The sequence below is a fragment of the Marmota monax genome, unplaced genomic scaffold, assembly GCF_021218885.2.
Source record: "Marmota monax isolate L192 unplaced genomic scaffold, Marmota_monax_Labrador192_F-V1.1 WCK01_AAM20220418_F8-fsc00228, whole genome shotgun sequence".
NCBI classification, from domain to species: Eukaryota; Metazoa; Chordata; class Mammalia; order Rodentia; family Sciuridae; genus Marmota; species Marmota monax.
The window spans coordinates 1,145,786-1,280,495 of record NW_026695240.1 but is presented as its reverse complement, the minus strand read 5'-3'; the positions used below and the strand labels follow the sequence as shown (position 1 = coordinate 1,280,495).

General features: G+C 58.2%; 10 protein-coding genes and 1 long non-coding RNA gene across 13 annotated transcripts; 5 read left to right on the top strand and 6 right to left on the bottom strand.

Annotated features, from left to right (window-relative positions):
- The first annotated feature begins 2,599 nt into the window (after positions 1-2,599).
- Positions 2,600-18,427, top strand: Acp7 (acid phosphatase 7, tartrate resistant (putative)). The gene is made up of 13 exons (XM_046440098.2): positions 2,600-2,707; positions 3,327-3,584; positions 10,516-10,716; positions 10,934-11,116; positions 11,995-12,118; positions 12,351-12,413; positions 12,512-12,626; positions 12,701-12,808; positions 12,898-12,955; positions 13,035-13,102; positions 13,197-13,268; positions 15,734-15,871; positions 16,881-18,427. Exons 2-13 carry the CDS (start codon positions 3,467-3,469, stop codon positions 16,944-16,946), a joined length of 1,314 nt encoding a protein of 437 aa, XP_046296054.1. The 5' UTR covers positions 2,600-2,707; positions 3,327-3,466; the 3' UTR covers positions 16,947-18,427.
- A 6,616-nt stretch (positions 18,428-25,043) lies between these two features.
- Pak4 (p21 (RAC1) activated kinase 4) lies at positions 25,044-65,052 on the top strand. 3 transcript variants are annotated; one of them, XM_046440113.2, is made up of 11 exons: positions 25,049-25,197; positions 27,875-28,056; positions 54,361-54,434; positions 55,487-55,724; positions 58,321-58,779; positions 58,947-59,384; positions 60,726-60,859; positions 61,361-61,487; positions 62,401-62,526; positions 63,628-63,762; positions 64,158-65,052. In XM_046440113.2, exons 4-11 carry the CDS (start codon positions 55,521-55,523, stop codon positions 64,311-64,313), a joined length of 1,779 nt encoding a protein of 592 aa, XP_046296069.1. In that variant the 5' UTR covers positions 25,049-25,197; positions 27,875-28,056; positions 54,361-54,434; positions 55,487-55,520; the 3' UTR covers positions 64,314-65,052. The 3 variants fall into 3 exon arrangements, with proteins under 3 accessions (XP_046296068.1, XP_046296069.1, XP_046296070.1); XM_046440112.2 differs by lacking the exon at positions 27,875-28,056 and having other exon boundaries at positions 25,044-25,197; XM_046440114.2 differs by lacking the exons at positions 25,049-25,197; positions 27,875-28,056; positions 54,361-54,434 and adding an exon at positions 56,541-56,628 and having other exon boundaries at positions 55,587-55,724.
- Positions 65,053-74,633: 9,581 nt separating this feature from the next.
- Nccrp1 (NCCRP1, F-box associated domain containing) lies at positions 74,634-77,724 on the top strand. Its single transcript, XM_046440135.1, has 6 exons — positions 74,634-74,943; positions 75,360-75,422; positions 75,500-75,551; positions 76,110-76,205; positions 77,148-77,286; positions 77,397-77,724. Exons 1-6 carry the CDS (start codon positions 74,634-74,636, stop codon positions 77,535-77,537), a joined length of 801 nt encoding a protein of 266 aa, XP_046296091.1. The 3' UTR covers positions 77,538-77,724.
- An 811-nt stretch (positions 77,725-78,535) lies between these two features.
- On the bottom strand, positions 78,536-79,769 carry Sycn (syncollin). The gene is made up of 2 exons (XM_046440134.1): positions 79,327-79,769; positions 78,536-78,657 (listed from the first exon to the last, which is right to left on the bottom strand). The coding sequence occupies exons 1-2, from the start codon at positions 79,719-79,721 to the stop codon at positions 78,648-78,650; spliced, it is 405 nt and encodes a 134-aa protein (XP_046296090.1). The 5' UTR covers positions 79,722-79,769; the 3' UTR covers positions 78,536-78,647.
- Positions 79,770-84,515: 4,746 nt separating this feature from the next.
- On the top strand, positions 84,516-89,642 carry LOC124089838 (uncharacterized). The gene is made up of 3 exons (XR_006850874.2): positions 84,516-84,609; positions 87,512-87,612; positions 88,933-89,642. It is a non-coding gene; the product is annotated as an uncharacterized LOC124089838 (long non-coding RNA).
- Positions 89,643-96,258: 6,616 nt separating this feature from the next.
- Positions 96,259-103,351, bottom strand: LOC124089865 (interferon lambda-3-like). The gene is made up of 6 exons (XM_046440097.1): positions 103,189-103,351; positions 98,132-98,250; positions 97,041-97,118; positions 96,659-96,814; positions 96,480-96,563; positions 96,259-96,403 (listed from the first exon to the last, which is right to left on the bottom strand). Exons 1-6 carry the CDS (start codon positions 103,349-103,351, stop codon positions 96,305-96,307), a joined length of 699 nt encoding a protein of 232 aa, XP_046296053.1. The 3' UTR covers positions 96,259-96,304.
- A 3,763-nt stretch (positions 103,352-107,114) lies between these two features.
- LOC124089864 (interferon lambda-3) lies at positions 107,115-108,482 on the bottom strand. Its single transcript, XM_046440096.1, has 6 exons — positions 108,473-108,482; positions 108,200-108,381; positions 107,854-107,931; positions 107,481-107,624; positions 107,290-107,385; positions 107,115-107,213 (listed from the first exon to the last, which is right to left on the bottom strand). The coding sequence occupies exons 1-6, from the start codon at positions 108,480-108,482 to the stop codon at positions 107,115-107,117; spliced, it is 609 nt and encodes a 202-aa protein (XP_046296052.1).
- Positions 108,483-110,951: 2,469 nt separating this feature from the next.
- LOC124089863 (interferon lambda-4) lies at positions 110,952-112,508 on the bottom strand. Its single transcript, XM_046440095.1, has 6 exons — positions 112,394-112,508; positions 112,064-112,242; positions 111,590-111,661; positions 111,374-111,517; positions 111,187-111,261; positions 110,952-111,050 (listed from the first exon to the last, which is right to left on the bottom strand). Exons 1-6 carry the CDS (start codon positions 112,506-112,508, stop codon positions 110,952-110,954), a joined length of 684 nt encoding a protein of 227 aa, XP_046296051.1.
- Positions 112,509-121,198: 8,690 nt separating this feature from the next.
- On the bottom strand, positions 121,199-122,578 carry LOC124089862 (interferon lambda-3-like). The gene is made up of 6 exons (XM_046440094.1): positions 122,569-122,578; positions 122,296-122,477; positions 121,934-122,011; positions 121,565-121,708; positions 121,374-121,469; positions 121,199-121,297 (listed from the first exon to the last, which is right to left on the bottom strand). The coding sequence occupies exons 1-6, from the start codon at positions 122,576-122,578 to the stop codon at positions 121,199-121,201; spliced, it is 609 nt and encodes a 202-aa protein (XP_046296050.1).
- A 2,467-nt stretch (positions 122,579-125,045) lies between these two features.
- LOC124089861 (interferon lambda-4-like) lies at positions 125,046-126,602 on the bottom strand. Its single transcript, XM_046440093.1, has 6 exons — positions 126,488-126,602; positions 126,158-126,336; positions 125,684-125,755; positions 125,468-125,611; positions 125,281-125,355; positions 125,046-125,144 (listed from the first exon to the last, which is right to left on the bottom strand). Exons 1-6 carry the CDS (start codon positions 126,600-126,602, stop codon positions 125,046-125,048), a joined length of 684 nt encoding a protein of 227 aa, XP_046296049.1.
- Positions 126,603-130,582: 3,980 nt separating this feature from the next.
- Positions 130,583-132,253, top strand: LOC124089860 (interferon lambda-4-like). Its single transcript, XM_046440092.1, has 6 exons — positions 130,583-130,691; positions 130,867-131,045; positions 131,448-131,519; positions 131,592-131,735; positions 131,944-132,018; positions 132,155-132,253. Exons 1-6 carry the CDS (start codon positions 130,583-130,585, stop codon positions 132,251-132,253), a joined length of 678 nt encoding a protein of 225 aa, XP_046296048.1.
- The last annotated feature ends 2,457 nt before the right edge of the window (positions 132,254-134,710 follow it).

Genomic DNA, 134,710 nt, shown 5'->3' with positions numbered 1-134,710 from the left:
AGGTAGGAAAAGCAAAGTCAGGTCGACGTCAGCAAAGTAGGTTTCTCCACATGGAGGGAGAAAGTAGTACCTGGGAAGGGTCAGGAGGGGGCTGGGGAGCTGTGAGGTGGAATTTCTCTGCCTGGATGATCCTCTCAGGAGGCTGAGGCTGGAGTTCAAGGCCAGCCTCAGCAACTTATCAAAGCCCTAAGCAACTTAGTGAGACCCTTTCTCAAAATAAAAAAATAAAAAGGGTGTGTCTCAGTGGCAAAGTCCCTCTGGGTTCAATCTCCAGTATCCCCCCCCCAAAAAAAAAGAAAAGAAAGAAAGTTTAAAAAATGAGTTAGAAAAGTAGGCTCATTATCTTACAAGTGGTGGTGATGAGTTGTCTGGGGTTTAACTATGATTGGAAGGGATGTAGGATACTTGCTCTGTGCTAGGCACTGTTCCAAGTGTTTCATATCTATTCCTTTATTTAATCCTCACAACAATCCTTTGAGGTAGTTACTGTTATTATCCCCACTTAACAGATGGGGAAACTGAGGCATCATGAGGCTAAATTACTTGCCTAAGGCAGTCCGTTCTCTAGCTATCTGGCCCCAGAGTAGATGCTCTGGTCACCACCCCAAGATTATAGCAAGACCTGAGGGCCAAGTCCCACTCCACCACACAAGGCCCAGCACATGTGACTCTAATGGGGCCCTTGAACTTGGGTTGGCGGATGGACTTCCAGGGCCACAAGTACTTGGATAGGAGAAATAAAAGAACCAAAACCCTTCATCGCGTTTGCTTTTATTATCCTTCAAATGGATAGCCTTAAAATGCGGTCTGGAATCTCTATGGGTTCCCCAAGATCTTTTTTAGGGGTTCATATGTTCATAATGATATAAAATGTCTTTGTCTCTTTCATTCTTCAAAGGCTCCCAGACCTGTGACGAGACCGTCCCTCCGATGGCTTTTGGAATGAATGCATGCCTGTGCTTATTTTATTTCTTTCACTATTTTAGTTTTCTACAGAGTCAATAGTAACAGACGTGACCCACAATATTAAAAAGTTCATAAGTTTTCAAAGTGACACTTCTGAGAGCCTTTGCTGTCCTTGAACTTCAGCTCATCCTCCTGGGGTGAGGAACTCAGGGGACCACGGGATTATTTGTGAACACGGGGCTTTGTCCTGCGAGGAATTTACAGGGGGTTTTGAAACTATTACAGCCATTAGGGCGTCTCAAACGTCTTCCATGCACATCAAAACTTCTAAGTCACCTTATTCCTTTGGGCCTGCCACCCGAGTGACATTAAATGCATTAATAAATAAACACATGACATATTTGTTTTAAAAATATTTGTCTGTCTGTAATCAGCATGGAGTCTCTGTAACTCTGTGTTTGGTTTACACGTGTACAAACATGATCTTGAGAAGGGCTGGCCAGCTTGCCACAGGCGCTTTTAGCACAATGACAGTTAAGAATCTGTCCTCGTGGAGACCATCAGAAAAAATAAATAAATAAAACAAGGGGTGATGTCATGACGGAGGCCACAGTAGTGGTGGTTAGAGGTTCTTGAGTCCGAGATGCTTTTCTTTATATTTTAAGGTGCTATGGGGAACGGTGCAAGGTGGGGTGCAGAGGGTGGGGGCTCAAACCTGCAGAAGATTCCTCTGCAGTTCAAGTCTCAAGTTGCCCGTCTGGGATTCTGGGTGCTGGTCAGCCACAGAAACCCACACTTTGAACTTACAAAGACAGGAGTGAGGTCATTTAGTTGCAGACAAGAAGGGGGTAAAGAGGGGCTGGGGAGATGGCTCAGTTGGTAGAGTGCTTGCCTCACCCAAGGCCCTGAGTTCAATCCCCAGCACCCCAAGAAAAGGGGGGGGGTGGATCTTTTTTCTGCATATTTTGGTGACAAACAGCCCCAACATTCAAATAGCTCACAAAGGTTTGCCAGTTTCTGGAATTCACGCATTCATACTAGTAAAAATACCAGGCTTAGGATGATGCACTTGAACCCTCTGCTATCCCTGGCACGGCAAAAACCGAACCTATATCTGGTTTGTATCCAGTCCTTACTGAGCCAGGCCGGATTTCCAGCATCAACTTGTTTAATTCGCACAGCAGCCCAGGGGTTATGAACTATTATCACCTCCTTTTTACAGGTGAGAAAACAGAAGTTCAGAGAAGTTGAGTAACTCGCCTAGTGCGCACAGCTCAGAGGCGGCACTGACATTCCAAGGGGGTCTGAGGAGTTCAGAAAGGGAAGAAGCCTCCAGGAGAAAGATGTCGCCGGCTGGGCTGGAGCGGCCGGGGATTCCGCGGTGCCCGCACACCTGGGTACCTGGGGACGGGGCATCGCCTGGCGGGGGCGGGTGTATGTACCTGGGGCTCCGCAGCTGGGCAGTGGGGTGCGTGGGGGGACGAGCGCAGCCTTACCTGTCCCGGAGCTAACCCGGTGTCCGGCTGGGAGGCAGTGGCGACTGCGTGCTGTGCCTTTCTGGGTCCTCTTTCCTGTGCCCCACCCTGGGGGGCGGGCGGGCGTGGGGCGCCTGGGACCGGCCCGACCTGTGGGACCCGGGGCCCCAGCTGTCTGGGGAGCCGGTCACCCCGAGGCAACCAGTTCTTCCGGGGCTGGGACAACTGTGGGCGGCGGGAACCCAGCTGGGCGCCTGCAAGCTCATAAATAGTGCGGGCGACACTGGTGGCCGAGACCAGCGTGCGTGCAGCCGGCGCCCGCGAGGGTGAGCCGGGGTCCCGGAGGGCGTCCCGGGTCCCAGCCGCCCGCCTTCGGGGGGACGGTTTCAGTCCCGATCAGCCCCAGATTGTCCCCGGGGAACCGGAGAGAGCCCTGGGGACAGAGAGGGAGGACGGAGAGGGCCGGGCGACAGCTGGGGGGAGGACGCAGGCGGGGAGGACAGCGGCACTAAGGCAGGATGGGGTGCCGGGGGCCAGGGGAGAGGCTGGCTTCAGGCTGAGGACGGGGTCGAGAGGCGGGGTCCCTGGGGACAGGTGGGACGCTAGGAATCTGGGCAATAAGGCCGAGGAGGCTGGGTTGCTCGAAGCCGAGTGGAACGGCGCCACCGAGTCCCCAGCCCCCTCCAGCTGTGAATTAGGGCCGCGCGCGGCCCCGGCGCCGGGCGGTCCAGGGTTCAAATCCTCCCGGCTCCACCACGTCCTGGCCCTGCCACTGAGTCACCCGGTTGCTCAGTGTCCTCTCGGTGATAGGACGATGCTCGCCGCGGCCACCTCCTCCTAGGAATGCGGGAGGCGTCCCGGGTGCACCTGTGCTCAGTGCCCAGCGCGTCGCCAGGCTCAGAGCCTCGCGCTCGGCTCCCGCTGACGGGTCTCCTCTCTCTCCAGCATCTGGATCCCCAGCGCCTAGGAGGACCCCTGCCACCCTCCCTCCGTCCAGAGGAGGGACAGGCCGACGCCACTGCCCTGCGGGAGCCCCTTCTCTCCACCCCTGCTTCCTCCCTGCCCGCCCCCAGCGTCCCCCTACCATGAGCCCCCGCCGTGGCTGCTGCGCCTGCTGCTGGCTCCTCCTCCTCTCCTTGGGAGTCCCGCGGGCCCCAGGATACCCCAGCGCTGCCCCAGAGCAAGTCCATCTGTCCTACCCAGGTAAGTGTCCAGGGGTCCTGGCGATGAGTCTCCAGTGAGGCCCTGCCGTGCTTCCTTGGTTGGGGGGCAGGAAATCTGTGCCGAGTGCTGTGGACCCCAAGGCTGCTGGCCATTTCCTCCCGGGCCTCAGTTGTCCATCTCTGTGAAATGGGTCTACCAGCGTCCCGCCTCTGGCTGTGTGGGAAATGACGACGGTGTCCACCCCATCCTGGGTGCTCTCCTGCTCTCCAAAGGGGGCTGCTGCTGCCCCTGCTCACCGTGTCGCTGTTGTATCTTCAGGAACAGGCGTGTTAGTGCACAGTAGGCCCTAAGATCCATTGTGGAGGAAACTTCTAATCTTCCCCTCCCCCCAAAAGTACTGGGATTGAACCTAAGGCCTCTACCACTGAGCCACATCTCCAGCCTTTTTTTTTTTCTTGAGACAGGGTCTCTCCTGCCTCCTGAGTGGCTGGGACTACAGGCATGTGCTTCCTCACCAACTCCTCCTTATCCTGAGTGGAGCAGTCACAGGGGCACATGTCTGTAATCCCAGTGACTCAGGAGGCTGAGACAGGAGGATCTCAAGTCGAGGCCAGCCTGGGGCTCAGTCCCTGGGTACCAAATCCTGGTACCCAAAATAACTAATTAATTTAAAAAAGGAAAAGGTGTGAAATCTTGTAATCTGGACCTTCTGCATCCAGACCCCCTGGTTTTGAATCTCAGTTTTGCTATTTACCTGCTGTGTAGTCTTGGGCAAGTGACTTAACCTCTTGGACTCCTCATCTGGACAATGGAATAATAGGAGAATGACTTTGTGGTGAGTCCCTGTGGAGTGGCAGAAGTGAGCCTGGCATGCAGCAGTGATTGGCGTGCGTTTTTGTCTCAGGACAATGCTGAAGATGGTTGAGAACCTCAGAGAGAGCTTTAGTTTACATGTCCATGTCTATCAACATTCACCTACTTACTAGAAATGGGAACTGCAGCAGGGGCTTGGCTCCATGGTAGAGCACTTCCCTAACACATGCGCCCCTTTGGTTCCCCCCAAAAAGCTGAGACATTGAAAAATACTTATTAAGTCATTTAAAATGAGTAAGAACAAACACCTTCTATATTAGTATAAATGACTTTTTTTTTTTTTGTACTGGGGATTGAACTCAGGGGCACTTAGCCACTGAGCCACATCCAGCCCTAGTTCATATTTTATTGAGAGACAGTGTTTTTCTGAGTTGCTCAGAGCCTCGTTAAACTGCTGAGGCTGGCTTTGAATTGCAACCTTCCTGCCTCAACCTCCTGAGCTGCTGGGATTACAGGCACGAGCCACGGAGGATACAGGCATGTACCACCGCACCTTGGCTAAGTGACATTCTTAATGAAAAAAAAATCCAGAAAATTCTATTTTGCCAAAAAAGAAATATAATAAGGACGAGGACAGTGGAATCGACTTAAATCTTTTATTCTGTCTTTTTCTTTTCTTTTTGTGGTATTAGGAATTGAACCCAGAGGTGCTCTACCACTGAGTGACAACCCAACCCAGTCTATTATTATTATTATTATTATTATTATTATTATTTTGAGAAAGGGCCTTACTAACTTGCCTAGGCTGGCTTCAAATTTGCAGTCCTCCTGCTTCAGGTGTGCCACTGATCCCAACTAGATTTATACCTTTTAAAAGTCTGGCTGAACAGGTGACAACCAGACTGTCCCTCACTGCTCCTCTCCCAGTTTTTGTGGCACCTTGGTGCAGATGATGTAGGTGAAGGAGATCTGATCTCACCAGGCTTGTGGCTGAAACAGGGAGGAAGAGTTCAATAGGAGTTTCAGATAATTGTGGCTAGTTTTTCTTTGATACTGCACCAAAACACAACGTAAGTTTTTAAAAATTTATTTAGTCGTCAGTGAACACACAGTATCTTTATTTATTTTTTTGTGGCACTGAGGAGCGAACCCAGTGCCCCACACATGTGAGGCAAGCGCTTTACCACTGAGCTACAGCCCCAGCCCCAAGTTTTTCCTTATTTTGAATAAAAATTTATAAAGGTTTTAATTTTGAAGTAATTGTAGACTTCCAGAAGAGTTTCAAGGGGTGTCTGGACTTCTTCTGTGCCCTGCATCCATCTTCCCCTCGGGGGACTCTCTTCCATCACCCCAGCCCTGTCAAGGCTCAGGCACGCCCATGGATGCCATGTTGTTAGTGAACTCTTGGGCTCCACCTCTGCCTTTACTCTAATCCACAACCCCAGCCCCTCTCGGCATTTATTTCTACCCATGTTGGTTCCTCAGTCTTTTCTTATTTTTAAGTCCTTGACTCCCCCAACCCCTGCTTTTTCCTCATTGAGACAGACTCTCACTATGTTGCCCAGGCTGGCCTTGAACTTCTGGGCTCAATCGATCCTCCTGCCTCAGTTTCCCCAGTAGCTGGGACTAAATATGCACACCACTGCACCTGGCTCCTTGACACATTTTTTTTGGTGCCAGGGATTGAACTCAGGGAGCCATACCCCCAGTCCTATTTTGTATTTTTTTTTAAATTTAGAGACAATGTCTCCCTGAATTGCTAAACACCTTGCCATCGCTGAGGCTGCCTTTGAACTTGCAATCCTCCTGTCTCAGCCTCCCGAGCCGCTGGGATTCCCAGCATGCGCCACTGTGCCTGGCTCAGGTTTAATGTTTTAAATAATTTATTTTGAATATCATATATAAATGTTGTATTCAGCATGTTTGAATCTGAACCTCAGAATGGTCTGTAGATTTTTTTTTAATTGAGACATAAGATCTGGATATCTTTAAGGGGCACATTATGAGAATTTGATACATGTATATACTGTATAATCATCAAATCAGGATAATAAGCACCTTCATTTCTTTAATAATAACTATCATGATTTTAGATTTAACAGTGGTTTCCAAAAATATTACAGAGAATTCCCATTCCCCACCCCCACTCATTCCCTGTCTGTGAGCACCTTGTGTAATCATGGTACAATGACAAAAACCATTTTTTTTTTTTGACAAAAACCAATGCAGGCTCTCCCTGCATTCCAATTCCAGATTATATGATCTGGAGTCAGACTCTTCAGTTTCATGAGCCTCAATTTACTTCTTCATAAAATAGAGTGACAATAGGGACTACATAACACCCACAGCTTTACAACGGGACCTATTCTCGACCTATACTTGCTCCAGAAAAATGGAGCCAGGCACAGCTGTGTGCATATTTAGTCCCAGCTACCTGGGAGGCTGAGGCAGGAGGATTGCTCAAGCCCAGGAGTTGGAGGCCAGCCTGGGCAACATAGCAAGCTCAAAATAAATAAATTAATAAATAAATAAATAAAATAAAAATTAAAAAATTTAAAAAGCCAAACAAAACAACAAAACAGGAAACCAAGGTGTACAGGGCCTTGGACCCGCTGCAGGCCTGGTTCTGAGTCCACCAACTCCCCAAAGTCTGTGCCGTTGCAGGATCCAGTCCCGGATCTCATGCTACATTTTGTGGCTCCGCCTCCTGAGCCCGGTCCAATCTGTCAGTTTCTCGCTCCTTTGTCTGTGTGATCTGGGTATTTTTGAGTAGGATCAGCTATTTTGCAAGACGCCCCTCATTCTGAGTTTGTCTGGTGTCTCCTGATGGTGAATGAGGTTGTGAATTTAAGGCGACACTCCCATAGACGAGCTCTAGCGGCCCTTTCTCTGATTGATAGCAGAGGGTCCCTGATGTGGGTGTGGCTTTTGGCTGCTGCCGCTGCTATTGACCTTGACGGCTTGGTTAAGGAGACAGATGCCTGCTGGCTTTCTCCACCTAAAGTCATTATTCTCCTCTTCACAGTTAATAAATGGCTTGAGGGAGCAGCTCAAGACTCAGAAATCCTATTCTCCCCCAGTGTTCACCCACTAATTTTAGTATCAATCAGTGGATTTTGTCTGCAATAATTATTAGTGTGGTGCTTGCCTAACTGTGATAATTTTCTCATTCTCTCTTTCCACCTAATTGAACTGTTAGTATAAGGAGGAGTGGTCCCTCCCTCCTCCGCTTATTCAATTATTTACTCCTATCATGGACTCATGGGTATATCTTATTTTTCTTTTCCTTTTTCTTTTTGTGTTTTTGTTTTGTTTTGTTTCGTTCTGAGGATTAAACTCAGGGGCACTTAGCCACTGAGTCACATCCACAGCCCTATTTTATATTTTATTTAGAGACAGGGCTTTTCTGAGTTGCCCAGGGCCTCGCTAAGTTGCTGAGGCTGGCTTTGAATTTGAGATCCTCCTGCCTCAGCCTCCCAAGCTGCTGGGATTTTAGACGTGCACCACTGCGCCTGGCTCATGGATATTTCTTTTATTCCATAAGTGAATTCCAATGCTATTGTTAATTATTCCGCGGCTCACAGTGTCCCGGATTTGGTCCTTTGGGATTGCTCCTGATTGGCTTCTGTGTTCTTTCTTTCTAACACCCCCCCCCCCCTGTTTTGAGCGCTTCCTCACTTTCTGACACCATAAATGATTTCCTTCCCCTTCCTGGGAATCACCTATTCTCCAGGGAGTCCGAACTCCTTTTACTGGAGAATGGTATTTAGACACCAGTCTCATCACCAGGTGTGCTCACTGGGCCTGGGGTGTCACTGGTTCATCTCTCTCAATAAGCAGAGCAAGGTGGTCCCTGCACACAAACACGCACACCGCACATCTAGATGTCTGTATTTGTCTGTGTCAATATCGACATCACGAGCTCCCGCTGATACCTCCGATTTCCACCTAACTTTCGTGTGCTGGAGGAAGAGCCCAAGTCCGCAACATTATGCTAGACCATCTGGTATTTTGACGCCTTGACTTGGTTGCTGACATTTAACTGAACCAACCCCTTTCCTTACTTGTGATCTCTTTCTCCAACACCGAGGAGTCTGACTCTCCCTCCCACCTACCTACGTGCCTGTTCCACCTTAGTGTATATGAAGCAGCCTCAGCAAGGACACTGGTCCCCCTCCCCCCCAGTTATTCTCCTCCCCTACTCCCTTGAGTGTGCTGTGCTAGTCATTTTTTTTATATCACGGGGGCCATGTGGTAGTGCTTATATTTCATATTGGGTTCCTTCCACACGCTGGGTGGTCTTATTTATTTATTTATTTACTTATAATATTTATTTTTTTAGTTGTGGTTGTCACAATACCTTTATTCCCTTCATTTATTTTTATGTGGTGCTGAGGATGGAACCCAGGGCCTTGCATGTGCTAGGCGAGCGCTCTACCGCTGAGCTACAATCCCAGCCCAGATCACACTCGTGTGCCTTTTTTTTAAAAAATTTAATTATATTCCTGGAAATCATGCCATGACAGTGCATAGAGCTTCTTCTTTGTGTGTTGTACTAAAGATTGAATCCAGGATCTAGCACATGCTGAGCAAGCACTCTACCACTGAGCCACATCCCCAGCCCCATTTATCTTTTGAGACAGGGTCTCACCAAGTTGCTGAGGCTAGCCTTGAACTTATGATCCTCCTGCCTCAGCCTCTGGGATTTCAGACATGCATCAAAGCGCCAGCTCCTCATTCACGTTTGCCTCACTGTGTGGGTGGTGTTGAGGCTCCCTCCCATCCACAGGCATTTAGGTTGTTTCTGGAAGTTTACAATGACAACGAGTGCTGCCACCGCTGACCCTGTGCAGGCACACTTTCGTGTGCTGGAGGAAGAGCCCATGTCCGCAACATTATGCTAGACCATCTGGTATTTTGACGCCTTGACTTGGTTGCTGACATTTAAGAATTGGAAGCTACCACTTAAAAACCCGAATTTGCATATCTATCTATATTGTATGCTCCCGGAGATAAAAGAAATCTCTGTGTAAAGATTTACTCTAGAAGTCGATAGGTTTGGTGGCGCCCCGCCAGTTCCTGCCTGGCAGCTCTCCAGAGCTGAGCCACCGCTGTCCCTCTTGGAGAGGGCGTGTTCCACAGTTTGCGCATGCTCTGTTGCCTGCTGCCTTACAGCTGGCCCTTGTCCCGGTTTATATCACCTCCCTGGCCTCCAGACATCTGCATTGGCATCTCTCGAATGACATCACGTGTGTGCAATGTTTAGTTAGCACAGAGCCGTGCACAGTGAAGAATATTGATAACGATATTCATTTAACCCTGACTGTATCAGGCATTGTTTCAAGTGCTTGGCTTCCAGTCTCAGTAGCCACCAGTGATTGGTTCTAGAACTTTCCATGAACACCAAAGCCTGCTGATGCTCATGCCCAAGTCATCCAGTGGCACAGCCTTTGCACATAACCTCTGTGCCTCTACCCGTGCACTTTAACGCCTCCCTAGATCACGTACAATACCTAACACAACACAAATGATTGCTCACTGAGTTGTTTGGGGAACCAGGCCAAGGGAAGACTCTCCGTGTGTTTACTACTGACTCATTATTCCCCCCCCCCGGAACATTTTGAACCCCCAGTTAGTTGAGGGTCAAAAAGGATGTGGAAATCGCGGACACGGAGGGCTAATTTACTTTAAAACATATATTTTTAGGTGTCAATGGGCCTTTATCATATTTATTTATATGCGGTGCCGAGCATGGAACCCAGGGGCTCACACATGCTAGACAAGGGCTCTATTAGATATATTAAATATATAAGTGCTCTATTATATATATTAAGCTTATTTTTAGTATTTATTTTTTAGTTATAGGTGGATGCAATATCTTTCTTTATTTCTGTGTGGTGCAGAGGATGGAACCAGTGCACCACCACTGAGCCACGACGCCAGCCCCCTGTATATCTATTTTTTCATCTAAGCTTGGTAATGACCTTGCAGGGGACCTGGTATCGTCACTCCGTTTACACCCAGGGGAACCGGGGCTGGGGCGGCGCGGCGACCGGGTGTTGTAGTTGGGCAGCTCCCGGGCCCTTAGCCCACGGCTCTGCCAGCGCCCCTCCTGCCAGCCCCAGCGCCCAGGCCCCTGACCCGTGCCCTCCCGCAGGTGAGCCGGGCTCCATGACGGTGACCTGGACCACGTGGGTCCCCGCGCCGTCCGAAGTGCAGTTCGGGCTGCAGCCGTCGGGGCCCCTCCCGCTGCGGGCGCGGGGCAGCGCGCGGCCCTTCGTGGACGGCGGCATCCTGCGGAGGACGCTCTACATGCACCGGGTGACGCTGCGCCGGCTGCTGCCGGGGGCGCAGTACGGTGAGCGCCCCGCGGGCCGGGGTCCCCGAGGGCTGGAGGCCCCCGTCGGGGACAGGAGCGCACCGATGATGCCCACGGGCGGTGGCCGGGCGGATTGGTGACCCTGCCCACCTCGCCCCCGACCCCGGGCAGCGGGACGGAGCCAAGGAGGGCAGGGGCCTCCCCTGTCACCCGGCCTGGGGCGATGCGCTGACCGTGGCCTTTCTCGTCCCCCCAGTTTACCGCTGTGGCAGCGCCCAGGGCTGGAGCCGGCGGTTCCGCTTCCGGGCCCTGAAGAACGGGGTCCACTGGAGCCCCCGCCTGGCTGTGTTTGGGGACCTGGGGGCCGACAACCCCAAGGCCTTCCCCCGGCTGCGCAGAGACACCCAGCAGGGCCTGTACGACGCCGTTCTCCATGTGGGTGAGGCATCGGCCCGGGCGCTGGGGACGGAGGGGCGCCCCGGAGAGGGAGAGGGACAGGGACCAGGCTGGCCAGGAGGTGGTGTCCGAGGGTCACCAGCCTGCCCAGGTCACAGTCCCAGCTCGGCCCCGTAGGGTGAGAGATTTTCCCTGTATAATAATGAAAATAGGTCGGGCCTGGTGGCCCGCAGGTCACCCACCGACTCAGGAGGCCGAGGCAGGAGGATCGCAAGTTCAAAGCCAGCCTCAGCAAGTTAGCCAGGCCCTAAGCAGCTCAGCGAGACCCTGTCTCTAAATAAAATATTTAAAAAGGGCCTAGGAATCAACAACATGCCAAGGTGCTGCCTCTGAGTCCCTGTTGTTATCGCTGTCACCGTCCTCGGGGTCAGGGCTGGAAGATGGGGTGGGCCCTGCGTGGTTCACAGCACCAGCTCTGCAGTCAGGTCCCCTGATGGGACTCCTGGGTCTCACTTCCCAGCCGTGTGGCCCAGAGCCTCAGTTTCTCCCTTTGCCAAGGGGACAGTCGACACCCCCTTCTGGGGATGTTGCGGAGGTCGGAGTGACCGGGTGTGCGAGGCATTTGGAGTTGAGCTCGGGACACAATCATCCCCAAACTCTATGTGTACTGATGTCATTGTTGATCTGGGAGGGGACAAGTGACAGAGATGGGGGCTGGCGTGATCAGAGCGCAGCGGACAGCATCCTCTGAGGGGGCTTGGGGACCAGACAGAGCATGTGCGGGTGGGTTGGGGTAGGGATCTGGGACCCAGGGCTGTCACAGCTCCCCCCAGCCACACCTGAACCACCAGGTCGGCTCTCGGTTCTGGCCAAAGCAGAGCCCCGTTGGTCCTGACTCTTTCCCTGCCACTTGGCCCCCAGGAGACTTTGCCTACAACATGGATCAGGACAACGCACGCGTCGGGGACAGATTCATGCGGCTCATTGAACCCGTGGCCGCCAGCTTGCCGTACATGACATGCCCGGGGAATCACGAAGAACGCTAGTGAGGATCGAGGGCTGTAGGGGTGGCAAAGGCTGGGTCAGTTGAAAATGGCTTTGTCCTTCTTAGTGTCTCACCTTAGTCCCTCATGCTGCTGTGTCCCATTTGTAGTAGCCAAAAAAGAGGAGATGAGGGGTGGGCTGGGAGCTGGACGCTGGGTCTGATAGTGCAGAGGTGGGCTTGGGGCTGCAGCTCCCAGACCCTCACCCTCACCCTCTGACTTGCTTTTTTCTAGCAACTTCTCTAACTACAAGGCCCGATTTAGTATGCCAGGGGACAATGAAGGCCTGTGGTACAGGTAATCTGGGGAGAGCTGGCGGGTTGGCCTCGTTCCCCTGAAGGACCAGAGGTGCAGAGGAGACCCCCAGCTCTGACCCCTGCCCTTGGACCCCCCAGCTGGGACCTGGGCCCCGCCCACATCATCTCCTTCTCCACCGAGGTGTATTTCTTTCTGCATTACGGCCGCCACCTGGTCCAGAGACAGTTCCGCTGGCTGGAGAGCGACCTCCAGGTAGGTGGGTGGAGGCCCCTTGTGCCCGGGCCGGTCTCCTCTCTTCCTTGGCCTCACCGGGCCCTTCTCTCTAGAAAGCCAATCAGAACCGGGCGGCGAGGCCATGGATTGTCACCATGGGCCACCGGCCCATGTACTGCTCCAACGCCGACCTGGATGACTGCAGGTGGCATGAAAGCAAGGTGAGGACCCTCCGGGGCCGGGCGGGGTGGGGCGGGCAGCCAGGTGGCACCGCAGCCTGGGCCCCCCTCACCGCCTGCGCATCCACCAGGTCCGCAAAGGCCTCCACGGCAGGCTGTACGGGCTGGAGGATCTCTTCTACAAATACGGTGAGTGAGCCTTGCCACCCCCTGGCCCCGCCTGCCCGCCCGCCCCACTCAGGGCCCTGACCCCGTCTTCCTGCGTCAGGAGTGGACCTGCAGATCTGGGCTCACGAGCACTCCTATGAGCGACTGTGGCCAATTTACAACTACCAGGTGAGGCTCCCGGACAGACGGCCCAGGACCCTCGGGGCTGAGGTCAGTGTGGACACGGCCCCTGGACACGCCCGCCCTCCTGTCCCTTCTCCAGGTGTTCAATGGCAGCCTCAAGTTTCCCTACACCAACCCTCGAGGCCCGGTCCACATCATCACAGGATCCGCGGTGAGCCCCCGGGGACAGGGGCCTTGCTCTCTCCCCTTTGGATAGATATATGTGCATATATACATAGTTTTCTTTTCTTTTTTTTCCTGCTACTGGGGATTGGACCCAGGAAGGCTCTTCTTCTGAGCCACATCCCCAGCCCTTTTTTTTTTTTAATTTTAAAACAGAATCTCACTAAATTGCTGAGGCTGGCCTTGAACTTGCCATCCTCCCGCCTCAGCCTCCTAAGTCGCTGGGATTACTGGCGTGCACCGCCGTGCCCAGCAAGAGGGTTTATTTTTAAAGTCGATTCTTACAAGCGATTAAGACCAAAGTCAGACTCGCCGGGGATCAAGATTCAAACGGTGCAGAGGGCAGGAGGTGAGCCTTGGCCGCCACGCCCCCCCTGCTGTTCTCCATCCTCCTGTCTCTTGGGTGGCATTTGAAGCTGTTCCCTGCATATAGAAGTGAGTGATTGTCGAGACTGAGACATGTTCTCGGATCCCCACTTTGCAAAGAGGACCTGGATCACGCTCAGACCCGGGGTTCTCAGTCTTGGGGCACATCAGCATTACCCAGGGGGCTTTTACAACTCAAAGCCTGGGCCTGCGCCAGACAAAACACGGGTCTTTGAGGGCGGGACCCTGACCTCAGACACACCTTGGAGCTACCACCTGGAAGAGGAAACAGCCGGTTACCAGGGTCTGCTGGCTTCTCCTCCTCCTCCCAGCCTCGGCCCACAGTGGTCACTATTCTGACCTTCCTCAGCAGGGACTGCTTTTTTGTCTCATTTGATTGATGGATGGACAGAGTGCTGGGGACTGAACCCAGCAGCCGGTACCTCTGAGCTCCATCCCCAGCCCCTTTTATTATGGTCCGACACACAGTCTTGCCAAGTTGCCGAGGCTGGCCTTGAACTTGCCATCCTCCTGCCTCAGCCTCCCAGGTCGCTGGGATCACAGGACCGTGTCGCTGAACTGGGCTCCTCTCATTTCCAATTGTGAAGTGATCTCAGACGTAGGGGCTGAGAGGTTGCAAACATGACATAAGGAGGTTCCATGTGCCCTTCGCCGAGATTCCCCAAACTTGAACCTTTAGCCTCATTTGTGTTAATCTTACCCTCTCTCCTCTTAAGTCCTATTTTTAGATCCATTCAAGAGTACATTGCAGGGCTGGGCTGGGGCTCAGCGGTAGAGTGCGTGCCTGGCACGGGTGAGGCCCTGGGTTCCATCCCCAGCACCCCATAAAAATAAATAAGTAAAGGTTTTATGTTCATCGACAACTAAAAACAGAAAGAAAGTCGCAGACATGAATCCCTTTTAGCCACCTGTAAAGGACATTCTCTCTCATCACTCAGTGCGATGACCAAAGTCAAGTCGCCAACATGGGTAATACACTGTCACCCAACCTACCGGCCTGATTCAGATGAGCCAATCAAGGCCAAAATAATCCTTCCCCAGCCCAGACCTGGGCCGTGGCCACGTGATGTGTTTAGGTGCCTTCTCTTTAGCTTCCTCTAATCAGGGACATTTCTCCACTCTCTCTCCATCTTTTGACATTGACAATTCTGAAGATTCTGTGACACTGCTTTGTAGCGTATCCTTCAACTCGGGTTTGTCCAACGTTTGCCCATGATTAGATCAAAGCTCTACATTGGGGGGGACAGGGAGTAAGTAGCAGGGATTGAACTTGGGGGCCCTCAGCCACTGAGCCCCATCTCAGCCCTAGTTTGTATTTTCTTTAGAGACAGGGTCTCACTGAGTTGCTTAGCGCCTCACTTTTGCTGAGGCTGGCTGTGAACTCGAGATCCTCCTGCCTCAGCCTCCCGAGCCACTGGGATGACAGGCGTGGGTCTCGGTGCCTGCGAGGTCATGCATTTTTTGGTCACAACAGCAACCCTGGGTTGTCAGCGGGTCCTTCCAGGAAGCAGCGAGGCCTCTTGGACTTCTCGAGCCTCCTGTTTCCCAGCTGGGCATGTGGCCTGGTCTGAGTGGCTCCTGGCTCTTGCTTCAATCACTTGTCACCAAACGGGGTACAAAATGGTGGTTTTTGAGTCTCCCTCCTCTCCGCCTGTGGAGGCTGCTTCTCTCCTGGCATGGACTCTTCCCGCCTCGGGCCTGGCGTCTTAGAAAGCTCTCTCAGAGGGTCCCCTGTGGCCGGGGGAGACCCACCGATCTCTTCTATTCTTCAAATGGCTTCTGCCTTTCCATGTGCGTCTCCCCAGCTTCGCGGTGATCACCCCGGGAGGTATCTAGCTCAAGGGCCCGGGGCCTTGGGGGGCCGCCATTGGGACACAGCCGGGTGCTTCCCCAGAAATCCGAAGCCCAGCGGGAGGAAGGCTGGCCAGGCCCATGCGCCCCCGGAACACGGCTCTCAACTGGCTTTGTCCCTCTGGGGGGCAGCAGGGCCTGGCCTGACGGGTCCTTTCTGTTCCTTTGGGTCCTGAACCTGCCCCAGCTCCGCCTCTGACCCACTCTTCCCCGCAGGGCTGTGAGGAGCGACTGACCCCCTTTAGCATCTCCCCAGGGCCCTGGAGCGCCCTGCGCGTGAAGGAGTATGGGTACACCCGGCTGCACATCCTCAACGGGACCCACGTCCACATCCAGCAGGTGTCTGATGACCAGGTCAGTGAGGGACGAGTCGTTAGAACCTGGAACTCAGGAATGAATAAGTCTCAGAGCTCGGGAGGCTGAGGCAGGAGGATCTCGAGTTCAAAGCCGGCCTCGGCAAAAGTGAGGCCCTAAGCAGCTCAGTGAGCCCCTGTCTCTAAATAAAATGCAAACTAGGGCTGGGACGGGGCTCAGTGGTCGAGGGCCCCTGAGGTCAATCCCAGGGACCAAAAATAAACAAGTAAATAAGATAAAGCACTAGAGCTGGAAATCCTGGGTTCAAATCCTGCCTCTGCCTCTGGCTGCCCTGTCCTGATGCTCCCCTCACCAAGTACAGCCGGGAGCTGCGCTCAGACTCACACGCCTCGGGTCACACAGACGGGGTGTGCTGGGATATACCGGGGTGCCTGGACTCCAGGATTTGTGTTCTTTTAAAAAATTATTTTTGGTCCTGGAGATGGAACCCAGGGTGCCTTACCACTGAGCTACGTCTTCGGCCCTTTTTATTCTTATTTTGAGACTGGATCTTGGTAAGTTGTTTGGGGCCTCACTAAATTGCTGAGGCTGGCCTCCAACTTGTGATCCTCCTGCGTTAGCCTTCACAGTCATTGGGATTACAGGCGTGCACCATGGTGCCTGGAGTTGAGACTGTGTTCTTAATAACAGCCGCCTCCACTTCCCCAGTACTTGTCGCATCTGGGCTCCCCTTTTGCCCCTGTACACATATCTCATTTAATCCCCACAGTGTCTACGACAGAGGTTCCACCACTACCGTCTTTTTCTTTTCCTGGACTGGGGATGAGCCCAGGGCTTCGCACAAGCTCGCAAGCTCTCTCCCACTGAGCCACTTCCCCCGCCCTCAACTCTACTTTTCAAATGAAGAAAATATCAACTCAGAGAGGTGTAGCAATTTTTCCAGGGCCACCCAGCCCATCAGGGGCAGGGACAGGTGCTGAGCACAGGCCGCTGGCCCCCGGGCCAGGCTTTCAGCCCTCAGAGCCTTCCCTGATTCTGTCCTTTGCAGGATGGGAAGATCGTGGATGACGTCTGGGTGGTGAGACCCCTGGTTGGCCGGAGGATGTACCACTAGGGATGGGGGCCACTGTCATCGGGCACTTGCCGCCGTGGACAGTACGACTGGACATTGCTGTGACTGGGTGGGGAGTCAGGCGGGTCCCGACTCCCCTACTCCCTAGAGGCCCTGTGTGTCCTGACGGGGCTGGACAGTGGGAGCCTGGCTGCAGGGGGGACCGGCGTGACAGTGGAGCCGGCCCGGGTCTCGCCTGGCACAGACCCCCTCCTGGGTAGCATCGGGCACCGGCCTTGGGAATAAAAGGCTCCCAGGGGTGGCTCTGGGACAGGGGTCTGTGAGGGTGACCAGGGACAGGAACTCGAGTCCACCCCTCCACCGAACCCTGCCCGGCTCTCTGGAGACGGTCTCTCCCGCTGGACTGTCAACCTGGGCCCGGGCAGAGCCAGCTGCTCCTAGGCAGCTGCACACAGACTCATTACATGAATGAAGGTCGCCACGTGTCCGGCTCTGGCCAGGGGACACTGGGGACAGCAATGAACCAGCCCCAGTCCTGCCCGCTGGCAGCCCACAGGCAGCAGGGGAATCGTCATCCAACCCAGGTGACCAACGAGGAACGGGGGAACACCACGGAGGGACCAGGGCTGCGAGGTCACGGCTCAAGGCTGAGCTGGTGTCCCCTGTGGGCCTGGCATGTCCCGTCCCGGGCTGGGTGAGGCTGTGGACGTGCCTGGGCCATGGCGTCCACAGAGGGCAAAGGCCTGGCACTGAAGCCAGATGGCAACTGGATTCAAGTCTCAGCTGTGGTGAAGTGTCACCCCCTTTCTCCACTGAGAAGTCCTACCTGGGCTGCTCCAGACATCCCCACCACGGCTGACTTTAGGGCTGTCAGCAGAAGAGTCTCTGCAGCAGAGTCCATTGTAGATAAACTTCCCATTTTCCTGTCGCCCTGTTTACTTGGCCACTGGCCGGGAAGATACCATCCCTCCAGGTGCTGGACACCCTGTCACTAGTTCTTCACAAACATGTATCCAGTAGAGTAGTTTGTAGAAATGTGCAGACAAGGCCTCTGGCCTCGGGCTGGGCTTCACAGAGATGTCTACGTTCCTAAGAGGAGAGAAGTTACCGCCTGGGCTCCATGGTAACAGCTGGCAGGGGAGGAAGGAGAGGGGAGGAGAAGCTCCCCCCTTCTCAGGTGCTGTCCTTGAAGGGTTAACTTGCCCAGAACAGTGAGAGAAAAAGCTGCTTTATGTGAACTTCTGCAGACTGGGAACTTCGGAGCCCCTCCCCTTACACGCTGGGTATAAAACTCTGAAACTCCCTGAATTCGGGGTTCAGGGGATTGATTGATGACAGCAAAAGCTGTGCCCTCTGAGCCTGGCTGCAGCCAAATAAAACTGGGTCCTGCTGTCTCCGGTGCCCTGCCTCGTCTGTCCCTACAACAGGAGCACTTCCTGTGTGACTGGGGGCAAGTGACCCACCCTCTCTGAACCTCTGTTTCTTCATTTGTAAATAAGAATGATATTAAATGCGTGTGACAGTCCTGGTATTCCCAAGTCCTCTTTTTCTCGTGCCCCGCATCCAATTAGCTGTAAATTCTGTGGACTTTGCTTTTAAAATGTACCCAGAATCTCTCCTGCCAGCCCTGACCCTGGCCCTGTCTCTATTCACCTCCCGCCCACACTCGGGCTCCTGCCCTCTCCTGTCCCTGCAGTTCACCACCCACAGCCAAAGGGACCTGGTGCGCCTGGGTCGGCCATGTTCCCTCCCGCTCAGAGCTGGTCCTGAGATTTGCTGTACTAAATAATAAGCCACAGTCCTCTGGTGGCCCATGCGCCCGGCCCCCTCCCTGTGCTCACCCCTCCTCACCCAGGGGCCAGGATGCTGTCCCCAGGTATCCACAGGGTCCCCTCCCTTCAGGGCTCTGCTCAGCGGTACCTTCCCCATAAGTTCTCCCTGATCACTGGGTCACACGTCCCCAGCTGGGGTGAGGCTCAGTGTGGAGCACTTGACGAACAGCCCTGGGTCCTGTCCCCAGCACCCCGAAATATGAAGACAAAGCGGCCCCGACATCTCCACCCCGCTCTACCTTGTGGAGCACGCTTAGATCTTGTGACCACCGTCTGGACGCATTTCACTTATTTTTGGTCCCCTCCATCACCCCTAGGCCACGGGACAGTCTGCGGCTGTCCTGGTGCATAGTAGGTGCTCAGTAAACTGCCCGACCGCCTGGAGGAGGACTGAGAACCACGGGTACAGGCCAGCACCTGGCACAGGAAGCGCATGACAAAGAGCAGGAATGACAGTGACTTAGGCGACTCACCCAGACCCTGGGTGCGCAGGGGGCGGGGGGGGGGGCAGGGAGGCCCGCGGGTGGGGCTCCTGGCTCCACGCATCTCCGCACATGCGCAGGAGGCTCCGGGTGGCAAGGGGGAGACCTGGGCTTCCTCAGGGCGGAGCGAGCGGGGTTTGGAAGGCTGCACAGATGGCATGCGACGCCGCAGAGGACGCGGGAGGCTTTGTGACCTGCTTTTCCTGCCTCATGAAATTCACATGGTCACATTGTGCATCCAGGCAATCACTGAGCTGCACCCTCCCCCCCCTCCTCCTCCCCCCCCCTCCTCCTCCTCCTCCTCCTCCTTCTTCTTCTTCTCTCTCTCTCTCTCTCTCTCCTCTCTGTCTCTTTAATTTTGAGCCAAGCTCATTAAGTTTCTTAGGGCCTCCCAGCCTCGAACTTCTGATCCTCCTACCTCAGCCTCCTGAGTTGGTGGGATTACAGCTGTGGGCCACCACCGCCCCCAACTTCAGCTCCTTCATTTTATTTATTTATTTTAAAATATTTATTTTTTTAGTTGTAGTTGGACACAATACCTTTATTTTATTTACTTATTTTTAGGTGGGGCTGAGGATGGAACCCAGGGCCTCCCACGTGCTAGGAGAGCACCCTTCTGCTGAGCCACAACCCCAGCCCCAGCCCCTTCATTTTAAAAAATAAACCTTAGTCTTTCGAAACAGTCTACAGAAAAGTTGCAAAGACAGTAGAACGCCCACAAACCCCACACCCAGCTCTCCCTTTTATTGAAATCTTAGTGTCTCATCTTGTTGTAATGAACCAATGGACAGGACCCGGGTGAATGGCCAGCCCAGGAGGCTGGGCCAAGGGAGGCCGTCTTAGAAGGCCCCTGACTGCAGGATCCCATTCAAGGCTTTCGGAAGGGCAGTCTCACCTGTGCAGCCAGAGTGGACTCATTGTTGCCTAAAGTTGGGGGGGGGCAGAGGGAGGATTAGGTGCCAAGGCACAGGAGGAAGCTCTGGGTGATAGAGATGTTCTCTGTCTGGTGCTGGGGATGGAACCCAGGACCCCACAAGGGGGAGGCAAGCACCGTACTACCGAGCCACACCTCGGGGACTATGTGATCTTTTTACGACGCCTAGATGTGTTTTTGACTTGGAATTTTTCTTTTTAATTCTGCCCATTGCTTAATTTATATTATGTTATTTATTGATTCCTATATTTACTATGTATGGATCAAAAAAAAAAAAAAAAGAGAGAGAGAGAGAGAGAGAGGTGGTTAGAAGCCCAGACCCTCCAAGCCAGGCTGCCTGTGTGGCTTTGGAGAAGTGACTTACCCTCTCTGTGCCTTGTTTGCACATTTGTAGAATGGAGATGACATGCTTAGACATGTTGTGGGGGCAAAGGAGGCTGTGTGCATTAAATGCTCAGCACAGGCAGGGCCTGTGACGTGGAAGGCTCAGGGAGCGTTCACAGTTGTCACTACCCAACATGCTGGGCTCCCCGATGGCATCAAGGGGTGTGTTCATGAGTGTGAGCCTCTTTCAGGGCCTCGGTGTTGAAGTCGGTCTCCCTTCCTGTTCCAGGTGGGGGCTTCGTTCTCCCTCTCCCCTGCCCCAGCCTCAGTTTCCTCATCTGTGAAGTGGCTCTAAAGGTCCCACCCTATAGACAAATGATGAGCAGTAAGTACAGTAAGTACAGTAATGTGGGCAGAACGGTCAGAGAGGGCCTGGCGTAGAGGACAGGAGAAAGTCTGGGAGTAGCAGATATCAGATAACAGGGGATTTAGATATTCCACGATCATCAAAAGCCAATGAGAATAAAAATTCTTACAGTAGTACTTGCAGGCTGGGCTGGGGCTCAGTGGAGAGCGCTTGCCCAGCACGAGGGAGGCCCTGGGTTCGATTCTCAGCACCACATACAAATAAATGGATAAAATAAAGGCCCATCAACATCTAAAAAAATATTTTGAAAATAGTACTTACCCCTGATGAATATTTTCCACATATAGGTTTATGCCTGTCTGTCTTTCTCTCTCTCTCTCTCCATATTTGGAATTGAACCCAGAGGCACTTTACCACTAAACTACATTCTTGGCCTTTCAATTTATTTTATTTCAGGACAGGGTCTTGCTAAGTGCTGAGGCTGGTCTTGAACTGTGGTCCTCCCGCCTCAGCCTCCCAGGTCGCTGGGATCACGGCTGCACCACCACACTCAGCTGCCTTTCTTTCCCTTTAAGATCAATTCCAGAGTTGGGGTTGCTGTGTCAAGTGAAGAGTAGGTGACATCGTTGAGTCTCTTGATGGCTATCACCAAAAGGCTGCCTGAGAGGCTTTTTACATTTTTTTTTAATTTTTAAGAGTGCTTCTTATTTTGTATTCTTACCAGCACTGATTATGATATTTAAAAGATATTTTTTCTCAGCTAAGTACAATAGCTCATGCTTGTAATCTTAGCAACTCAGGAGGCTGAGGCAGGAGGATCGAGAGTTCAAAGCCAGCCTCAGCAACGATGAGGTGCTAAGCAACTCAGTGAGAGCCTGTCTCTAAATAAGATATTAAAAAAAATTAGAGGCCAGCCTCCGTAACTGAGTAAGAAGTCTTGTCTCAAAATACAAAATAAAAGGGGCTGAGATGTAGCCCAGTGGAAAAGTGCCCCAGGGTTCAGTCCCTAGTGTGTGTGTGTCTATTTTTTTCTCCCAAGATACCTAAAAAATCAGTTTAGTAAGCATTTCATTCATTGCTTATTCACCAATTCCATTTTCTCATTTATTGTTTGAATTGTTTTTTTTTTGTATTTTTGTTCATATCTTTTGCCTATTTTTCTGTTGTATAGACAGCTGTTTTATTGACTTGCAAGTGCTTTCTATATATGAAGGACCTAAAGCCTTGCTTGCTGTCCATACACAGTGATTCACCGTTTTCCTTGATACCTAGAAATCTACAGTCTTTATTGTTACAAGTTCAAATGCTCCTCCCCTCTTCTCCGGTCGCCATCCTCTAAGAGTCACCTCCACAGCACTCCTCCAGGGAGGCTCTGTCGGAGGCTCTGATTTTCTTCTTCCAAGGCCTTGAAGTAGGAAGGGGGGGTCCTGGCCCACCCTGAGTAAGCTCTTGGGGCAGGTCTGTCACCGGGATTGTCCCAGGGGTCTGATGTCTACCTGGGTCCTCAGCTAAGGTACAAGGGGCGCTTCCCCTAACACAGTTCTGCAGCCCATTGCCCTGAAACTCGGGCTGGGGCATCAGAGAGACAGACTGCGCCCGTTTCTCCTCCCATCACTGTGGCCTGGGTAGGATTCCATCCTCAGCCCCTGGTCTTGCTCCTTCTAGAGTAGAGATTCTGTGAGGAGTCAAAGGAGCACAACCCAGAGCCTTTCCTGCCGGCGAGGAGCCGCGGAATGCGGAGCGGGATCACACCATCTTGTCATACGTGCTCAGGCCACCAGGGGGAAGCAGAGGGCAGCCGGTGAGCAGCGCTCAGGTCCAGGGTTTGCCCCACGAGGTTGAGGCTGAGCGAGGGAAGAGGTTTCTTTCAGCCTCCGTGGCCTCCTGGACGAGCAGAGGTGGGTGTCAGAGCTCGTTGTTCAAATCAAATGGCTGAGCAGGGCGCGGTGGCGCACGCCTGTAATCCCAGCGACCTGGGAGGCTGAGACAGAAGGACCACAAGTTCAAGACCAGCCTCAGCAACTTAGGAAGGTCCCAGGCAATTTAGGGAAACCCTTTCTCAAAACAAAAAATAAAAAGGAGGGGCGCTGGGTTACACCTGTAATCCCAGCGGCCCGGGAGGCTGAGGAAGAAGGATCTTGAGTTCCAAGCCAGCTTCAGCAAAAGCGAGGCGCTAAGCAACTCAGGCCCAGTCTCTAAATAACATACCAAAAAGGGCTGGGGGTGTGGCTCAGTGGTCAGCGCCCCTGGGTTCAATCCCTTGTGCCAAAAACAAACAAACAAACAAAAAAATCAAATGGCTAGAATTATGACTCTATCAAGAGTCATAATCATAGAAATGCTTGAAACACAGGAAATGTATTAAATCTTCAAAATGGACATGCTAGGATTTGGGAATGTAGCTTGGTGGTAGCGCCCTTGCCTAGCATGCCAAGTCCCTGGGTTCGATTCCCAGCACCGCAAATAAATACATAAGTGTACATTCCCTCTAACCGTTCTATTCATGGTAGTCTATTCAGAGGAAATAATTAGAGCTGTGCACAAATGTTTAGCTCTTTGGATTTTTTAGGAAACAGATTTATAGTAGCAAAATATGTATTAACAGTATAGATGCTGCAACAGAATAGAGTGTTTAAACAAATTAGAGTTCATTGATAGGATGCTTCTTATGCAGCCCTTAAAAATAATCTTCTGAAAAATGTTTAATAACATGGAAAGATACTAGTGATATCTTGTTTTTAAAAGACACAACGTTCTTTAGAAATGTTTGTCTCTGATCCTATTTATTTATTTATTTTAGTTGTTGATGGATTTTGTTCATTTATTTCTATGTGGTGCTGAGAATCGAACCCAGTGCCTCACGCGTGCTAGGCAAGTGCCCTACCACTGAGCCACAACCCCGGCCCTCCTATTTCTTTTTAAAGATAGGAAAATGTAAAGAGAAAATACCTCAGCATCCATCATTCAGTCATGGTTTTCAGACATTAATGAACTGCCTACTGTGTGCTAGACGGTCTGTTGGGGCACAGGAGCTGCATCAAACATTTAAGTGCATCTCTGAAGGGTGGAATCACCAGTCGTTCAAAAACTACATCCCCAGCCCTTTTCATTTTATTTTGAGGCAGGGTGGCCTCAAACTTGGGAACCTCCTGCCTCAGCCTCCCAAATAGCTGGAATCATAGGCTGCACCACCATGCCCAGGCCATTTAACAAATGTTTATTGAGCACTCCCACGTCATGGATGCCAGCGCCCTGGGTACGCGACGGTGAACAAGGACAAAAATCCACTATTTTCTTGGAGCTGACATTCCAGCAGAGGAGACAATTGACAATAGACGCAATCAGCAAGCACTAGTAAAGGTTTTGGTAGCATCTGAGAGACATGTTTGCTGCTTTAGGAGGGGTGGGCAGGAAGGAGCCCAGTGGGAAGGTGACATTTGAGGAAAACCCTGAAGGAGGAGCAGAGGAGCTAACACCGGAGAAGAGCATGCTCCAGACAGAAGGGAAAGCCAGCGCAAAGGAAGACCTGCAGCTGACAGTGCTCCTGATTTTTTTTTTTTTTCCCCAGGAATTGTGAGAAGACTGGAGGCTGGTGAGTGAGGTCATAGATGTCCGAGTTTATTCGTTTTTGAAGTTTAAAAGGGTTTTTAAAATTTTCTATTGTTTTATTCATTACTTTAAAAACTTATTTTAAAAAGGAAGACCAAACAGTGTCAGATGACTGTCCTTCAAAACCTATTCCCTACTTTTCTGGGATCCTGAGCCAGCTAGTCCCCCTTTGAACCTGTTTCTTATCTGTAAAATGAGTAACAGAAATAAAACGGGCTGCGCTGAGTGTCCGGCTAATCCCAGTAAAGCGTTTACCGCATGGCCGTCGCCTCGTGCTTAAGAACTGTTCCTGGCGATTATTAACCCATTGCTGTCTTCCGTCCCCTAATTCCTCCTGGGAGAAGGTGGGAGCGCGTGCGACAGGAAGACAGTCATTTCCCCTTTAAAACAAACTGGGGTGGGCCGGGAGTGGGCTTTTCCGCACCTTTTCCAAATTCTCCAATCCCCGCCTGGCATTTTCTGCCCGAAAGTCTCCGATTGAACCGTCTGCACCAATTAGAAGCTGGAGCGGGCGCAGCCCCGCGCTCAGCTCCGCCCCTACGCAGGCCCGGCCCTCTGCCCGGTCAGCCCCGTTGCTATGGGGACTGGTGGGCGGCGAGGGGGAAAGCCCCGGATGTTCGTTGGGGATTCAACATGGCGGCGGTAGTAGCCGCGGTGGCGGCGGCGCCAGAGAGCTGAAGGCGGCGTAAGGGCGCGGAGTTCCGGGCCGAGCAGCCAGGCCGCCAGCGACGGTGGCGCCGAGCCGGTAGGCTAGGCGGTCTGGGCAGGGATGGGGGGGTAGGCCGGGCGCTGGCGGTGGAAGAGCTTTTAAGTAGGAGGGGGCGGGGCCGCCGGTGTCAAAGTTCACAAGTGGAGGGAAGGGTCGCGTGGAGAGGGTCGGGGGTCAGCGCTGAGGGGAGGGAGGCGTAGAGGAGATCCGAGGTCCCGCTCGGGGGGGCGTGGCGAAGGGCAGGGCAAAGTTTGAAATTTGAAGTGGGGGCGCGGGACGAGTCCCCCAAAAGTGTGTGGGGGGGTCAGAGTTACTAATTTGAGGGGAGGGTGCGCCTACATGGGTCAGAGGTCACAACTCCGGGGACGTTGGGTTGCAGATCTAAAGGCCACAACTAACAGGACAGGTGAATGAGTTTTAGGTTTGGGGGTCAAAGGGGGCGTGGTTAGAGGGTACAAAGGTCAAAATCTGACCGGGAGACTGAGGGTTCGGAGGATCTAAAACTGAAACCCAGGGGACAAACTGCTGGAGCGAAGGGGCAGGGACATCCAGAAGAGAGGTCAAAAGTGCTTCCTGGTGGTGGGAGTCGGGGAACCCCTCCCACAAATTTTGACGATAATAGCAAACACTGGGAAGGCGCTGGTCTCCTGCTAGCTCTCTTCCCCTGCTTCACTGTGTCCCCATCTAGCCCCCCACAGCCCCGTGGGGTCTCAGCCTGTTGTTAAGAACCTAAGTGACTTGCCCAAGGTCAGCTAGTAAGTTGTGCTGCCCAGAGTCCCCCTCTGGATTCTGTCTCAGAGCCCCGTGTTTCTGCCTCTCCAAGAATCAGTGTTGGTTAACGTTTAATGAGGGCTCACCTCGGCCGAGTGCCCGTGCCTGGTTTTGTTCCATGGCTGTCACAATCGGAGCAGTGAGTTCTGGAGATAAACCCACTTTACAGACAGAAAAAGAGAGGCCCAGAAAGCCGCCGAGGCCAGGGGCAGATTCAGAGTCGGGCCAGAATGCTCCCAGAGCTCCTGCCTCTAGCTTCCACACTGACCATTCCCCAGTGGGTCTGGGTCTGGAAGCAGCAGGTTGGGCAAGGCTGGGCCACTCCCTGGGCAGGAACAGAGTGTCTGTTTGGTCTCCTTGGAAGGGTGTGATCTGGGCGGGTTCCCGTGGGCCTGTTGGAATGGGATGTTGGTGGGTGGCCCAAAGTTCAGGGAGACGGATGGGCTCATGGCTGGGAGGGTGTCCCTTGGGGGACCCTGTGAAAGCGGGATGTTGTGTGTTCTTGGCCCCCAGGCCCTCCCTGGGTCCTCAGTGGCTCCCACCTCCTTTCCTGCCGCTGTTCCCCAGCTCCCAAACTCTCCAGCTTCAGGCCAGGCCTCCTCGCAGGCTCTGACCTCCCTGTTCCCTTTGGCTGGAATTTCCCCGCCGCCCTCCGCTCTCAGCCTGCCCCGGGCCACCTCGCCGCCGCCCCCTGCAGCCTCTGCCGGCCGCACCTGTTTACTAGGGTGCGCCTGCAGTTTGCCTCTGTTAGAAGTGGGTGTTCCAAGCGCTGCTGGGCTTTGGGGAATGACCTGGTGGTGGCGGGTGATTGCTGGGCCCTGGGACTGCAGCAGAGGACAGGAGCCACAGAGCCCCCAACCTCAGGGTCTCCTGTGGGAGCAGACTAGAACCCAACGCCCACCTGTGACACATGGTGACGTCTCTGCCAACCGTGATGAGGGCTGGAGCGTGTCCATACCCTGGGCCTGGCCTGAGACCTTTGTCCCTGGGAAAGTCCCTTGAGGAAGCTCCGAAGGTTAGGTAGCTGGGAAGGAGCGCCGGGCGCCGGCTGCAGCAGAGGCCATGTGTGGGGTTGGGGAGACCCCGAGGCTCAGCCGGGGAGCAGGGGGGCGCAGGAGAGGGGCCAGGAGTTTCCTCCCGTGTGACACAGGCACAGTGCTGGGCTGTCGCGTGGAAGTGCTGCGGGGATGCAGAGCGCCTGTCCCTGCCTGGATCTGGGGGCCTGGCATCAGGGGGCACGTCAGCACTAGGCTTGCTGCTGCCACTGCCACCAAGAAGGGCCTCGGAACTGGTGCGAGGTCTCGCTCCACCTGCCCCTGGCTCGCTCTGCGGCCGCCCCTCCCCCATGGGGCCTGGCATGGTTGGGAGCAGGCAGGCCGCCAGCAGCCCTCTGAGGCTCCCAGCTCAAGCCTTGTGGTGCCAGCTTGGCACAGCGAGGGGAAGGCTCGGCCGTCAGAGACCCACACTTTCAGGTTCCTGCCTCGTCACCCAGCAGCCTGGGACCTTGGGCAAGTGGTTTCTTATTAGCTGATTTTTACCTCGTGGTAGATTTTAGGCTGAAAATGTGGGGACGGGTTGTAGGGGTGCTCAGGAAGGTCAGAAGGGAACTCTCCCAGGTCCCAGGGGAGCCAGCCGTGCTAGATGGCGTGGAAGCCACCTCTCACTGCAGCCTGCCTTCCCAGGCCCTGGGGGCAGTGGGAGCTTCCCTGCCCAGCTCAGGCACACGTCCCACTAAGCCTAGAAATGGTGTCCCGTCAACATGTCCCCATGCCCCGTGCTTTTCATGTTCCATCTTAGACTTTGGATCTTGCTCTGGGCAGCATTCATTTTTCCTGCCGTTGGGGTTTTGTGATTGGGTCTCAGGAGTTATCCATTTGCACTCTTGGTGGCCCTCCTGCTGGCTTCCGTGGGAGCTGTAACAGTGTTGCGGTGAACATTCTAGACTGTTTGCTGTATACCTGGCCGAGTCTGGCGGAGTCGCCTTGCAGTGGCAGTGCTGCCTGTGGCTTCACAGCCCAGGCCCAGCGCCTCCTGAGGGGTTTCCGTGCACCTCCCGACAGCTCCCAGCTGACCTCGCGCCACATTCTGCAGCCATGTGACAGCAGGCTGTGGGGCACCCACCCGGTAAGCTCGTTGGGAACGTTGGAAAGCTGGTTCATGGCACTGCCTTAGCTGGGGCCGGACACCAACGAGTCCCACATCAGAGGCGGAGGCAGGCTGGGAGGGCTTTGACCTCTACCCCCAGGGCAGGCAGGACGCTGACCAGCTTTGATTCAGTTCTCCTTGGAGAGCAGCTGCCAGGGCTGGCGTTTGGGTGAGGGGCTGGGCTGACCTGAACCTGCTCCAGGGGCGAGGAGCGGGGAGTAAAGGTGGGAGGGGGTGGCACTGCCTCACTGCACTCTCGCATGTGACCAGCACAGACAGCCTCTGACAGACTTGCTGACTCCAGACAGTGACAGCCCAGAGTCAGGACTGTGAGGGAGGAGCCTCAGGCAGCCCAGGGCCGTACCTGACCCAGCCTGGGACCAGCCTGGGAATTCCGCAATGGCTTTCTAGAGAAAGGGACCAGAAAGGTTGATGAGAAACAGTGATCCGGGCTGGAAAGGAGGCAGAAAGAAAGAAAACAGGCAGTGGGTACGGAAGGTGCAAAGGCCCTGAGGCCAGAGTGCGAAAGCCCATTACATCAGCTGAGCGGGGGATGCGGTGGAGGAGAAAGGGGTGTGGCGGGGTTCGCCTGTGTGAGGGGAAGTCATTTAAGGGCTTTAACATCTGGTTTCCCTTTATAAAGACTGTGCAGGCCGCTCTGGGAGGGAGGGACCCAGGGTGCCAGGGAGATGAGGGGGTGCTGCTGTCCTAGTCCGCGCAGGAGAAGAGGGTGGGTCGGTGAAGGTGACTGTGATGTGGGCTTGTCCCCTGTGCTGGCCGGTCTGAGTTCTGACCTGCATTAATCCGTGATCGTCCTGGCACTCTGTGAGACAGTACGTTACTGTCCCACTTTAGGGATGAGAACACAGAGATCCAGCCAGGGGTGTGACTTGCCTCCGGATATGGCAGGCAAGGCAGAGGCGGGACTGCACCCCAGGCTTAGGGCTCCAGAGTCGCTGCTCACTGTGGCCCCCCCCCCCCCCCCCCCGCCCCTTCCTGTCCCCTTGCTTCTTACCCAGGCTCCTTTTTAGACAGAAGCCCCGGGGACCCTCTGGACGCGGAGTCCCTCCTTCCTCAGGCCCCGTCCCGCTCCCCTCCGTGTGTGCCGCACCCTCCTGCGGCTCGTGGCAGCTGGACTTCCTGGCCAGACGCCGTCGGGGTGTCCCCGCAGCTGTTTCTTCCATCTCCAGAGCAGGAGGTTAAGGTGCTGCCAGCAGGAAGCCGTCCCCTTCCAAGTCGCAGCCAGGGAAACGGGACCCTTCCCGTCCCAGCCACTCATCCGGGGCCAGGACTTATTGTCTGCCAGACACATTGACCACAGGAAGGTCAGAGGGAACTCTCCAGGTCCCAGGGGAGCCAGCTGTGCCAGATGGCACGGAAGCCACCTCTCACTGCAGCCGTCTTCTGGGCCCTGTCCCCATCCCCGGTGGTGGCCTGCCTTCCCGGGCCTTGGGGGCAGCGGGAGCTTCCCTGCTGGGGCGCACAGCTGCCCCCAGGGCGGGTGCTCCCCTCAGGGCTGAGGAGGGGCTGAGGCCACTCGCCTGTGAGGTGCTGGGCCCGGGCTTGGCGCAGACCTGGGCGAGCCCTTGGTGAGCCTTGAGCTTGATGGCTTTCCCGGCCGCTGTTTCCTGCCCACTGTCCTGTGGGCTCCCGGTCCTTAGCAGCTGTGGTCACCTGGCTCCCGTTCTTGGCTCTGCACGGGCACGTGCTTCATGAGCGTCACCGCCAGGGCTCTGCTCAGGGACCCTGAGGACCAGGTGCTCCTGGCCCCCTTTCTTCCTGCTGTGTTTCGTTTGCAGGAGGCAGGTTTTGCCGGTGTGCCTGGGTCACCTAGCCCCTGAAACGCGCTGAAAGTCCTGCACAGCCAGCAGGGTGGCCGCCCCGGGGCCAACGGCCTCCCTCTGGCTTCGGTCCCTTCCCAGAGATAGGGTGCCTGCTGTTTCCCTCCTCTTGCCATGTCTGTTCCTGGGAGCAGCCCCACCACCGCCACCGATTTTACCCAGAGGTCACAGGAGGCCGGGTCTGTCCTGCCCCTGGCATTTTCACTCCGAGGTTCTGGGTCAGAACAGCTGGTGCCGCCAGTGCCCGGCGTCTCGTGTGTGCCCCGCTGACCCCTTTCTGGGCAGGCCAGGCCGGTTTCCCTGCTGTTAACAGGGCCACACCTGCGTGTGATCGTGGCTGTGGACATCTTCTAGAAGTGGGCTTGAGATACGTCCCTTCAGCTCTGCCAGTATGTCCCACCCTGCAGACAGGTGGTGCCAGGTCACACTCCCACCCTGGTGTGTGGCAGCTCCACAGCTTCGCTGCCTTGGACGGTAACACCTTTGACCTTTGCCACTTTGATGGGTGACATCATCTTTCCCATTTTAATAGAGTGGAGTGGAGTGGGGTGTGTAGAAAGCTGTCGGAGTGTCCTTTTCTGAGTTGTCTGAACCTGATCATTTTCCTTTTCCGGAGAAGGGGAAGCGGGCCTAGGCCCCACCCCAGGCAGGTGACAGATCTGACCTCCCCCCAGCCTTCCTGGCCCCACCCTGGAGCTCTCACCTGCCTGGTGCGGAGCGGGAGGGCTGGGCTCGCCACTTCCTGGCTGAGTGTGCGGGCAGTCACTGCCCGTCTCTGCCCTGTGTCCTTGTCTGTAAAATGGGGATATCACGGCGCGTCCCAGTAGGTTGTTTTGAGGATATAAATGCACATTCAGCAGGTGAGATACTAAGTGCCAAGGACCGTGGCTGCTGAGTTCAGTAGTTGCGATAGTACCTGGCCCACGCCATTAACAGGCGTGGTCTAAGTGCCTTCTGCAAACTAACTTAATGGGCCTGTTCCTCCCATCAGCGCCAAGACTCGGTGTCATTATCATCTCCCTTTAATAGGGAAGGGATGCTAAGCATGGTGGGACACGCGTGCAGTCCCAGGTACTTGCGAGGCTGAGGCAGAGGGTCACGAGTTTAAGGCCAGCCCAGGCAGTGGGCGAGACCCCAACTCAAAATAAGCTTTAAAGAGGAAGCCAGGCTGAGTGGCGCACGCCTGCAGGCCCAGCGACTCAGGAGGCGGAGGCAGAGGCACCACAAGTTCGAAGCCAGCCTCAGCAACTTAATGAAGCCTTAAGCAGCTCGGGGAGACCCTGCCTCAAAATAAAAGATAAAAAAGAGCTGGGGGTGTGGGTCAGTGGTTAAGCACCCCTGAGTTCAACCCCTGGTACCAAAAAAAAAGAAAAGGCAGGGCTGGGGTTGTAGTTCAGGGGTAGAGAGCTTGCTAGCATGCTGGGTTTAGGCCCCAGTGCTGGGAAAAATGGGGGAGGAAATGAGGACCTGGGTCACCCGCCCAGGGTCAGCCCTGGGTCACGGAGCAAGCAGGACTGGGACTGGCTCCACAGGCCTGGCTCCTACCCTGGGACCCCTCCTGCTGCTGCTCGTCCCTCCTTCCCACAGCCCCTTCTAGGATGTCCTCATTCCAGGCGGGCTGCGGGGGAGCTTTGAGGGGGCACTGTGGTGGTGGGGACATGGCAAAGTCCTCTCACTGCGAGCCTCGCTCCCTCCCACCCCAGGTGCTGGCCGGAAACTCCTGATAAAGCAGCCTTGTGTGAAGCTTCGAGCTTGTTCCCCAGTCTGGTTTCCCCACTCCCACGGGACAGAAAGTGGCTTGTCATTCTGGACTGAGATGCTAGGGACTCCCCACTAGCCCTCTGACCCCACCAGTGGCCATGGTCGGGCATCGGAGAAAGAAGGACACTGCAGCCACCGGCTCCTCGGGATACTCTCCCTGCAAGTGAGGAGCCCCTGCAGGGCCTTGAGCGAGGGGCCAGTCCCTTTCTGGTGCCCACAGGGGCCTCCCCAGGCCTGGCCTGCCTCCCCAAGTCTCCCACAGTGGCCACCCCCCGTTACTTGACTCTGACAGGCGTCTGCCAGCCCCTGCTCTCCAAGGACCTTTACCAACGTCAAGTGTGTGTGCTGCAGAGGGGCATGATGTGCGTGCCAGTTAGCAGAGTGTCACAGGTGGACAGACCTTCATCCCCTCCTGGTCCCAACCTCCATGGTGACTGCCATTTGTTCCTGATGGCCAGCGGGGCCTTGCTTTTCCAGAGAGCGTGTACACGGGTGTGCGTTCCCCGCCGCGGAGCGCCGCCCCCGCTGGCCGTGTGCCTGTCCCTTCCTTCACCCCTCCTTGCTGCCAGTGAGTGTCTGTTTCTCTCTCTTGGTGGCTTCCCTGTTCCTTGCTGCACATGCATTTCAGGAGCATGACGGGGAGTGCGCTGTTGGCACAGGGAGCCTGGTGTCACCACGATGTGTGTCCCCTGCAAGGTGGGGGTGACAGCGTGGTCACTGCACAGCCCCACACTGGAGACTGTCAGTTTTCAGTTGCCACTAGGACAGGTTTATTCTTCTCTCCTGCCAAAGTAGCACTTGGTTCTCATTGGGTGGGTCCCCCTGCTCCTGCCCGCCTGTGCGGAGGAGTCAAGCGTGGATCCCTGATAAGCCTGCGCTGCGGCCGGGGACCCCGGGGTGAACCCCAACGTCAGCAGCCTGCACAGAGCCCTCCAGCCGGGGTACAGGCCTGGATCGAAGAGTGACACCAGGACAGGGCAGGACTCTGACATCCAAGCCCCCATCTTGTCCCCTTCACCCCCTGCTGGGCCCAAGCCTGGTCTTGTCCCCAGCCCTTCCTCTCCTCATCCTGAATGGCAGCACCTGTCCCTCCCTCAGGCCACCTCACCGCCCGACCCTCCCCAGGGCCTCCTGGCTCTTCCCTGCTACCCTTACAGCCTGTCCTCATAACACCTGGCCACATCACGCCCGGCCCTGACGGGGACCCTCTGTGACTCTCTCTGCCAGGGGAAGAGCCTTCAAGGCCCAGGGCCCTGACCCGGCCTTCCCGCCTGCCACACCCTCCGCGCCCTCCGCCCTGTGCCGTTCCTGGACATTCCAGGTCGGGTCTCGCCCCAGGGTCTCTGTTTCTTCTGTTCCCTCTGCTGACAGCGCTGTCCCTCTGTCCATTCAGTCACCCTCAGAGACCCCTGCTCACAGGGTCTGCGGTGGCACATCCCACACCTGCGTTTTTCTTTGGCTGCCCCCGGCTTGACCTTCGCCTTGGTGCTCATCACTGTGATGCTCGCCACTGTTACTTACGCTAGGTGGTGATGGGGGATCTGTTGGGTTGGGGTGCATCCCTGCCCCTTCGAGAACTTGGCGCACATTATTGGGGGTGGGCGTGTCACTGTGTCCCATATTTTGTTCCCATGGTTGGTGGGCAGTGGTCTCAATAAATGCTGGTAGGCTGGCACAGGCACATGCCTGTAATCCCGATTACTCGGAGGCTGAGGTGGGAGGATCACAATCACGAGGCCAGCCTCAGCAATTTAACGAGACCCTGTCTCAAAAACCAAAAAGGACAGGGGATGCGGCTGTGAGTAGGGTGCCGGGTTCAGTCTCCAGCACCAGAAAATAAATCCATAAACAAATGCTGGGGGGCTCGCCCTGGCTGAGCTGTGATGATTGAGGGTTGTCACAGTGTCTAATGGGATCTGCTGTGGGTGGGAGCGCAGCAGCTTTCCTGAGTAGGAAGTGTCACTCTAAGAATGACCTGGCCTGTCTAGGGGAGGAGGGGTTGTGGGCGCAGGAGGCTGAGGCACAGCCCGTGGGGTCCCGCCCCACAAGATCACAGGGCCCTTTGAAGAGTGGGGAGAAGAATGGGGCTGCCCGGGTTCCCATTCTGAAGCCCTCGGGCTGCGCGCCTCAGGCCTTCCTGCCCAGCGCAGGCCTTTCTCAACTCGTGCCCTTCACATCCTCGCCTGGCGCCTGGCGTGTCCACCTAGATGTGATTGTCTAGTTTTAAACACGTGCTGGCCTGCTGTGACCTCCAAGAGGACACAGTGGTAGATAAACAGACCCGGCTGCCACCCCTGGAGCCCATCTCCTTGCCTCACAGCCGCCCGGGGCAGCCCTGCTCGGAGGCAAAGAAGGCCTGACATGACCTTGAGCTGGGGAGTCCTTTTTCTGGACACAGGATCCTCGTTAGACTGATTAGAGGGCAGGACGAGCCAGCGAGGTTTGCGCAGCCCGTCCTTCCTGGAACCCCGAGGTGGCCACACCCACCTGACCCATTTCACAGACCGAGGCCGGTGGCTGCCGTGGTGGCCAGTCCTTGGCGCGTTGCGGGCTGGCACTGAGCCGAGCGGATCCGCAGCGGCTCCTGGCCTGGGGACCGCGGGTGGAGCCACTCCCAAGCTCTGGCCTTGGCCGAAGCCTGACCAGGCCACTGCCCGCGTCCCACCGGCTGGCCGTCCTTTCTTGATTTCTTATTTCTTCAAGTTGAACCCCGGGTCCGGGAGCGCCTCGCTTGGGTGTTTTGCGGCTTCCCCAGTTGGGGGCTTGTCTCCCTCTGAGGTCGAGTCCTGCCATGAATAACCGGGCTCCCTGTGGGGTCACTCTGTCGCCATCTCCCTGCGGCTCTACATTCCTGCTCCTCACACGTGGCCGTGGCGCTGCTGTGTGTAGGTGTGAGGGCGGCTGGGACCCACGTCCCAGCACCAGGCATTCAAAACAGGCCGCCCACCCCGCCCTGGTGGCGGCTCTCGCTCCTGTGCCCAGCCGTTGGGGGCTCTCCCCTGGTGCAGGCCATCGCGCACCGCGCTGTCCTCCTGTCCCCAAATCTTGGCTGCCGTGAGAGGACCCACCCTTCCACTCGCTCTCCTCCGGAGCGTCCTGGCCGGTCTTGGCTTCATGTTTTCATGTAACTATTAGCGCAGCAGCTTGTCAGTGCACGCCGCCCACCCCCCATGCGTACTGGTCCATGAACTTGGTGTGCCTTGGTCATCTCCCAGCGTCTCTCGCAGAGTGTCACCCTTGCCCACAGGGGCCTTGCCCACTTCCTGGTCTGTCACCGTGGCAGGAGGTCTCTGCCCTCCCCGGCACCAGGCAGGTCTGGCCGCAGGCTTGGCCTTGCGGGGGAGGATCTCTGGCGTGGCGTGGCGGGGCCACCCCTCATTCCCGCCCTCTTCCCGACACCACCTCTGAGCCCTGGCAGAGGGTGGCAGGGCCCCCAGAGGGGAGGCTGTAATTTTCCTGAATGATTTCAAGGCTAATGAAAGGCTTTCCTTGACTAATCAGCTTACAGTTTAATTATCAGGGAGCAGGATGCGGGGAGCAGCTGTGCTGGGGTCTCCCCGCCACATGGCGGGAAGGAGGTGGGGCCCAGCCTTACCCATGGGGGGGCAACAGCTGGGCCCACCCAGCGCCCTCCAGGAGGTAAGCAGGGTGGCTGTCCCTGAGGGTCCGGGGTGCAGGACAGCAGGTGCTGGGGGGAGCCGCCCCTCCCCCTCTGCTGGAGGAGCCGCGGCCCCTGGCCAGGCCCCTCATGGCATCACTTCACTTACTTTCGGCACCTCTGGAGGCCCTGCCCAGCTGGGGGCCAGCTCTGATTACAGTTGTTCTGTCCCTCCTCATCCTGCCCACACTGCTGAGTGCACTGGAGGGGCGGCCAGGCGGGGCGCTGTGGCTGGGAGCCCAGAGGAGCCAGGGCCCTGGGGTGGAGCTGAGGCGAGGGCTGGGAGTGAGGAGCAGGCCCGGACAGTGGTGCCGGGGCTCCCTGGGAAGGCAGTGGCTGGGCCCGGGATGGGGTGGGACCTGGGGATGGCCGTGCCAGGCTGGCTTCATTCCTTGCATTCCTCAGCAGGCCCCAGACTCTGGTGGCCCTGGTGGGGGAGGGTGGGCCAACCCCTGGACACTGCCCTGCGCTGCGCTGCCCCCTCCCCTGGCCGCCCCAGGCCTCACTTTACACCCTCGCCCCCTGGGGAGCAGTGAGTGCTGCGTCCCAGGCTCTGGCTATGGGCGCCTGAGTTACAGGAGTGACAGCAGACCCAGTGACTAAGTGATGACACAGTGGGAAGTAGGGCTGGTGTCCCCATGCTCTGGCAGGGGTGGCCTGCCAAGGCCCAGGTGGGCTTCTAGGCTGCCTCGTCTGCCTTGGCCGCCCTGGGTTCCCGTCCGGGGCTGTCCAGCCATCCGGGCAGCTGTGCCCAGTCCCTGCTTCTCAGCCTCTTGTCCCTCCCCAGCCCCTGCGGCTCTGCTTCCTCCCCCCTGGCAGAAGGGCCCGGCTCTGTGTTTTGCAGTGGGATCCTGCTGAGGCCAGAGGCCCGCCGAGCGTCTGGTGGCAAGGGTGCTGAGGCGCTGGGCGGCCCCCCTGCACTTGGGGTCTGACCCACAGTGGGGCTGGTGCTGGGGCTGAGTTGCAGCCCTCTGGAGGACTGCCTGCCGGCCCCTGGCTGGCCACCCGCACAGGCGGGTGCTGCAGAGCCCACGTGGCATCGCAGAGAACCTTAGTTATTTCATGGAGACCGGGAGTGATGGCCAGTGCTCCTGTGTGTCCCTGCCTGTTGGGGGCCGCCGGCCGCCTCTCCCCCGGTGCAGCTCCAACATAGCCTCCTCTGTGCCTCAGGGAGCCCCTGAGCCTCAGATGTCCCACCTGACTCTTTCCTACTCCCCAGAGTTCCTGCTAGAGGATTGCTCGAGTTGGCTGTGCACAGGCGCCACGCAGAGCTGCTGCCCCGTGTCACAGTGGTCCCTGTGACCGTTACTCCCGTTGCAGTTGTTAGAGAGGCAAGGGTGCAAGATCTCAGGGTGAGCGATCCAGGACTCGCCACTCTGCGATTAGGTCACATCTCCTTTTAAAAAATGTGTGACTGTGCCGTGGAAATGCTCACACAGTCAGGAGAATGGCCTCCTGCCCTCTCCAGGTCCCTGGTACCAGCTTTAGCAGGTACCAGTCGTGACCAGACTTTCCCGGCTGTACCCACAACCCCTACCTCCCGATATTTCAAGACAGTTTCCAAAGATCGTGCACTTTACCCAGGAACGTTTCAGACTTAGTTATAATTTAAAAAAATTTTTTTAGTTGGACACACACCTTCATTTTATTTATTTTGTGTGCTGCTGAGGATCGAGCCCAGGGCCTCGCACGTGCTAGGCGAGCGCTCTGCCGCGGAGCCCCAGCCCCCCAGACTTATTCATAAGCACGAATTCCTTCACGTCCTCACGTTTCCCAGTTGTTTTCAAGTCCTTTTCCTTCTGTTGTGTGTCGGTCCAGAGTCTGCCCTTGGCCTTGGTTGAAAGGCTCTGAAGCCGCCTTCCACCCTGCGTGTCCTGTGGTTTTCCCCAGTCTGCATCCAGCCAGGCCTCGTCCCCAGGGGCATCTCCTGGGCTACCTATAGCTGGGAGCAGGTCCAGAGGCTCGACCTGAGGGGAGCACCTTCCAGGGGTGGCAGAGTGTGAACCTGGGGGGCACTTAATGTCCGCGTGGCTTCCCAGTTAACTTTGAAAATTAAGATTGCCAAGTGGAAAAAAACGAGTGGATTAAAGCGGACCTTTTAAAGCTCTCCTCATGAGGCGGTGCCGGACACAGCAGGTGCAAGGTGGGGGACCCAAAGGACGGAGGCCGGCACCTCCCCAGGGCCGGTGTGTGACGGCTCCAGCTTCAGGTTGACCCCTGGGTCCCCGTAATTGACTCGTGGTGCGCGGCTTTGGGGTCCTATTCTGCTAAAGGCGCAGGCCCTGCTCTGCCCCTGCCTGCCGGGCCACCCCGGGCAGCTTTCCCAGCCTCTCCGCCTCTTCTTCCTCGTCAACAGGGTGGTGACCATGTCCTTTGGAGGACCAGTGCTCCAGAGCTGCTGTTCCTCTTGGGCAGGACCTTGGGCCTCAGCTGCCCACCGCCCTCAGGCTCTGGCTCCTGGCCCGCCCAGCCCCCCCAGTGTCCTCTCCCGACCCCCCAGGGCTCCCTCATTCTTTCTGATCTTTGCTGATGTGCCACCACGTCAGGAGCCTTCCCAGATTTGTCCTCTTGTACAGCACTTTGTCACTCTATCCCTTTTCCCACTTATTTACTAGAACATCAGCCCGGGAGGGCGGGGACTCTATCTTATTCACTGCTGTGGGTGACCCCAGTGCCTAGAGGAGTGGCTGTCCCCACGAGCGCATGATGCAGAGCCCTGACTGCAGGTGAATGGGGTGGTCAGGTCAGACCTGCTCTGCTCTGTCCTGTGCGACCTGGGTCGGCGCCTTCCGTCTGAACCTCACTGTTCTCTCTGCCCGTGTTGCTTGGCGCTGCCGCTGCCCTGGTTCTGTGCGTAATGCTTTGTGGGGGCCTCATTGCTGTCCCCTGTCGCCAGCACAGGGCACAGAGGAGCCGGTCAGGGGCTGTCCCTGCCATGGGATGCTTCACCTGATCTTAAGTAATAATAACTGCTTCCAGCTTCCGTGACCGGCTGTGGTGCCCAGGGCTGACTGGGACTGGGACGCCTTGGGCTGTTTGGTGGCTAGAAAGGCATCCTGGGCTGGGACTGTGATTCCAGAAGGATGGGAGAGTGGCAGGTGTGGAAAGGCCTGGGTGTTCAGGATCGAGGGCTGTCGGCTTCCAGACCCGCCTTCCTTGCTGGAAGCGGACCAAGAACTGCAAGGGTCAAGGGCACTGCTGTGCCTGTGGTAGCACTTGCAGGCTGGGCCGGGGTGGGGGGACCGAGACTGTCCGTAGGCCACAAAGACACAGCGGGCACGCCCCGGGTCCGGCCATGCTGCCTCGTGCCCCTGCGTGGTGGGAGTCTGGCCTGCGCGTGGGAGCTCCACGTGCGGTTTCGTGACTAGTGATGCCCTGTGGCTGCCCCAGATGGAGGGCGTGGGCACCGTGGCCCCGGGACCCGCCTGTCGCTCCACTAGGTCCTTTTCCTTCTTTCTTCTTGTTGTCTGTTGTGAAGGACTTTGGATGTCCCCGGGAGAGCAGAGAGTCACCTTGCTGACGTCCCTCTGGCCCGCCACCCAGTTTAGACGAGCCTGTTGGCATGGCTGAGCCCGCAGCGGCTGCCCGTGTGCCCAGCGCCCTGCGCCCTGCCTGCCTGAGCCACAGGCCTGGCGCTGTAGGTCTGCGGGGAGGTGCGTGCGGCAGGCGTCCGCGGCGTTTTGCTCTCAGGGTTCTGCTGGGCACACGAGGGAAGCCCTGTGCTGTCCGAGCCTCTCCTTGGCGGGTCGGAGGTCCCTTCTCTGAGGCAGCCTTGGTGCCCTCTGTGATCCTGCCACCCCGGCTGCCTCCGCTCACCTGGCACCAGCCGCTTCCCCAGCCTTTGGAAGCAGCCGTGGAAGCTGGGCTTCCTGTTCCCAGTGAGCACGCTGGTGCCCAGGTCACCAAAAGGGACTCGGGTGCAGGCCCTGAGCACCTGTGCATTGTTAAGGGTGCTCTGGTCCCCCTGGCAGGTCTGTGTCATGCACAGGGACCTTCCTGCAGGAGGGCCTTTGCCCCTCCCTCCTCCCCATCCCCCGTTAGCCAGGTGCCTATGGCCCCTCGTGGGGACCCGCTGGGGCAGAGATTAATCACGCTCCGCACCTGGCTGCCTGGGTTTGCCGCACAGCCCTGCCACCTTCAGTTAGTGACTTTGAACATGTGGCACCCCCCACCCTGCCTCTGCTGGCCTCTTTCCCATGTGGAGACTGCTGTGTAAGGGACATCTCATTCACGGAAAGCACTCAAGAGCGGGCGCAGAGATGGCTTTGTGTCGTGGAGGAGGGTTGTCACCGTCACTTGTTCACTCATTTAGCGGATTCACTGTGTGCCTCCTGGGAGTCCAGCCCGTCAGCCACCCCTGTGACAGGCTGGTGGTGACCTGTCAGGCTGAGGACCTGCCCCCATGGGACTTGTAGATACATACCAGGTCCGGTGACAGCAGGGGCAGGGGGAGGGACCCCGTGGCTGTGGGAGGCCAGGCTTCAGGCTGGGAAACTTGGGAAGGGTTCCTGGAGGAGGGGACATCTGGGCTGAGGAGCAGGAGGTAGTGTCTGGAGGTCTGCTTTGAGGAGAGTTCAAGGCAAAAGGGTGGGAAGGGCCTGGCATTTTAAATAAATTATTAGTATTTTTAAGTAAACTTTTTATTTTGAGACCACCGTAGATTCACATGTGGTTTTAAGCAGTGTGAAGGGGGATCTGGTGCCCTCTCCCCTCTTCCCCTCAGTGAGGCCATCTTGCAAAACTGGGGACAAGCCCACACTCAGCGTGGACGTGGACAACGGTCAGGTGCGGAGCCGCCATCGCAGTAGCCCTCCTGACGTCCTCTAAGCCCACCCCGGCCACTCGACCACCTGTTCCCGGGTGTGATCCTGTCGTGTGAGTGGAATCCCACCCCGGGCAGCCTTTGGAATGGGCTTCTGCACGCTCCTGCCCCCAGAGTGTCATGCGGACAGCGCGCACTGGGAGTCCATTGCGTGTGGTCGCCGCCAGGTGCAGCGCCGACGCGTGGCCATGCGTTGAGCCCTCAGTCAGGGAGGTGCGGGTGCTTGTCCCTGCCTTCGCCATCGCACTGAGAGCGGCTGTGGCATCCCCCTGCAGGTTTTCGTGGGGCACGGGTTTCATTCCTCTGGGGTGAACACCCAGCGGGGGATTGCAGGACGGGGTGGTGGTCGCAGGTTTTGAGGCAGTTTCCCGAGGGCGGCACCGCGGGGGCTCCCACCGGGAGTGTGTGAGCGGTTCCGGTTCCTGTGGCCTCGCCAGCACTTGGTGTTGTCACGGCTTTTTTATTCTGACTCTTCTAATAAGTGAAGTGACAGCTCGCCGTGGCTTCAGCGTGCACCTCTGACGGCTGACGACATTGGACATCCTGTCCTGGCGTCTCTGCCATCTGGCTGTCCTCCTTGGTGGGATCGCTCAGGCCTCTTACTTTTCTTTCTTTTTTTTTGTTGTTGTTGTTGTGGTGTGGGGCTGTGAGCCCTGGCCTTGTCCACGCGAGGCCTTGCACACTCAGGCCCCTGAGCTCTCTCCCCTGCGCCTGGATTGTGCGGTTTTGGCTCTTGAGGCCTGAGGACGCTCTGCTGCCCGGGACAGCAGGCCTTGGTCAGTGTGACCTGCAGCCCTTCCTCCCGTCTCGGCCTGTCCTTTATCCTCTTCACGTGGACTTTTGTAGAGCAAGGTTTTTAATTTTGATGAGGTCACTTCATTAATTTTTCCTTTTAAGGATCGTGCTTTTGGTGTCAGCCTAAGAGACCTGCGCCTTGTGCTAGATCCTGAAGATAGTGCCCTAGTTTTTTTTTTTTTTCCAAAATTTTTGTAGGTGTGCATTTTGCTTTTAAGTTAACTACAGTGAGATAACCCTCCACACCTGCCAGGGTGGCTGCCATCACTAAAACAAAAATAACCAGCGCTGAGAGGATGTGGAGAGAGCAGAGCCCCACGCTTTGCTGTGGGCATGTGAAATGATACAGCCTCTTTGGGGATCAGCTGGGCAGTTTCTCAGGATAAACATGGAAGTACCACGTCACCCAGCAGTTCCACTCCCAGGTATACATCCAAAAGAAGTGAAAGCAGGCACACTCGGGTTCATGGCAGCATTACTTACTGCAGCCAAAAGGTATGAGCAACCCAGTGTCCATCAGTACACAAATGGAGAAATGAAATGTGGTGCACACAGTGGAATATTATTCAGCAATGAAAAGGAACAGTGCTATTATGTGGATAGGCCTTGAAAACATGCTTAATGATATAAGCCAGTTACGGAGAGAAAGAGTCTTTGGTTCCACATGTGTGGGGGACTGAGAACGGGCAGGCAGAAAGGAGAAGAGAGCTTCACCAGGGCCAAATGGGCAGGAAGGTGGGGCAAGTTATTTTTGGTGGGATGGAGTTTTTTGTTAGGAGTGATTCAAAGGTGCGGGTGTGGATGTGGTGGTGGCACAACACTGTGAATGTATTTAAAGCCACCCAAAGTGAAGTACGAGTGGGTTAGTAGCTAACCCTCCATAATAACTATGTTCACCACAATTAAAATAGCTTAATTTTTAAGAACCCGGTTCAGCCTCTTGCTGCAGGTGTGTTTCCGGGCTCTCTGTGCTGTTCCCTGCTCTGTGTGTGTCCCTTGCTGTGGCTCTGGGGCGGCCTTAAAGCTGGGTGGAGTGATAACTTCTCCTCCTGTCCTCAGCCCCGCCCTGGGTCGCGCTCCCCTTGGGTCTGGCCTGGAGGCCCTTGGTGCAGGGTGGCACTGTGGCTTGCCCACTCTCAGTCATCCTTGCCTCCTCTTTGTCCTCAGCCCCGGTGTCCCACCCGTCACCAGTGTTGCTGTTTCTCCGTGGGCGGAACTCGGGGCGTCCCCCTGCACCTGCTGCTGTCCTGGCTCCCATCCTCGGTTGCTGGGCCAGCGCTGTCGCCTCACCCCTCGTCCACTCCACTCAGGCCCCTTGGTCTCATTCTGTTTGTGTGAAGCTTGACCCTCACTCCATAGGCCTGGACCGTGCTGGGTCCACCAGCCTGGGCGACATGTGGCGGACGTGCGAGGTGGGTCTCTGCTGAGGACCTGGGGAGGAGGTGCAGCGGCTGGAGCAGGTGACTGAGGGGAGAGGAAATGAGAGTGGAGGTGGGCACGACCCGGGACCCCGCGAGGAGATGGCTTTAGCTCCGAGGCCTGAGTGCCTTTGCAGCAGAGAAGGACAGTCGGACCAGGCTACAGAGGTCTCCCTGACCAGCAGAGAAACAGCGGGGGCTTTGCCGAGGGAGGCCTTGGGGGAGAGGCCTTCAGATGGCTCCGTGAGAGTGAAGGCTGCTGCCCTCAGTAGGAGGCCGGCTGCAGAGATCGGAGGGGCTGGCAGCACCCCATGCCCTGGGGCTCGAGCTGTGAGGGGACAGCCCCCTGGCACAGGGGACCAGCCATTCCCCTCTAGGCGGTGGCCACAGGTAGGGCGCGCCGGCACAGCCTGCCGCGGTCGAGGAGCAGACGGTAGAGCCACCAAGTGGCACCAGGGGCTGGCCCAGCCCTTCCACGAGGGGACACTTGGCCAGGACAGGCACAGGAGACATGCCGTGCGGACAGACTGGGACGCACAGACAGACCGGGACGCACAGACAGACCGGGACGCGCATGCTGCTTTTTCTTTAAAATCGTGATTTCGCAATGTGCACTGCTCCAGGGGCAGCTCCCCGCGCCCTGTGAGGGGCACCCCCCCCCCGCGGCCAGCCCCCTTCCTCCCTGGTCTTGGCTGCGTCTGGGCCTCCTAAGCAGCGCCTCCCCTCGCCTGGTCGTGAACTCTCAGCAGAACCTGGAGGCGCTGTGTTTGCGTCTTGTGTTCAGCCTCCTCTGGCTGCTTACCCACACGTGCTGAGGCCACTCGTCACCCACTGGGTCGCATCCCAGGGAGCCAGCGGTCACCAGCTGGCCTTCCTCTGGGCGGCCCCTGCTGTTTCCAGCCCTGGCTGACTCACTCTGTGCTTCTCTGGGCTGCGTCCTGGGGGCGTGTGCCAGCGGGCGCCTGCCGGGTTCCGTGCGCCTCACAGCCCCGGGAAGCCGCCAGCCCTGCAGGGAGGAAAGTGAGGTGCAGAGTGGGCCCTCGCGTGCTGCGGGCTCTTCAGAGGCGGGAGGCGTGTGTGCAGTGCCGCCCCCAGCGCAGGATCCCTGGCAGGGCTGCCTCCAAGACAGAGCGCACAGGGCCGAGGACACTGGGCACTGCTTAGCCTCGGAGCCTTGGGCTTTGGCACCAGGCGCCGTAGAGACGGAAAGGAAAGGGCAGGTGACTGACGCCGAGGACCCCACATAGGGACCTTGTTTCCTGCTGCAGCCAGGGCTGCCCAGCCCACCCCCTCCGGCCAGAGCCCGAACCAGCTGGTCTGGTTTGGGGAGGTGGCCGCTGAGCTGCTCTCTGGTGACTGCTGCTAGGTGCCCCACCCCCACAGGAGGTGGGGCCTGCGGTTTGGGTCTTCTGGGACCCCCCATACCTGGCCTGCTCTGGCCCAGGCCTGGTCCAGCCCCTGCTTAGAGCCCTTGGCTGGGAGGACAGCGGGTGGACAGGGCTGGGCTGCGGCTGTGGGCCCCTGGCAGGGTGCCGTCCGTCCTCGCAGCACCTGCCCTGTGCATGGAGGGGACGTTGTCCTCAGAGACCTGGCTGCTGTTGGGAGGGGGGCAGAACGGGTGGACAGGACACAGGTGTCTGTCCACACACTCACCTTGTCACCTGCTTGCTTCACCAGGGTCTGGACCCTGTTCTGGCCCGGGCACCCAACAGGAAGGGGACGGATCTGCTGCCTATGAAGCGGACCCCCAGCAGAGGCCTGTCACTCAGCCCCCAAGGGGCTGCTCTCTGCTGACCCCACAGGGCCTCCAGGCCGCGTGTCCAGGGGCGGGTGTGAGTGCAGGAGGGAGAGAGGCCGGCAGGCTACCGGGCTGGGGCCCAGCCTGGAGCCTCAGGGTCGGCTTCCAGAGCAGGTGCCGGAAGCCAGGCCCTGCCCTCAGGAGGCTTTCAGCCCTGGGAGGGACTGATAGGTCACCGCACCAGGGGCCCGTGCCCTGGGCCAGCAGGGAAGGTGGGGCCTGAGGGAGAGAGGCTGGATCCCCTCAGGGTGCTGGAGAGGCGGCTCTGGGCAGGCTGGCCTCCCCCTCAAGCCTGGTTAAGGTGCTCGCCATCTGTACCTGGGCGACACTCGGCTTCCTCCCTTTCCAAAATGGGCCTGCTGCAGCATCTGTCCCGTCCAGAGCAGCGGCTGGGTGACCACGCTCAGCTTAGGACCTGACCCGACCCGGACTGCTGCTCCCGAGGGGGCCTCTTGCACTCCCCAGGGCTCGCTTCCCCTGAGACTGAGACGGAGATGGGCCAGCAGCCACCGACGCCCACTGCACACACTTGTGCTCTTACCGTGGAACCCGATGCCCAGTTACCAACACCGGCAAGTGGACGTCCTGCTACAGACACACACACGCGTGTGCAGCCTCGGTGCTGGGGCACTACACACAACGGAGCCCCCAGACCACCTCGCAGACACGCAGAATGGACGGCAGACACACAGAACCACGGACGCTGGTCACAGGGAGACCTGGCAACGCACCCTGAGCCCCTGGCAGCAGCCAGCACAGGAGCAGGGGCCCTGGAGCTGGTGGCTAGGGCTCAGTGCCTTGCTCACTGTGAAGCACGGGGCAGGGACATGTGCCCTGAGCCTGAAGTCCTGCCTGGAACATGGGGCACCAACAGAGTTCAGAGGCATCAGCAGGAAAACGGAGGGAGGAGCTCCGACACCGTGGACCCCATCAACTCTCAACCAACAGGGGGGCGGGCGAGGTGGCCCGGAGCGGGGCCTGCGCCCTCCACAGACACGCAGGGAGCCACGCACCCCAGAGAAGCAGGAACTCCCACACAAGCAGGGACACGCTGCAGGGACCCGGGGAGCCCAGGGACACACACTATGGAGGGCAGCCACCCCCAGAACACGGGATGCGCCCACAGGCACGCAGTCCACGGACCTCCCACGATGGCCGAGGGTTCCCGAGACAAGAGGCAGCAGGTACTGTGTCCCTCCAAGGGACACGGGTGCGTTCCCAAAGTGCCTCGGTCACGGCAGGAACCCTCCCGCCCAGGAGACCAGACCCAGTAACGTGCAGAGCACCGAGGCCAGGAGCCTGCTGAGACTCGGGTCAAGTCCCCGCTGACGGCACCAGCACCACACAGAAAGGACCATGACCCGCCCTGGCCCAAGAAAGGTGTGGGCAGTGAGATGGCCCGCCAAGCTCCCTCCCCTCCTACTCCCTGAGCCTGGGCCACACCCTCAAAGGGGCGGCCAGTGGAGGTTCCAGCAAGGGGGACGAGGCGAGCGCACGCGCAGAACCAGCGGAGCAAAGTGGCTGGCCCTGCACCTGGCTGCCCTGGTGGTGCTGGTGGCAGTGCTGGTGATGGCCCTGGTGACAGCCCTGTACTGGCAGCCGCTGAGCCTGGATGCGGCTCCCACCCACGGGAGGGAGGCGGAGGGGGAGGGAGGGCGAGCTGGGAGACCAGAGCCGGAAGCCCACGGCAGCGGGCAGTGGGGCGGCTGGTGGGTACCTGCTCCCGCCAAAATGGACGGTAGCTCCACGAGGACAGGACCTACTATCTGGCCACTGCCCAGCACAGGGCTGGCCCAGGGGATTGCGAGTGGCTAAGAGCAAACCACCCAAACTCAGGTACCAACTCACTTCGGCAGGCTCAGCCTCCACTGACCTCTTCCACTGACCTCCTCTTTGACCCTGACGCCAGGCTGGCCCCCAGGGCTGGGAAGCCACAGCCGGGCAAGGCGGAGTGCCTGGGGCCCCTGGGAGGCCAGTAGGTTGGAGGCAGGCTCAGGTCAGGGTGCATCAGGGTGGTAGTTAGGTGCAGGGTGAAGGGCCCTTGGGCAAGGGCTGGGTGGCCTCTCTGATGTGCAAGGGTGTCTGGAAGGAGCCCCACCCTGGATTCCAGCCAGTGTTGTAGGAGCCAGCCAGGGGAGGTGAGGGGACACAGCCAGGGGAGGTGAGGGGACACAGCCAGGGGAGGTGAAGGGGCACAGCCAGGGGAGGTGAAGGGGACACAGCCAGGGGAGGTGAGGGGACACAGCCAGGGGAGGTGAAGGGGCACAGCCAGGGGAGGTGAGGGGGCACAGCCAGGGGAGGTGAGGGGACACAGCCAGGGGAGGTGAAGGGGACACAGCCAGGGGAGGTGAAGGGGCACAGCCAGGGGAGGTGAGGGGACACAGCCAGGGGAGGTGAGGGGACACAGCCAGGGGAGGTGAAGGGGCACAGCCAGGGGAGGTGAGGGGACACAGCCAGGGGAGGTGAGGGGACACAGCCAGGGGAGGTGAAGGGGCACAGCCAGGGGAGGGGAAGGGGACACAGCCAGGGGAGGTGAGGGGACACAGCCAGGGGAGGTGAAGGGGCACAGCCAGGGGAGGTGAGGGGGCACAGCCAGGGGAGGTGAGGGGACACAGCCAGGGGAGGTGAAGGGGACACAGCCAGGGGAGGTGAAGGGGCACAGCCAGGGGAGGTGAGGGGACACAGCCAGGGGAGGTGAGGGGGCACAGCCAGGGGAGGTGAAGGGGCACAGCCAGGGGAGGTGAGGGGGCACAGCCAGGGGAGGTGAGGGGACACAGCCAGGGGAGGTGAAGGGGACACAGCCAGGGGAGGTGAAGGGGCACAGCCAGGGGAGGTGAGGGGACACAGCCAGGGGAGGTGAAGGGGACACAGCCAGGGGAGGTGAAGGGGCACAGCCAGGGGAGGTGAGGGGACACAGCCAGGGGAGGTGAAGGGGACACAGCCAGGGGAGGTGAAGGGGCACAGCCAGGGGAGGTGAGGGGACACAGCCAGGGGAGGTGAAGGGGCACAGCCAGGGGAGGTGAGGGGACACAGCCAGGGGAGGTGAAGGGGACACAGCCAGGGGAGGTGAAGGGGCACAGCCAGGGGAGGTGAGGGGACACAGCCAGGGGAGGTGAGGGGACACAGCCAGGGGAGGTGAGGGGACACAGCCAGGGGAGGTGAAGGGGCACAGCCAGGGGAGGTGAGGGGGCACAGCCAGGGGAGGTGAAGGGGCACAGCCAGGGGAGGTGAGGGGGCACAGCCAGGGGAGGTGAGGGGGCACAGCCAGGGGAGGTGAGGGGACACAGCCAGGGGAGGTGAGGGGACACAGCCAGGGGAGGTGAGGGGGCAGCCGGGAGGGGGCTGTGAACGAGAGAGAGGACGGGGCTGGGACCTGGACGCCTGCTGCTGGCCCATCTCCGTCTCAGTCTCAGGGGAAGCGAGCCCTGGGGAGTGCAAGAGGCCGCCTCGGGAGCAGCAGTCCGGGTCGGGTCAGGTCCTAAGCTGAGCGTGGTCACCCAGCCGCTGCTCTGGACGGGACAGATGCTGCAGCAGGCCCATTTTGGAAAGGGAGGAAGCCGAGTGTTGCCCAGGTACAGATGGCGAGCACCTTAACCAGGCTTGAGGGGGAGGCCAGCCTGCCCAGAGCCGCCTCTCCAGCACCCTGAGGGGATCCAGCCCCTCTCCCTCAGGCCCCACCTTCCCTGCTGGCCCAGGGCACGGGCCCCTGGTGCGGTGACCTATCAGTCCCTCCCAGGGCTGAAAGCCTCCTGAGGGCAGGGCCTGGCTTCCGGCACCTGCTCTGGAAGCCGACCCTGAGGCTCCAGGCTGGGTCCCAGCCCGGTGGCCTGCCTGCCTCTCTCCCTCCTGCACTCACACCCGCCCCTGGACACGCGGCCTGGAGGCCCTGTGGGGTCAGCAGAGAGCAGCCCCTTAGGGGCTGAGTGACAGGCCTCTGCTGGGGGTCCGCTTCATAGGCAGCAGATCCGTCCCCTTCCTGTTGGGTGCCCGGGCCAGAACAGGGTCCAGACCCTGGTGAAGCAAGCAGGTGACAAGGTGAGTGTGTGGACAGATACCTGTGTCCTGTGGGGTAGGGGACGGTGAGTGCTTGGGTTCCCGGGCCAGGGAGGGCCCTATCGGGCCTCGTCTCCCTCCTTCCTGCCCGGCCTCAGGGGAGGGACGAGTGAGTCCTAGTCTGACTCCCCGTCCCCTGGCTCACCACACTCTCAGGTTTGCTGTGGCATCCATCCCCGCCCTGGGCGCCTCTGGGGATGAGGGGCACAGTGTCCGTTCTGTCTGTGCCCCATTGTCGTGGCCTCTTTAGGAGCGGGGGCTGGCAGGTAAAGGAAGCACCGTTTCTATTCAGCCACGCTGTGCCCTGTGCCCTCCTGTGCTGGGCAGGGATGGGGACACCAAGTGACTAAGGTGGCTGAAGCCCTGCCTTTGGAAGAGAATAACCTGCTCTTGGAGGGCGGCCTGTCGTCGTCCTTCTTCACCCTGGAGAACTGAGGCGACCATGTGCCTGCGGGCAGCCGGGCCTGGCCGGGCCTGTGCTCTTTGATGTGTCCACTCATTCATTCGTTCGTGCGGGAGCAGCAGTGGTGGCAGAGCTAGCCTGGAGTGGGGACCCACGTGGCCCAAGCGTTGTTCTACGTGCTGTACTTGTGTCATCTCCATTTCTGTCCAAACATCCCCATGAGGTAGGGACTGTCATTACTCCGAATCTGCAGATGAGAGCACTGAGGCCGAGAGAGGTTGAATGATTTGTCCCAGGGACACACAGCTTGGGATGGTAGAGTTGGTACCTGAGTTTGGGTGGTTTGCTCTTAGCCACTCGCAATCCCCTGGGCCATCCCTGTGCTGGGCAGTGGCCAGATAGTAGGTCCTGTCCTCATGGAGCTACCGTCCATTGGCGGAAGCAGGTATCCATCAAAAGACCACTTGACACACGGACAGTGCTGGCTGGGACGGAAGGCCACTCGGAGATGGCAAGGTATGGGGCAGTTGGAGGGTCAAGGAGGGGGCAACTGGGGGCCCAGGCCAAGTGTACAGTGTATGAAGGCACTGAGGAGAGGGTAGTGCCTTCTGGGCTCTCCCGATGACCAGCTTCCCAAGGTGAGGGCACCCCTGGGCTGTGTCTCTGTGACCTGTCCCCGTGTGGCCGCTGATGGGTTCTTGAGGCCTCTCTGTGGTCCGCCTCCTGCCCTCTTACCTAGAGCCCTGGCCACGAGGCTTGGGTGAGGTTAGTGAGGCTCCCTGCAGGGGGACAGCCTGGAGTTGGTCACAGTGGGCACGGATGGCAGTGTTGGGCACACACACCGGGCTCTTTGCTGAATTCCGAGGCATCAACGTCCGACTCTGAGATGGAGTGGAAGAGCGGCCTTGGGGACTCCTGTCTGCCCTGTCCCTCCTCTGCCTGCTCCTCCTCGGGTTCAGGACTCCTGTTGGCAGTAGCGTCAGTCTTTATCCCCAGATCTTTACTGAGAGCTGCTGGTGCCAGGTGTTGCTCAGGTTGCCAGGAGCCATGCTCTCCTGGGGGGTCTGGGGAAGGGCCCACATGTGACACCCTGTGGCAAGTGCCCTGGGGAAATAGAAAGCAGACCCCAGCTTTGTCGAGGGTTGGGCTGGCTCCTGATGGCCAGCAAGGGGAGTCGCAGCTCTGGGCAGAAGGGACAGTGGGTACGCCACAGGCTTTGGCGTGGCCAAGGGGGGAGGCCCTGGTGGCCAGGTGTGAAGGCGGAGCCCCAGGAGGAGGGGAGCAGGGGGCTTGGTCCCTTTGTTGACGGCCAGCTCCCTGTCCCCAGGCAGTGTTCCCATCTCAGCCCTGGTCATGTGGGGAGTTGTCTCTGCTCATGTCCCATGAACCTCTGGGTCCTTCCTCTGGAGTGGAGTGAGCCCCGATTTCCCCTGCTGTGGTGTCTCCCTGGGGAAGGGGTGGAGCCCTCCTCCCTGGGCTCTGCCCATTGTCCCCTGCGGTGCCTCTGCTGCCCTCCCTGCCTGCAGCCCCAGGCCTCCTCTCCCGCCTCAGTCCCTCTCGCCCCCCCCCAACCCCACACCTCCTGAACCCGCTGAGTTTCCTCTGGGTACTTCCGGACCTTCTGACTTGCCTCCTTCCAGAAGGTGAGCCCCGCAGGGACAGGCACGTTTCTGGCCGTCCTGTCTGTAGCTGAGGGCACCCGCCTGGTCTGGGAGAGTCCACCTCAGTAGTCATGACGGGCCGTCAAGTCGACGGGTGGGGGTGTCGCTTATGCATAGAGAAGGTGGGGACCCTGGGGGAAGGGGAGCTGGGGCAGATGTGGCGGGGAGGGAGGGTGGGGGAGATGTGGCAGAGGGAGTGGCGTGGCCGGGGTGGAGTGGTAAGGAGCCACGGGGGGCTGCAGAGGGAAGCCAGACCCCCCACCCCCCGCTGGTCAGCCCTGGCGGGAGCCGTCCTACCTTCCAGAACCAGTGGTGGACATGATGGCCGGGGGACAGGCTAGGCGGAGGCCTCCATGCGGGCGGGGGCCAGCGAGCACTTCCTCCCTGGCTCTCCCTCCCAGGGTTTCACGTTGGTGACTAGGAAAGGGTGTCTGTGACCCTGGCTGTGTCCCCTGGGCTTGCCATGGGCCCAGTTCCACTTGGGTCAGCCTGGAGGGCAGGGTGGAGGGCGGGCAGGAGGGTTCCTTGCCACACGTGTGCCCACGGGCACACACACGCCAGGTGGCTTCGTCACACGGGGAGCTTGTTCTTCCCCGGGCCGCACAGTGACGGGGCCTGGGCAGTGTGTCACTTTCCTCTCGTGAAAGGTGGCGGGAGGACGAGCAGGTGAGGGGCCACTGGAAACGGCCACCGCCGCTGGGCCGGGCAGGAGCCGTGGGGGCTGAGGAAGGCGAGAGCTTTTCGTTGACATGAGCACTTTCCGTGGTCCAGGGACACATGTTCAGGATCCAACACGACTTCAGGGGCACCTGTGCTTATCCTCTGGTCTCTTCCCGGGGTCCCTGGGTCGCTCTCTGCCCCTGGGTCCCCGGGTCCCTCCTGACTGTCCAGTGCCCTGGTCCTGTCTGTGGTGGCCGGGGTGGTGCAGCAGGAGCAGGTGCCCTGCCCTTCTCTGCTGTTCCCCAAGCGCCTGCGGGGGGGGGGCGGTGGGGGGACAGCATCTAGGTGTCGGCGTTGCAGGGAGCAGGGTGGGACAGTCCTTGTTCTCCAGAGCTGACCTTCGAGGGGAGAGGTGGACACAGAAGACTCACAGTCCCGCCGCACAGACTCACTGTCACCCCACATGGCCAGTGCAGCAGGGGACGATCGGCAGAGGGTGACAGGCAGGACGGGACGTCTGAGTGTAGACCTATGGGGGCAGGTGGGCAAAGGAGAGTCAGGGCGGCCCTGCAGGGGCACTCGCTGCGCAGCCGGGCAGGGTGACCGTGTAGCGAGCAGAGCGAGCGCAGGCAGGGGCGGCAGGAGGGCAATGGGGTGACAGGCAGGTCCTGCAAGGACAGTGGCCCCAGGAAGCAAAGGGCTTGAGGCAGCTCATCCGGAGTGAACTGGACGGCCCAGAGCCAGCCCTGCTCGATGGCTTTACAGAAGGACTTCACCTCTGTGAGCCTCAGTCTCCACATCTACAAAATGGGACCCAGAGTGGCCACTGTTCCCAGGTGCAGGTGGCCTGTGAGCTCCGCCTGGGCACTGAGGTGCGGGTCCCCTCATGGTGACCCCACGGTGCCAGGCGCAGAGCTGGGCCCACAGAGCTGCGGCGGCGGTCCTGTCTCCCTGCTGCTGCACACACCGGGCGGGAGGCCAAAGAGGCAAGAAGCAAAAACGGGAGGGAGGGGCTGGAGCCCTGCTGCGCGCTGCTCCCCACACCCCTCAGGACAGGACAGCCAGGGAGGAGGTGGGGACCCCTGGAGGGACCAGGGACCAGAGGGAAAGCGAGGTCTGGGCATAGAGCAGGCAGGGAGGGGGGCGTGGCCAGGGCTGGCCGGAGGTGATGGTAGGTGAGCCCCGCAGCCGGCCTCTGTCCGCTGCCTGGTTCACATCCTGGCTGCCTCTCCCTGGGCGCCCTGGACAGGGGGTTCCGCTCTCCGGGCCTCAGTTTCTGCATTTGAGGATCAGGGTGTGTCTTAGGCTGGCCACGAGGACAGACTCGGATTAGGCCCGAGAGCAGTGCCCACACAAGCTGACCTCCGCCGGCGGCCACCACCGACTCCCACAGCTGGTGCAGCTGCAGGTTCAGGGTCAGAGGGGCCAGAGGTCTTTCCTGCCTCCCTCGCTGTCCCCTGGGCAAGTAGGCTGTCCCGGCTGCCTTTTTCCTTGTCTCTGGCGTGGGCTTGTACTGTCCCCTTCTTCCTCCTGGGTCAGACGCACGGGCTGAATGAGGGGCGGGGCTGAGGCCTTGGGAGAGGCAGCTGCGGGTAGGGGTGCCCGGGTGCCCGGCGCTGAGCGCTCTCTGTGCGTGGCTTGTCCTGGCTCTGGCCCCGCGGACTCAGGCAGGCCTCAGCGCCTGTTTCCCTGTGTTCTGGTGAACAACAGAGCGTTCAGGGGGACGAACAGGCTGGACGCGAACGTCCTAGGACTCGCTCGTGTGGCGCCTCGTAACCGCTCCAGGGAGCACTGCCGTCATCGCTGCCTACTGACGGGGGAGCCAGGCGCAGGCCCCAGAGCTGCCCGGGACAGTGCTGGAGCTCCCTAGACGGGGCGGGCCAGGTCCCCCTTCACGGGGGCAGTGAGGTCGCCCTGCCACTAACAGCGAGCCAGCTGTGGGCGCTCAGCTGCCGACTCACGTTCCCAGCGGGCTGAGGACCCGTCCCAGCACCCCTGCCCACGAGGCCAGGCGCTGGCCAGGACTGCAGTGCCTGGAGCCGGCTGGGTGGGGCTCCCATGGTCATTATAAACACGGCCAGTTCCTCTGTTTGTCCTGTCCTCAGGGCTGTGCCCAGAGGAAAGGGGTGGCCCAGGCAAATATCCGGAGGTGTGCTCCTCTGCCCCTTCCCCGCAGGGGCACATGAGGCTGTAGCCTGCAAGGTGGCTTGGGGGTGTAGGCAGGGGCTGTGGGGCAGAGGGAGGCAGGCCACCCCGGACAGCCCCGCCCTCCTGGTCCTGGGTTCCTCTTATCTCAGTATCTGTTCCTCCCCCCTGGGTTTAGTGAGGGGTCGTGGCTAACCCTGTGCCCTTAGCCGGCAGAGGCCATGGGAGCCGCCTTCGTGCCCGACAGTGGGAGAAGCAGCTGATAAACAGCACGGAAAGTTCAAGACGAAGAACAGCTGCACACGGAAGGCGGGGAGGGGGTGGGGACTTTCAAGGTTGTAGGGACAACCCTGGGAGCCAGGACTAGAGACCTAGTGTTGAGCCAGGGAGCAGAGAGCGGCCAGGGCCACCAGGCGGACCAGGGGTGCATGGCTGGAGGACAGATGGACAGTGTTCAGGGCTGGGGAGAGACTGCGCAGGGGCTTGCTGACCCTCCTGGGGTCAGAGAGGGGGCTGGGGTGGAAGTGGAGGGTGCCCTGCCCGCCCAGGTCTGCCTACCACACACCCGGGCCCTGGAACCCAGGGCCAGCAGAGAAACAGGGCCAGTGGGGGAACCCTGGCCAAGCCTGGCTCTGGCCACCCTCTGGCCTTTATGGACCAGTTGAGACAGGTTGGCTGCCTGTCCCCACCCGCTTCCCACTGGGCTCCTGCTGCCAGACCGGTTCCCCTGGTTGGCTCCCCAGGACGGCCTTCTCTGGCCAGGGCTGGCCGCCTCCCCCTCGGAGCTGCACTCAGGAGAGGAGCCCAGGAGCCAGAGAGCCAGGCCTGGGGTGGGGGCGTGTGGCCGCAGACCCTCTGCAAGTACCCTCTCCCTAGGCCATGAGACGGTGCCACCCTGCGCCCAGCACTGTCGGGCACGGGCAGCCAGCTGGGAACAAGACGGAAGTCCTCCTGGAGTGTCGCTCCTTGCCCTGCTCCTCCACTCCCATGGCCCTCTCCGTCCAGAAGCCCCCCTCAGCCCGCACTGTCCCTTCCTGGCTGCTCCAGCTCCCTGGATCCCAGCTCAGACCACTCCGAGTTGTCTTTTTTGGGGGGCCAGATTTTTTTGCCCCATAGAGACAACCCCATGAGGTCAGGGACTGTCCAGGTCACCACTGTGTTCCTGCTACCAGCCAGCAAAGAGCTGGGCACAGAGGAGGCCCGTTGTCGAGTTCCTGAATGAGTGGACGGATGGATGGACAGACGGACGTTTTCTCCCTGTTTTACAGATGAGTCATCCGAAGCCCCGAGAAGGCACATCACCTGCCCTTGGGCACTTCTAGCCCAGCCACCCTCAAACCAGGTCTGTGTAACTCCAGGGCCCATGTATTAGGGCATTGGGGCGGGGCCCCACGGCAAGTGGCGGTGCCTGGAGCCCTCCTCCCACAGGCACCTGCACGGCCTTCCAATACTTGATGTCACTTGTGCCCAGCCGTGAGCTGGGCACGTTGTTCACTCATTCATTCCTCACAGCGCCCTGTGGGATTGGCCAGCACTTGGAGGGGTTCAGTCACTCAGGGTCCCAGGTAGCAAATGGCAGAGAGATTTGTGCTCCAGACACCTGGCTTCTCTGCCATCCTTTTGAGGGCTCCTGTAGGGTGCCACCATCACCCTCCCCTTGGGGGCCCCAGAACAAGTTCCAGACCCTAAAGACAGGTTCGTGTCATAGTGAGGGTACCCGGCACCCTGCCTGTCCGTGGCTGTGGGTGGAGTCGTAGCTGAAGGTGGGCAGCAGCTGGAGCCCAGGGTCAGGGCCGGGCCAGCAGGGTCGGGACGATGGCTGAGCGCTCAGAACGCGCTAGGCCCGGATGGGACCCGGAGGAGACTGGGCAGCCAGGCCTGCCCGGGCCCCGGTGTCTGTTGGAGGGGGTGATGGAAACATCGAGCAGGGAACACGAGAAGTAGCACAGACTTTTCACAAGTTAAACCATCGCTGAAGGTGACACGGTATAGGGCCGGTGGGACGGGGTGGTTTTACTTGGGATGGGGAAGGATTCGCTGAGCACTCAGTGCTGAGGAGGAGGGGCGTGGGGTGCCGGGCAGGGCGCCCAGGCAGAGGACAGCCGCCCAAAGACACTGAGGGGTGATGGAGGGCGCCCCGAGGTGAGAATGGAGAGTACCACGGAGGGCTGGGGGGTTCTTCCCGTTGACCCCGAGCGGGGAGAGCTGCTGGGGGCTGCGAGCGACAGGGCCGTGCCTGACCTCCGAGTGCCGGACGGACCCGGGCCCTGGGGCCTGGAGGAGACTGCTGAGGAGGGGCCGAAAGGGACCCGGGCAGAGGAGAGGGAGCATAGGGCAGGTGTGGGCAAGCCCCACTGACCCCTGGCCCGCCACTACCAGCATGTCCTCCCGCAGGTGCCCTGGTAGAGGAGCCCGAAGCCCCGGCGCCATGTTTGGGAAGAGGAAGAAGCGGGTGGAGATCTCGGCGCCATCCAACTTCGAGCACCGCGTCCACACGGGCTTCGACCAGCAGGAGCAGAAGTTCACGGGGCTGCCCCGCCAGTGGCAGAGTCTGATCGAGGAGTCGGCCCGCCGGCCCAAGCCCCTCATCGACCCCGCCTGCATCACCTCCATCCAGCCCGGGGCCCCTAAGGTACACCGCCACCTGCCACCGCCTCCCCGACCCCCACATCCCGGCCCAGTACTGGCCTCCCCACCCCCACCCACTTCCCTGCTTCCCCACCCCAAGCCCTTACTGGTCCACTGGCCTCCAGGCTCTGTAATCCTGTCCCCAGTGCCAGTCACCCAATTGCCAGCCTGCCCAGAGCCCCTTGGCAGTGGGGGGACAGGCCTGCTCCCAGGCAGTGACCAGCACCAAGTGGTCTGGGCTGGGGTAGGGCGCACAGAGGAGGCCCGGACCCAGGCCAGGCCTGAGGGTGAGCGGCTCAGAAGGGCGAGCTGCGGGCTGTGGAGGAGGCGGGCGGGTGCCCGGGAGGCCTGGGGGGCTTTCACGTTTCCTGGGCTTTTCTGCCATCTTGAGCACAGCGACCAGGCTGGGGTTGGAGCCAGGACGTGGCTTCAGCCTGTACTCTGCCCCCTGACCCCACCCCCATGTGGAGTTTAGGAATTATGGTCCTGGTGGCCCCGGGGGTGGCCAGGCTGGCCTTGGGGTGCAGAGTGCCTGGTGAGGCCACTCTTCATCCAAGGGTGATGGGACCCACAAGGGCTGCAGGCCAGGGCACTATAGCCAGGTTGTCCCCAGTGGGTGGAGATGGGCACGCCCGTTTCTCGGCAGACTGGCGCCCTGGCAGGCCTGTGGCTGACTCATCCTCCCCCAGTGCCCTGGCGGGGAGGAGGCCGAGGTCATCGGGTTGACGGTGGACGAAGTGCTGGGTCTCAGTCTGGGGCCGCTGGGGCGCTCGTGGCTCTGCAGGGTGCTGACTGCTGTGGCCTCTTTGCCCCTGCTTAGAAAGCAGGGTTCACGTCCAGAGCTGTGTTTGGGCTTCTCCTGCTACACACCAGCCACAGCCACAGCCCAGTGGCGGCCACCTCTGTAGGTGAGCACTGGTCTTCTGTGCCCACACTGCCCCTGTGGCACTCCAGGCCCTCCCTGTGGCCACTGTGTGCTGGCGGGGCCCATACTAGCTGGCTCTGCTAGCCAGGAGCCCTGCCCTGCAGCTGGCCCACCGCGAGGAAGGGGCTCCTGTCTTAATTCACACAGAGGTGACCCTCAGTCCAGCACTGTTCTCAGGCCCCACGGGCTTTGTGTTGGCTGCCCTGGGCCAGGAGTCCCCACGCCCCCAGGGGCCTCTTGGCCTCCTTCCAACCCCGCTGCCCAGCCACACCCTGCATCTCAGGGGAGGCCGGGCTTCCGGGCTGGAGCTCAGACTCGGGAGGCAGGGGCAGCAGCAGGCCACCAGGGGCTGTTTTTTGCACATTAGAGGAAGTCCCGGGCCCCTGTCCCTGCTGCCAAAGAGCCACAGCAGTGGTAGAGCCCGCCCCCAGCAGGTCCCACGGTTGGCTCCTGTGGCCTCTTCCCGCCCACACCCTTCCCACTGGGCTGCTGCGTCTGCTGAGCACCTCTGTGTGCCGCGCAGCTCTGGGGCCCAGATGTCGCGGGACTGGAAACTGATGGGAGAAAACGGTCACTGCCCTAGGAACATGGCACGTGGCAGAGCCCTGCAGTGGACAGGTGTGCTCCTACTGCACTGGGGTCAGTCCCTGGAGAAAAAGAACACAGGGAGAGGCGGGAGGTGGGAGCTGGTGTTCTAGACTTCGAGGGGCTGGGGTCAGCCGAACCTGAGAAACCCAGTTTGAACAAAGACCTGAAGGGTGGGAGGGAAGAGGCCATGGCTCCCTGGGAGATGTAGGGTCCAGGTGGAGGGACAGCCAGTGCAGAGCTCTGAGACTCGCACCTTGTACGGGGCTTGAACCCTGAGGCGCTTAACCACTGAGCCGCCTCACCAGTCCATTTTATTTTTTATTTTGAGAAAGGGTCTCCCTAAGTTGCTCAGGCCTCACAGAGTTACTTAAGGCCGGCCTTGAACTTGGGATCCTCCTGCCTCAGCCTCCCAGGCTGCGGGGATAACAGGCGTGGCCATCATGCCCAGTGTGTCTGCAGCTTAGCTGGTGTGGGAGAGCCCTGAAGGCCACAGCTCTGCCTGAGGGGAGGCAGGTGGTGGCCACGGAGTGCGCGGGTGGCTGCGGGCTGCGTTTGCATTGGCCATGCGGCACCCAGGGCCCCCTTCCCTGCAGTTTGGGCCCAGGCGTGTCCACTGTCCCTGCACCCCACCTCTGGCCTCCAGGGGAGCAGAGAGCTGGTTTGGGAGTGATGACCCTGGCAGCTGTAAAGGAGGACGTGCCCAGCTGGGCCCCAGGCACAGCGTCCTGTCACTCACGGCTCTTCAGAGCTGACGATGGGGCAGGTGGCTCCCTCCTCCCACCAGAGCAGGTCTCTTCCCATCCAGGGAGCCAGATGAGGGGTTGCCACCTAGGGGTGGCTCCTGTCGTGGCTCTGGGGTGACAGCCGGGCCCTGGCGAGTGCTCCTTCAGCTCCCTCCTGCCCTGAAGTGTGGTGGGGGAGGGCCCAGCCCCCTCCCCCGCCCTCCCATCCCCCTCCGTCACCCCCTGGCATTTCTTCATCGCGTCTCTGTCTTGTCTCTGTGTTGTGTCGTCCTGTCTGTCGGATGCACTTCCTGTGTCCCTTCCTCCTTGCCTGGCCCCCACCCTGCCATTGCCCGGGACCCCAGACCATCGTGCGGGGCAGCAAAAGTGCCAAGGATGGGGCCCTCACGCTGCTGCTGGACGAATTTGAGAACATGTCGGTGACACGCTCCAACTCCCTGCGGAGAGACAGCCCGCCACCCCCCGCCCGTGCCCGCCAGGAAAACGGGATGCCCGAGGAGCAGGCCACCCCAGCCAGAGGGGGCCCAGAGAAGTCTGGTGGCCGAGGCCGGGTCACTGGCCGCAGCGAGGCGGGTGGCGGCAGTGGTGACAGGCGGCGGGTGGGGCCCGAGAAGAGGCCCAAGTCCTCCAGGGAGGGCCCAGGAGGGCCCCAGGAGTCCTCCCGGGACAAACGCCCCCTCTCTGGGCCTGACGTCGGCATCCCCCAGCCTGCCAATCTGGCCAGTGGGGTGAAGCTGGCGGCCGGCAGGCCCTTTAACACGTACCCACGGGCCGATACGGACCACCCGCCCCGGGGAGCGCAGGTAACCCGTCCCTCACTGTCCCCTGCCCCTTGCTTCACCCTCCCCGCCTGCCAGCCCCAGTCCAGGCCCAGCCCCTGTGCATCACTCATCCTGACCACCATGTGTCTGTCCCTCAGTTCGGAACAGAGCCGCGCTGGCCCCTCAGCCCCCTCTCTCTTCTGTTTCAGGGAGAGCCTCACAGCAAGGCCCCGAACGGGCCCTCGGCAGGGGGCTTGGCTGCCCCCCAGTCCTCCTCTTCCCGGCCTCCCACCCGAGCCCACGGCACCCCCAGCCCCGGCGTGCTGGGCCCCCACGCTTCCGAGCCCCAGCTGGCCCCTCCGGCCCGCGCCCTCGCCACCCCCGCCGGGCCCCCTGCTGCCGGGCCCCCTGGACCCCGCTCACCCCAGCGGGAGCCACAGCGAGTGTCCCATGAGCAGTTCCGGGCTGCACTTCAGCTGGTAGTGGACCCCGGGGACCCCCGCTCCTACCTGGACAACTTCATCAAGATCGGGGAGGGCTCCACGGGCATCGTGTGCATTGCCACCGTGCGCAGCTCCGGCAAGCTGGTGGCCGTCAAGAAGATGGACCTGCGTAAGCAGCAGAGGCGTGAGCTCCTGTTCAACGAGGTGGGTGGCGGGGCTGCAGCCAGGCCTCGGGACAGGGCAGGGCCGGGCAGGGAGGGTGCCTCTGGGTGGAGTGCCCAGGGGGCCGCGGCCTCGGCTCTCCCCTCCTGCTCTGTGCGCCAGCCACCTCCCCACTGGAGGGTTCTGTCTCCGCCCTAACAGCGCCCACCCCTACGTCCCAGTGCACCTCCTAGCCTCAGGGGAGGTCCTGGGGCCCCCTGAGGCCCTCCCTCAGTGTCCTCTGAGCCTTGCCACCCATCAGGGTCCAGCTGACCGACAGATCATCCCCTCAGGCCTGTTCCTCCTCTGGTTCCCTGTCTCCAGGAGACCCCACCACCCCGTCTCTGTGTCTAGGACAGCGCCCTGGACTCTCTTTGTCCCCCACCCACGTCTCTATGCAGCCTCCCCTCTTGGACATCCCCTAAACAGTCCCCATACAAGAGCCCAGGCGGGCCAGATGCACTGGTGCATGGCTGTCATCTAGCAGGTCAGGAGGCTGAGGCAGGAGGATCCCAAGTTCAAAGCCAGCCTCAGAATTTATTGAGGCTCTAAGCAACTCAGTGAGACCCTGTCTCAAAATCGTAAAAGATTGTTTTTAAAATCAGGCTGGGGTGTGGCTCAGTGGTTAGCACCTCTGGGTTCAATCCCTGCACCCCCCCCTCCACCAAAGAGCCAGGGGTGTTTGCCATGTAGGCCAGCCACGTCCCACTCCGCTGCACAGACCCTCACAGCGCCCGCCCCCGTGCTCTTAGGTGGAGCCCTGGCCCTTCACTGTCCCTTGAGGTCCTTTTTGATCCAGCCCCAGTGAGGCGCCTGGTCTGTCCAGCTTCCTGCTCTGGCTCTCGTGGCCTCTTCCACAGGCAGCTCCCGGCTCTGTTCCCCAGGGAGTCTGGGTAGGAGAAGTGTCCCCCTCTGACGCAGGATTCCTCAGAGGAGCTCAGGTTGGAGGTCCTGGGGACAGCCCCTGTCCTCCTGTCTCTGCGTTTCCTGACCCTCCCTGGAACCCACCCTGTGCTCCCTGAACCCCACCTGCCCGTCCCCTGTGGGCAGGGTCCCCGCAGGCCCGGCTTCCCCTTGCGGGGCTCGCCTGTTCCTCTCCAGCGCCAGCCTGGTGGTCAGGGCCCGCCACCGCTCGCCCAGGCGGGAGTGGAGGTCGGGGTCAGAAGGCCGGGTGGTGCATGGGATGAAGGGTCGGCCCCCTAATGGAGGTGTCGGGCCTCCAGCTGGCTTTAAGGCCTGCTCAGGTTGGGCAGCGGGGAAGGCCACAGTGACCCGTGAGCAGAAGTGGGGGGTGGAACCTCCCCGAGGGGGGCGCTGCGCCCTGCCTCACGGACACCCCCCCAGGTGGTGATCATGCGGGACTACCAGCACGAGAACGTGGTGGAGATGTACAACAGCTACCTGGTGGGCGATGAGCTCTGGGTGGTCATGGAGTTCCTGGAGGGCGGCGCCCTCACCGACATCGTCACCCACACCAGGTACGCGGGGGCTGCACCCTGGCTGACCACCAGCCTGCTGGCTCCCAAGCTCCCCTTCACACCCCCCTCCCGTGACAGGGCCACGTCCCCCCAGATAGGATGGGTAAGGCCACATCTCAGCCAGCAGTGCCATGAGCTCCAGCCTGGGTCCCTGTCCTCTTAGATTCTTCCCTGTCCCCACTCAAGGCAGGTCTGTGTCCCCTATTGACTGGGATTGTGTCTTCTCAGATCCCGCCACCCATACCCCAAGTCAGGGCCGTGTCCGTCTCAGACCCCCGAAGCAGGGCCCTGTCTGCTCCTCGCCCACTGCCCCCTCGCTCCTCACCCCTCACCCCCTTGCCTCTCACCCACTGCCCCCTCGACCACTGCCCCTTGCCCACTGCCCCCTCGTCCCTCGCCCACTGCCCCCTTGCTCCTCACCCCCTTGTCCCTCACCCACTGCCCCCTCGCTCCTCGCCCATTCACCCAGTGCCCCTCGCCCACTGCCCCTTGCCCCCGCAGGATGAACGAGGAGCAGATCGCTGCTGTGTGCCTGGCCGTGCTGCAGGCCCTGTCTGTGCTCCACGCCCAGGGCGTCATCCACCGGGACATCAAGAGTGACTCGATTCTGCTGACCCACGATGGCAGGGTGAGGAGGCGGGTGGCCATTTGCTGGTGCTCCCCCACCTCTCCCCAGGTCCCCTCTGCCATTGGGGACACGTGCTGACCCTCCGTTCAGGGCTGTGAGGAGCAGTAAGCTGATCTGTTTCCCGTGGAATAGTCCAGACCTGGGCCCAGGGCAGGCGCCTAGACTGGCCGGGCCTCGGCCAGGTGCTTCTGCCTCCGCTGAGAAGCTCCAGTCCAGCCCCGGCAGCCCGTGGGCGCCCAGCCGCCGCCCTGCCGTAGACTGAGGTTCTGAATCCAGGGCAGTACCCAGAACTTGTATATAACCCAAGGGGGACGTCAGTGTCCTCGGGTAAGGGAGCTCGAGGTCCCTCATGTTCCTGCGAAGGCAGAGGGTGCGCGGTTTTCACGGAGCCCGAGGCAGAGAACCCCAGGCTCTAGACAGGTGTGTTTGGGAACGTCTGTGAGCCTCCTGAAATCGCAGGCTCCCCCCGAGAGCGTGCTTTCTGGAAAGATCTAGATACCCTCAGTAGTCGGGAGGGGCCCAAGGTTCCAGACCCTTGGTTCTGGGGTCTTGGCTGTTGCCAAGGCAAGCTGTGTCTGTCTGTCTTTCTGTCTCCCCCACCCCTATGGGCGTGCACGCGCACACACACACATACACACTGGGGCACAGTGTGTTGCTTGTCCCCATCCCCACCTGGCCTTTGGTATGTGCAGGACTCAGGCCACTTCCCTTAAGAGCCCCAGGGCACCTGGTGTCCCCTACAGAGTTTGTTCCAAGATAAGAGACCCCGAGGGCTCCGCAGGGGTTGGCTGCAGACCCCGGCTCTCACCTCTGGGCTGTGCCATGGCATCAAGGTGTCCAGGGCAAGGAGAGAGCCTGGTGGGCCCCTCTGCTGCCCCCAAGGCCACGCCCTGACCTGGCTGTCTGTCCCCAGGTGAAGCTGTCAGACTTTGGGTTCTGCGCCCAAGTGAGCAAGGAGGTGCCCCGGAGGAAGTCGCTGGTGGGCACACCCTACTGGATGGCCCCGGAGCTCATCTCCCGCCTTCCCTACGGGCCAGAGGTGAGCGCAGTGGCCCAGCTGTCCTGGTGACGTTTGCAACATGGCCCTGGTGCTGGGCTGAGGAGGCCAGTCTGGGCAGCGGTCGCAGGGACGGTGCAGTGGAAGAGGGCGGATGCGTGTTCTCGTCGTTGGTGGAGCTCTGGTTCTGGGCCAGGCCCGGGGCCTGGCAGTGGGAACAGAATGCTGGCAGAAGTGGTCACTGTGGGAAAGGGCCACGGCTGTGGGAGTTCACAGTGGGGAAGCCCGATCTGGCTTCAGGGAGCCCAAGTGCCCTCATGGCCACTCTCAGTGTGCTGAGGGGCCCCTCCTCTTGGAGAGGGCAGACACTCTCCAGCCATGCCGCTGCCAGCCCTAGCCTGTGTCCCCCCCCTTGCCCTGGCCTGTGTCCCTCCCGCTGGTAACTGCTTGGCGCAGGACTCCTCCCTGGTCAATCCACAGGACTTGACCCAGTGCCTGGCCAGGAGAAAGGCACCCTGGGAAGCACATGGGAGACTCAGGCTGGAGTGGGGTCACCCTGGCAGGGGAAGCTGGTGTGACTCTGAGGGGACATCTCAGAACTGTCTGAGACTGACGGAAACCCTCACAATCAGATTTAGAAAAATGTGAAGGTCGTGGATCCCAGAACCGTCCCAGGGTTCCGACAGCCACCACGTGTTTGTTCCCTCCCCAGCCCTGAGTTCCTCGGGTGGCCCGTGCCCGGCAGGCGCCCCCCCCCCCCCCCATGGAGCAGAGGCGGCCTCTGGGGGAGAGGCTCTCCCCTGGGAGAGCCTCGCTGTTTCCTGGGTGTTTCTGCTGAAGCCCCAGGACTAACTCTGATTGGCTCAGCTTGGTCACGTGCCCTGTGTCCCCACAGCTGACCCAGCAGCCTAGGTCATGGCCACATTGGGCCACAGTAGACCTGGTGCACTGAGAGGAAGGGCTCAGCGGAGGAGGCGCGAGTGCCCTTAGAGAGCAGGCGGGCAGGGCCGGGCGGGCAGACCCTCAGGAGGAAGCCATCCTGGGTCCAGGAGTCCAGGAGCAACGTGGCGAGGGCAGACCAGATCCCGGGCGTCCCACGGACTGGCCGCTCCTTTTCAGTCAGCTTGCTGTCCCTCCCCGCAGGTGGACATCTGGTCACTGGGGGTCATGGTGATTGAGATGGTGGACGGGGAGCCCCCCTACTTCAACGAGCCACCCCTCAAAGCCATGAAGATGATTCGGGACAACCTGCCACCGCGACTAAAGAACCTGCACAAGGTTAGGCCCTGGCAGTGTGAGGGGCGGGTGGGATTGCGCCCCGGGACATGGGCGCCCAGGGTCCCGCACCTCATCATCCACAGAGGTGCCGCCCAGCCGAACACGCCACACGGCAGGGCCGGGACCTGCCCACTCGCCCAGACAGGTCAGACCCACTCCAGGGCCCGGCTGTGGCCACGTCCTCCCAGATCGCAGCCGTGGGGAGGAAGTGAGCCCCAGAGGCCGTGGGTCGTCACTGCCCCAGGTCAGGCTCTAACCAGGGCTTCTGGGCCCTCCCTGGTCAGCAGGTGCCATCCGCACATTAGAGGAGGCAAGGGAGACCTGAGGAGGTGGCAGCGGAGCTGGCCCCGGGCCCGGTGCGGGGCTCTCTCGACCCTCCCCTGCCTCCCCCACAGGTGTCGCCGTCCCTGAAGGGCTTCCTGGACCGCCTGCTGGTGCGCGACCCGGCCCAGAGGGCCACGGCAGCCGAGCTGCTGAAGCACCCGTTCCTGACCAAGGCCGGGCCGCCCGCCAGCATCGTGCCCCTCATGCGCCAGAACCGCACCAGATGAGGCCAGCGCCCTGGCCCTGAACCAAAGAGCCCCTTGGGTCACTCTGCCCTGCCGGAGGCCAGTAAGGCAGCGTCCCCACCCCTCCCAGCCCACGAGACACTCCGTGTGTCGCCACCTCCTCACTGGGGGCTTTGTGGGACCTACTACTGAACTCTGGTTTTGGACTTTGAAAAACACAGGGACTTGGAGCAAGTGAGGCTCCTAGGACCTCCCACCCTCCAGGGCAGGCCCTCCCCTGTGTCTGTCTCCAGGACAGATGGATGGACGGATGGCGGCCCACATGTCGCTGGAAACCTGCAGCAGGGTCGCTGCAGGCGGGGACATATGGAAGGTGTGTGAGTGCGCGTGCCTGCGTGTGCACCTGGCAGTCCCTCTGTCCTCAGCCCGCAGGTGGGCGTCTCTGAGACCTCGCCTGGCCTCCAGCCTCCTGAGCCATTGTGGAGGTCCATCATGAATGTCTGAGAGTGGCCTTCTCCAGAGCCCGCACCCCTGGGGCTGCAGGGGTCAGGGGGCCGCCCGAGCCCCGCCTCTGCAGCTCGTGACTACTGCACCAGACAGCCTCCGTTTTCTAGAGATCTATTTATATTGTCATTTTATAACACTAGCCCTGCCCCCAACTGGGGACAGACGATCCTTGTTCTGTGGGGTGGCACAGGGACAGAACCACTGCCTGAAGATCGGGTTCCTGCCCCGCCCTCCCCTGCCAAGTCAGTTTTACAATTAAAACATTTTCTTGTTTTGTGGGGTTTGTGCGTGTGGTGCCCGAGGCCCCGGCCTGGCTGCTTGGGGTGGGCTCGTGGGCAGAGGCCTGGTTGACTGGGATTTTGTGACGATCCCCCACCCAGGCCCCAGACAGGAGTGGGACAGACCCCGGTCCTGGAAGCAGCCCAGCAGGCTGAGTCCACGGGCCACAGCTGCCAAATGGCAGTTTCCTGGAAACTTCGAGAGTGTTTTGAGCTGACCTCACCCTCATCGTGACTACTGACCAGACAGCAGATGAGCCAGTGACAGCAGACTGGCCACGCGACAGACGGGCCAGTAGACAGACAGGCTCTTTAGGGACCTGATGAAGTTGAGTGACCTGGAGCCGCCAGCCTGAGCTGCTTACTGGGTCAGCAGAGGGCGTCCCCTAAGCCGAGGGGCTGAGCCCAGCAGGGTGGCACGGAGGTGACCACCTGCCTCCTCCCCAGCACCCAAGAGGGGGGCAGAGGCTGACAGGAGCTCCCCCTGGAGCCCACTGGGCACTCTGCCACAGGACCTCTGCCTGCTGGCGGGGTGGGCCCAGGTGGGTCCGCCAGACCTGCCCTCACCTGGGCGTCCTGGGCGCTCACTGTCAGTGCCAGAGCTGTGCTCAGCCCGCAGGGTCCCCATGGGGACAGATTTAAGCCTGAGAGTGAGGAGCCGCCGCTGCACGAGAACCTTTTTGAGGCCCGGGGAATGGAACGTTCTGGAAAGAAGAGGCCCGAGCTGGCAAGACAAGGCAGAGACCAAGACCCAGCCAGGAGAGCCCGCACGGGGGCCGGGGCTCCCGGGGGCACGCCTCGCCTCGCACTGAGGCCGGGCTCCATCTCAGCCCAAAGTGAAGCCTTGGCCGTGGGCAGTTCTGCCAGTGCCCACCACGGGCTGGGGAGCAGGCTGCTGTGAGCCCAGGCAGGCGCACGCCAGGCTCCCCGGTGACTGCTGGTTGGGGCGCCCTGTCACTGCAGTGGAAATGACGTCCTGGGGGAAGGGGAAGCTGCCAGGCCTTGTCCCCAGGGAGCAGCGGCTGCGGGTCAGCAGGGGAGGTGGGGGGGCAAACAACCCAGCAACCCGTGAAGACAGGAAGCTGCTGCCACCCACGTGCCATGCTGGGACAAGGGGCCGGTGTGGTCACTTGCAGGAACACTGGGAGGCCCGCTTGCCTCTGCTGTGTACCCCCCCCCCCCGCCTCCACCCTGGGCTTCAGGTGCCTCCTGCTGGCAGAGCTGGCTGGTCCCCCTGCGCCTGCCGAGTGGCTCTCAGGCCTCAGTCTGGGCAGAACCAGCGCTCAGAGGGGGGTGTGAGCCTGGTGGCAGCCGCCTGGGGCCACAGGGGGCTCACTTTGCCCAAGTGTGACTGACCAACCTCCATGAGCAACGGGAGGCCAGGAGGTGCTGTGGCCGTGCTCAGGCCCAGGGTCCAGGCAGAGGAGTCGAGGGGTGTTAGCCGTAGGCCAGAGGGCGGTGACGAGGCCCCAGATGAGCCACTTAACAGGTCAGACCAGTGCAGCAGCCTGGGAATGTAGAAATGCAAATTTGTGGGTCCCACCCCAGGCTGAATCAGACTGGGTGGAGCCAAGCAATCTGTACCCCTGCCATGCTGGGGACAACACGGGTGCTCCCCACTGGGCTGCATCTAGCTGTTGTCATTTTGAGACAAGGTATCCCTGAGTTGCTGAGGCTGGCCTCAAACGTGATCCTCCTATCTCAGCCTCCTGAGTCGCTGGGACTGCAGGTATGCGCCACCGTGCCAGCGGCAGTCTGTGGTCAAGGCCTGTTCAAGTGTGGAAACCCCTGAGGTCCACACTGCTCGGGTGAGACACGGACCCGTGTGGGATTCCCCCCTCTGAGGCGTTGGATCCCAGTGACCCTCCTTCCACCTCGTGCCTTCACTGGAACTAGCGCTCCTCATGGGATAAGGTACAAAAGGCCACACCACCACAAAGGGCTGGGAAAGGTGGGGCGCTCTCCTCCAAGGGCTTGACCCAGAAGCAGCAGCATTTCTCCGTGGGCCAGTGCCCTGTCACACACGGTGCCTGGGCGCGAGGCACTTGGGAATGCAGTCTCATTCTGCACAGCCCTGTGGCCCCCAAAGCTATGGAACTGTGATTCCTCGCCTCGGTGGTTCATTGAATCTTCTTGGCCTCAACTGAAGTTTTGAGTAACGGCACAACAGAGAACCCAGAGGCAGACCAGATCCGTGCAGAAGCTTCCTAGCCGAGAAGGATGGCCCACAAACCTATAGGGGAAACGTTAAGGCAGGTCGGTGGCCCCGCCTGTGATCCCAGCAGCTCAGGAGGCTGAGGCAGGAGGATGGCCAGTTCACAGCAGCCTCAGCCACTCAGACCCTGTCTCTAAAGAGCCTCTGGGTTCAATCCCCGGTACAAAAAAAAATCATTTATAATAGGATTCAGAAATGGAGAAAATATTTGCAGAGTCTTACACTGATAAGACACCTTGGGGGAAATAAGAGGGCAAAGGGGCGAAGAGGAAGCTTAGAGAAGAAAGAACTCAAGACCAACAAGGACACGCAAAGGCGCAGACTCGGGTCATCAGAGGAGTCTAAAGTCAGACGACCCGATGCCGTCTCACGCGGTGAGCGGTGGATCAAGTCGGCCTTGGTCAGATTAGGCACCGGACACATGCAGCTTCCTGTCACTCCAGCAGTCACCCCGGGACTTCCCAGAGCCATGTGCAGTCTAGACACGGGACCAAGCTCGAGGGTGTCCACGCAGCTTTATTTATGGGGCAGGAACTGGACACAGCCTGCGTGCCCTCTCTGGGAACAGAGTGCAAAAACGGGGGGCTGTCCCCAGGATTCCTGTGCAGCTGTCAGAGCCAGGGACCAAGGGTGGCCCTGGGGAAGAGGGTCAGGCCAGTGAGACACAGAGGAAGTGCAAATAGCAGGTCCCAGCGTTCACATTACAAATTAAGGGCATAAACAATGGTCCTCATTTGCAAGTCAAAATACCAATTAAATACTACAGCCACCGACTCTGGGGATCAAGGGAGAAGCAAGACCTCGATGGCCCATGGCCATGCTCTGTTTATTTTCTCAGCAAAGGGCACTTCCCCAAGTCTCAGGTATCAAAGGTAAAAATGATCCAGGTAAACCAGGCGAGGTAGTGCACACTGTCATCCTGGCAAATCAGGAGGCTGAGATCGGAGGATTGCTAGTTTGAGGCCAGCCTCAGCCTCTTGGCGAGACCCTGTCTCAAAAAATAAAACAAGGACTGGGGGGGCGCTTACCTAGCATGTGTGAGGCCCTGGGTTCCATCCTCAGCACCACATAAAAATAATGAAATAAAGGTGCACTGTTCACACACAACGACAAAAAAAAAAAGACTGGGGGCGGGGCTCAGTCGTAAATCACCCTTGAAAAAAAAAGGCTCCACGTGATTCCAATGTGTAGCCAGGAGTGAGGAAGGAGACCGTGGGTTCACCTGCCTCAGTGACTCCTGGTAACACCCCACGTGTATCAGAAGACCCACTTCCCAGACGTGGAGACTGAGCCCCAATGGAGGGGAAGGGCCAGGCCGTGGGCTGGTGGGGGTGCCTCAGCCCAGCCCAGGAGCCTCGGATTCCCTTATCCCCATGGCCAGACGGGGACGTCGGTGGGCAAGTGGGTGAGGACCAAGGGCCAAGTTTGGAGGGGCAGCCGCTGCCCGGGACGCTTGGCCTTGAAGGTCACCAAATGTTCTGATTCTTTATTTTTGAGAAACCCCATTTCCCTGCTGAAGCCCTTAGATTTTAAAGGAACCAAATCACACAGACAGGAGCCACCGGCCACCATCAAATCCGACTGCGCCCCGTCTCTTCTAAGCCCCTGGTTTGACCTCATTCAACCCGAGTGGGCTGAACAGTGTCCCCAGGAGACGCGTCCTCCTGGGACCTTGGAACGCGACCCTTGTGAACAGGGCCCGCAGCTGTGGCTGGGTCGGGTCTCCAGTCTCTGGGAGAAGCCGGAAGAGGCAAGGGATTGTCCCCAGAGCTCCCGGGAGCGAGGCCTGCTGACACCTAGATCTGTGGCTTGGGCTTCCAGGACGTGGGAGCCGCGGTCTGAGCCCCGTTTGTGGCCACGTGTCCAACAGCCCAGGAAACAGGAGGAGCCCAGGACCAAGGCCCTCCCTCGGCCCCTCCACAGATGTCACCCAGCCAGGAAGGGGTGGGGCACTGGGCTTGGGGTCTCTGCACATACTCACCATGCCACACGGGTCACTGTGCCCTGGAGGGACCACAGTGTGGACAGGAGAGAGTCAGCTTCTCTCTTCCCCAGGTGGCCAGTCCCTCCACGGGGCCAGAGAGGCGGCTGGGGGCGGCCCAAGGAGACGCCTAGGACTGGGGGACAAGAGGGCTCGTTCGGGAGGTGGGACAGCTCAGCATCCTTCTGCAGAAGCCCCGGGTCATCTTTGGAGTCCCGGGACCTCGGCGGCGTCCTCCCCGCCCTTCTTTCCCACCCTTCCTCTGACCCTCCACCAGGTCCTCACTGGGCTGTGGAATCTCGTCTGCGATGTGAACAGGTGACCCCAGCCCAAGGCACCAAATGCACCAGATGGCAAAGTCGACCTTCCTCCCTCTCCTCCCCGCCCCCCAGTTCCCCTTCCGAGACAGCCACTGGGACAAGAGTCTGCTGTCTCCTTCCAGAAAAGCAGCACCCACAGGAAACAGCGCCCACGCACCCGCGGACTCGCTTTGCTTTGCAGGTCAGCATGATGCCAGGGACGTCTGCGTCTTGCTTTTTCCTGCCTAACAAAGCACCTTGGTGGCTGTCGCTTGATGGTACCTAAAAAGCAGCCTGGCTCTGATCGTGGCTGTGTAGTACTCCTTCCAACAGAAGAACCAGGACAGATGGAAACTGTGCTGTTGACAGACACAGAAGGAGCTTGTGGCTGTCGGTGTTCTAAACGACACCACGGCAGAGATCTACTGGCACATGATTTACCCAGCACACCTACACTTCCCCGGATGCTCACCTGCCCTGGGCCCCAGGTGATGTCTCTGGGTATCCCCGATCCTCTGGTCCTTCTCTGGCTCTGACCACCCCAGTCTCCGTGTCTCTCTTGCTGTCTCTATGCCTCAGCCTGTCTCTTTCCCTTTCTGTTCATCTCTTTGAGCCCAGTGATGCTTGACCACGGAGCCACATCCCCAGCCCTTTTTAGTTTTTATTTAGAGACAGGATCTCACTAAATTGCTTAGGGCCTCGATAAGTTGCTGAGGCTGGCCTTGACTTTGCCATCCTCCTGCCTCAGCCTCCCATGCCGCTGGGATTCCAGGTGTGCGCCAGCACGCCCCACACTCAGACTCTACCTTTGACTGGCTCTAGCTCCTTCTGAATCCATCTCTTCCTCCCCTGTTGCCCCCCCCCATCTCTGCCTCTGTCACAGCCGGCAAGGGGACAGACCTCGGCTCACCACCTGCCACCCCAACACGGAGCACTCAGCCTGCCCCACCCCAGCCCCTTCCAACGCAGCTGCAGCCTCCTGTCTTGCAGCCCTGGTGGGAGCCCGGCCTGCTCCCCCAGCCTGGGCACCCGCTTCCCGCAGGATCCCTCTTAGGGACATGCTGGCTTCTGGGGTGACGTGGGTTCTGCAGGGAAGCGGGGAAGCTGGCCCAGGTTCCGACTGGACGCTCTCCTCCTGGCCTCCTGGCCCTCCCGGCCTAGCAACCGGAGCCGCTGGGCCAGTCTGAACTGCGGACAAAGAGTGAACAAACCTGCCCAGGCCCTGCCCAGGCCCTGCCCTGGTGACACTGACATTGTGGCGGGATGAGCCAGATCATGACCCAGCAAACACGTTCAGGACTCCACGGATTTTTGGAGCACAATAAATGCGAGAAAGGACGGGGCCTGGCGACACGAAAGCAGAGCTAGGAAGTCTGACTCGCCCGGGAAGACCCCTGGCCATCCCTGTACATGAGGACAGCCAGCAGTGTCTTAGGAAGTGACGTGGAGTGGAGATGAGGGCGGCGGTGGAGGCAGCCAGGAGAAGGCCATGCGGGCGGAGGGCAGCATGTGCAAAGGCCCTGAGACAGGAGTGAAGCTGGAGGGCCCAGGAGCACAAAGAAATATGGAGCACCGTGCGCAGGACGGGGTGCATGGGCTGCCCCAGCAGGAACCAGGGTGGACTGAAGCTCACTCCTGGGGAAACCCAAGGCTTCAAGAAGGAAGGTCCTTTGCCAAGGACACTGTGATTATGGTAGGCATTGTTACGTCCAGGCAGCCCGGGTTCTGCACAATGCTCCATGTTGTGTTGCTGTGTGTGTGTGTGTGTGTGGCTGGGAGTCAAACCCAGGGCCTCTGCCAGCCCAGCACACCAGCATTACCTGGGAATTCATTTAAAATGTAAATTCTCGATGGGTGCCGTGGCGCATGCCTGTAATCCCGGTGAATCAGGAGGCTGAGGCAGGAGGATTGCAAGTTGGAGGCCAACCTCAGCAACTTAGTGAGGCCCTGTCTTGATATAAAAAATAAAAAGGGCTGGGGATGGGGCTCACTGGAAAGCACCCCAGGGTCAATCCCCCCCCCCAGAGTTAAAAAAAAAAAGGCAAAGTGTCAGGACCACAGAATCAGGGGAACGGGGTAGAGGCCAGCAGCCCACAAGTTCTCTGAGGGCTCTGAAGGGCGCCCGAATTTGAGAACCACTGAACTAAGCTCTCCTGAGCCTTGTCCCTCTCCTGAGCCTGCCCGAGCCTTGTCCCTCTCCCCTGAGTGACCCCGACTGCAGTGGGTGGACAGTGGGACCCATGAGTGCTGCTTAATCTGGGGAAAAAGGTCAGTTGAGCTAGAGACCTCGAGGTGAGCTGATCCTGGGCCATCTGGTCGACCCACAGCACACTGACCACTGAGTGTCCTGAGAGGAGGGAGGCCCAGGGGCCACACAGGCAGGGGCTGCAGTGACGGGGCTGTAAGCAGAGGGTGCAGCAGCCACCAGACCCTGGGAGAGGCGAGGAAGGCCTCCCCCGTGCCTCTGGAGAGAGCCACCTCGAAGGGGCTTAAGGACAGGGAGCCTCCAGGGAGGAGGATCATCCTGGTGTCAGGGACAACGTGGGGCTTGGCCCTAACCTAGCCCCTCCCCAGGACACTGGCCCAGCGGAGAGCACAGACCCTGGGGCCCAACTGCCAGTGTCCAGGCCCAGCCCTGCCATTCCCTGGGCAGGTACTTCACCCCCCCCCCCCGCACCTCAGTTTCCACATCTTTTTGGGGGCAATGGGGGTTGAACTCAGGGGCACCCGGCCACTGAGCCACACCCCAGCCCTATTTTGTACTTTAGAGACGGGGTCCCACTGAGTTGCACAGGACCTCACCGTGGCAGAGGCTGGCCTCCAACTTGCAGTCTTCCTGCCCCAGCCTCCCGAGCCGCTGGGATTCCAGGTGGGCACGGGCTCCCGGCCTGATCCGCAGAGTGAAGTGTTTCTCAGGCTCCAGGCCCTTCCAGATTCCCAGCGTGGGGCTTGGGAACTAGCCTTTTTCTTTTCTTCTTCTTTTTTTTTTATGGACACACACCTTTATTTTATTTAGTTTTATGTGGTGCTGAGGCTCGAACCCAGGGCCTCGCACGTGCTAGGCGAGCGCTCTCCCCCTGAGCCCAGGAGTTGGCCTTTTAAATAAGCTTCCCGGGTGATCTGACTCGCCCTAAGATCCGGAAACCACTGAGGGTGGGGACATGGGGGGCACGGGGTGGGGCAGCACTCCAGGAGGAAGAACGTCACAAGCAAAAAACCCAGGATGGAGCCTGCGCCGTGGCGCACACCTATCCCAAGTTCCAGCAGCCAAGCGAGACCCTGCCTCAAAAATAAAAGGGCTAGGAGTGTGGTTCGGTGGTTAAGCCCCCGGGTTCCATCCCCAGGATCAAACACCGCACACCCTGCCGTGGAGAGAACGGATCATGGAAATCCAGGGCCTGAATCCAAAGAGCTGGAGTCTCCTCCTGAAGGCACTGGGGAGCCATGGAGGGTTCAGGTGAGAGAGCGGCTGGCTGGGCGTGGTTATCGTGCCCTCCCACAGGGCTGTTGTGTGGTGGGTGGATCACAAGTGGGTGAGGAGCCCAGAAGGCCAAGATGTGGGCAGCATGGTGGGGTCAGCGCCTCCTGGACTCCTCAGGCCACTCCCTGCCCTGGATTCTGGCTCCACTTGGCAGAGGTCCTCCTGCCCCATGACAGGTCTGAGGCAGTGGGTGGGCAGCCCGGGCGAGGGTGTGCGCTGAGTGCCTGTGGTGGCCGGGAGTGTTCCTGGTTACGGGTGTGTCGTGGGTTCTGCTGGGGACTTCCGAGTGCACCCTGGGTGCACGCCTACCATCCGTATCCCCTGATGTGCCCCCCCCCCCCAGGGCCTGGCCACTTCCCGGGTCTCCCAGGCAGGTCACTTCGCCCATCCGGCCTCAGTTCCACTATCACCAGCTGCTGCTTCTGCAAGCTGAAGTGAGGCTGAATGAGTTCAAGACAGACATTAATGTGCCCATGGTCCCCTGTCTGCTTCTGGGTGAACCAGTGTTTGTTCCAGGGGTGGATTTGGCTCTGTGTCCTGTGCAGCGCTTCTGAGTCTCTAGGGTGTGCCCAACTCACCAGGTCCAGCTGTGCAACCTAGGGGAGTTACTTGACCTCTCTGTGCCCCAGTTTCCTTGTCTGCGCCCTGGGCATACCAACAGTGTGTGTGGAGGCCGGGTTGCTCCACCTACAGGACCGGGAAGAACGCCTGGCCCGCAGGCAGCCCTCAATTACCCAGCATCATCACTGGGGTGTCACCGTCTGTGACAGTTTGAGCACATGTCCCTGTGTCTCAAGGGAATGTGGAGCAGGAAGTGCCGTGGGAACAGGTGGGGGCCAGTCCTGGGGGGGTGGCCCCTATTTTCTCATCTGCAGAGTGAGGAACAGCAGCACCTCCCTGGGCTGCGCTGGGGTGCGGGGCGCCCCCTCCCCACCTTTGATGGGAGATGAAATGAACCGGAACCCCTAGAGCAGCACCTGCAAGCAGAGGCACTGTGGGGACAGCTAGTGACGATCCCCACGGGGGGGGGGCACTCTGCGCCTGGCTTTTCTGAACCAGCGTGGGATGTGGCAGGAGGTGGCCCTGGGCACCTGGCCTTACAGGTTCCTCCACTCCCGCCGGGTCCCCAGCGCCCATCCCCCTGCGCCCATCCCCCACGGCAACGCCCCCTGGCCTGGGGGGGAGGGCCAGCAGCCCCGCGCCCTGCCCCCCTCTGCGGCTCCCCAGGTCCCCACCTTGGCCTCTGCGCCTCCCTGGGCCTCTCCTGACTGCGGACAGCGGGCCGAGGGCGAGGGCGCAGGGGAGGGACCGAGGCTGGCGACCTCCGCGGAGGGACAGGGCGGGGAGGGGGTCGGGGTCAAGGAGCCCCTCACCTGCCGGGTCCCTTAACGAGGTGGCTCGGCCCAGGTGTCACACCCTCTCCGGGGCCAGCGGGTCCTCAGGTGGCCCCGGGAATGGGGCGGGGCGTGGGGGCGGGAACCCCGGGAGGAGGGAGGTGGCCCCGGGCGCAGCGCCGTCCCCAACCGCCCCCGGCTGCGGCGCCCCGCCCCCCAGGTAACCCCGAGCCCCGCGGAGCCGCGACCGTCGCGCAGACCCGGGCGATGGAGGCGCAGCGGGACCGCGACGCGCTCGGCGGCGGGACGGGGGCTGACGCGCCCGAGAGCCCCCAGGAGCCGCCGCCGTCCCCGCCGTCCCCGCCGTCCCCGCCGTCGCCGCCGTCGCCAGCCACCCCCGAGAGCCCGCAGCTCCCGAAGCCCGAGCCGCCCGCGGAGGCCCACGCGCGGCAGCTGCTGCTGGACGAGTGGAGGCCCCTGGGCGGGCGCCTGCAGCTGCCCCCGCGCCTCACCTGGAAGCTGCTGCTCGTGCGGCGGCCGCTCTACCGCAACCTGCTGCGCTCGCCCAACCCCGAAGGTGCGGACGCTGCACCGGCGCCACCCGGACCGTCTGGATCTTCATCTTGGCGGCTCGGTTTCCCTGTCCGTTGTTCCCACCCCCCTCCACCTTCTTCATCCTTCTCGTTTCCTGTCTTGTCCTGTGTCTGTCCCTGCGTCCCTCTGTCCTGCCCCGCATCTCCACGTCCTAGCGTCTCTGCCTCCACCCGACGTCCCTGGGCGTCCCAGCCTCTGCCTGTCTCTGTCTCCGGGTGCCTCTCTCCCCTGTTTCACCGCATCCCCCTCCGGATACCGACCTCTCCCGGGGTCTGAGTCACGGCTCCCTGCCGGGCTGGTCTGGCCCCACACAGTTCCCTGCCCTTCCAGTGCCACCCCGGGGCAGGGAGGTGACGGTGCGGAAGGACTGGCCTGAGGCTCCCCCTTTGTGCATTTCAGGGATCAACATTTACCAGCCAGCACCCCCTACCGGCCCCACCCGGCAGCCCCTGGAGGCTCTAGGTAGGTGCTCCCAGCGGCCGCTAGGGGAGGGTGGACCCCCAGAGGAACCGGCTGACCCTTGTCTCTTCCACCGCCAGGCAATTTCCAGGGATGGCACATTAGAACAGAGACGCTCCAGCAGGACCTCAGGTGAGCCGCAGGCTCTGGGGTCTGCCCCAGATTCCCTGCTGCAGCCGTCTTCGCTGGGCAGCCTGCAGAAACTGACTTGGCCTCTCTGGGCCTCCTTTCCTGCTGTCAACAGGGTTGGTCATGAGAGAGGATGCTGGCCAAGCGCCCAGCACAGGGCTGGCTCGGTGCGCCCAGCACCCAGTAGGTGCTCAGCCCATTCCACCATTACTGTTACTGTTCTCAGCCTCTTTCCCCGGGATGGGAAGAGTCACCTGAGGCCACATCTGTCCTCCATTATCCGCATCCCTGCTCTGTGCAGAGGGTGAGAGGGTGGGACTTGGTGGCTTGGAGTCGCACAGGCCTGGGTTGGGTCCTGGCTCTGCCACTTCTTTGCTGCTTGACTTTGATCTTAAGCCTCAGTTTTCCCATCTGCACAAAGGGTTCAGATTGCATCAACTCCAGGGGGCGGTGGGAGCCAGACGGTCAGGCACCGCTGCGGGTGGGTCTCCTCCTCCCAGGGCCTGGGAGGCCGGGGGTCACAGCGGGTGCAGACCCCACCTCCCCTGCCCCTCTTTACAGCTGGACGGTGAAGCAGCAGTGCGTGAGCCTCCTGGCCGAGGGCCTGTGGGAGGAGCTGCTGGACGATGAGCAGCCGGACATCACCGTCATGGACTGGTGCGTGCCCGCGCATGCGCTTGGTGGCCCAGGGACTCCCCAGAGCCCAGACTCCCCTGCTCCCCCGACACTGAGCTCCTCACTGACACCCCGCCCCACGATGCAGGCCCCGTCGTGCCCAGCTCTCTGGCCTGTTCTCTGAGTCTCTCAGGTTTCAGCCTTTCCAGGCCCCTAAATCTTTGGGCTTCGATGAGGCTGTTCCTTTTTGTATGAATGCTTGTCCCCTCTGTTATTGTTTTTCCTTTCTTTCTGGTCCTGGGAACTGAACCCAGGGGCAGTCTACCCCTGAACCACATCCCCAGCCCTTTATTTTCATATTTTGAGCAGGATCTCACTAAGTTGCTAAGGCTGGCCTCTAACTTGTGATCCTCCTGCCTCGGCCTCCATAGTTGCTAGGTTACAAGCATGTGCCACTGTGCCCAGCTTCTCTGTTATTCTTGTGATGGATTCATATATATGAATACACACACACACACACAGACTTTTTTTAGTTGTAGATGGACACTATACCTTTATTTTGTTTATTTAGTATTTTTTTTAATGTGGTGTTGGGGGTGGTCCCCGTCCTCATGTGCCAGGCGAGTGCTCTACCTCTGAGCCCCGGCCCAGGATGGCTTCCCTTGACTGCAGGAGTCAGTTGCTCAAGGCTGGGGGGGAAGCCTTCCCTGACCACACCCTGCTGGGTCACATGGGTTTGCCCCAGGGCTCTGGTCCCGTCCCATCCTGACCCCTCTGCCTGCGCCCCCTTCCATCCTAACCAGATGTCACTGTCCCCCTGGACTGTGAGTCCCCTGAGGACAGGGCGTGGGGCTATCTTGGTCCCTTGGCTGCCAGGGCTGTCCAGGCTGGGCCTGCAGACTGGGTGGGGAGCGGGTATTGAGTGCAGGATGGGGTCGCGGTTGTTGGGACGTGGTGGCAGCCCAAGGCCCGACCCCCCTGCAGGTACGAGGACAGCCGACTTGACCAGTGCGTCTACGAGCTGCACGTGTGGCTGCTGGCCGCGGACCATCGCACGGTCATCGCGCAGCACCACGTGGCCCCCCGGAGCTCTGGGCGTGGCCCCGCTGGCCACTGGATACAGGTGAGGTGGCCGGGCCCCGCCCCGCGAGACAGCGCTGCTTCCCCACGACCTCGCGGGGCGGGCGGAGGGGAGCAGGTGGGCTCTAACCAGGACTCCCTCCCACCGCCCAGGTGTCCCACGTGTTCCGCCAGTACGGCCCCGGGGTGCGCTTCGTCCACTTCCTGCACAAGACCAAGAACCGCATGGAGCCCGGTGGGCTTCGCCGGACAAGGGTGACCGACTCCTCCGTGTCTGTGCAGCTCAGGGAATGACAGGCTGACCCTGGGCCTCCCAGAGCCTCCCCTGACCTCGGAGCACCCCCTGACCTTTGACCGCGACCTTGGCTTCTCCCCTGAAACCTTCACACATCCCTGAATGTCTGACTCTGGCACTCTGAGCTCCAGAGGCAGGGCCACTCCTTGTCAGATAGTAGGTGCTCAATAAACTTCCGTGAGTGAATGAATGGCCACCTGTGCCCTGGGATGCTGGGTGCCGCCCTGGTCTCCCCTCCCATTTCTCTTTGCAAACTCTCCAACCCTTGGCCCTCCAGCGTCTTCATGAGCCCTGGACTTTTTGCTCTGACCCTGACCTCTGTGATTTCTTCACACTCCTCCCCAGTACAGACCACTCGACACCCCTCCCACCATTTCTCCTGTGTCTCTTAACCCCTAGACTCTTCCCAAGTCCCCTCTGGCCCCAGCCGCTGCCAGTCATCATGCCCCAAGGCTGTCCCCATGCCCCTCCCCCCACCTTCCCTGTGTCTCTGCTCTAGTCCCTCAAGGTCTCCAAACCCAGATATCCACCAAGGGCACTTGTCCCTAGGGTGGGGACACAGGTTGTAGCCTGAACAGAAAGATCCAGATTTGAGCTAAAGTGTCTTCCACGTGTGGGGGGAGGGGGATTAAAAGTACTCAGCCCCACCTCAAGGTCAAGCTCTAGCAGACCACTCCACCTGCCTGGGTTGGGGGGGGGCAGGTCCCTAGAAGACCCCTGGTATCCCAGACCCGTCTCCTGAGGGTCCCAGCTACCTGAGGGCCAGAACAGCTCAGGGCAGGATTTGTACCCAAAGCATGGAGACGTTTCACTACCAACCACCAGCCAGCTCCCCCCCGCACTCCTCCTGCGCGTCTCTGCGTCCCACCCCAACTCCATATCGCAGCTGGTGGCTGGGCCACCCTCCCAGGCATTTGCATGGCCAACCGCTGTCCCCACAGTCCCACCCAGTCCTGTGTGGACGTGGGTCCCAAGCACACGCAGATGGCAGACGGACAACTTGTCAAGGGCTGTATTGCAGACAGGGTGGCGGGTGGCGGGCTGAAGGCGCCCTCCTCCTGGGTCTTGAGGCCGGGGCTGGGTGGGGGCTGCAGTGGGAGACTCCGGGATCAGTAGCACCTGCAACGTAATCCGAGATGGTCACCAGGGCTGTCAGGGCTGGGTCCAGGGCGTGGTGGGGAGCTGGGGTGGGGGTCCAGGGCTCCCAGTCGGATCGGGGCTGCTGGCCCGGGAGTGTGTGGCTGGGGCTCCTGGGGCTCTTGGGGAGCACGGCTGGGCTGCTTTGGGGGTGACACAGTAGGTGCCAGCGTCTGGGGGCCTGGGTATTTGAGTGTAGGGTGGGCTCAGGGGCCTCCAGGGCTGGGCTGGGGACTCAGGGACTGATTTGAGGGTTGGGGCTGATCTAGGGGGTGCAGGTGGGTGGGGAGCCCCAGGGCGGCTGGTAGGGGTGTCCTGGAACGGTCCTGGGGTCTCCAGGGCTGGTGGATTAAAGCCTGAGAGTCCCAGAGTTGGGTGGGGGAGCTTTAGATGTGACAGTCTGCAGCAGGAGGCTGGCTGGCATGGGCCTGGGGCTCCTCCCCTCAGGCGATCCTCCCTGGGGAGCACATGGGGGGAGCAAGTGGATCCTTCCAGAAGGGGGGCGGGGTCTGAGTTGAGGGAGCTGAGGGATCCAAGGGGCAGGGGCTGCCTGGCGCAGGCTGGGGTGAGGTGCCGGGGGACCCTGGACTTGGGGACACCCAGGACTGGTGTCTCTGGGTGGCGGCTGGGGCGGCCCCGGGGCGCGGGCACCTGCAGTACAGCGCGGAGATGGCGTTGGACCAGTCCCCGAAGATCCCGAGGCGCAGCTCCTCCAGGCGCGGGTAGGAGCCCGAGGAGAACTTGCGCGTCTTGCCGGCCTTGCCCGCGCGGGACCACACGGTGAGCTCGCAGCGCGGCGCCACCACCAGCGAGGACGCCGTGTTGGCCCAGCCCGAGGGCAGGAAGGGCAGGTCGGCGCCCGGCTCCACCGAGAGCTCGGCGCCCCGGCAGCAGTTGTCGTAGTAGGGGTCGCTCTTGTCGTAGAGCTTGGCGCAGGTGCGAGTCCCATCCTCGCCCTTGAGGTCGGCCGGCACCGGGCAGGTGCCCTGGGCACCCGGCACAGCCACCAGGGCCAGGGCCAGCAGCAGCGGGCCCAGGAGGGACATGGTGACACGGCAGGGCTGGCCCCCTCGCGGTTTTGTGCACCTGAGCCGTGGGAAGGGAGAAGGTGCAAGATAAGGACTTGGGAGGGAAGGAGGGGGAGCCCTCCCCCCCCCCCGTGGGGACCTTCCAGGCCCAGGCCATGGACACAGGTGGAGGAGAGCAAGCTTGCAGAAAGCCTGGCACCTAGCATTTGACACGGCAAGGCCACCATGGTCAGTAGGCAGGACTTGAGGTCATTTGTAATACATAGGGTGGCTTGGGGTCCCTGCATGGGGAAGGCAGGGTTCTCAGGCACTGACAAGGCAGCCGAGGGTGGTGGCCCTGGCCTGTCATCCCAGGGGCTCCAGAGGCTGAGGCAGGAGGATCTCCAGTTCAAAGCCAGCCTCAGCAAAAGTGAGAGGCTAAGCAACTCAGTGAGACCCTGTCTCTAAATAAAATACAAAATAGGGCTGGGGGTGTAGCTCAGTGGTGGAGTGCCCCTGAGTTCGATCCCTAGTACCCTGAAACAAAAACAAAAATAAAATGGACAAGGCACAAAACAATCCCCCTACTGAATAAGGAGAGGCAGCAAAGGGAGAGGGAGGACCCAACCCTTGGAAAAGGAGAAGCTGGAGCTAAGGAAAGGAGCTCTGGAGGAGAGGGGAGGGGCCGAGGAAGAGCTCCTCACCAGGACAGGAAGACGATTCCAACCAAGACTGGAAACCAGCATCTGGGGTTGATGATTCACAGAACACTTTCAACCTTTGAAGACATCATACAAAAAAGGCATGGAGAAATTTTTGCCACACTCAGATAACAGAGCTGATAGCTATAATATATAAAGAGTGCTTACAAATGGACAAGAAGAAATCAGCACACACCCCAACACCCAACACGTGCATACACTGAAGAACAGACCCAGGAGGGGGAGAAGAAGGGGGAAAGAGGCTGCCACCCCACCCTCTTTCCCAGGAGCCAGGAGACAGGGAGGGAGGGAGGGAGGGAGAGAGATATGCTGGGACAGAATACAAGGCCTCACATGTGTCAGGCAATTGCTCTCCCACTGAGCTACACGCAGCCCCACCAGGAGCTGTCTTAACCAAGTCTGGAAATCTTGAATCTGTAAAATAAATGGTGGCCCTGTTGAGCTGTATAAAGTGGGAACAATTTATCTGGCTGTGGTGGCACACACCTGTAATCCCAGCTACTCAGAAGGCTGAGGCAGAAGGACTGAAATTTCAAGACCAGCCTGGGCAACTATAGTAAGACCCTCCCTGTCCGAAAAATTAAAAGGGCTAGGGGTGTAGCTCAGTGGTAGTGCACCCCTGGATTCAATCCCCAGTACCAAAGCAACACAAAGCAAACAACTAAAACCACTGATTAGACTTTCCTAATTTTTTTTATTTAGTTGTAGTTTGGAGACAATTTTCTTTATTTATTTGTATGCGGTGCTGAGGATCGAACCCAGGACCTCACACATGCTAGGAAGCACTCTACCACTGAGCCACAACTTTAGCCCCTAATAAGACTTTTATATAGTAAACAAACAAACAAACAAATACACCTGATCTATCTGGGGAAAATGATCTCAGTTCATACAATACACAGCGAGCTCTCAGCCAAAGGAAAAAATCCAGGGGAACCTAGAAAGAGAGAGAGGCTGGGAGCTCAGGGCTGGATGGGACTGAGCACAGCCCTGCAGGAGCTCTCCAGAGAGGACAGGGTCAGTGGCGCAGAGGGGCTGACGGGGGACGGGGCCATGGCTCTGTGAGTGAGCACGAGTCCGAGCCTCAGTCTTCTCATCTGTCAAGTGGGTATTGCTTCTTCCTATACCGTGTGTGTGTGTGTGTGTGTGTGTGTGTGTGTGTGAGATACGGGGGCCGTGAATTCAGAGAAAAGCCCAGGGAGCCAGATGGCCTGTGCACAGCACCGCCCCCAAGGCCTCATGGGCACACGGATCCTGACTTCTGCTGGTGCAGGATCAATGAGCTGATCCAGGTCACAGTGTTTAGAGAAGGCCCAGCTCTTGCTGAGTACCACAGAGCACTGGCCATCGTCATCACTATTAAAACTCCTAGCAGGGAGGCTGGCACAGAATAAGAGCCATGAAATCTCGTAGACGTCAGCCGTCACCACAGCACAACACAACAACACTTTGTGCCTTCCAAGGCCACTGGGTGAGCCCTGCTGTGTCTTCTGCCTTGAGGGTGGGTAGCGCAGTGGTTAGGGATTTTGACTCTGCCACCTGCTTGCTGAGTGGCCTTGGGCAGGTGCACTTACCTCTCTGAGCATCGATTTACTCCTCCCTTCAGTGGATAAGAGAAAGTAAGGTTTCTATGTAAAGTGGTCTGTACTCATAGGAAACGTTATGAGCACGCCGTGTGATTATTGTTATGATATAAATACGTGTTGCATGATATTGAACAACAACAAGGAATGGATGTACTATATGAAGTGTGAGGGTGGGTCCCGGCAGGTGCCCAATCAACAGGAGCTTCACGACTGTTCTCACAGTGATCCGACCCCCGGCCCTCCCCTGGCCGGCTCCCGGTCCTTCTCCCCGCTTTCCTCCCGTGACCCCGTGAAATCTAATCTCCAGCTGCTCACTTCCCAGAGAGCCTCCTTGACAGAGCCCCGCCTCCTGGCACTGCAGCGAGACACGTACGTGTGGCACGGTCACCCACAGTCCCACCCGTGAGGGTCCCAGGAGCCTCAGACACAAAGGGCAGGGAGACCCTGAAAGGGAGGCAGATCCAGGGCCAGCGTCACGCAGAACCACGGAGACCAGGGCATGTCACCAATCCAGCACCTGCACTCACACAGGTAGGGGACAGGGCAGCTCCTTCGCACTGTCCCCAGTGTGACACGACTGTCACCAGTGCCTCCAACACCACTGGTGGTCATGGATTCTCACTGGTGAATTCCTCTCCCTCTCTCTCCCTCTCTCTCTCTCTCTCTCTCTCTCTCCTGGGGATGAACCCAGGCTCTGCGCTCTAGGCTCATGGCTCTCAGGGAGCCTCACCCCAGCCCCTTACTGGTGACTTTGGAAGGTCTGCACACTTGAGTGCCAACGCATGCTTGATCCGCGGCCTGGGGACACGCTCACCGACACCCTCATTGGAATGTGCACACAGTGGAGTCCCACCAAGCCCCCAGCCCCGGTCCCCAGCCCTGCACCCACGAAGTCTCCGTGCACACCTGAGCCTCACACGTGCGTGCAGCGCTCCACGCAGGTGTGATCCCCCCTGTTTATTAGCACAGACTGCACAGGGCTAGAAAACATCTCTTCACTACACAATTTCTTTTTTAATTTACACCGAAGAACGTCCTGCCCTAGGGGAACCCATAAGCCCTTGAGAAAGTGGGACGGTAAGTCAGTAATTGGGCACCACATGAATACAGTGCTAGCAGAGGACTTCGGGGCGAGCGGTGGGGAGAGAGACAGGCTTGAGGTTTTAATCTCCACCGCTGTTTTGCTTTGTCTAGGAGACAGAATAAGAAGCCCTCTCTTCAGATCCCACAACCTTGGTTCCACATTTTTCAGCAGACAATGAAAAGGACATGGCCACAGACTGCCACTGCCACTGGGAGGAAAGAGGAGGCGTCTGCCTCCCTCAGGATGGCACCTAGGCGCGAACGGCAGGCGGGTGGCACATGGTTCAGTTGACGTGCGACGGGTGTTGGTCAGATTGGCCCTGAGGTTCATGTTGGGCCATCAGAGCTCATTACCATTGTGTCATGTCACCGAACAGGATTATTTTTATGTACAGTCACTTGTCACTGAACAATGGGGACACATTCCGAGAACTGTGTCGTGATTTTGTGGTGCAAACTTGGAATACGTACACAAACTAAAGCGTCATTAGGTGATACCATCTCAGGGACCAGATCCTAAATGTGGCCCCTTGTTGATGGAAATGTCATTATCTGCAAGCATGGCCGTGATTCCTAAGGGATGATATGACCTCAGGGAGCCATAAATGGTTGGGAGGCAGTGGTTCTCAAAGTGTGGTCCCTGGACCAGCAGCAGCAGCAGCTGCTAGAACACTAAGTTCCAAACCCCACTCAGTCCCACCAAAGCAGGGACTCCAGGCGGGACCCAGCCACCACCCCCAGGTGATTTTGATGCACAAGAACTTGGGCTTTGGTCCAGGGCTTCAGACATCACTGGTTGTATATTAAATTTAGATAATTTTCTGTATTGATAACCCCCATTTGCTCAGTTCCTTTAAAAGTATATTTTACAGCCAGGTGCAGTGGCAGGCGCCTGTCACCCTGCTGCTGGGGAGGCTGAGGCAGGAGGAACTCAAGTTCAAAGCCAGCCTCAGCAAAAATGAGACGCTAAGCAGCTCAGTGAGACCCTGTCTCTAAATAAAATACAAAATAGGGCTGGGATGTGGCTCAGTGGTCAAGTGCCCTGAGTACCAAAAAAAAAAAAAAAAAAAAGGAAATTTTATATAACTTTCCTGGTTGCAAAACCTTAGCGATTAGAAAAAAGAACATTTATTTCTTGGGTGGGGGGTGTCTCAGGTGGATCTTCATAGGGCAGTGCCTGGAACCCAAATGCTTAAGATGAACTTGAACTTCTCCGATACAGACAAGAAGATGGGTCACCATCTAACGTCAGGACACGGTTGACATCCATTTTCTCAGACACACCTGCGTGCAGGTGAGGGGTGCCTTTTCTCAAGGTTCCCTGGGTCCCACAGCTACCTTTGGGTCTAGGCCAGAGCTATGCATAGGTGACCCAAATTGCCCGTAGGCTCCCGCCCAGGGCCGGTTCTGACGCGCGGTCTGTGTCTCCTGCACAATCCAGGTGACGCCCGGCGGCCGGGGACACTCTTTTAAGTCTCCCCGAGACAGATCAAGCAAGAACACGGCCTCGACTTGGAACCTGCGGCGGGAACAGAGGTGAGCAAGGCCCGGGAAGGAAGGAAAGTGACGAGGGAGAAACTCGGACCAAGTCCAGAAGGAGCCGGGCGAGGAGACTCAACCCTCCGGGCGGGCGCAGCTTCGGTCCTTGCTGGCCAGGGAGGCGGGGCCTCCACGCCGAGCGCGGAGAGGGGCGGAGCCTCTACGCCAAGCGCGAGAGGGGGCGGGGCCTCGCTGGAAGCTGGACCGGGAAACCTGGATCCCGGAGCGGGCGCGAGGTGGCGCCAACGCGCAGAGGCTGAGCGAGTTGGTTCTGGATCTCTAGACCCGGGTTCAAATCCCGGCTCTGCTGCCTACGCGCTGTGTGACCTGGGGCGAGTAATCAACCTTTCTATGCTCCAGTTTCCCTCATGTGCGAAGTGAACGTGATTCACTCAAAAACTAGTTGCACCCGCTTGGAATTTTGAGATCTGCAGGGAAGTTGGCACTTGCTTTATTTTGGTAGTTGGTGCACCCCCCCCCCCTTTTTATTTTTAATCAATGATGAGTTACAGCTGCACCCCTTTTAATAGTCTTTCCAAATGAGCAACAATAACCGGTGACCTAGTGGATCTTGTGTATTACATATTTGGGGTTTTCTCCTTTAATGCGTTCTTATTTCAATAACAACGACAGTGACAACATTTCTTTCCTTTGTGCACTTGGCTTTTATTTCTTTTATTCTGTTTTCTTTGCCTTTATTGTGCTGTTCTTTCCTAGCACTTGAGATTGACGTTCGAGTGCTGGTTTTCAGCCTTTTCTTTCCCCACATTTCTATTTAAGGCTTTATGGATTCTGTTTAGGATCTCTGTGTGGCTTCCATGTGACAAAAAAGCCCAGTGTGCTGAGACCATTTCAGGCACACAAAAAGAGATCAGCAGTTTGCTAATGAAGATGTTGGTTTGGGTTATTGTTGTTGTTGTTATTATCATTATTGGTGCTGAGGATTGAACCCAAGGGCTCTGACCACTGAGCCACGGTCCCCACACCTTTTTGATTTTTATTTTGAGACCGGGTTTCACTAAGTTGCTGAGGGCCTCCCTAAGTTGCTGAGGCTGGCTTTAAACGCGCGATCCTCCTGCCTCAGCCTCCGGAGCTGCTGGGATTACAGGCGTGCGCCCCAGTGCCCTGCAGGATTATTATTATTAATCAGGGATCTTGAAGACGGAGAAAGATTCAGGGCAAGAGGCCTGAACCAGCCGTTGGTGAGTTTCCTACAGCAATCATAACAAATGACTGAAACTCAGTGGCTTAAGACGTCACGTTTATTCTTGCAGTTCTGGGCATCAGGAGTCCAAACTGGGCCTCACTGGGCTGACGTGAAGGTGTCACAGGGCGGGTTCCTCTGGAGTGTGTGTGGGGGGAGGCCTTTTCCTTGGGGTTTCTGGCTTCTGGAGGCCACCCGCCTTCCTCCTTCATCAAAGCCGGCAGCATCTTCAAATCCCTTCCCATATCCTCCCCTTCTGCCTCTCTCTTCCTCCTTAAAGGATCTGGGTAATTGCTTTGGACTCCCCTATAGAATGCAGGGTGATTCCCATAGTGACGTTCTGCTTGGAATAAGTGTCCCCTGAAGGCACGTGTATGAAAGGCCTGGTCACCAGCCCTTGGTGCTGTTGTGAGGGGGTGGAACTTAAGAGGTGGAGCCTGGTTGGAGTCCTGGGTCACATGGGGTGGTCCTGGTCCTGAGTCTCTCTCTCTCTCTCTTTAGCACCTGGGTGCCATCAGGTGATCAGCTTAACTTTCTCACATGCTCCCGCCATGACGTCCTGTCCTGCTATAGGCCCCAAACCACCACCCACTGACCATGGGCTGCAACCTCCCAAACTGTGAGCCAAAATCAGCCTTCTCTCCTTCTAAGTCGGTTATCTAAGGCATAACCATCGTGGAAAGTGGAACAACCCACCCCCTATCCATGGGCGATATGTTCCAAGAACCCCACTGGGGGTCTGAGACCACAGATGGTACCCACTCTGTACGTGCTCTGTTATTTCCCTCTACATACAGACCTACGATGAAATTCAATGACATTTCCATCTTGACTAAGAGCTTATCGTGCGTGCACTGTGGCTGTAATTTTTGCAGTTTGAGGTGCCACAGAAAAACCAGCGTGAATTTCCTTTTCCTTTTTTACAAATTCACAGATAGAAGATTGGTTTTCAGCAGCTCTTAGCAACCTCAGTGTAGGACTTTTTTTCTTTGCTTATTAAGTCAAGAGCATTCACCTTTTCACTTAAAGCAAACATTTTATGGCTTCTCTTTGACATATCTGAATTGCTGGCATCATTACTCTTGTGTTTTGGGGAAATTTTTAAGAAAAATGGATGTTTCCGAACACAAAGACTGCAATACTATGACAGTTAATCTGATAACCAAGAGAACTACTAAGTGATTAACGGGCAGGTAGCATATACATCGAGGATACACTGGACAGAGGGAAGATTCACGTCCCAGGCTGGATCAAGAAGGACTGCACAAGATTACATCCTGCTACTCAGAACACAGTGTGCTAAAAAAAAAACTTATGAATTGTTTATTTCTGGAATTTTCCATTTAATATTTTCAGACCACAGTTGGCTATGAGTAGCTGAGACCATGGGAAGTGAAACTATGGAAGAAGGAGGACGCCTGTATTTTAAGATCAGCTGATTAGTGACTTAATTTCGTCTGTAAACTCAACTTCCTTCTTGCTGTCTAACTTAATCACAGTTCTAGTGACATCTCTGGGGGCCATTATTCTGCCCACAGATAAGTATTTGGTTTTACCGCTAATGAGGAATATTTTTCTTTTTCATATCAAGAGAGAGAATTGCCGAGGCCATCTGGGGCTTCCCCGTGGCAGAGCCCAAGCTTCATGTGTCTTGTGCTTGATCATCAATAAGTGGCTTCCTCTTCATGGTCTTAGGTGGCTGCTTGGGCTCCATCCTTCACGCCTGCGTCATGACCAACTCATGGAAGAAGAGAAGGAGGGAGAGAGCTGAAGGGGGCGCTCATCCCAGAAGTGACGTAGGTGACACACCTCTCTATGTCTTGCTGTCAGAGTTTAGCTCTAGCTGAGTCTGGACTCAGGTCAGCCCTTGGCCTGGCCACAATCAAGTTCCCTATTACTGAAAAAAGAACAGATATTGAGGACCTGTCCCAAAGGTTGGTAAGAGACAGGTCGGGTGGATGACAGGGAGTCAGACAGGGCGCAGGTCTCCAGGAAAAGGGAAATCTAGACTTTCTACAACTGGGTGCACAGAGGAGGGGAACAGTAGTAGCTCGCGGTCTCTGAAGATCGCCAGGGCCTGTCCAGGAACCTGCACATGTGCCCTTATTTGGCAGAAAGGACTTTGCGGATGTGCTTGAGTTGAGGATCTGGCAAGGAGGAGAGTGTCCTGGAGTATCTGAGTGAACCATAAATGGAATCACAAGTGTCCCTTTTAAGAGGACACAGGGCTGGGCACGGTGGTTGGGAAAGCATCCCCAGCAGCGGGAACAGAGGGAACAGCCAATGCAAAGGAACATTTGAGGACTGGCAAGGGGTTTGTGGCGTCAGAGTGAAGAGGTAGGTGGAGAGCCAGAGATGAGGTCAGAGGGGGGACCTTTGTCTCTCTGATTAAGTTGGCATGGACTCACCCCAAGCAAGACAGAGCCATGGGACGGCCACGCCCCCTGAAGTCCCACTCTGAGAAGTGGACCATCCTTGGTCTGAGCCTGCTGGGTCATCTTGGTCCCTTGCCAGTGACTGTTTAGGTTAGGGCATGTGACACCATTTTGAGCAACACAACAATCGTTTACTCCTCCAACAAACACTTACTGTCAGGCACTGTTCTGGGCCCTGGGAAGGAGCAAAGCAGCTGAGAGCCCCCGCCTGGGGAACTTCCCTTCTAGCAGGGAGAGAGAGACGGCCATGAGCCCCGGGATGAGCGGCTTGACTGTGGGCTGGGGGTGGTCCACGCTGGGAGGAGAGCACAGGGCAGGGACCGTCAGGAGCCGTGTGTCAGGGTGGAGTGTCAAAAAAAAAATTCTTTTTGGTACCAGGGATGGAACCCAATGGCACTCAACCACCGAACCCCATCCTCAGCCCTTTTTTTTGTATTTTATTAGAGACAGAGTCTTGCTGAGTTGCTGAGGCTGGCTTTGAACTCGCGATCCTCCTGCCTCAGCCTCCCGAGCCGCTGGGATTACAGGCAAGAGACAAGGCACCCAGCCGGAGTCGTGATTTTTAATGAGATGTTAGCGTAGGTCAAAGGGGATTCTGATAAGAGGCTGTTGGGGAAGGGTTTCCTTCACAGTGAGACACACAGTAAAGTCTGTCCCTTTTCTTCTTCTGGACCTTGCCAGGGCATGGAATGCCTGTAACTTGTGACCGTGAGGAACTCCCAATTTGAGGATGCGGAGGACGCTGAGCCCGAAGATGGGAAGAGTCTCAATTATTGTAACACTGGTGCGATGTCCTGAGTTAACCAGCCCTGATCGACCTCACCCCAGACTTCCTGTTACGGGAGATCACAAATTCCTGCTTCTTTATTTACTTGTTTGTTTGTTTGTTTATGTGGTGCTGGGGATTGAACCCAGTGCCTCACATGTGCTAGGCAGGTGCTCTACCACTGAGCCCCAGCCCCAGCCCCAATTCCTGCTTTTTAAAGCAAGTTGAGTTGGGTTCTCTCTTAAGACAACATCCTGATGAATTTATTTATGTCTCATAATGCAAGAAGATGGCTCTAATTGTTCATATGTAATGTGAGGTTTCATTAAAAAAAGAGAGAGAGAGAGAAAGCAACCTGTCAGTGCTGGAGAAGTTAACAGGTATCCATCAAAGACCAGGGATCAGCCAGCTATAGTGCCACACACCTGTCATCCCAGAGGCTTGGGAGGCTGAGACAGGAGGATCGTGAGTTCAAAGCCAGCCTCAGCAACTTAATGAGACCCTAAGCAACTCAGTGAGACCCTGTCCCCAAATCAAATATAAAAAAGGGCTGGGGATGTGGCTCAGTGGTTGAGTGTCCCTGAGTTCAATCCCAGGTACAAAAAGAAAAAAACAAACAAACAAAAAATAAAATAAAATGGGCATCAAAGAGGCCACTTGCAGACTCGCAGGTGGTGGTGTGGTGGTCTTTGGTACCAAGGAGAGCAGCCTGTGGCCTCAACCCTTGCTTCTAAGGCTTTCCATTGGCCACTATCTTCCATGGATCATTGTTCAGAGTATGGCAAGGGAGCCAGCCAATGAGGGATCCAATCTGAATAGAACTCAAGACAGCTCTTACTGCACAAGAATAAAACATTTTGAAACCAGAATGGGAGAGATGAGGGGCTGGGCTGTGGCTCAGTGGTAGATGCTTTCCCAGCATGCAGGAGGCCCGGGCTCGATCCACAGGAGCACACCCACACACAAAAGGGAAATGAATCCAGGGTGGCCTAGACCGTCTGATCATTTGCAATAGTTTCTTCCCTTCCAAAATGAGGAATTTGTTTCTTTGTTTGTTTTTGGTACCGGAGATCGAACTCAGGGATGCGCCATCACTGAGCCACATCCCCAGCCATTTTTGTATTTTATTTGGAGACAGGGTCTCACTGAGTTGCTTAGGGCCTCACTAAGTTGTTGCGGCTGGCTTTGAACTCGCCATCCTCCTGCCTTGGCTTCCTGAGCCGCTGGAATGACAGGCATGCGCCACCGCACCCAGCAGGAATCCATTTCTTGGGGAATATTATAAATCTCTGCCTATTGATCTCAGGCTTGGCCATGTCACCTGCTTGGGCCAGGGCAGTGCGGGTGGAAGTGGAGTGACATGTCTCTAGGAGCCTGAGCATACCCACCGCAGGCTCTGATCTCTCCCTTGTGAGACTGTCAAATGTCCCTGTTGGGGGCTGCACCTTCATCTGGATCCCAGCGAGGAGCCGAGACAGAGCTGCCCTGGGTCCTGTCGATCGATGCAGAAAAAGCATTTTCTAAACCTCAACAGCCATTCGTGACTTTTCAAAATCTCTCAGAAAACCAGGGATGGGGGGAACGTCACTCAAGCTGGTGGAGCATCTGTGAAACCTGGGGCTCACATGATGCCGTCTGGTGAGACACTGAGCGCTTCCTCCCTACGACCAGGAGGAAGACAATGTCCTCTCACCAGCTTTTTCCAGGTACTGAGACTGGACCCACTGTCTCTTCCAGGTGTCCCATGGCCCCTGGGGATGCCTGCACCTGCCCCCCAGGCCTGTCCAGGTCCTCACAGGACCCCAGTGAGCTGCTCGGGGAAGCATGCCTTTGGTTTTCCCCTCTGGCTATCCCCAGCCCTCCTGGTGCTGGGGACTGAACCAGGGATGCTCTACCACTGAGCCACACCCACAGCCCCCCTCCATTTTTTCCCTTTTTTGGGGTACTAGAGATTGAACCCAGGGGTGCTTAACCACTAAGTCACATCCCCACTCCTTTTTATTCTATTAATATTTTTTCTTTTGAGACAAATTCTCACTAAGTTTATTAGGACCTTGCTAAGATGCTGAGGGTGGCCTCCAATGTGTGATCCTCCTGCCTCAGCCTCCTGAGCCGCTGGGATTACAAGCATGAGCCACCACGCCAGCCGTCTCTTGTCATCCTTACTGAACATACTACTAGGAGTTCCACTGAGTGAAAAAGTAAGGGAAGGAATGGAAAGTTCAGGAAAAGGAGACATAGAACTCTTTACCGGTGACATAATCATCCACATAGAAGATCCAAGGAATCTACAGAAATAGTCTTGGAACTGCTGAGGGAGGTGAGCAAGGTCACAGGATACAAGGCAAATACACAAAGCCAATATAGTTCTAAGCAACAGCAATGAATGCATCCCTCTGTCATCAAGCACTTACTGAGCACCTGCTGTGTGGCAGGGACTGTTGTAGATGCTGGACACAAAGAAAAACAAACAGACAAGAATCTGCTTGGAACACTGAATTCAAACTCCAATGCTGCTGTGTGCACACCTGTAGTATCAGCAACTCGGGAGGCTGAGGCAGGAGGATCGAAGGTTTGAGGCTGGCTTCAGCAACCTAGGCCTTGTCTCAAAATAGGGCTGGGGTGCAGCTTGGTGATAGAGGGCCCCTGGGGTCAATCCCCGGGACCACAAAAAAGAAAAAAAAAACCTATAATACCATTTTCAGTAATGAAAAAAATGAAACATTTAAGTGAATCATAAAAAAACATGCATAGGACTTATATATACTAAAGGTGACAAAATTCTGATGAAAGACCTCAAAGGAGACTTAAAAGCAAAGAGAGCTACTGTGTTCGTGGATGGGAATGCTCAAGAGACGCCCATCCACTCCGTACTGATAAATGGGTTTAATGTGATTCCTATCAAAACACAGGCAGGATTCTTTCTAGATTGCTCTAAAGTTTACTGCAGAGCTAAAGGATCTAGCACAGGAATAGAATAAAGTGGGAGGGTGAGGCTCCCTGACTCCAAGGCTTAGTGGACACACGGTAATGAAGACGGTGTGGTGTCCCTGCAGAGCTGGGCGGAGAGCAGGGGACAGACCCAGCGACTCACTCCCGACTGACTCTTGAAAAAAGTCAATTCCTGCTAAGGAAGGCCGGGGGATTCCACAGCAGGAGGACAGTAGCCTCCAACCAATGGCACCAGAACATTCGGACATCGGTGGGCAGAAGGGACAGACTGCACACGGGTCCCAGGCTTTCATAGAGACTGCAGAACCCTGAAACCGGGCGCACCCCTGCCGTCCCAGCCACTCAGGAGACAGGGGCAGGAGGATTGGGAGTTCAAGCCCAGCCTGGGCAACTTCATGAGGCCCTGTCCAAAACAGACAGACGGCTGAAAACCTCTTAGAAAAGGAAAAAAATGACTGACGGACTGTCGGTGGGGCAACAGGAACTCTTAACTCTACAAGGGTGTGAAAGCCACATGCACCGAGTGGAGATGGTACTTTGAATCTTGATCTCTTTCCCAGTCAGTGATGGGGTGCAGTGCTTTCTCTCCCCGCCCCCCGCCTCTCATGCTGGCCACCCAGCCCAGGGCCTCATGCACACTAGGCAAGGGCTCCACCACTGAGCTCCATCCCAAGTCCCAGGGACCATGTCTCCAAGACGCCGGGCAGTGGCAGCCGCTGCAGCTCCCCGTGTTGCTGGGCTGTGGTGTCCAGTGGTAGATGGACCAAATGCATTTTTGACTTGTGATGTTTTCAGTCTGTTCATAAGTTTGTTGGACAGATCTCCATGGGAAGTAGAGGAACATCTGTTTAGAAGAAAAAATCTTTGAGATCAAGGACTACGCAAACAGCTCTTAGACTTGACACCAAGATCACAAGTCACGAAAGGAAAAAAAAAGGTAAATTGGATGTCATCAGTATTCATATTTTTGTTCCATGAAAGACCCCAATAAAAGAACGAAAGACAAGATTGGGAGAAAATGTTTGTAAACCACATATAATGAAGGAGCAGTATCTGGAATGTCTCTATAGGTTTAACATCTCAAAATTGAAACACTGGGAGCAGGAAGGCCCTCGTGCACACCTGTGATCCCAGCAGCTCACTCAGGAGGCTGGAGCAGGAGGATGGCAAGTTCAAAGCCAGCCCCACCACTTAGCCGGGCCCTGAGCAACTCAGCGAGACCCTTTCTCACAATAAAAAAAATAAATAAAAGACAACACTCTAATTAGAAAACAGACAAGGACAAGAAGAGACATTTCACCTAAGAGGCTACAAAGGAGCCCACGTCCGATATGTTAACGATCATTAGCCACTGGAAAAATGCACATGAAGACAACAATGAGATCTCACCACGCACCTATCAGAATGATCAAAACAAAAAACTGACAACACCAAATGCTGAGGAAGATGCTGATAAACCGGTCACTCCTGCATTGCCGGTGGGAGTGGCAGTGGTGCAGCTGCTCTCCACCATGTTTCTCTCCTGAAGAAAGAACTGGATGCAAGAGGCAGAGTCCTAAATGAGGTTCAAGACTCAGATTCCAGACCTTTCCCCAGCCTTTCAGGATTTTCATTTTCTTTCTTTTTTCCAGGGTCTCCCACATGCTATTTGAATGCTCTACTGCTGGGTTACACCCCCAGGACTTCTTTTATTATTATTATTATTTGTTTGTTTTTTGGCACTGGGGATTGAACCCAGGGGCGCTCAACCACTGAAACACATCCCCAGCCCCTTTTTGCACTTTATTTAGAGACAGGGTTTCACTGAGTTGCTAAGCGCCTGGCTTTTCCTGAGGCTGCCTTTGAACTTGCGATCCTCCTATGTCAGCCACCCGAGCCGCTGGGATGACAGGTGCCCGGCAGCACTTCCTGTTTTATTACAAAATATTTAAGACTTACAAAAGAATATTTGAAGTGCACACATGAGTCATGCATGTTAATGGTAAATGAATATTTATAAACCCCTTCAGTCACTTAAACTCAGAACATGGCGATGCCGGGAGCCACCTTTGGGCCCTTCTTATTCCATTCACCTGGTGCCCGGGCAAACAGCTGGCACACGGCTTTATTTATCATCCCAGTGCTTCTCTGGTTTGATTATACAGGAGTGGGTAGTTTGATTGCTGTTAACGCTTACCAAAATGCCACCTTAGGCTACGCAGACTTCTGCAACTTGACGTTGGAACTCAATGTCATGTCCCCAGATCTGTTAAAATCTGCCATGGAATGAGTAGGGCCGGGGGTTTATTGGCAGGTGAAACCTGGGAGAGCTACAGAGGAGGTGAGATCTGGCAGGGAACACCTGACACTGGGATGCAGAGGGGACACATCTGGAAAGGAATGGGGATTAGTGCCACCAGGAAGGGAGAGAAGCAGAAATCGTCTGTGGCTTCTCAGGTCTTGGCTTCGGAATGGAGGCGGATTCTGCAGATGCTGTGGCTGGAAGCGAACTGTACCTCCTGAAGCTAAACGGCATGTTCTCTTTTGGAGGGGCATCCAAGTGGCGTCCTTCCAAGGATGCCAGAGTTCTAAGATTAATCCACATTGAGAAGTGTAGCCAGACGCAGTGGCGCACGCCTTGAAATCTGAGCTACCTGGGAGGCTGGGGCCGGAGGATCATGAGTTCAGGCCAGCAACTTGGCTTTGCCTCAAAACAAAAATGGAGCCGGGTGCTGTGATGCACGCCTGTCATCCCAGGGGGTCTGGAGGCTGAGGCAGGAGGATCACAAGTTCAAAGCCAGCCTCAGCAATTTAGCAAGACCCTATTTCAAAACAAAACAAACAAAACAAAACAAAACAACAACAATAACAACAAACTGGAGATGTGGCTCAGAGGTTGAGCACCCCGGGTTCAGTCCCCAGTACCAGGAAAAAAAAAAAAAGCTGTTCATTAATTTTCTTTACTTTTTTCAATATTTATTTTTTAGCTTTAGGTATCTAGGTGGGTGGACACAATATCTTTATTTTACATTGATGTGGTGCTGAGGATCGAACCCAGTGCCTCATGCATGCTGGACGAGTGCTCTACTACCGAGCCACAGCCCCAGCCCTCATTCATTCTCTTACTGCATAGTTTCCCAGACCCCATTTCCTTTATCCATCCAGTTGGTGGCTCTTAGGGTGGTTTCTAATTTCTCGTTGTCACCAACAATGCTCCAAAGTACATTCTTGTGCCGGCTTCAGTGCACAGGTGCTGGAGTCCCCATTGATATATCTTAGAGGGAGAGTTTCTGGCTCATAGAGTCTGCATCTATTGGACTTCCAAGGTAATGCCAGAAGCTTCCCCTCGACTCCTTAACACGTTTTCACGGCACCCACCATTCCCCTTCCACTTAGGCTAGCTCAAGAGGGTTTCTGTTGCTTGCAATCAAAATGAGTTCTAACCTACCTAGGCCCATCAAAGAAACGCCTTCGGGATGACATCTCTCTCTGGGACATTCCTCCCAAGAGGTCCCCACCCTGACATTGTGCAAGTCGAAATCTCATTGCCACTGCAACAGCAACAAGAGGCGGAACTACAAGAGGTGACTGGGTCACGGGCCGCCACCTTCAGGATGGATGAAGGCTGTTCCTAGCCCGGGAGGGGGCTCCAGCTGAGTTCCCTGGACGGTCCTGCTCCCACGCATGCGCCTTTCCGGACAGGTGAGAGGCCACGCCCTCCACGAGCTCTGTGGCCTGGGGCAGGCGCTCCCTGCAGAGCTGGCCAGAGCCCTGGACTCCCCAGCTCTGGAACTGGAAGAAATACATCTCCCTTCTGTGTGGACTCTGCGGTCCCAAGGACGCAGTCACAGTGGCCGAGAATGGAAACCACCACCAAAGGCGGTGATGGCGGATGTGACACAGTCACGACCAGTGTCCTTAGAGACACACCCGGTGCAGACCCGAGCCCAGGAGGAGGCCACCGTCCTGCTGACCTGACCCGGACACAGCCCCCTCGGGCAGCTTGTTCCTTGTTACTGTTGGTCGTGTTTAAATCAGCGGCTGGGAAATGGCCCAGGACGTGCAGCCGAAAGTGTCCCTCGTGATCCCCATTTGTTCCTTGAGGTTCTCCCTCTCCCCCTTTCTCACTGTCTCCCCTTCCCCCACACCCCGTCTCTGTCAGTCACAGTCAGACACAGGGTGCAGTCACTTAGACAAACAAGGTCAATGTCACAGGCAAATTGTTTACTTTTCACAATGTGCATAAAAATCACAAGAATAAACATCTTTGGGGACTTTACAACCAAATACCTTTGGAGGCCGCGATCGAAGGGCCTCATGATATCTAAGGGGCTGGGACATGCAGCAGGGTGTGGGTCAGACGCACAGGTGTCCACTGGCCACACACTTCAGGTCTCGCACCAGGAGGCGGAGGAGGTTGAAGGTGACAGAGGCCTCGAGGCAGACGGGGGACTCCTGTGGGGACCAGGGGCTCAGTGGCTGCCGTGGCCAGGGCCAGCTGCTCCAGCCCCGTCCTCTGACACCCACTCACCTTCTCGGGGGCCTGCTGCAGCCTCTGCAGCCAGTGGGACAGGCGGTGGCGGTGGCGACCCTGGGGCCTGGGGCCTGCTGTGGGCTGAGCCAGGGCCTGTGGGCAGAGGAGGGCGTGTGAAGTGGGCCTGGGCACAGGGGACGTGCGGGTGTCACAGCCATGACCCAGCCGCCCAGGACCCCAGGACTCACACAGGCCTGCAGCTGGGACTGGATGTGGCCCAGCGTGTGAAGGGGCTGGTCCAGGACGTCCCCCAGGGTCGAGGTGGCCATGGTCCCCAGGACCCGCAGCGTCAGGGCCAGCTCTGCCTGCAAGGCCACAGGGCGCTCCCACACCTGAGGGGGACAGAGACAGTGAGAGGTCTCCCTGAGAGAGCTGGGAGGGACAGGGAGGGAGGGCAGGGAGGGGGAGGGGGAGGGGCAGGGAGAGGGCACAGCAGAGCAGGCAGGACTGGGGAGGGACAGTGGGCAGGGAGGGAGAGGGACCGGAGAGAAGGACAGGGTCCCTGGGAGGCGCTGAGTGGGCCCCGGAGGCCAGGCTGGCCTGGCTCTGCCAGCTCACCTGCAGCTGCCGCAGGTCCCAGGGCCTGGGCAAGAGCGGGGAGCGGCACTCGAGGTCCTTGAGCAAGAGGGGCTCCTCCTGGGGAGCAAGGGCACAGGTTAGCCCACACTGGAGGGCGAAGGTTAGCCTACACAATAGGGGCCCAGGGAGCCTCATGAAGGGGTCCTTCACCCTCTCAAAGCCTCACCTTCACCTCCCCCAGCTTCCTTCCTGGCTCCTGGGCCTCTTCCCCAAGAGGAGGCTGCAGCTCTCCCAGGCTCAGGGTCTCACACTTGCTCTCCTAGGGCATCTCTGACCTCAGTCTCCTCTTCTAGATCTCAGCCTCAAAATGCCAGCATTTTTTAATTGATTTTATTTTTTAAATACATAACAGCGGAATGCATTACAATTCTTATTACACATATAGAGCACAGTTTTCCATATCTCTGTTTATATATAAAGTATGTTCACACCAATTCATGTCTTCATACATGTACTTTGGATAATGATGTCCATCACATTCCACCTTTATTGCTGACCCCCCCTTCCTCCCTTCCCCGCCCACCCCTCTGCCCTATCTAGAGTTCATCTAATCCTCATCTAATGCTCCCCCTCCCTACCGCACTATGAGTCAGACTCCTTATTATCAGAGAAAACATTCGGCATTTGGTTTTTTGGGATTGGCTAACTTCACTTAGCATTATCTTCTCTAACTCCATCCATTTCCCTGCAAATGCCATGATCTTATTCTCCTTTACTGCTGAGTAATATTCCATTGTGTATATTTGCCACATTTTTTAATCCATTCATCTACTGAAGGGCATCTAGGTTGGCTCCACAGTTTAGCTGTTGTGAATCGTGCCGCTATAAACACTGATGTGGCTGTGTCCCTGTGGTATGCTGTTTCTAAGTCCTTCTGACTGATGGTTTGAATTGATTTTAGGAACCTGGTAAAATCCTGTGTGTAAATCATCACAAGGAGCATGCAGTCCAACACACCTCACACCAATCCTACCAGAGAAACGTTAGGAGCAACTCTATTAAAACTAAGAAACAGAAAAAAAAAAAAAATGCCAGCACTTCCCGCTCCACCCAGGCTGTCACCCCCCCACCCCCAGCTCCCGGGCGTCGGGCCAGGAGGGCACACCCCGCCGCCGCTGCAGGAAACGCGCCCACACTGCGGGCACCGGGAGCCTGGGGCCGGGGAAGCCCGGGGCGGGGCCGGGGAGCCCTGGGATAGGGAAACAGACCCAGGTTCGGAGTTCTCCCACCGGAAGGCGACTTCCTGAGCGGGACGATTCCTGGCAGCTCGGGGTGGGTCCAAGAGGCCGCCCCGCAGGTGCGGGGCAGGTGTGGGAGGGGCTTGTTCTGGCCACGCCCACACGGGGGCTGTGAGCAGGTACTTGGGGGAGAGGTTGTTGGAGGCTCCTAAGGGGAGGCTGCTTAGGGGAAGGGAGACCACCCAGAGGGAGGAGTGCTGTGGGATGGAAGGACAGAGAGAGTTAATAAGCCAAAGATAGAACTAAAGAAAACTAAGAGGGTAAGATGCGGCGCGCAGGCCTGTAACCCAGACCGGGAGGCTGACGGAGGAGGCTCACAAGCTCCAGACCAGCCTCAGCACCGAAGCAGGACGGCCTCAAAACACAACAGTGCAAAGGCTGGGGATGCAGCTCAGTGGTAAAGCCCCCTGGGTTCAATCCCCTGAACCAAGATAACAATTATCAAGAACGTAGAGAATTGAAGGATTTGATCAGTGCGGGCCCATTCAGGTTCTGAAACATCTCACCGAACTGCATTCATAGGAACACTTGATACACGTTACTCGAAAAGAAAAGAAAGTGTGAAGATGGGAAGTTCATTGACTGGATCTGAGTGTGCACCAAGCAACAGGGACTTGTGATTGTTACTAAACGTATGGACCACAAAGTTTATTATCAGATGGTCACTCATGAACCTGTGGGCCCGGTGTGATCTGCAGAGGGTGAAATCAAGGAAACATTTCTACCTGTTAATTCCATTTATAATTTGTTTTCTTCTTTCTTTAAAAATTCTCCTTCTTTCAATGTGCTTATTGGCCTCTGAGTGATAGCAAAGCTTCTTCTGGGTAAATTGTGGTCAGGTGTGGACATCCAGTTTCACTTAAAGCCTTTTGGGGTTCAACCCTCTTTTTTTCTTTGTTCAGAATTATTTTAGTGTTATTTTAGCCAGGCATGGTGGCGCATGCCTGTAATCCCAGCAACTGGGGAGGCTGAGACAGGAGGACACAAGTTTGAGGCTAGCCTCAGCATAAGTGAGGTTCTATCTCAAAACAAAATTTTAAAAGGTGGTGGTGGGGGAGATGGAGATGTAACCCAATGGTAAAGCACCCCTGGGTTCAATCCCCAATACCAAAAAAAATTATTTTAAAACTGTACACATTTGGGGGGGGGAATACAGTGTGATAATTTGATATGAGGATACGGTGTCAATATCCAGGCTTTAAAAATTATTCTTGTCAATTGTGAGCATGCATCAGAATAATAAATAGTCAAAAACTTTTAAACACACACACAAATGAAAGGACAGCCCCCCACATCTGATACCAATGGGGAGACAGTAATGAAAGTGTCACAGAGGAGTTCAGGTGCAGCTAAAGCCTTTGAAGGACCCCGTTGACTGTGACCAACCCTTTCCTCTATTTAGCCCATCATTGGTCCAGGAAGTATTTATGGGACGTTTACTGTGGGTGGAAACTTCTAGACATCCCGGATCTACCAAGAACAAAAGTCACGAAGATTATGCCTGCCCCTCCTGGAGGTGTTCTAGTGGGAGGGCCAGACGATAGCAAAACAATAAATAATAACAACGAAGTCCGTTGCAAGAAGTGCTTTCGAGAAAAATTAAGCGGGAGATGGAGTGGGGTGTGCAGAGGGAGCCACGTGCTGTGAGACGGTTGCAGAAGGTGACATCATCACAGATAGAGGGACCGTCAGTGCCAAGGGAGCACGTGAGGGGCCCCTCACCGGCCCTGCCCGTCCTGACATTTCCACACATAAGACAGAATCCGCAGTGCACCACGCCTGCCACCCCAGCAGCCCGGGAGGCTGAGGCAGGAGGATTGCGGAGTTCAAAGCCAGCCTCAGTGAAAGTGAGGCCCCTCAGCAACTCAATGAGACCTTGTCTCCAAATTAAAAACAAAAAGGGCTGGGGTGTGGCTCAGTGGTGAAGGGCCCCTGAGCTCAATCCTTGGTATCTACGCCCTAAAAAAGATGGAGACTCCTCTTCACACTTTGAAGGTGGGAACTGGGCTTCCTGTCGCCTTGACAGTGAGGGATTGGCGAGGAGACCTGGCTGAGCCTGCGCAGCAGGGACGCGCTGAGGGAGGCGGAGCTCCGTCTCACACCTGGTCTCACCTGCACCTCCTGCCTTCAGAGGTGTGGGGTTTCCTGAGGACACTTGGCTGGGTTCTCTGTCACCTGACTCTTGCACATCTCAGGAGTCCCCTGAGGGGACACAGGGGCTGACTTTTCTTGTCCACCCAATCCCCTACCCTCCCTCCTCGTCCTAGATATGGAGACCAGTATTGGCCACTGTTATGGTGTGGAATTCCGTGGTCCCCAGGGCAGCAGTGTTCCCAGGGGCTTTGGGGGAGAGATGTCATCCGTGGATTAATCCATGGGTGGATTCATGATCGAATGGACTTTGGGGAGGTAGAGGAAATTGTGGGAGGTGGGGCGCAGCTGGAGGTGTGCCCTGAAGGATATGTCTTGTCCCCAGCGCGCTCTCTCTCTCTCTCCCTCTCTCTCTCACACTCTCTCCTTTCTGACCACTGCACTCCCCACCATAATGGTCAGCCTCACCACAGCCCAGAGACAATGGAGCCCAGTGACCTTGGACCGCAGCCTCTGGAATGTGAACCCAAATAACTCTTTGCTCCCCTAAGCTGGTTCATTTTGTCACAACTGTGGAAAGCTGAGGATGACTGCCCCCAAACCGAAGGTTCCCTCTCCTCTCATCCTCTGGGCTCCCTGTGGCCGCGTGACTTCCCCCTCCCCAGGACCTAGCCTTGAAACACAGGCAGGTGGCCCTGCTCTGTTGGAATCAGGACCTGCCTGAGGGGCAGACTTTCCTGTGCAGATGAGGACAGACCCAGAGCAGGGCAGAACAATCCAGGGTGGGCTGTGGTTTGGAAGGGCAGAAAAAAAGAAAAAAAAAAATATATATATATATATTCATTCACTTCAACCTAAAATTTGACATTTCCTCTCTGTATTAGTCTCTTACGGCTGCTATAACAAAACAGCATAAACTGTGTAGAACAACTCAAAATGGGCAATGATGAATGGATCAGCCAAAGGTGTGCATCCAACTCAGTCCTGGGAAGCGGAAAAAAACAGTCACCAAAGGACAAATACAACGTGACCACACTTACAGGAAGTCCATAAAGAGGTCACATGCAGAGAGACACAGCAGGATGGTAGTTGCCAAGGTGAGGAGGAGTGGGGGGGCAGGGCTGGAGATTTGGTTTAGCGGGATGGACAGGGCCGGGCAGTTGTAGCTCCACAGGGTGAATCTGCTTCAAACAGCTGAACTGGAGGCCTTGAAGTGGTTAAGATGGCAGACATGGGGTATATTGGCTACAGGACAGGACTGGGGGTGCAGCTCAGTGGTAGGGCACTTGCTTAGCACGAGAGAGGCCTGGAGTTGATCCCCAGCAACACAAAACCAATGCACAAATATGTAAATGGAAATTATTTAATCAAAAGGAACAGGAATAGGGACAAACCGACCAGCCAGTGCCTCAAAAGCCAAGGAATTCTGAAGGTCAGACATCTGAACTCAAGGTTGGGGGGCCAGTTCCTTCGGGGTCCCCGAGACAGGGTTCACCTTTTCAGCTCTGAGACTCCTGCGTTCCAGGCTCCTCATGGCTCCCTCACGTCACTGCACCCTCCTGCTCCGCTTGTCACCCCTCCTGAAGGGACACTAGCCTCCTGTCTCCCCTGATGAGGCCCTCAGTGAGGGCACTGGACAGCCCAGACGTCCTGTCCCCATGGCCCTCCCTTCATGTCACCTGCAAGTCCCTCTGCCAGGCGGGGCTACATATCCTCAGGGCCCAGGAGTTAGGGCCGAGGGTGGGGCCACCATTCAGGCCACCACACACTGTCACAACGACCATTCAGGCCACCACACACCGTCACAACGCGTGCATCCAGCCACAGGAGCGCCAGCAGACCTGTGACTGTCACCCGAGGGCCTCCCGCACACTCACTTCTGCCCCTTCAGGTCCCTTTAGCTCATCTCACTCCTGAGCACGGTGGTTGTTACGGCAGCCAGGTGACTCCGCCATGCCACGCAGTGACGAAGAAGCTCGTGGACAATGACATCACGGCAGGAAACGTCCTGATGCCAATGTTACTTGGCCCCGGGTGGCTCCGTCCTGGGCGCCTTCTCCTGCTGAGGAGGATCGGGCTCCGCCAGGCGCTGAGACCCTGAGCCAGGACGCTGCAGCCCTGTCCTGGGGACTCGGAGCAGGACCGCAGGGAGCCCGGCCGGACACACAGAGTCCTCCTGTCCCTCTCTGACCTCCTGTCCGGGTGGAGGGCACAGGGACCCGCTCCTGCCTTCTGCCATGTCCTGGTGTCTCGGTGACCTGCTCGGCTGGCAGTCCCCACCAGCAGGGCGGCCCTGGGCCTGGGCTGGGGCAGCGGGTCCGCAGCCGGGCTCTTGTTGGCTTGGACAATTTAGAGATCCTTGTAAGAAACAGAGAAGAGAAATATTTTACTTTCCTATTTTTATAAAAATAAGCAATCATGGGAATATATGGAGAGGGTCACCCCCAGGCCTGGGGAGGGACAGCGCCAGGGCAGGCCACATGGGCCACCTGCTGCTCCACCCAGGTCCCTTCCTCAGGACCCCACCACACCCCCGTGTCCAGTGCTCGGGGCTCCTGGGGACATTCTTTCTGGGGAAAGGGAAGGACAGGGAGCCACAGGCAAGTGCCTCGCCTCAATCTAGTCCCTTCCGAGTGGACAGCCCATGGTCAGTGTCAGCTGCCACCAAGGGACTAGAGCCCCTGAAACAGCTGCAGGAGGGACAGCTCTGGGGCCACCCAGTGCCAGAGCTCCGCAGTGGGGGGAAAGGACCCGGCTGCACTTGGGGGAACCTTGGACCCTCTGCTGTGGCCCCTCACGTCCCTGCAAGGCGTCCCCTGAAGCCGCCTCCTCAGAGGTGCCCCTCAGCGCTCCCAGGAGCCAGGCCTCGGCCTTCCTCCCCAAAGAGGTCCCAGTGGACTTGGCTCTGAGCCTCTGGAACGGGATCACTGGCTGCTGGGCTGGCCGTGGGGACCTGCGCATGGTGACAGGTAGAGCATACTGTCCCTGCCGTGCTCAGTGGCACAATGGAGAGAGCCGTCACCCTGGTGGCAGGGTTGGGACGCTGGCAAGAGGAGGCTGCGAGGGACAGAATCCCTGGTGCCAGAGAAACTCGGGGAAACTGAGCAAGGACCCTGGGACCCGATGGCTCTGGCCGAGACGCTGATTCTCAGAGACACTGAGAGGCTCAGGAGATGCAGTGCCATCACGTCAGAGGGACCCCAGGTCCGTGCTGGTCGTAGAGGAAGAGGACACGGGAGAGCGTCTTCAGAGCGGTGGAACCCACGAAGGGTGACTCCCAGCCACCAGGGCCCCTGCCCCTGAGGGACCTGGAGAACTGCCTTGGGGACACGGGGTCAGAGCAGTGACAACCTCCACTCCCAGAGCCCCCTGGGCCTGCAGGAGCAGCTATGTCCCCCTAGTCAGAACTGGAGGTGTCCCCAGCTGGGTGATCTGGCAAGGACTTCAGATGACCGTGACGCCAAGCAGACCGTCACCTTCATTTCTGGCTCCTCCACGTGTGTTGGCTTACACGGCACCAGGCTGTCCCTGAAGTCCTGGGGCCACAATCCTGGTTCAGCATCCAGGGGCCCCAATCCAGTGCAGCTGGAGGGAGGGCCCCACTCCTGGGGGCTCCCAGGGCACAACCACTTTCTCGCCCACTGGCCCTGGGGGTCCCCCGTGTTCCTTGGTGGTGGTCCCTGCCCTCCACCCTCAGGATCTTGGGGTGTCTGGCAGGAGCCGTGTCCTCCCGCTCAGCCCCATCTCCACGGGGCCTCTCCCTGCCCACGTCTGGGTGCATAGGTCCCCCTCTGGGAGGTCACCAGTCCCACTGCATTGGGCCCACCCTGATGACTTTGCTTGCTTGATTGCCACTATAGAGACCGTCTCCACAGAAGGTCACATTGTAGGTGGGGGACGAGGACTTCAGCATATCTTTGGGACTGCTGGGGGACCATAATGCAGCCTGGGCGGGTGGGTGAGGGAGAGGTCTCCAGCCTGGAGCCTTCTCCTATGACAGAACGTGTGCCAGTCCAGCAGGGGCGATGGAGGCTGGGAACTGGGAGCCCAGGTTTCCTGGTGGCACCTCAGGAAGAGGGTGGGAGGGGGGTGAGGCTGGGAATGTCCCATAGGGCTGGATGGCCTCCCGCTCTGGGGCCCACAGAGGGGTTTCGGGGGTGACCCTCTGATTTCCAGGGGGACAAGGGAACCCAGACCATCAAGGCTCCACAAGGTGGCTCCGTCAGGGCCAGGAGGGGCACTTGGGGATGCTCCTAGAAGCCGGCTCCCTGATGGCCGTGGGCGTGCGAGGACCTGAGACAGGAGGCCAGGCAGTGACACGGACGTCCTGGGAAGGCAGATGCGATTGTCGCGATGGAGAGCGTGATCAGACTGGCCGCCTGTGGGTCTGACCCGGGAGACCTGGGGTAGAACAGACGTCTGGGGGGGACAGGTGGGCAGCCATGGGGGTCTCTGAATTTGCACAAATAAAGAAACCCAGGAGCGGGGCCCGGGCTGTGGTCAGAGGCCCTGAGAGGAAGCCCTGTGCCCTCGCCCAGGAGGCAGCCTGAGTAGGCTTCCAGGGCCGGTGGGAAGGAGGGATGGGACCCCGGGAGAGGGACCTACAGCGTCACAGCAGGGGTGTCCAAGAGCCATTCCTCAGCCCTTCTGCCAAGGGGCCAGGACCTGGGTGCTGTGCTGCCTTGAGCTGGCTCCTGACAGCCAGGGCGCATTCCCTGACTTGTTGTTGTTGCTGTTCCTGTTTGTCCTGGGGGCTGAGCCCAGGGCACCTGGCCGCGGGGTCCACAGGGAGCCCCCCACTTTATCACTTGGAGACGGGGTCTCCCTGCGCTGCTGGGAGGAACCTCCAACGTGGAATCCTCCTGCCTCAGCCTCTCAGCAGCTGGGCTGCAGGTGTGCGCCTCTGGCCTCCAGGGGTTAAGGTCAAGGAGGGCGTTTGTATGTGAACGAAGCCATTTAAAATGTAAAGGACACTTAGGACAACTTAGATATAAGAGATCATTAGTATCAAAAGTCCCTTTCTACTCACTTCATGTATCACTCTGCCCTTGAGGTTCACACGTCTCCTGGGTTGGATTATGTCCCCCATAGTGTGTGGGGAAGTCCTAACCCCCGTACCTCAGAGGGTGACCCCATTTAGAGACAGGGCCATTGCACATGGGAGCTGTTAAGATGAGGTCATTGGGGGGGGGCCTGAACCTTGGTGTCCTTGTAAGTCAAGAAGAAGAGAGGAAGGGGAGACCCCGGGTAGCAGAGGCCGTGGGACAACGGAGGCAGACATTGTGGGTGCCTCTGAGGAAGGCCCAGGATGGCCACAAACTCCAAAAGGATATCCGAGGCTCATGGTTTCAGAGTCTTGAGTTTATAAAAAGCTGGTTCCATTTCTTGGAGTTCGAGATGGGGATGGACATCAGGGCGGAGGGTGTGGCAGAGGGAAGCAGCTCACAGGACGACCAGGAAGCAGACTCCATGCCCAAGACGCCAAATGGATACTCCTAGCCCCGTCCCCAGTGCCCCGCATCCTTCAGCCACCCCCGGCCTCCAGTGACCCTCAGTTAATCCCTCAGGGGTTAATTCCCTGCTGAGGCCAAGGCTGTGGCCCAGCCATTTCTCCCCCAGACCTTCCTGCATGGTCTCACACGTGACCTTGGGGGGGACACCACATCTGAACACACCAAAGACCTAGAACACTAAAACACGCTGTCCCTGGCATCGACGTGGGGGGGACGGAACACCCAGGGCCACTCTGCAGCTCTCCCGAGGTCCCAGCTCACTGGCAGCCTGACCTTGGCTGTGGTGGTGTGTTGACCCCATGGAACCCTGCAAGGCCCCAGATTGTGTCTTTCTTCACCCACGGCCAGTTGTCACCTATTACCTGCCCAGCACCGCCAAGGGGCCACAGGCCACTGCCCTGAACAGAATCCTGGGACAGAGGATCTGGGTGACTATGGAACCTGGGGACCCAGCGTGCCACACTGAGCCTCCTGTCAGCATGGGGACACCTGGGGAAGGGGTTACATGGAGTCCTGACCAGGCAGGGCCAGAGATCTATGGTGATGAGAGAAGATCAAATAGAACCTCTGTCCTGGTCCCCTCCCATCCTGGCCATGACAGTAAGCAATGACCTCCCAGAGGTGAGGGCAGACAGAGGGCTGTCCTCAAAGGGGGAGGGCGGCCATGATTCTTGGAGCATTAGGACTGTTTTCCAGGCTGGTGCACAGCTCTGGTCCCTGAGGGGCAGCGTCCCTGGGGAAAGGACCAGGACCAGGCTGCCATCCCGCTGCAGGGCCAGCAGAGGCCTCAGTCCTGAGCACCAGGGAGCAGCTTGTGGCCCCTGCCCGCGAATGGGAGGGCTCCCTGCAGGGTCCCAGGGCAGCCCAGGGGACACTCTGACTTCTGCCCAGGAAACCAGGACCCCACAGTCCGACCCCCCAGCTCCCACGGCAGACCCCAGACAGGTGACAAGGGGCTGTGGGGAGCTGCAGGTGGGGGAGACAGAGATGGCCACCAACAGGACACACAGGGTCACGGGCCTCACAGGAGAGCCTGGGACTCGCCGTTTATTTGCACAATGTTTACAAAAGTAGAAAAATAAACACTTCACTGGGTCTGAGAGTCACACAAATAAATAAGGCCACGTGGAGGGCTGGGGACAATAAATTAAGGAGTGTCATCGCTGCACAGATGAGACCTGAGATTCCTCGACGGCTCAGCAGGGTGTGGGTCAGACGCACAGGTGTCCACTGGCCACACACTTCAGGTCGCGCACCAGGAGGCGGAGGAGGTTGAAGGTGACGGAGGCCTCGAGGCAGACGGGGGACTCCTGTGGGGACAAGGGGCTCAGTGGCTGCCGTGGCCAGGGCCAGCTGCTCCAGCCCCGTCCTCTGACACCCACTCACCTTCTCAGGGGCCTGCTGCAGCCTCTGCAGCCAGTGGGACAGGCGGTGGCGGTGGCGACCCTGGGGCCTGGGGCCTGCTGTGGGCTGAGCCAGGGCCTGTGGGCAGAGGAGGGCGTGTGAAGTGGGCCTGGGCACAGGGGACGTGCGGGTGTCACAGCCATGACCCAGCCGCCCAGGACCCCAGGACTCACACAGGCCTGCAGCTGGGACTGGATGTGGCCCAGCGTGTGAAGGGGCTGGTCCAGGACGTCCCCCAGGGTCGAGTTGGCCATGGTCCCCAGGACCCGCAGCGTCAGGGCCAGCTCTGCCTGCAAGGCCACAGGGCGCTCCCACACCTGAGGGGGACAGAGACAGTGAGAGGTCTCCCTGAGAGAGCTGGGAGGGACAGGGAGGGAGGGCAGGGAGGGGAGGGGGAAGGGCAGGGAGAGGGCACAGCAGAGCAGGCAGGCAGGACTGGGGAGGGACAGTGGGCAGGGAGGGAGAGGGACCGGAGAGAAGGACAGGGTCCCTGGGAGGCGCTGAGTGGGCCCCGGAGGCCAGGCTGGCCTGGCTCTGCCAGCTCACCTGCAGCTGCCGCAGGTCCCAGGGCCTGGGCAAGAGCGGGGAGCGGCACTCGAGGTCCTTGAGCAAGAGGGACTCCTCCTGGGGAGCAAGGGCACAGGTTAGCCCACACTGGAGGGCGAAGGCTGGACCACGGCAGGGGCCTGGAGGGGCCAACGGTAGGAAGAGGGCAGGTTCCCTCAGGGGAAGGGCAGGATCCCTGCGGGAGAGACCTCAGGTCGCCCAGGGGAGCCCAGGGTGGACAGGGCAGAGGCCAGCCCTGCAGGGAGGCTGAGGGCCACCCACAGAGCTGCACGGGGAGGCCCAGGGAGGAGGCCAGGGCACAGGCAGGAGGGACAGGGACACTCACAAAGGCGTCTCTGGCCTTCCTGAAGGCCTGCAGCTCCCGTGGGGCCAGAGTCTTGAACTGGGCCATGTCACAGTCCCTGGCATCTGGGTGGGCGCTGAGGGGACTGGGCACAGGAACTGCCCGTGTCCTCGTCAGCACCGCAGACGTCAGCGTCAGGAGGAGCCAGCAGCCTGCAGCCGCGCCTGGACCACGGGAGGACAGGGTCAGGGGCTGGGGATGCGAGGACAGAGCGGGGAGTGGGGACGGTGACCCGGGCCACGCTGTGGGGCTCACCCAGCTTCATCCTCGGGTCTGGTGGCCGTCAGCGATGGGAACACAGGGTGCACCTGCGGCTGTGTCCAGGCTCTCTCCCGAGGTCCTTGGGTCTGGGTGCTGCAGTGTCCCCAGCTTCTGTCCCCGTGGTGCAGGGTGGACTGTCCCTGCAGCTCCATGGGGCAGCTTTTATCCCTGCTCAGGGCAGCCCCAGCTGATGTAGGAAAAGCGAAAATGCGCCCAGGCCTGCGCTGGCCACCAGGGGAGCCCAGGCTGGGGAAGCCCGGGGGCGGGGCCTCGCACAGGTGAGCAGCGGAAGCGAAAGGGAAAGGGACAGGGACTCAGCCTGGCCACGGCACGCGACTCCCAGGGAACCCTCAGCCCTGGGGCGGCCCCGGGTCACAGGAAGGGGTTCCGGTGGCTGCTGGGAGGGACCCAGGACTGGGGTGCACAGAGAGATGGGGACCAGCCTCGGGCAGGATGTCCCCTGCAGGGAGGAGATGGCAGGGCACCCCAGGGAGCGGCTGCCCTGAGGACTGCAATTCCCAGAGGGGGAGGCCCAGGGCGGAGGCTGTGGGCCAGAGGGTCAGGAAGGGAAGGTCCAGAGTGAGGAGGCCAGAGCGCCCCACCCCTCTCCACCTGCTGCCCAGAGCAGGCCAGGGACAGAGCCCTGGAAAGAACTCGAAACTGTCCTTCCTGAGCCCTGTTCCTTGCAGGGGCAATTGGCAACTGGGCAGCTGCCCTGTGCTGTGTCAAGTAACAGAAAACAAAACCGGAGAGGCAGGGGCACAGCAGGGCGTGCGCAGCAGGCAGGTCCTGAGGAGAGGCTCTGAGCACAGAGCCAGGGGAATGAGGGACGGAGCCCACTCAGGGAAGGAGAGCCACCCCTTGTGCTGAGCCCTGTCATGTCCAGCTCTGCTCAAGATGCTTCATCTCACCAGCACTGGACATGCACATTCGCACCCAGGGAGCACTGTGGCTTGCCTCCTTTTGCAGTAAGTAGCAAACTGCAGAATCTCAGAGAGGTTAAGAGACCTGCCTTAGGACACACAGCAAGGAAGCAGTGAGGTCAAGACTATGAGTGTTTCCTCTGAAATTTGGAGGCCAGTCCCAGTCTCTGTTGTGCTGGGGTCTCCTGGACCTAGAGCTCATGACTGTGAGAAAAGACAGTCCTCTGTGACACTTGCCTCCATCCCAAAACCTATGTCCCTCATTCACACTTCCAGGAAACGGATACACAGTCACACTCTCTGAGCTCTGATTCATACAACGGCTTCCAAATCAGAGCAGGACGTGCCCAATGCACCTCCCAGTTCAGTTTCCAGTACAGGAGCCTTAATCCTGCCTGGAGGAGACACTGTCCCCACTGCAAATTCTGCTCATTGTCACAGATTGCAAATCCCTTGGCACTACACTGCTTTTGTCTGTGTGAGTGTGAGTGTGTAGTGTGAGTGTGAGTGTGTTGTGTGGGGATGGGACCCAGGGCCTTGCCTGTGCTGGTCACTGCTCTGCCACTGATCCACATGCCCTGTCCTCTGCTTGGACAGTCAGCCCAGGCAGTGACCTGCAATCGCTCTGGAGCTCAAGGCCCTTAAGAGCTGTGTGGCCTTGGGGAGGAGGCTGCAGGTGGCAGCCAGGAGGGCTAGTCCCCTGGTTCGGACAAAGAGCACTAATCCGAGTATTTCTGTACCTGTGCGCAGGCTCCTTTGATGGAGGTCATTTGGGAAGACCCCGAGGATGTCAGCAAGGACCTTACAAACACCACTTCCAGGTGTGCTGCTCCTTTGCAAGAGAAGCAGCCGCCCTCTCTGTGCAGATGGGGAGACTGAGCCTCCCACAGAACTCACTTTCCTGGAGTAGCTCTAATTGAATGGCAGGGTCAGAATTGACACTCTTGTCCCCCGATTCTGGGCATCAGTCCTTCTTGCTGTCGAGGGCGAGTCCAAATGAAAACACAGAACAGAAAAGATGGAAGGCAACACTGTGTATGAACTGTAATAAATTAACAACAGGGGTCAGGAGCGCTAACAGGGACTTCACAGTACAAGGAACACACATGTAACAGAGTCCAGGGAAGACACTAATCCAGGACCAGGTGCCCTTCACTCCCCAGTTCCTTCAGGAATGGGGGCCCTTTGGATGTTGGTCAGAGACTCAGAGATTCAGACTCTCAAGGCGGCTTCCAGGGTCCCAATCAAGGGACACGATTCCTGAAGTGGGTTGAGGTTCCTGGCAACCTCAGTGTTGAAGGCAGTGAGGGTCGTGCCCAAGTTCAAGGCTCTTCCGCTTTACTAGCCACTGGAATAACTGGAGGTCATTCATCCACGATAAAGCCCCGCATCCTGGGGACCCACAACTTCTCTCAGGGAAGAGCCGGTGCCAGTGGGTCCTGGTGGGGCCAGTGTCTGGAGCCTCAGCGTCCATTGGCCAAGAGACATGCCCGGTTTAGGGCCCAGCATCCAGTGGCTCCAGGTTCGGGATCCCCGCGAAGCCCAGCAGGTCAGACACAGGGTCCCCAGTGCGCCACCAGCCTGAGGTCCCGCGTGAGCAGGCGCAGCAGGTTGAAGATGACAGAGGCTTCATGGCAGCGAGGCGAGTCCTGGAAGCCAGCAGGAGTCAGGACTGTCCTTCCCCAGGACCTCCTGGACAGGGCCCCGTGGCCCCCAGGCTCCTGGTTATCTTTCCACCCGCTGCTGTCCCCTCGGTGGGAGCCCTGCACTGCCCGCTGCACTCACAGCTCTGCGGGGTTTGTGACGCCTCCGCGGTGGCCTGGGGGACCTCCTCCTGGAGCCCTGCGGGATCAGCTGGAGCTGCAGGGGCAACGCGGGTCAGTGGGGCAGCCGCCGGCCCCAGCGTCCCTCCTAACCAGACCCAGACCCAGATTTCTTGGGCACCACGAGGACGAGAATCGCTGTCACTCACGCAGGTCTCCAGGTCGCGTCCCGCCGCCGCCAGCAGCTGCAGGGTCTGATCGGTGCCTGGGAGCATCTCCGGGTGTCGCAGGCCCCTCAGCACCTCCTGGGCGTCCGCGATGCTGCGGGCCACGTGGCGCAGCCCAGCACAGGACTGTGGAGACCCGATGGCAGTTAGAGTCGCCGCGCCAGCGCCCCGCGCCCCCTCCCAGGCACCTGGCCTCACCGAGGGCCGCGGATGGTCCCTCCGGGGGCGGAAGGAGCAGTTGCGTGGCCTCCAGCTCAGGGTCTCTTCCTCCTGCGGGACAAGCGTCAGGTGAGGCTGACACCTAATCGCGGAGCCCGCGAGGATGTGGGGACGCGGCGCGGGTCTGGCCAGGTGGCTCCCCCGTGGTCCCCTGGGCGCAGCAGCTCTGCGACGCGGGGGCGGGGCTGAGATGTGCCCCACGCTCCCCGGGCCCCGCCTGGCGCCGCCACCGGGACCCCCCGCCGCCCAGCGCGACGCGCCCCTCCGCTGGCGCCCAGCCAGGGTGGTGCTGGAGCTCGGGCTCTGGGGAGCGTCCTGCTCAGAATCCTGCAGCACAGTCCCAGAGGCGCGGCTCAGCGCTGGTCGCAGGGGCGCTGGGGACAAGGATGGGTGCGCGCTGGCCGCTGGTGGGCTCAGGGCTGGGCGCAGGGCTGGAGGTCGGTCCCCACTCACATAGCTGTCCCTCAGCGCCTTGACTGCCGCCAGTGCCCTCGGGTCCAGCGAGCGGTAGTGTGACAGCAGGCAGCGCCTAGGCACTGTCCCCCTGGAGTCCGAGGCCACACCCAGTGTCCACAGGACCCACAGCCACAAGGCCACCCAAAAAGCTCCGCTCCTGGGCCTCATCTCTGCTCCTGCAGGAGGCGAGGACGTCAGGGAGACCCAAGGATGAGCCTTCCAGGGCAGCCCCCTGCCTCTGGTTGAGTGGAGGGGTCCTCAGAGAGCATGCGCTGTAGGCATGCAGAGGACAGACCGCGTGGAACCCGAGGCCCTCTGTCCTCTCACCTCTGGCCCCTCGCTCTTCACCTCTGATGTGCACTCGATGCCTGGAGGTGCCCCTCTCTGTCTCCTGTGTGGTGTGCAGAGTGGTGTCCACCTTCCGCAGTGGCCTCAGGGCCATCCATGGTGACTTTTATGTGAGTGGATGAGAAGCCCTTCCCCGCCAGGCTTCCCCGTCCAGGGTACCCTTTTCAAAACGTCATCGCTGGCCCCAGGCCGCGTGGGATCCCTGCCTGGCTCAGAGGACTTTACCCTACAGTGGTCTGGTGCCAGGCTTGGCTCAACTCTTGCTCCAGGGCAAGTGGCCTGGACTCCTTTCCAAACACAGGTTTGTCTTTTTGCACCGCCTGCTCCTCCTCCTGCACTCCAGGAGCCACTGAAAGCCCACCTTCCCTTCTCACCAGCCACAGCGCGGCTCCCTGCCCACCTGCACAGGTGGCCGCCTGGGAGCTCACCCTGCAGTGGTCCTGCTCCCGTCCTGGGCCTTGGGGTTACTTGCCCATCTCTTCTTCTTCCTTCCTTTCCCTGCCTTTTCTTTGCCTCTGCTGAACACACACTTTCCTGTTCTGATATTAAGTAATATTCATTTCTTTACTAATTATACAAGTAGTAGATTCTTCTTGAGAACTAGAACCATGGACTGTCCTTAAGTGTGGCTTAGAATGACATTGCCAAGGCAGGAGGGCATCTCCCGCGGGCAAGCCCCATCCTACCCTCTCCTCCTGTGTCCACTGGGTTTTCTCCCCCAACACGGTGGGGTAGAACCTCCTAGCCGCCATTGTATAAATGAGGACACTGAGGCCCATTGGAGTGGGGATTTGATCGCAGATGTCTGGGTTGTGGTTGGAGATGGTTGCTGTCTCCTGTCCCTATTAGAATGGCTGAGGTCTGTTCTAGCAAAATATCCAAGCTTTCTTCAGGGGACCACTTTGAATTGTCATTAAGTTAATTAATGAATATTGACAATTATGGATGAATAATGACTTTTTTTGAGGCTATGCCCTCTTACTCACTAATATTCCAAACTCATGTTTTCTGAGTATAAGTTTCCTGTTCAACAGCACAGAGCTTGGGGCTAGTGTTGTGGCTCAGTGGTAGAGCACCTGCCTGGCATGTGTCAGGGACGGGGTTCAACCCTCAGTACCACATTAAAACAAATTAATAAAATTATAAAGAAGGAAAGTATTGCCCAGGGTTGTGGCTCAGTTTTAGAGGGCTTGCCTAGCATGCATGAGGCACTGGGTTAGATCCCCAGCACCACATAAAAATTAACAAATAAAATGGGCTTGGGATGTGGCTCAAGCGGTAACAGGCTCACCCAGCATGTGCGGGGTGCTGGTTCGATCTTCAGCACCACATCAAATACAATAAAGATGTTGTGTTCACCGAAAACTGAAAAATAAATATTAAAAAATTCTCTCTCTGTCCTCTCTCTTAAAAAAATAAATAAAATTAAAAAAATAATATTAATAAAGGTACTGTGTCCATCCAAAAAAAAATTTTTTTAAAGGAAAGTATTAGAAAATGCTTGGGTGCATTGAATAAGAAAAAGCACAGAACTTTTATGAAACATCAAAATGTTTAGAGTGTAATTATTCTAAAAACCCATAAGGGCAATACTACCAAAACATTAGAAGATACACCCCAAAATGTCATAAGCATACCTTGCAAGTTTCTATCACCTCTCCCCACCCTTCCCAACATCACATCTTTTAGTTGGTAAATCCAAATAATTTTGGAAAAGTGACCTGACTCCCCCTGCACACAATCCCTCAAATGAGGGTTTTGTTTATTTGTTTAAAACCAGGGTATTGAACCCAGGGCTGCTTAACCCCTGAGCCACATCCCCAGGCCTTTTAAATTTTATTTTGAGACAAGAACACACAATTAAAATTGTTGAAAGTTCTCATACCCTGGAAAACTGTTATAGAGGTGGGCTGAAGGGTGGGGACATCATAGGTGAGGTCTTCTTTTCTTTTGTGATTTTCTGTTCTCAGGCCTTATTCTATGAACATGACTGGGTACCTTCACCAAAGATGGAGACAAACTTATTCAAAACTGAAACACACAGATTGACTGAGACAGACCCAGATACGCTGAGCTGAACGTTGGTTGGAAAAGGAATAAAAAGAGGGATGGATCCCAAAAAGGAGAGAGAGAGAGAGAGAGAGAGAGAGAGAGAGAGAGAGAGAGAGAGAGAAAAGGCCAATAAATGGATGACGATCCCGAGGGAGGAGACTGGGGAAATGGAGACAGTCAGCAAAGGGGGCACTGAGACGCTTCAGGGCGGCCATGGCATTAGAGGAAAAGCCTGAAGCCACCTAGTGTGTCCTTCAAACCCCACTTCAGTTTAATAGCTGTGTATCTGGGGACAGTCCCCTTAAGTTGCTGGATGTCAGGTTTCCGTCTGTAAGGAGTGATGACAGGACCCTGCTTTCCCGAGGTTGTTAAGGGTTAAATGACACAATCTGAACTTGGTGGCCAGCGACAGGCCGGGAGCCACCTCTGGCTCAGGACCATTTATTGGGTAACCCTGGTTGGATCCGGGGGACTGGAGCCAGCGCTGACGTTCAGAAAGGATCCCCAGGTCGGGGAAGCCCGGCTAAGAGCTCTTGCTCATAAAAGCCCCCACCATGGCCGGAGCAGGGAGCAGTGTGGAAGGTGGACAGCTCTCAGATCCCCACACAGAGGACGGTGGACGGTGGGTCCCGCAGCAGCCGGAGGCAGGGGAGGGAGACACGGGTGAGGAGTGAAGGGAGAGAGGGCAGCGGTGGAGACCGTCGGGGTCTCCTGCATGGAATCAGCCACGCTCTCTGAGGACGAGACCCCTCCACTGGAACCACAGGCAGGGGCTGCCCTGGAAGGCTCATGCCTTTGGTGTCCCTGATGTCCTTGTCCCAGCGAGCCCCCAGGGAGGAAAGACCTTGGGACAATGGAGGCAGACATTGGGGGGGTACCTCTGAAGAATGCCAAGATCACCCCAAAAAAACACCAAAAGCTCGACAAGACGAGGAAGGTGTCTCCCCTACAGGTGTCGGAGGGAACCGGCCTGCCCAGGGCTCCAGGTGTGACTTCCGGCCTCCAGACCTGGAAGACGGTGGAAGCTGTCCCTCTGAGCCCCTGGTCTGGGCTGTTCCTGAAGCCTGTTTTTGTCAGCGTTTTCACTGGGGTGGCTGAAGGGACCCAGCCAAAACAACCCTAGAGCAGGACACCTTCACCCGAGGGCTCACCGTTCCCAGGTCTCAATCCGGGGACAGCCGGCTGGTTCCTCAGGCTCCAGGGGAGGCTGGACATCAGGGCAGAGGGTGTGGCAGAGGGCAGCAGCTCACAGGACGCCCAGGAAGCAGACTCCCCTCCCCAGACACCAAGTGTATCCCCCAGCCCTGTCCCCAGTGCCCCGCTTCCTCCAGCCACCCCCCGGCCTCCAGTGACCTCAATTAATCCCTCAGGGATTAATTCCCTGATGAGGCCAAGGCTGTGGCCCAGCCATTTCTCCCCCAGACCTTCTTGCATGGTCTCACACGTGACCTTGGAGGGTGCACCACATCTGAACACACCAAACACCTAGGACACTAAAACACGCTGTCCCTGGCATTGACGTGGGGGGGACGGACACACCCAGGGGCCACTCTGGAGCTCACCCGAGGTCCCAGCTCACTGGCAGCCTGACCTTGGCTGTGGTGGTGTGTTGACCCCATGGAACCCTGCAAGGGCCCCCAATTGCGTCTTTCTTCACCGACAACCAGTTGTCACCTATTACCTGCCCAACACCGCCAAGGGGCCACAGGCCACTGCCCTGAACAGAATCCTGGGACACAGGATCTGGGTGACTATGGAAGCTAGGGACCCAGCGTGCCACACTGAGCCTCCTGTCAGCATGGGGACACCTGGGGAAGGGGTTACATGGAGTCCTGACCATGGGGGGCCCAGAGATCTATGGTGATGAGAGAAGATCAAATAGAACCTCTGTCCTGGTCCCCTCCCATCCTGGCCATGACGGAAAACACAGTCATAGTGTCCAGAAGTAACGGCAGACACCAGGGCCATCCTCAAATGTGGAAGGCTGCAGGAATTTGGGTCCACCTCGAACCCCCATTTAATTCACCCCTTGTCCCCATCAAACCCAGATGGACCTTGACAGATGACAGGGGCCTCTGCAGTCTCCCCCAGGAGAGGTCATCCTGCAGCTGCTGGGCTGGACGTGGAATCCTGGCTACAAGGAGGACACGGGTCCTAAACTTTGGTTATGTGGCCACTGAGCGGGTGAATGCAGTCCCCGGTCCCCACTGGAAAGGAGGCCGAGGAGTTCCCACTGACAGAGGATGTCCAGAGCCCAGGGGGAGCCTGGCCGGGGCCTGCAGCCTGCTGCCCTGCTGTAATCAGTATCAGCTGAGTGGGGGCCACGCCGCCCTCCCCCAGACCATCCCTGCGCCAGAGGAAAAGGGAAGATGTGACGAGGACATTGGAAGAACGACCTCCCGGGGGAGTAGATGACCCCAGGAAGGCCCAGCTCTGGTCTCAGGTGTGAAGTTTCTAGGAATCCAGGTTCCGGGCTGTCAGACCCCTCCAAATAAAGCCAGTGCCTCCCACCTCCTGTCACTCAGGAAGAGCCACAGGGTTGCTAGGCACGTTGTCAAAGTGACATGTTGCTCAAGCATGATTCCCGGGCATTAATGTGGGGCGATGTCGTGCTGGACAGGAAGCCCAGGACCCAGGGCCGGCTGATGGCCCAACAGACCCTCCGGTCAGAGGTGTGTGGTGAGAAAGCGCCCTGCACAGAGTTCACGGGGCCCCCACGGGCGAGTCCCAGCGCAGCCCCCAGGGACTGGAGCAAGGTCAAGGCATCGACAGAAAAGGACAGAGGGTCCCAAAGCAGCATCCAGCCCGTTATCGGGTCACAGAGGAGAGGAACTACAGGGCCACAACACACAGAGTGACCCATCAAATCAGATCAGGGACACCAAACAGCAATCGATTCCAAAATGGAGCTGATGGGTGCAGGATCCGGGCCAGGCAGGACCAGGGGACACTGAGGCTTCTGGAACAGGGGTCCTGCTTCCCTGACGGGCACAATGTCCAATCAGCACCTGTTCTGCTCAGTCCCGTGGCTCCACGGCAGGGACCCTCAGGACCAATGGTGGAGAATGAAAGGCCAGTGCATGGTCCACGGGTGGACTGGCTCCCAGGGGGCTAAGGAGAAAGGACAGGAGTTCACAGCTGAATCCAGGGGCCGGACACACCGGAGGGAGGCAAGATTCCCAAGGGCACAGGTCCAGGTGGCAAAGGAAATAGTCCACATGAGAAATGGGAAGTAGCCCGAGGTGACCAGATCTGGACACAGGAGCAGTGGTACCGCCCTGGCACTTGGTCAGCAGCCTGAGAGATGATAAAAGCTGAGGTGATGCTGGTGAGGACACCTGGGACCAAGGCATATGGATGGGCTGAAAGAGCCTTGTAGCTCTCTGTTGCTATAGCAAAATGCCTTAGGTTGAGTGCTTTATAAGCCAAAATGGATCATTTCACTCATAGTTTTAGAGACCGAAAGCCCAAGATGGAGCTGCTCCATCCATTTGGCCTCGGGGGAGGGCCCTGCCATATATCACAACGTAGGGACGACATGGAAAGGGACTCAGCAGTACTCAGAAGCGGGTGCACAGGTAGAGGGACCTCCCCTCATACCAACCAGATCTCTCAAAAGCAAACTCACTCTGCAAAGCCAGAATTAATCCCTGCGGAGGGCAGAGGCCCAACATCCTAACCTCCCCCCACGAGGCCACATCTCTTAAAGGCCCCACCACCGCCCGCCATTGCCACACTGGGGACCAAGCTTACAGGACCTCAGTCTTTGGGGATCCACTCAATGCACAACAGAGAGGGGGCTCAAAGTGTAATGGTCCTTTACTTTTCACGTCCTGGTCCCCAGAGAATCTAGCACCAAGTGGCACTCATCAACCAGAAGAAATCGTGGCTGGGCCAGTCGCTGACATCCCAGCCCGTCATCAGCCACGGCTCAGAACCGGGGGCACAAGACTGAGCAGCTGTGGTGACAGTTGAGGGCCAGTGTGGACCAGTGCTCGAGCCCCCGGGCACCAGGCTGTCACAGAGCCGCTGCTGAGGTGGAGCTGCCGGGCAGAGGTGTCCAGTAGCCCAGCCTGCACACAGGAGCCTCTGCCCTGGAAGGGCAGGGGGGCACCTGGCCTGGCATAAGCCAGCCATGGCTGTGCCCTTCCTGACCTCGGGCCTTGGCCAGGAAGAACCCCGAGGGTCACGGAAACCTGATGCGCGACAGACGTGCAGAACCTCAGCAGGGCTGAGGCACACTCCTTACAAAGGAAGCCGAGCAGTGGCGGGGGCTGGGCCTCCTGCTCTTCCCAGGCCCCTGGGTAGAAGCTCATGGCCCCTCAGAGCCATCAAGCGACTTCTTAGAGGTGCAGCTTGGGTGACAGGTTGGCAGTGAGACTCTGTGAGGCAGACCGCACCTTGGCGTGGATCTGGGCTGGGCCTCCCCCAAGGCTTCCTGTGTGGACAGTGAACCCCACTGTGAGGTGTGGAGGGCAGAAACGGATCCGACCTCCCATGGTGCTGCTAAGGTGGGGATGTGAGGCGTCCCCCAAAAGCTCACGTGTGAGTCGATGCCAGAAGGTCCAGGGGAAATGATGGGGTCGTGGGAATCTTAGAATCATCAGTGAGGTGACCCCCTGATGGCATTCACTGGGGGGTAACTGGAGGCAGGGGCGTGGGTGGAGGAGGTGGGCATAGGGTGGAGGATCGGGGTCTGTACCTGCATCTGGAGAGTGGAGTCTCTGCTTCCTGATCACCACGTGAGCCGCTTCCCTCCACCACCATCTCTGCCACGATGTCCTGACGCACCTGAGCCCCCGGGATGGAGCCTGCTGTCCCTGGACTAAGAGCCCTGAAGCCCCGAGCCCTCAAATAAGCTCTTCCTCTTCCACAGTTGTGCTGGTTGGGTCTCTTAGTCACTGTGGTGTCTAGAGGTGGGCCCCAGGAAGGGACTGGGAGGAGACTCGGACCCAAGATTGGAACATGGTGATGGAACCCTCACGGTTTGGAAGAGGGACAGACGGTGGAGGACCCCAGGTGCAGGAGCACCTCCCGGCCATGTGCCAACTCAGGGCTTGGCCAACAAGAAGGCCGTCGGCAGAAGGAACCCTGGCACTTGGGAGCAGCGTCTGAACTTACTGTTCTTACAAAGGTGGCCTGGCCTCAGGTATTTCATTATAATAGCCAACACCAAGGAGTACACTGAGGGACGCCCATAGCTCTCAGAGGGACCCTCAGTCTCTCATTAGGGTCCCCAGAATATAGACAAATGAGCCTGGGAATCAAAGGGTGAATACCAGAGGGGCGTTGCTGATCAGAGCCCCCCCTGACACCTTAGGGATCCCCCAGAGGAGGCTCAGCGGCTGGGAGGCCGGGCCTCCCAGAGGAGTAGAATTTCTACCTAGAACCCGCCAAGTGTGCCAGTGGACACGAAGGTCAGCTGGTGGCCCGTCGCGATACTCTTCTGCCAAATGCCCAGCAAGGGAAGAGAGCAGCCAACATCTGTCAAGAACACCTGTCCCTGGTCACCAGGTGGAGTGGGGCTGTAGCACCAGAGCAGGGAAGGATATGTTCAGTGCCCGGTCATCGGCTGGGGACACATTGGTCGTGCGACTGACCATGTTCAGTGAAAGGTAGGGAAGATCATGGTGACCAGGGCTTGACCATTCACGTACAAGGGTCGGGGTCACCCAATCACAAGCCACCTGACCCGTGGAGGAAGGAAGGAGGGTGAAGGGAACGAGAATGTGCTGAGGAGGGGACTGTCCCACCATCCCCTCACACTTCACTTCAAAAACATCCTCAGCTGTAGCCGGACACTGTACGTTGGTTGCTGTTGATTTTTGTGTGACGCTGAGGGTCGAAGCCTGGCCTCCCACATTCCAGGCCAGCGCTCTCCCACTGAGCCCAGCCCCAGGCCTCCCCTCCATCCTGAGGGGCCAGGACCACCAGGACACACACACAATGACACACAATGACACACATGATACACAGTCACCAAGTGTTGGGACAGGCTGCACGAGGGCTCCCAGGAAGCCAACCAGCCCAGCCCTGGAACTTCTGACAAAGGGACATGCAGGGGTATTTAAGGCTTGCGGACTTTAACTAGGGACACTGTCTTGGTTGGGTGACGACGTTCCACCCAGGCACAGGGGCCCTTAAGACCAGAGGATGCTCTTCAGCCACAGGCTGAAGAGAGGAGGGGGAGAAAGGGGCAGAGATCCCAAGCCTGGAAGACGGGGCAGGGCTGTGCTCCCTGAGAGGCAGCGTCACTGGGGCAAGGACCAGGACCAGGCTGCCATCCTGCTGCAGGGCCACCAGAGGCCTCAGTCCTGAGCACCAGGGAGCAGCTTGTGGCCCCTGCCCGCGAATGGGAGGGCTCCCTGCAGGGTCCCAGGGCAGCCCAGGGGACACTCTGACTTCTGCCCAGGAAACCAGGACCCCACAGTCCGACCCCCCGGCTCCCACGGCAGACCCCAGACAGGTGACAAGGGGCTGTGGGGAGCTGCAGGTGGGTTAGACAGAGATGGCCACCAACAGGACACACAGGGTCACGGGCCTCACAGGAGAGCCTGGGACTCGCCGTTTATTTGCACAATGTTTACAAAAGTAGAAAAATAAACACTTCACTGGGTCTGAGAGTCACACAAATAAATAAGGCCACGTGGAGGGCTGGGGACAATAAATTAAGGAGTGTCATCGCTGCACAGATGAGACCTGAGATTCCTCGACGGCTCAGCAGGGTGTGGGTCAGACGCACAGGTGTCCACTGGCCACACACTTCAGGTCGCGCACCAGGAGGCGGAGGAGGTTGAAGGTGACGGAGGCCTCGAGGCAGACGGGGGACTCCTGTGGGGACGAGGGGCTCAGTGGCTGCCGTGGCCAGGGCCAGCTGCTCCAGCCCCGTCCTCTGACACCCACTCACCTTCTCGGGGGCCTGCTGCAGCCTCTGCAGCCAGTGGGACAGGCGGTGGCGGTGGCGACCCTGGGGCCTGGGGCCTGCTGTGGGCTGAGCCAGGGCCTGTGGGCAGAGGAGGGCGTGTGAAGTGGGCCTGGGCACAGGGGACGTGCGGGTGTCACAGCCATGACCCAGCCGCCCAGGACCCCAGGACTCACACAGGCCTGCAGCTGGGACTGGATGTGGCCCAGCGTGTGAAGGGGCTGGTCCAGGACGTCCCCCAGGGTCGCGTTGGCCATGGTCCCCAGGACCCGCAGCGTCAGGGCCAGCTCTGCCTGCAAGGCCACAGGGCGCTCCCACACCTGAGGGGGACAGAGACAGTGAGAGGTCTCCCTGAGAGAGCTGGGAGGGGACAGGGAGGGAGGGCAGGGAGAGGAGGGGGAGGGGCAGGGAGAGGGCACAGCAGAGCAGGCAGGACTGGGGAGGGACAGTGGGCAGGGAGGGAGAGGGACCGGAGAGAAGGACAGGGTCCCTGGGAGGCGCTGAGTGGGCCCCGGAGGCCAGGCTGGCCTGGCTCTGCCAGTCACCTGCAGCTGCCGCAGGTCCCAGGGCCTGGGCAAGAGCGGGGAGCGGCACTCGAGGTCCTTGAGCAAGAGGGACTCCTCCTGGGGAGCAAGGGCACAGGTTAGCCCACACTGGAGGGCGAAGGCTGGACCACGGCAGGGGCCTGGAGGGGCCAACGGTAGGAAGAGGGCAGGTTCCCTCAGGGGAAGGGCAGGCTCCCTGCGAGAGAGACCTCAGGTCGCCCAGAGCAGCCAGAGCACGAGGGAGCCCAGGGTGGACAGGGCAGAGGCCAGCCCTGCAGGGAGGCTGAGGGCCACCCACAGAGCTGCACGGGGAGGCCCAGGGAGGAGGCCGGGGCACAGGCAGGAGGGACAGGGACACTCACAAAGGCGTCTCTGGCCTTCCTGAAGGCCTGCAGCTCCCGTGGGGCCAGAGTCTTGAACTGGGCCATGTCACAGTCCCTGGCATCTGGGTGGGCGCTGAGGGGACTGGGCACAGGAACTGCCCGTGTCCTCGTCAGCACCGCAGACGTCAGCGTCAGGAGGAGCCAGCAGCCTGCAGCCGCGCCTGGACCACGGGAGGACAGGGTCAGGGGCTGGGGATGCGAGGACAGAGCGGGGAGTGGGGACGGTGACCCGGGCCACGCTGTGGGGCTCACCCAGCTTCATCCTCGGGTCTGGTGGCCGTCAGCGATGGGAACACAGGGTGCACCTGCGGCTGTGTCCAGGCTCTCTCCCGAGGTCCTTGGGTCTGGGTGCTGCAGTGTCCCCAGCTTCTGTCCCCGTGGTGCAGGGTGGACTGTCCCTGCAGCTCCATGGGGCAGCTTTTATCCCTGCTCAGGGCAGCCCCAGCTGATGTAGGAAAAGCGAAAATGCGCCCAGGCCTGCGCTGGCCACCAGGGGAGCCCAGGCTGGGGAAGCCCGGGGGCGGGGCCTCGCACAGGTGAGCAGCGGAAGCGAAAGGGAAAGGGACAGGGACTCAGCCTGGCCACGCAGGAGACTCCCAGGGAACCCTCAGCCCTGGGGCGGCCCCGGGTCACAGGAAGGGGTTCCGGTGGCTGCTGGGAGGGACCCAGGACTGGGGTGCACAGAGAGATGGGGACCAGCCTCGGGCAGGATGTCCCCTGCAGGGAGGAGATGGCAGGGCTCCCCAGGGAGCGGCTGCCCTGAGGACTGCAGCTTCCCACAGGGCGGGAGGGGGCAGAGTGGAGGCTGTAGGTGCGGAGGCTCAGGAAGGGAAGGTCCAGAGTGAGGAGGCCAGAGCGCCCCACCCCTCTCCACCTGCTGCCCAGAGCAGGCCAGGGACAGAGCCCTGGAAAGAACTCGAAACTGTCCTTCCTGAGCCCTGTTCCTTGCAGGGGCAATTGGCAACTGGGCAGCTGCCCTGTGCTGTGTCAAGTAACAGAAAACAAAACTGGAGAGGCAGGGGCACAGCAGGGCGTGCGCAGCAGGCAGGTCCTGAGGAGAGGCTCTGAGCACAGAGCCAGGGGAATGAGGGACGGAGCCCACTCAGGGAAGGAGAGCCACCCCTTGTGCTGAGCCCTGTCATGTCCAGCTCTGCTCAAGATGCTTCATCTCACCAGCACTGGACATGCACATTCGCACCCAGGGAGCACTGTGGCTTGCTTCCTTTTGCAGTAAGTAGTAAACTGCAGAATCTCAGAGAGGTTAAGAGACCTGCCTTAGGACACACAGCAAGGAAGCAGTGAGGTCAAGACTATGAGTGTTTCCTCTGAAATTTGGAGGCCAGTCCCAGTCTCTGTTGTGCTGGGGTCTCCTGGACCTAGAGCTCATGACTGTGAGAAAAGACAGTCCTCTGTGACACTTGCCTCCATCCCAAAACCTATGTCCCTCATTCACACTTCCAGGAAACGGATACACAGTCACACTCTCTGAGCTCTGATTCATACAACGGCTTCCAAATCAGAGCAGGACGTGCCCAATGCACCTCCCAGTTCAGTTTCCAGTACAGGAGCCTTAATCCTGCCTGGAGGAGACACTGTCCCCACTGCAAATTCTGCACATTGTCACAAATTGCAAATCCCTTGGCACCACACTGCTTTTGTCTGTGTGAGTGTGAGTGTGTAGTGTGAGTGTGAGTGTGTGGTGTGGGGATGGGACCCAGGGCCTTGCCTGTGCTGGTCACTGCTCTGCCACTGATCCACATGCCCTGTCCTCTGCTTGGACAGTCAGCCCAGGCAGTGACCTGCAATCGCTCTGGAGCTCAAGGCCCTTAAGAGCTGTGTGGCCTTGGGGAGGAGGCTGCAGGTGGCAGCCAGGAGGGCTAGTCCCCTGGTTCGGACAAAGAGCACTAATCCGAGTATTTCTGTACCTGTGCGCAGGCTCCTTTGATGGAGGTCATTTGGGAAGACCCCGAGGATGTCAGCAAGGACCTTACAAACACCACTTCCAGGTGTGCTGCTCCTTTGCAAGAGAAGCAGCCGCCCTCTCTGTGCAGATGGGGAGACTGAGCCTCCCACAGAACTCACTTTCCTGGAGTAGCTCTAATTGAATGGCAGGGTCAGAATTGACACTCTTGTCCCCTGATTCTGGGCATTCAGTCCTTCTTGCTGTCGAGGGCGAGTCCAAATGAAAACACAGAACAGAAAAGATGGAAGGCAACACTGTGTATGAACTGTAATAAATTAACAACAGGGGTCAGGAGCGCTAACAGGGACTTCACAGTACAAGGAACACACATGTAACAGAGTCCAGGGAAGACACTAATCCAGGACCAGGTGCCCTTCACTCCCTTCAGGAATGGGGGCCCTTTGGATGTCGGTCAGAGACTCAGAGATTCAGACTCTCAAGGCGGCTTCCAGGGTCCCAATCAAGGGACACGATTCCTGAAGTGGGTTGAGGTTCCTGGCAACCTCAGTGTTGAAGGCAGCGAGGGTCGTGCCCAAGTTCAAGGCTCTTCCGCTTTACTAGCCACTGGAATAACTGGAGGTCATTCATCCACGATAAAGCCCCGCATCCTGGGGACCCACAACTTCTCTCAGGGAAGAGCGGGTGCCAGTGGGTCCTGGTGGGGCCAGTGTCTGGAGCCTCAGCGTCCATTGGCCGAGAGACATGCCCGGTCTAGGGCCCAGCATCCAGTGGCTCCAGGTTCGGGATCCCCGCGAAGCCCAGCAGGTCAGACACAGGGTCCCCAGTGCGCCACCAGCCTGAGGTCCCGCGTGAGCAGGCGCAGCAGGTTGAAGATGACAGAGGCTTCATGGCAGCGAGGCGAGTCCTGGAAGCCAGCAGGAGTCAGGACTGTCCTTCCCCAGGACCTCCTGGACAGGGCCCCGTGGCCCCCAGGCTCCTGGTTATCTTTCCACCCGCTGCTGTCCCCTCGGTGGGAGCCCTGCACTGCCCGCTGCACTCACAGCTCTGCGGGGTTTGTGACGCCTCCGCGGTGGCCTGGGGGACCTCCTCCTGGAGCCCTGCGGGATCAGCTGGAGCTGCAGGGGAGACGCGGGTCAGTGGGGCAGCCGCCGGCCCCAGCGTCCCTCCTAACCAGACCCAGACCCAGATTTCTTGGGCACCACGAGGACGAGAATCGCTGTCACTCACGCAGGTCTCCAGGTTGCGTCCCGCCGCCGCCAGCAGCTGCAGGGTCTGATCGGTGCCAGGGAGCATCTCCGGGTGTCGCAGGCCCCTCAGCACCTCCTGGGCGTCCGCGATGCTGCGGGCCACGTGGCGCAGCCCAGCACAGGACTGTGGAGACCCGATGGCAGTTAGAGTCGCCGCGCCAGCGCCCCGCGCCCCCTCCCAGGCACCTGGCCTCACCGAGGGCCGCGGATGGTCCCTCCGGGGGCGGAAGGAGCAGTTGCGTGGCCTCCAGCTCAGGGTCTCTTCCTCCTGCGGGACAAGCGTCAGGTGAGGCTGACACCTAATCGCGGAGCCCGCGAGGATGTGGGGACGCGGCGCGGGTCTGGCCAGGTGGCTCCCCCGTGGTCCCCTGGGCGCAGCAGCTCTGCGACGCGGGGTCGGGGCTGAGATGTGCCCCACGCTCCCCGGGCCCCGCCTGGCGCCGCCACCGGGACCCCCCGCCGCCCAGCGCGACACGCCCCTCCGCTGGCGCCCAGCCAGGGTGGTGCTGGAGCTCGGGCTCTGGGGAGCGTCCTGCTCAGAATCCTGCAGCACAGTCCCAGAGGCGAGGCTCAGCGCTGGTCGCAGGGGCGCTGGGGACAAGGATGGGCGCGCGCTGGCCGCTGGTGGGCTCAGGGCTGGGCGCAGGGCTGGAGGGCGGTCCCCACTCACATAGCTGTCCCTCAGCGCCTTGACTGCCGCCAGCGCCCTCGGGTCCAGCGAGCGGTAGTGTGACAGCAGGCAGCGCCTAGGCACTGTCCCCCTGGAGTCCGAGGCCACACCCAGTGTCCACAGGACCCACAGCCACAAGGCCACCCAAAAAGCTCTGCTCCTGGGCCTCATCTCTGCTCCTGCAGGAGGCGAGGACGTCAGGGAGACCCAAGGATGAGCCTTCCAGGGCAGCCCCCTGCCTCTGGTTGAGTGGAGGGGTCCTCAGAGAGCATGCGCTGTAGGCATGCAGAGGACAGACCGCGTGGAACCCGAGGCCCTCTGTCCTCTCACCTCTGGCCCCTCCCTCTTCACCTCTGATGTGCACTCGATGCCTGGAGGTGCCCCTCTCTGTCTCCTGTGTGGTGTGCAGAGTGGTGTCCACCTTCCGCAGTGGCCTCAGGGCCATCCATGGTGACTTTTATGTGAGTGGATGAGAAGCCCTTCCCCGGCAGGCTTCCCCGTCCAGGGTACCCTTTTCAAAACGTCATCGCTGGCCCCAGGCCGCGTGGGATCCCTGCCTGGCTCAGAGGACTTTACCCTACAATGGTCTGGTGCCAGTCTTGGCTCAACTCTTGCTCCAGGGCAATTGGCCTGGACTCCTTTCCAAACACAGGTTTGTCTTTTTGCACCGCCTGCTTCTCCTCCTGCACTCCAAGAGCCACTGAAAGCCCAGTGCCTCCCCTGTGCAATGCGAGTGCTCCACCCCTGAGCCCCAACCCCAGCCCACATGGTAGTTTTTGCAGAAGCTGTCAAACTGCTTTCCAGAGTGGCTGTGCCATTTTGCAGTCTAACTAGCAATGCGAGAGTGATCCAGTTTCTCTGAGTCCTCACCAGCACTGGGTCTTATGGCAGATTTCTCTTTTAGCTGTTTCGGTAGGTATGGAATGGGATCTCATTGTGGTTTTTAACCCATTAAGTGCCACGTTTTTGTTTCTGAGAATATTTCAATGAAATTGATGCATATGCATTAAAATAGGTTACAAATAATCATCTAGAGCTTATATACCCTTTGTGTATATATTCATCTGTATATAAATATAGAAAACAGATATATGATGTCAAATGTTCTAACCATTCGCCTATTACCTTACTCAAAATAGTAGACCTCAAAAACATAACAATTATTTTAAATTTTCAGAATTGGTATACTCACTGCTCACAATTTATGGGTATTCTACTTCGGGGATGATGGGACAGGACAAGCACTTGCCTAGCTTTCTCCAGCCCCGGGTTCCATTCCCAGCACCAGAATCAAAGAAAGAAGAAAGAAACAACAATAGTATTAGAATCTGTTAATATCGACAATTAAAGTCATTGAAAGAAGACACATATTTTTTCAGCACATTACAGCGGTATCACACACCTTTGAAATATCACTTATAGTTATTACCACCTCCAATGTATAGTAGTTATTAGACGAGTTGCTGTATCTTGCTCCTTAACACATCGATGAAGAGACACTTATATTACTGTATCACAAAACTCTTTTTCTGGTTTGGTAATTTTGTTTCGGTATAATTAGCCTCCTTCATAGTCTTGTGTGTTCAATATGATGCATTTAAAACTACAATTATAGAGCCAGGCACGGTTGCACACACCTGTAATCCCAGCGGCTCAGGAGGCTGAGGCAGGAGGATCTTGAGTTCAAAGCCAGCCTCATCAATGTCAAGGACCTAAGCAACTCAGTGACACCCTGTCTCTAAATAAAATACAAAATTGGGTGGGGATGTGGCTTAGTGGTCCAGTGCCCCTGAGTTCAATCCCTGGTAGGAAAAAAGAAACTCCAAAAACCCACAATTTTAAACCAATATGTAATTGTAGCAAGGCTGTAGGATACAAGATTAATACATAAATGTCAATCACTTTCTTGTTTAATTACAATGCACAATTTGAATTTGCAATTAAAAGCACTGTTTATAGGGCTGAGGATATAACTCAATGGTAAACCCCATACTTAGCACATACAAGGTTTATATCCAGTCCCCACAAAAAAACCATCATTTACGTTAGCACCCCCCCAAAATGAAATACTTACGGACAAATCTAACACAACAGGGATAAGATCTGTATTAGCAAAACTACAAAACCCTAATGAAAGAAATTACATATATCTAAAACTTGAGAGATCTTCCATGTTCATGGATAGGGAGAGTCAATATTGTGAGAAGTCAGTTCTTCCCAACTTCTTTTTTACACAGTCTGTGCCATGCAACCCAAACCCCGGCTTGCCGGGGTGCTCAAAGCCCTGGGCTTATCCCCAGCACTGAAAAAAAAAATCAAAGCATGTTATTTGAGGATACTGATAAATCAACAGTTTGTAAGGAGATTCAAAAGACCCAGAAGAGCAACACAATAGTAAGGGAGACAAGCAAAGTGGGGGGATTGGCATGATCTAATCTGAAGACTTCTTTCAAAACTATGACGGTCAGCACAGGGGGGTGTTGGCCAAATGATAGGTGGATAGATCAGTGGAGCCCAGGAACAGAACAACACAAATGTGGTCCACCGAGTTGTGAGAAAGGAGAAAAAAAATCAAAAAAATGGAGAAATGATAGGTTTTTATTATTTTCAACAAATGGTGCTGAAACATTTGAACATCACATGCAAAAAAATAATAAATAAATCTAGATACAGACCCCACACCTTTCACCAAAATGGACTCAACATGTAGCATAAACCTAAATGTACAACACAAAACCAGAACATCCCTAGAAGACAACATCTAGGTGACCTTGGGCTTGTTGATGACTTTTTGGATACAATACGAAAGGCATAATCAAAACAACTAAAACTAAAGCTAAAACTAAAAATTGGGAATCGTGGCTCTGAGAAAGATACTGTTAAGATAATGGGGGGAAACATGGTCCCTTCTCCCAACCCCACTGAAAACCAAGGCTTTAATCAAACAATGGGGGAAACTTCAATGCCAACCAGTAGGAGGCTGGTTAGTCAATGATCCTGTTGGGACAGAAGCTGGGAAAGGCTGGTCTCCCCAAGGCCACTCTCCCTGCTCCTTCCTCCTGCTCTGGATGGAGGAGGCTGGCCTTTGGCCCCTAAGAGATCTTTAGCAGTAAAACCAGGGAGAGGGACAGGAGGGCAGGGTGTTTGCTCCTCCCGCTTCCTCCCTGTGGCTCGACCCAAGCTGATCTGTTCCTTGACCCATCTGTGGGACCCTCCTTCCCAGGACCAGCAACCAGATCCTCCTCTTGCTCCTTCCTTTAGGGCAAGGGGTGCCCGCCCAGGCCCCTGCAGGCCCTAGGAAATTGCACTGTCCCTTGTCACTCTCCTTCAGGACACAATCCTTTCGTAAATGCTCCTGGTGTCAACCTCGCCTCAAATTATCCTAAATTGATTGGGCCAGCTGTTGCCTGCTGACCTTAACTGATAACGCTGTAATTAAAGACGTGGGAAGATGCAAACAGAGATCAGGAAGACACCTGAACAGCAGCTACCAAATGGAGGAAAGCTGATTCCAGGTGGAGTGCAATTGCTCACAGAAAGGCAAAGAACAGGAGAAATACTTACAAATTGTTAAAAATAGGTCTACCTCTAGGAAGTGGGACTCAAGGCTTCCTCCAACTGTCCAAGTGGTGTTTTTATATTAATGTTTATAAGAAAGTGTCACCTCAATAATCAGAAAGGGTACACACAACTAACATTTTAGAAAGTTGTTATCTGGAAAACTGATGCAGAGGTGGGGTGAAGGGTGGGGACATCATAGGTGAGATCTTTATTTTTTCTTTTGTGATTTTCTGTTCTCAGGCCTTATTCTATGAACATGACTGGGTACCGTCATCAAAGATGGAGACCAACTTTATTCAAAACTGAAACACACAGATTGACTGAGACAGACCCAGAGACGCTGAGCTGAACGTTGGTTGGAAAAGGAATAAGAAGAGGGATGGATCCCAAAAAGGAGAGAGAGAAGGAGGGAGGGAGGGAGGGAGGGAGGGAGGAAGGAAGGAAGGAAGGAAGGAATCGAGAGAAGAGACTGGTGAAATGAAGACAGATAGCAAAGTAGACCCTGAAAAGCTTTAAGGCGGCCATGGCATTACGGGACAAGCCTTAAAGCCACATAGTGTGTCCTTAAAACCCCGAGATGACCTGGATTCGAGTAAGCTTAACACACAGCCTGGGGCGCTGTGGTTGCTTGCTCGGGGTCTGTTATGAAGGTAGAAGAAGGATAAGGACAAAGAGAAAGGACAGAGGGAGAGCAGAGATTGAACTTGGTGGCCAGGGAGGGCCGGAAGCCACCTCTGGCTCAGGACCATTTATTGGGTAACCCTGGCTGGGATCCTGGGGGACTGGAGCCAGCACTGACGTTTAGAAAGGATCCCCAGGTCGGGGAAGCCCGGCTAAGAGCTCTCCCTCATAAAAGCCACCGCCATGGCCGGAGCAGGGAGCAGTGTGGAAGGTGGACAGCTCTCAGCTCCCCACACAGAGGACGGTGGACGGTGGGTCCCGCAGCAGCCCAAGGCAGGGGAGGGAGACACGGGTGAGGAGTGAAGGGAGAGAGGGCAGCGGTGGAGACCATCGAGGTCAAAGTGGTCTGTCCCTGCATGGGATCAGCCACGCTCTCTGAGGATGAGACCCCTCCACTGGAACCACAGGCAGGGGGCTGCCCTGGAAGGCTCATCCTTGGGTCTCCCTGACGACCTCGCCTCCTGCAGGACCAGAGATGAGGCCCAGGAGCGCAGCTTTTTGGGTGGCCTTGTGGCTGTGGGTCCTGTGGACACTGGGTGTGGCCTCGGACTCCAGGGGGACAGTGCCCAGGCGCTGCCTGCTGTCACACTACCGCTTTCTGGACCCGAAGGCGCTGGCGGCAGTCAAGGCGCTGAGGGACAGCTACGTGAGTGGGGACCGCCCTCCAGCCCTGCGCCCAGCCCTGAGCCCACCAGCGGCCAGCGCGCACCCATCCATGTCCCCAGCGCCCCTGCGACCAGCGCTGAGCCGCGCCTCTGGGACTGTGCTGCAGGATTCTGAGCAGGACGCTCCCCAGAGCCCGAGCTCCAGCACCACCCTGGCTGGGCGCCAGCGGAGGGGCGCGTCGCGCTGGGCGGCGGGGGGTCCCGGTGGCGGCGCCAGGCGGGGCCCGGGGAGCGTGGGGCACATCTCAGCCCCGACCCCGCGTCGCAGAGCTGCTGCGCCCAGGGGACCACGGGGGAGCCACCTGGCCAGACCCGCGCCGCGTCCCCACATCCTCGCGGGCTCCGCGATTAGGTGCCAGCCTCACCTGACGCTTGTCCCGCAGGAGGAAGAGACCCTGAGCTGGAGGCCACGCAACTGCTCCTTCCGCCCCCGGAGGGACCATCCGCGGCCCTCGGTGAGGCCAGGTGCCTGGGAGGGGGCGCGGGGCGCTGGCGCGGCGACTCTAACTGCCATCGGGTCTCCACAGTCCTGTGCTGGGCTGCGCCACGTGGCCCGCAGCATCGCGGACGCCCAGGAGGTGCTGAGGGGCCTGCGACACCCGGAGATGCTCCCTGGCACCCATCAGACCCTGCAGCTGCTGGCGGCGGCGGGACGCGACCTGGAGACCTGCGTGAGTGACAGCGCGGATCTCAGCCTGCTTATGCCATGGAGCCCCACGGGTTTGCAGAGCTTTTCTGCTCCTTGGGACACCAGTCCCGATTCTCCTCCTCATGACGCCCACCAAATCAGGGCTGGGTCGGCAGCAGGGAGGGTCACTGGCTGGTTAGGAGGATCTTTGTGGCCGGTGTCTGCCCCACTGACCCCAGTCGCTCCTGCAGCTCCAGCTGATCCCGCAGGGCTCCAGGAGGAGGTCCCCCAGGCCACCGCGGAGGCGTCACAAACCCCGCAGAGCTGTGAGTGCAGCGGGCAGTGCAGGGCTCCCACCGAGGGGACAGCAGCGGGTGGAAAGATAACCAGGAGCCTGGGGGCCACGGGGCCCTGTCCAGGAGGTCCTGGGGAAGGACAGTCCTGACTCCTGCTGGCTTCCAGGACTCGCCTCGCTGCCATGAAGCCTCTGTCATCTTCAACCTGCTGCGCCTGCTCACGCGGGACCTCAGGCTGGTGGCGCACTGGGGACCCTGTGTCTGACCTGCTGGGCTTCGCGGGGATCCCGAACCTGGAGCCACTGGATGCTGGGCCCTAGACCGGGCATGTCTCTCGGCCAATGGACGCTGAGGCTCCAGACACTGGCCCCACCAGGACCCACTGGCACCCGCTCTTCCCTGAGAGAAGTTGTGGGTCCCCAGGATGCGGGGCTTTATCGTGGATGAATGACCTCCAGTTATTCCAGTGGCTAGTAAAGCGGAAGAGCCTTGAACTTGGGCACGACCCTCGCTGCCTTCAACACTGAGGTTGCCAGGAACCTCAACCCACTTCAGGAATCGTGTCCCTTGATTGGGACCCTGGAAGCCGCCTTGAGAGTCTGAATCTCTGAGTCTCTGACCGACATCCAAAGGGCCCCCATTCCTGAAGGGAGTGAAGGGCACCTGGTCCTGGATTAGTGTCTTCCCTGGACTCTGTTACATGTGTGTTCCTTGTACTGTGAAGTCCCTGTTAGCGCTCCTGACCCCTGTTGTTAATTTATTACAGTTCATACACAGTGTTGCCTTCCATCTTTTCTGTTCTGTGTTTTCATTTGGACTCGCCCTCGACAGCAAGAAGGACTGATGCCCAGAATCGGGGGACAAGAGTGTCAATTCTGACCCTGCCATTCAATTAGAGCTACTCCAGGAAAGTGAGTTCTGTGGGAGGCTCAGTCTCCCCATCTGCACAGAGAGGGCGGCTGCTTCTCTTGCAAAGGAGCAGCACACCTGGAAGTGGTGTTTGTAAGGTCCTTGCTGACATCCTCGGGGTCTTCCCAAATGACCTCCATCAAAGGAGCCTGCGCACAGGTACAGAAATACTCGGATTAGTGCTCTTTGTCCGAACCAGGGGACTAGCCCTCCTGGCTGCCACCTGCAGCCTCCTCCCCAAGGCCACACAGCTCTTAAGGGCCTTGAGCTCCAGAGCGATTGCAGGTCACTGCCTGGGCTGACTGTCCAAGCAGAGGACAGGGCATGTGGATCAGTGGCAGAGCAGTGACCAGCACAGGCAAGGCCCTGGGTCCCATCCCCACACAACACACTCACACTCACACTACACACTCACACTCACACAGACAAAAGCAGTGTAGTGCCAAGGGATTTGCAATTTGTGACAATGTGCAGAATTTGCAGTGGGGACAGTGTCTCCTCCAGGCAGGATTAAGGCTCCTGTACTGGAAACTGAACTGGGAGGTGCATTGGGCACATCCTGCTCTGATTTGGAAGCCGTTGTATGAATCAGAGCTCAGAGAGTGTGACTGTGTATCCGTTTCCTGGAAGTGTGAATGAGGGACATAGGTTTTGGGATGGAGGCAAGTGTCACAGAGGACTGTCTTTTCTCACAGTCATGAGCTCTAGGTCCAGGAGACCCCAGCACAACAGAGACTGGGACTGGCCTCCAAATTTCAGAGGAAACACTCATAGTCTTGACCTCACTGCTTCCTTGCTGTGTGTCCTAAGGCAGGTCTCTTAACCTCTCTGAGATTCTGCAGTTTGCTACTTACTGCAAAAGGAGGCAAGCCACAGTGCTCCCTGGGTGCGAATGTGCATGTCCAGTGCTGGTGAGATGAAGCATCTTGAGCAGAGCTGGACATGACAGGGCTCAGCACAAGGGGTGGCTCTCCTTCCCTGAGTGGGCTCCGTCCCTCATTCCCCTGGCTCTGTGCTCAGAGCCTCTCCTCAGGACCTGCCTGCTGCGCACGCCCTGCTGTGCCCCTGCCTCTCCAGTTTTGTTTTCTGTTACTTGACACAGCACAGGGCAGCTGCCCAGTTGCCAATTGCCCCTGCAAGGAACAGGGCTCAGGAAGGACAGTTTCGAGTTCTTTCCAGGGCTCTGTCCCTGGCCTGCTCTGGGCAGCAGGTGGAGAGGGGTGGGGCGCTCTGGCCTCCTCACTCTGGACCTTCCCTTCCTGACCCTCTGGCCCACAGCCTCCGCCCTGGGCCTCCCCCTCTGGGAATTGCAGTCCTCAGGGCAGCCGCTCCCTGGGGTGCCCTGCCATCTCCTCCTTGCAGGGGACATCCTGCCCGAGGCTGGTCCCCATCTCTCTGTGCACCCCAGTCCTGGGTCCCTCCCAGCAGCCACCGGAACCCCTTCCTGTGACCCGGGGCCGCCCCAGGGCTGAGGGTTCCCTGGGAGTCGCGTGCCGTGGCCAGGCTGAGTCCCTGTCCCTTTCCCTTTCGCTTCCGCTGCTCACCTGTGCGAGGCCCCGCCCCCGGGCTTCCCCAGCCTGGGCTCCCCTGGTGGCCAGCGCAGGCCTGGGCGCATTTTCGCTTTTCCTACATCAGCTGGGGCTGCCCTGAGCAGGGATAAAAGCTGCCCCATGGAGCTGCAGGGACAGTCCACCCTGCACCACGGGGACAGAAGCTGGGGACACTGCAGCACCCAGACCCAAGGACCTCGGGAGAGAGCCTGGACACAGCCGCAGGTGCACCCTGTGTTCCCATCGCTGACGGCCACCAGACC

Excerpts from the sequence above, each read along its gene's own strand:
- Acp7 (XM_046440098.2), top strand. The coding sequence starts at position 3,467 with ATGAGCCCCCGCCGTGGCTGCTGCGCCTGCTGCTGGCTCCTCCTCCTC. Across the intron at positions 10,717-10,933 it reads GCTGCCGGGGGCGCAGTACG|TTTACCGCTGTGGCAGCGCC; the intron begins GTGAGCGCCCCG and ends TCGTCCCCCCAG. Across the intron at positions 12,627-12,700 it reads GGCTGGAGAGCGACCTCCAG|AAAGCCAATCAGAACCGGGC; the intron begins GTAGGTGGGTGG and ends CCTTCTCTCTAG.
- Pak4 (XM_046440112.2), top strand. The coding sequence starts at position 55,521 with ATGTTTGGGAAGAGGAAGAAGCGGGTGGAGATCTCGGCGCCATCCAAC. Across the intron at positions 58,780-58,946 it reads ACCCGCCCCGGGGAGCGCAG|GGAGAGCCTCACAGCAAGGC; the intron begins GTAACCCGTCCC and ends CTTCTGTTTCAG. Across the intron at positions 60,860-61,360 it reads GACATCGTCACCCACACCAG|GATGAACGAGGAGCAGATCG; the intron begins GTACGCGGGGGC and ends TTGCCCCCGCAG.
- Nccrp1 (XM_046440135.1), top strand. The coding sequence starts at position 74,634 with ATGGAGGCGCAGCGGGACCGCGACGCGCTCGGCGGCGGGACGGGGGCT. Across the intron at positions 75,552-76,109 it reads ACGCTCCAGCAGGACCTCAG|CTGGACGGTGAAGCAGCAGT; the intron begins GTGAGCCGCAGG and ends CCCTCTTTACAG. Across the intron at positions 77,287-77,396 it reads CCGCTGGCCACTGGATACAG|GTGTCCCACGTGTTCCGCCA; the intron begins GTGAGGTGGCCG and ends CCCACCGCCCAG.
- Sycn (XM_046440134.1), bottom strand. The coding sequence starts at position 79,721 with ATGTCCCTCCTGGGCCCGCTGCTGCTGGCCCTGGCCCTGGTGGCTGTG.
- LOC124089865 (XM_046440097.1), bottom strand. The coding sequence starts at position 103,351 with ATGCGCAGGTCCCCACGGCCAGCCCAGCAGCCAGTGATCCCGTTCCAG. Across the intron at positions 96,815-97,040 it reads GGGACCTGCGGCAGCTGCAG|GTGTGGGAGCGCCCTGTGGC; the intron begins GTGAGCTGGCAG and ends TGTCCCCCTCAG. Across the intron at positions 96,404-96,479 it reads TGCAGCAGGCCCCCGAGAAG|GAGTCCCCCGTCTGCCTCGA; the intron begins GTGAGTGGGTGT and ends TGGTCCCCACAG.
- LOC124089864 (XM_046440096.1), bottom strand. Across the intron at positions 107,932-108,199 it reads GGAAGGCCAGAGACGCCTTT|GAGGAGTCCCTCTTGCTCAA; the intron begins GTGAGTGTCCCT and ends CTTGCTCCCCAG. Across the intron at positions 107,386-107,480 it reads AGTCCCAGCTGCAGGCCTGT|GCCCTGGCTCAGCCCACAGC; the intron begins GTGAGTCCTGGG and ends CTCTGCCCACAG.
- LOC124089863 (XM_046440095.1), bottom strand. The coding sequence starts at position 112,508 with ATGGCCCTGAGGCCACTGCGGAAGGTGGACACCACTCTGCACACCACA. Across the intron at positions 111,262-111,373 it reads GACGCGACCTGGAGACCTGC|CTCCAGCTGATCCCGCAGGG; the intron begins GTGAGTGACAGC and ends TTGCCCCTGCAG. Across the intron at positions 111,051-111,186 it reads GTCACAAACCCCGCAGAGCT|GACTCGCCTCGCTGCCATGA; the intron begins GTGAGTGCAGCG and ends GCTGGCTTCCAG.
- LOC124089862 (XM_046440094.1), bottom strand. Across the intron at positions 121,709-121,933 it reads GGGACCTGCGGCAGCTGCAG|GTGTGGGAGCGCCCTGTGGC; the intron begins GTGACTGGCAGA and ends TGTCCCCCTCAG. Across the intron at positions 121,298-121,373 it reads TGCAGCAGGCCCCCGAGAAG|GAGTCCCCCGTCTGCCTCGA; the intron begins GTGAGTGGGTGT and ends TCGTCCCCACAG.
- LOC124089861 (XM_046440093.1), bottom strand. The coding sequence starts at position 126,602 with ATGGCCCTGAGGCCACTGCGGAAGGTGGACACCACTCTGCACACCACA. Across the intron at positions 126,337-126,487 it reads TGAAGAGGGAGGGGCCAGAG|GAGCAGAGATGAGGCCCAGG; the intron begins GTGAGAGGACAG and ends CGCCTCCTGCAG. Across the intron at positions 125,356-125,467 it reads GACGCAACCTGGAGACCTGC|CTCCAGCTGATCCCGCAGGG; the intron begins GTGAGTGACAGC and ends TCTCCCCTGCAG.
- LOC124089860 (XM_046440092.1), top strand. The coding sequence starts at position 130,583 with ATGGCCGGAGCAGGGAGCAGTGTGGAAGGTGGACAGCTCTCAGCTCCC. Across the intron at positions 131,736-131,943 it reads GACGCGACCTGGAGACCTGC|CTCCAGCTGATCCCGCAGGG; the intron begins GTGAGTGACAGC and ends TCGCTCCTGCAG. Across the intron at positions 132,019-132,154 it reads GTCACAAACCCCGCAGAGCT|GACTCGCCTCGCTGCCATGA; the intron begins GTGAGTGCAGCG and ends GCTGGCTTCCAG.